This window comes from Anomaloglossus baeobatrachus, chromosome 1, assembly GCF_048569485.1.
Source record: "Anomaloglossus baeobatrachus isolate aAnoBae1 chromosome 1, aAnoBae1.hap1, whole genome shotgun sequence".
NCBI lineage: Eukaryota > Metazoa > Chordata > Amphibia > Anura > Aromobatidae > Anomaloglossus > Anomaloglossus baeobatrachus.
The window spans coordinates 53567414-53696634 of NC_134353.1; the positions used below are offsets into that span (position 1 = coordinate 53567414).

The window sequence follows — 129221 nt, forward strand, 5'->3', positions numbered from 1 at the left end:
GCCCCGAAACCTGAAAGATCTGTATGGAGGAGTCGCCAAAACCCCTGCTGCAGTGTGTGCAAACTTTGTGAAGAACTACAGGAAACGTCTAATATATACACACACATACATGAAAAAGTAAGTGCACCCGCTGCTCACCTAACGCTGAGTGGAGACTCCACAGAGAGCCCCAGCAGGGCGCAGGCGTCCCGGGTGAAGATGTCGCAGATGTCTGCCCACTGGTTGGCGTCCAGCAGATGGACATAGGGCGAGTTCTCGATCCCCTGCCGCAGGTACACCAGGCTTCCCATCAGCACCTGGATATCTGGAGGACAGTGCACAGATTAATCCCTGGTCTATTGCCCCCCACCCATGACCCCATGTGGCAGCCTGATGAACGCTCACCTTTCTGATGATTTATAGCAAAGGGCTGGAAGTTTTTGGCGTACTGCAGCGCCTCCCTCTGGTTGGCGGCGCCTCCCATCAGTAAACTAATAAAGTACAACCGGTGAAGCTTGAACTCCAGCGAGCTGTTCTGGGCCATCAGCATCTCCCGGTTGGACACTGCCCATCTACGAGGGGAAAAAAAAGGAAGGAAAACCGGCTTTAGTCATGGGAACATGTTGTACGGCTGGAGGCAGCCAATCAGAACGGACCCAAAATAAAAGGTTACACAGTCAGGGGAAACTCACTCTAACGCCGGCCGCAGGACCCGAACCTTCAGCGCCTCCAATATCCTGTTCAGTTCCACGAACGGTTCTTTCTGGCAGGGATCTATGGCGAGGCCGGCCTCCTGCAGAAGAGAGGACGGAGAGCAGTGACGGGCAGCCCTGAGACATAGTAACAGACGGGCAGCGAGGACAAACCAGGCACAATAGGAAGGCCCCAACGTGACATCACCAAAACCTGAAAGATCTGGAGAAGATCTGTACGAAGGAGTGGACCTCAGGTGTCGCTGCAGGCAAAGGTCAGCCGAGGACGCACTGGAATATTTACTGCTGCCGAGGAGAGTTTATGGTGTGACGCAACGTATCGTACATGGGCCTCAACAGCAGAGTGCAGCACTGTACATAGAGTGCCCAATACCACCACAAAGGGGGACCTTTCCTAAAAGTGACCATCAACATCGACCAACTGACAGCTCTGGAGTAGAATACATTATTTTTGTGGGTTTACATCCTGTATATACCAGCAGAATAATGAGTGCAGCTCTGGAGTATAATACAGGATGTAACTCAGGATCAGTAATGTAATGTATGTACACAGTGACTGCACGAGCAGAATAGTGAGTGCAGCTCTGGAGTATAATACAGGAGGTAACTCAGGATCAGTAATGTAATGTATGTACACAGTGACTGTACCAGCAGAATAGTGAGTGCAGCTCTGGAGTATAATACAGGAGGTAACTCAGGATCAGTAATGTATGTACACAGTGACTGCACGAGCAGAATAGTAAGTGCAGCTCTGGAGTATAGTACAGGATGTAACTAAGGGTCAGTACAGGATAATTAATGTAATGTATGTACACAGTGAGTGCACCAGCAGAACAGTGAGTGCAGCTCTGGAGTATAATACAGGAGGTAACTCAGGATCAGTAATGTAATGTATGTACACAGTGACTGCACCAGCAGAATAGTGAGTGCAGCTCTGGAGTATAGTACAGAATGTAAATCCGGATCAGTACAGGATAAAAAAAAAAATATGAGGATATAACCCTGCTCATATTGTTTGGACATAACGCCAAACTATGTGAAGTAGTAACCAATAAAGGGTGCTCTGTGCGCATGATTAATGTCATGTAAATTAGAGCTATAATGTAGGTGAGTGGCTTGAACATGTTGAACTATCGATTTCTACCAGCAGAGGGCGTATGATGCAGTTTTCCGCCCTGCACGGAGTAGTCACTATGGATGTGTCCTGCAGGCTCAGTGAGCTAAATAGGGACATCAATGTGTGTCTCGTTACCAAATGTGATGGCACATGTGCTGCCCCAGCGGCCGAATGGAATAGATATTTCATTTTTATATTTTACCCCATTGTGTCCATATAATTATGGAGTCCCCGGTGACGCCCCATATAAAGTTGGAAACTACTGTTTGACCACCGGGACCGGCTCTGAAATCCAAGATCGCCATATGACTTTTTTTCCTAAATCACTTTAAAAATGCTCGGTTCACATTTATCCTGTTCTCTACACTGAGCACTTACATCCAGGTTTCCATCTACATCTCCGAATGATGCGATTCAGATGACACTGTGGGATCCATTCACTACAATACGCAGCAGAGTTACGCTGGACTCCATCTGGCCTCTGGTCAGAGGTGCGCAAATCTGTGTCCGACCGCGCTTTTAGGCACGATTAAAAAGGATGTACGCGGCCGATTCATAGGACAGACCGCGTCCACAGCGGCTCCCTCTCCCTTACTATAGGGAATTTTGTCTGAATACTGTATTTCATTGATTTACATGTAATCCCCAGTGTAAGCGCTCAGCGTAGAGCGCAGGATAAATGTGAGCTGAGCCTGCCTGCCATCTTTGGGAGGCAGAATGAACAAATCAACAGGAGATCAAGAATGGTTGCATTTTATGCATATCTATATAAATGGAAAAAACTACATTACTGGTGTATTTTTTTTTTTTTTTAAAACGTGTTCATCCTACGGGAGAAACAATGCGGCGGTTTTAGGCTATGTGCCCACGGGCGCTCGTACCTGCGGATGTATCCGCAGGTACGAGCGCATGCTTCCCGCAGCTATTTTTAGCTGCTAGATTACAACGGAATAGCTGCGGGAAACATGCGGAGATTCATGCGGCTTACCTGCGGACGTCCCGGTCTCTATCTCCATAGCGGAGAGCCGGGACATCCGCAGGTAATTCCGCATGAATAATTGACAAGCAATTATACATGCGGATGCCTACATCCGCAGCATGGTCGGCAGCCGCACTTTCTGCAGCGTGGACACAGCACTCCCCATGTCCCATAGCATTTCTGGAAAATCCAGAAAAATCTGCAGGTTTACTGCGGCAAAATCCGCACAAACAGGCTCCCGTGGGCACATAGTCTTATAGTTCAGGTTTGTGGGTCGCCAACTAATTAGGCTGCTTTCACACATCCGATTTTTCCTGTGCGGCACAATCCGGCCCTTTGCAGAAAAACTGCAACAGTTTTTTTTGGGTTTTTTTTGCAGCCAATTGCGTTTTTTTTGCATAGACTTACATTAGTGCCGTATTGTGCTGCATGGCCTTGCATTGCGTCCGGTTTTTGCCGCATGCGGCAGATTTAGCCGATGCGGCGGCCAGCTAGAACTTTGCCTGGCACGGTTTTTTGTCCGGCAAAAAGAAGGGAATTTTGTTTACTTACCGTAAATTCCTTTTCTTCTAGCTCCAATTGGGAGACCCAGACAATTGGGTGTATAGCTATTGCCTCTGGAGGCCACACAAAGTATTACACTTAAAAGTGTAAGGCCCCTCCCCTTCTGGCTATACACCCCCAGTGGGATCACTGGCTCACCAGTTTTAGTGCCAAAGCAAGAAGGAGGAAAGCCAATAACTGGTTTAAAGACCAATTCAATCCGAGGAAACATCGGAGAACTGAACCATACCACATGAACAACATGTGTACCCGAAAAAACAGAAAAACCCCGAGAAAACAGGGCGGGTGCTGGGTCTCCCAATTGGAGCTAGAAGAAAAGGAATTTACGGTAAGTAAACAAAATTCCCTTCTTTTTCGCTCCTAATTGGGAGACCCAGACAATTGGGACGTCCAAAAGCAGTCCCTGGGTGGGTAAAAGAATACCTCGTGATAGGGCCGTCAAACAGCCCTTCCCTACAGGTGGGCAATCGCCGCCTGAAGGACTTATCTACCTAGGCTGGCGTCTGCCGAAGCGTAGGTATGCACCTGAAAATGCTTGGTAAAAGTATGCAGACTCAATCAGGTAGGTGCCTGACACTTGCTGAGCCGTAGCCTGGTGCCGTAATGCCCAGGATGCACCCACGGCTCTGGTAGAATGGGCCTTCAGCCTTGAGAGAACCAGAAGCCCAGAAGAACTGTAGGTTTCAAGAATTGGTTCCTCGATCCCCCGAGCCAGGGTGGATTCAGAAGCTTGCGACTGTTTACGCCGACCAGCGACAAGGACAAAGAGTGCATCCGGGTGGCGCAGGAGCGCCATGCGGGAAGTAGAACCTGAGTGCTCTCACCAGAACCAACAGATGCAAATCCTTCTGAAATTGATGGACTGGACGAGGACACAAAGAAGGTGAGGTGATATCCTGATTGATATGAAAGTGGGATACCACCTTAGGGAGAAATTCCGGAATCGGACGCAGAACTACCCTGTCCTGGTGAAGGACCAGGAAGGGAGATTTGTATGAGAGCGTTGCTAGCTCGGAAACTTCTCCTAAGAGACGAGACCGTTACAAGAAGGCCACTTCCCGAGAAAAGCGGGAAGGGAGACCTCTTTCAAAGGCTCGAAAGGCGGCATCTGGAGAGCAATTAGAACCTTGTTCAGATCCCAGGGCTCTAACGGCCGCCTGTACGGAGTGCTGAGAAGACAAACTCCCCGTAGGAACGTGCGTACCTGAGGAAGTCGTTTCTGAAAAAATACAGATAGCGCTGAGACTTGTCCCTGAAGGGAACTGAGCGACAACCCTTTTTCCAACCTAGATTGCAGGAAGGAAGGAAACATAGACGATGCAACCGGCCAGGGAGAAACACCCTGCGCCGAGCACCGAGATAAGAATATCTTCCACGTCCTGTGGTCAATCTTGGCGGACGTTGGTATGCTAGCCTGTCTCATGGTGGCAACCACGTCCTGAGGTAACCCTGACGACACTAGGTTCCAGGACTCAATGCCACACCATCAGGTTGAGGGCCGTAGAATTCAAATGGAAGAATGGCCCTTGAGACAGCCAGTCTGATTGGTCTGGTAGTGCCCTCGGTTAGCCTACCGTGAGGCACCACAGAACCGGGAACCACAACACCCTCGGCCAATCTGTAGCGACGAGGATGGCGCGGCCGCAGTCGGTCCTGATCTAACGCAGCACTCTGGGCAACAATGCTAGAGGTGGCACATAAGGTAGCTGGAACTGCGACCAATGCTGAACTAAGGCGTCTGCCGCCAGAGCTCGATGATTGTGAAACCGTGCCATGAAGCTGGCACATTGTTGTTGTGCCGTGACGCCATTAGATCGACGTCCGGCCTCTGTCAGCGGCGCCAGATCTCCTGAAACCCGTCCGGGTGAAGAGACCATACCCTTTCGGCCACACCCCGGCGACTTAGGAAGTCAGCTTCCTAGTTTTCCACGCCTGGGATGTGAACTGTGGATATGGTGGATGCCGTGTCTTCCACCCACATCAGAACCTGCCGGACTTCCTGGAAGGCTTGCCGGTTGCGCGTTCTTCCTTGGTGGTTGATGTATGCCACCGCTGTGGAGTTGTCCGACTGAAGTCGGATTTGCTTGCTTTCCAGCTGCTGTTGGAAGGTTTGTAGGGCAAGATACACTGCTCTGTGTTCAAGAGCATTGATCTGAAGGGTGGACTCTTGCTGAGTCCACGTACCCTGAGCGCTGTGGTGGAGAAAAACTGCTCCCCACCCTGATCGACTGGCGTCTGTCGGAACCATCGCCCAGGATGGGGATAGGAAGGACCTTCTTTTTGACCATGAGGTGGGAAGAAGCCACCACCGTAGAGAGTCCTTGGCCGCCTGAGAAAGAAAGACGACTCTGTTGAGGGAGGTCGACTCCCCGTCCCATTGGCGGAGAATGTCACATTGTAGTGGACGCAGATGAAACTGCGCGAAAAGAACTGCCTCCATTGCTACCATCTTACGTAGGAAGTGCATGAGGCGTCTCAATGTGTGCGACTGGTTCTTAAAGAAGAGATTGCAGCCCGTAGTGAATGCTGTTTGTCTAGCGGAAGCTTCACTATCGCTGAGAGAGTATGAAACTCCATGCCTAGATATGTTCGCGATAGGGTCGGGGTCGGATCTGACTTTAAAAAGTTGATGATCCACCCAAAACTCTAGAGAGTCTCCAGCGCAACGTTCGGGCAGTGTCGGCATGTTTCCTAAGAGAGTGCCTTGACAAGTAGATCGTCTAAATATGGGATCACAGAGTGACCCTGAGAGTGCAGGACTGTGACTACTGCTGCCCTGACCTTGGCGAAGACCAGTGGGACTGTCGCTAGCCGGAAGGTAGAGCTACGAACAGAAGGTGTTCGTCTCCTATAACGAAGCGTAGAAACGCTAGTGCTCTGGATCAATCGGCACGTGTGGATAAGCATCCTTGATGCGTAATGATGCTAGGAAATCTCCTTGGGACATTGAGGCGATGACATGGCGGAGGGATTCCATCCGGAACCGCCTGGTGTCCACGAGCTTGCTGAGCAGTTTTAGATCCAGAACGGGACGGAACGGCCCGTTCTTATAGGCACCGCAAATAATTTGGGGTAAAAACCGTGACCTTGTTCCTGAAGAGGAACGGGGGTCATCACTCTTTCTGCCTATAGAGTGCACCCTGTTTGCAGAAGAGCAGCGGCTCGGCCGGGAGGTGGAGAAGTTCTGAAGAATCGAGTTGGAGGACGAGAAGTGAGCTCTATCCTGTACCCGTGAGACAGAATGTCTCACACCCAACGGTCATTGACCTATGGCAGCTAAATATCGCCAAGGCGGGAGAGCCTGCTACCGACCGAGGATGCGGAGAGAGGAGGCCGCAAGTCATGAGGAAGCCGCTTTGGAAGCGGGTTTTCAGACTCTCTCTTTTTTGGGCGTGACTGAGCCCGCCAAGAATCTGAGCTCCTCTGATCCTTTTGAGTCCACATTGGACGAGGAAAAATGGGACCTGGCCGAGCCTCGAAAAGACCGAAACCCCGACTGCCTCCTGCTCTGTTGGGGTTTGTTGTGTCCGGGCTGAGGAAAGGATGAATCCTTACCCCTGGACTGTTTAATGGTTACATCCAAACGCTCACCAAACAGTCGGTCAGCAGAAAAGGCAACTGGTTAAGCACCCTTTTTTGGAAGCAGAATCTGCCGTCCATTCACTTAACGAGCAGACCAGGCTCTGCTTAAAAACACGGAGTAGCGGAGGCTACTGCCGCACGGTTCGCAGAGTCTAGGGCAACCTGACTCGCGTAAGAAACAAATGCAGACATTTGAGAGGTTAAGGATGCCACCTGCGGCACAGATGTACGTGTAACCGTGTCAATCTGTGTAAGACAAGCTGAAATAGCTTGGAGTGCCCCAAGGGTGAGAATGCTGGAGCCAACGGTGCGCCGACAGCCTCATAGATGGATTTAGACCAGAGATCCATCTGTCTGTCAGTGGCATCTTTAAGTGCAGCTTCATCTCCCACTGCAACTATGGATCTAGCTACAAGCCTGGGGATTGGAGGATGCCGCTTGGGACACTGGGTCCAGTCCTTGACCACGTCAGGGGGCAGGGATAACGTGTATCCTAAGCCGTTTGGAGAAGCGCATATCTGGATAAGTGTGGTGTTCCTGGACTGCCTCTCTGAAGGCAGAGTGGTCCAGAAAAATACGTGAAGCTGACTCCTCCACTGGAGGAGCTGTGAGAAATAACCAACATTCTATTGATGGACGCTATAAGATTATTCACTATGGCGTCACCATTAGGTGTATCCAGATTGAGAGCGGTCTCAGGATCAGAATCCTGAGCCGCTACTTCCGCCTCATTACACAGAGAGTCCTTCTGCTAGGACCCTGATGAAACCGAGGGCCGCTCATAGTGAGCCCGCTTAGGCTGTCTGGGACTGACGTCTGTGCAGAGCCGTGACTCTGGGATGCGTGTGACATTCCCGGAGCTGTTAGTTGTTCACACTGAGGGGGGCCATGGATCAATGATTCAACAGTGCCCATGTTGTGAGAGACATGTCCGGACTGCTAGGCTTCTAGTATCATAGCCCTAGTCTCAGAAAATCTGTCAGTAAATACTGCAGACACCGTCCTCATCCTCTGGCCATTAGCAGAGACTCCGGCTGAGTTGGATACAATGGGGGTCTATGTAACCTGCCGGCCGTATAGCCGTACATGCTGTAGCGGCTGCATAGAAAAACATGTGGTTCTGCACCTTTGTTTTACACAGAGAATATGCTGATAACTCCTCCGCACAATCCAGGAGGGTATATACAACGTGCGACCAAACAGTGCAATGTATATAGTAGAAGCATATCTATAAGTGCACTTCTGCACTAGTGGGGTTAGCACCACAGGTGCTTTCTTTAACGCCTGTTGCAGCGATTGTGTGACTATCAGAATGCCAAGGTCTTCCACACTTGTCTCTGTATCGTACAGAAAACTGACACTAATGGCTGCCGGCGTCCTGTATAGAGAAGGAAGCCGTGGGCGTGCCTGAGAAAGTGCGGGAATCCGGTTTCACAGTGCACACAGTGAGAGGGGTGGAGTATGCAAAACATACTCCAGCTCTCAGCGCTGCTGTGCTATGCAGCGTCACGCCCCTACCCTGACTGTCAGGGCTGTGGGCGGTAACGAAGGGAGACTAGGCCCAGAAGCCTCGAGTTAATAAGCGCGGCCGGCATATCAGTGCTGGCCGGCGCGGAAGTCCCCGGCGCACCACAACTCCCAGCGGCGCCTTAAATAAAAACGGCAGCGGCGTTAGCGCGGTAGTCACCCAATACACTAACACACCCAGCAACGCTGTGGTGTGCGATGGCACTAGTGCGGACAGCGCCGCTGTCCCTGGCGCACTAACACACCCAGCAGTGCTGCCGTGTGTCTGCGCGGTCCCCACAGGGACACCGAGTACCTCCATGTAGCAGGGCCATGTCCCTGAAGATACTCCGCTCCATGTCCAGCAGTACCAGGGGCTGTGGATGGAGCACGGCCTCAGTGCCTGGAGACCGATAGAATCCCACTTCACCCAGAGCCCTGTAAAAAGGGATGGGGAAGGAAGCAGCATGTGGGCTCCAGCCTCCGTACCCGCAATGGGTACCTCAACCTTAACAAACACCTCCGACATGAAGTGGGGTGAGAAGGGAGCATGCTGGGGGCCCTTTAGTGTGGGCCCTCTTTTCTTCCATCCGACATAGTCAGCAGCTGCTGCTGACTAAACAGTGGAGCTATGCGTGGATGTGTTGCCTCCTTCGCACAAAGCACAAAACTGGTGAGCCAGTGATCCCACTGGGGGTGTATAGCCAGAAGGGGAGGGGCCTTACACTTTTAAGTGTAATACTTTGTGTGGCCTCCAGAGGCAATAGCTATACACCCAATTGTCTGGGTCTCCCAATTAGGAGCGAAAAAGAAAAACTGCATCCCGCCGCATGTGGTTTTTTCCACTGCGCATGCTCAGTAGCATGCCGCAAGCGGCAAAAGCCGGACGGGCCGCATATCAAAAACTTATGCAAAGGATGCGGTATTGTCGCCGCATCCGTTGCATAGGTTTTAGAGCCGGATTGGCCGGCTCTGCTAAAACCGGAGGTGTGAAAGCAGCCTAACTATAATAGCCGGGGGTCTACTGAAGACCACTCTGCTTGTCATCATGGAGTTCCTTTGAAACCTGCTGGTGGCCAGGCTGAGAACATTACAAGACTAAGAAAATAGCAACACAAAAAAAGAAGAAAAAAAAAGAAAATAAATAAAAGTTTATTTCCCTTTGCTTGTTTTTTTTCCCCCACTAATTAAAAAAAAAAAAAAAAAACAACAAACATGACATGTTTGGTATCGCCGTAATCGTACTGTTTAGGGTAACCGTATTGACCGGTCATATTTATCACACAATGTATAGACAATTCCAAAATACAATGTCGAAATCGCAGGTTTGTTTAATTTTTTTACCGTATTTTTCGGATTAGAACACGCACTTTTTCTCCCAATAATTTGGAAGGAAAACGAGGGGTGCATTTCATAATCCGAATATACGAGCTTACTGGGGGAGGTGGAGGGGAGGGTCACAGGAGACGGGCAATGCTGCGGGCTGGGCTAGTGCTCGCTGTAGACGGTGAGGGCAGGGGCAATTCTGAAAACGACGGAGGTGCAAGCTTCAACTAACGGCACGTGTGCAGAAGGAGCGCTCGAATCAAGATCTCATCTGTGCACACGTTGCCTCCAGCCCATTGATCTCTCGGCAGCGGACTTAAGGGTGCTTTACACGCTGCGACATCGCTAGCGATCTCGTTAGCGATGTGACACACCAGATCGCAAATGCGATCTGCCGAGATCGCACATGTGACCGGCGCTATAAAAACGACCTATGTGCTATCTCGGCAGATCGCGTCTGCGATCTGGCGCGTCTGCGATCTGGCGCGTCACATCACTACCTAGATCGCTAGCAATGTCGCAGCGTGTAAAGCACCCTCTAAAAGGGAAACGGTCAGGTCCCATCTGCGTTATAACCTACAAGCAGGATGATGCGTGGCCTAGTAACCCCTTCCTACCCATCCCTGCATTGTAATACTGTGTAATATGAACGTATAAAAACAGTTTTATAACTTACATGTTCCGTATGTAAATGAGCAGAGGGACTAGTCCCTAGAGCGTTACTTCGCCCTGTCTAGTTTGCCCTCTTTCCGTGGTTTCACGCCCCTGTGGGCGTGATACCATGGATTTACATGAGCAACGTCACAGTCGCTCCTGGAATCCCCCGCATGTGCACTTACCATTCGCGCAGCCTTCTTATCCGGATGTACACTTGTCGGCTTTAGATGCACTCTGCGCATGATCTGAAGGCTCCTGCGGTTCCGACCATGCGCAGAGTGCGTCTAAAGCTGACAAGCAAGCACCCGGATAACAAGGCTGCGTGAATGAGAAGCGGGATCTCCGGGAACTGATGGTGACATCACTCATGTAAATCCATGGTATCACACACCCACAGGGGCGAACTAGACGAGGCCAAGCGACGCCCTAGGGACTAAAGCCTGTGATCATTTACACATGGAACATGCAAGTTATAAAACTTTTTTTATACATTCATATTACAACGCAGGGATGGGTAGGAAGGGGTTACTAGGCCACGCATCCCCCTGCTTGTAGATCAGAACGCATATGGGAACTGACAGGTTCCCTTTAAGAAAAATGGCGCCCGGAGGTGGTGCGTGCACAGATGAAATCTCGGCTTGTCTTTGAGCTGATCGCTCAATTTGCGCATGCACCGCCATTTCTTTAAAGCCCGCACGCTGACAGTTTTTGGATGTTCCTGCCTCACAGTGCCCGCAACATTGCCTTACTCCAGCACTGCCCCTGCCTCCTGTGACCCCGCTCCACCACTGCTGCTGCCCCCCACCTCCGGTAAGATACAACTGGATTAAATGACGGACCTCATTTTTTTTTTCTCTCCAAATTTGGGGTTCGCCTTATAAAACGGAGAAATATGGTATGTGGAAAAATTAATGGGGGTCATCCAAAGTACAACTGATCCCGCCAAAAACTATGTGGACAGCAAAATAAAAAAAAGTTATGTCTTTTGGAAGAAGTGGCGGTCCTCAAACATTGGTAGGGACAGTGCTCGCCCGTACGATTGTGCTGCCCCCCAGACAGCTCTGCTCTATCAGCGGCACATCCATCTACACCGGGTGATGTGCCGCAGATAGTGACAGATCTTGTGCCGCCATCAGCTGTATAATCTCCGGTAAATTTCCAGCGAGGAGGGAGGAGCGGGAGACTAGTAACATCTGTACAAATGGACGCCGCGCCTTATTGTATGGAGAGTGTGACCCCCCATTCCTCTGACATAGGTGGGCATGGATATAAGGCAGCGCTTACTATAATGCCCCCCACGCGGCACGTACCTGGCACAGCTCCTCCGCCACGTCCAGCATGCCCTGCCGGAAGAAGTGCTCCACCATCACTTCGTTCAGCATGCGCTGGCTGTCCGCCTGCCAGCAGCCATCGATGCCCACGCTGCTGATGTCCGCATCAAAGTTCTGCAAGAGAGATGAAAAATGGTGCATAAAACATCCGGGCGAAGAATGGACATGTTGTCAGGCTGGTGGCGCTCCCCCAATAGTGAGCAGAAGGAAGCGACCACCGAGCAGAAGTGATAGAAGTGTTCTGTACTGCACAGCCTGACACTGAGCGCAGGGAGGCGCCGCTGCCTGCTGGGCACTACAGTCACAGACACTAATGATTACATAGCACAATACTCGCTGAGCGTCCGCCAGTTGCCTCACTCTCACATGGCGGCACGCACACACACATACCTTATCGATGGCCTTCCCCACCCGGGACACGCTGCTGTGGATATCCTTGTGGTCGGAGGCCAGCTTCTGCACCGTGTCCTTTATCCGCTTGCAGCACTGCGTCAACACCAGAGACAGCGTCCCGGATAATTCTCCATCTTGTTCTACTGGAGAGAAGGACGGAGACGGTCACTTATGGATATATACGTGCACAGCTGTATATAGGAGCGAGCGGGGGTGTGGGGGGGGGTATTTGGGCACTGATCTGTAGAGAGTTTATGAGTATAGATTTGCTCCCCTCTCCCTTTAAGGCACATATGCACTCTCAGCTGCACAGAGTCTACATGTATAGGGGGTGCGCGTTCCGTTGACCACGACTGGCAGCTTTCCTCTGCCCGTGCGCAGAGACACATCTTCTCGGGGGTCTCTCAATGATCTTTGCTGCCCCTGCTGTTTGGTCCTCTCCTGTTTATCCCCCATGATTCGGAATATCCTGGGCGGTGTGCTCGCTGCAGACTCGGTACAATAGCTGCCATTGTGTGCGGCGGGCGAGGCAGCCATTGTCCTGACACCGGTCACTGTGGCCTCCGAGACAATGGGTGAGCCACAGCAGCCATCTGATCCAAAAATAATAAGCAGTCCCTGTGTGCAGAGGCCGGACCCCCCCCAGTCATGTGCGGTGGTCACCACAGAGCAGGCATTCTCCGCAGTCTGGTGACCCATGTGGCCAGTGCCCGCTGAGGGGCCCCCGGAGCCGCTCTCACCAGACACAGCCTGTGTATTGAAGTACAAGGAAAGATGATAATCATCGGGGGACCCAGCGCTGGGACCCCACTGATCCCCAGAATGGGTCAGGAGCCCCCTCTAATGGGTGCGACACTCCACATACTGGGGCCAAGTCTACGGGAGATTGGAAATGGCCGATTACTGGTCCTGAGAAGATCAATACTCCTATTAAAGGAGAACATGTGAGACGCCCTCCTCACTGGCCTGATCCAGAGGCCCTCCCCGAGTCCGAAGGGACGCCGGAGCGCAGCTCAGAGGGAGGGGGGAGAGACAGGACGCCGGAGCGCAGCTCAGACCGAGGAGGAGAGGAGACCGAGAGGGGACGCCGGAGCGCACCTCAGACCGAGGAGGAGAGGAGACCGAGAGGGGACGCCGGAGCGCACCTCAGAGCGAGGAGGAGTGGGGAAGAGACAGGACGCCGGAGCGCACCTCAGAGCGAGGAGGAGTGGGGAAGAGACAGGACGCCGGAGCGCACCTCAGAGCGAGGAGGGGGGAAGAGACAGGACGCCGGAGCGCACCTCAGAGCGAGGAGGGGGGGGGGGGAAGAGACAGGACGCCGGAGCGCACCTCAGAGCGAGGAGGAGGGGGGAAGAGACAGGACGCCGGAGCGCACCTCAGAGCGAGGAGGAGGGGGGAAGAGACAGGACGCCGGAGCGCAGCTCAGAGCGAGGAGGGGGGAAGAGACAGGACGCCGGAGCGCAGCTCAGAGCGAGGAGGGGGGAAGAGACAGGACGCCGGAGCGCAGCTCAGAGCGAGGAGGGGGGAAGAGACAGGACGCCGGAGCGCAGCTCAGAGCGAGGAGGGGGGGGAAGAGACAGGACGCCGGAGCGCACCTCAGAGCGAGGAGGAGGGGGGAAGAGACAGGACGCCGGAGCGCACCTCAGAGCGAGGAGGAGGGGGGAAGAGACAGGACGCCGGAGCGCACCTCAGAGCGAGGAGGAGGGGGGAAGAGACAGGACGCCGGAGCGCACCTCAGAGCGAGGAGGAGGGGGGAAGAGACAGGACGCCGGAGCGCACCTCAGAGCGAGGAGGAGGGGGGAAGAGACAGGACGCCGGAGCGCACCTCAGAGCGAGGAGGAGGGGGGAAGAGACAGGACGCCGGAGCGCACCTCAGAGCGAGGAGGAGGGGGGAAGAGACAGGACGCCGGAGCGCACCTCAGAGCGAGGAGGAGGGGGGAAGAGACAGGACGCCGGAGCGCACCTCAGAGCGAGGAGGAGGGGGGAAGAGACAGGACGCCGGAGCGCACCTCAGAGCGAGGAGGAGGGGGGAAGAGACAGGACGCCGGAGCGCACCTCAGAGCGAGGAGGAGGGGGGAAGAGACAGGACGCCGGAGCGCACCTCAGAGCGAGGAGGAGGGGGGAAGAGACAGGACGCCGGAGCGCACCTCAGAGCGAGGAGGAGGGGGGAAGAGACAGGACGCCGGAGCGCACCTCAGAGCGAGGAGGAGGGGGGAAGAGACAGGACGCCGGAGCGCACCTCAGAGCGAGGAGGAGGGGGGAAGAGACAGGACGCCGGAGCGCACCTCAGAGCGAGGAGGAGGGGGGAAGAGACAGGACGCCGGAGCGCACCTCAGAGCGAGGAGGAGGGGGGGAAGAGACAGGACGCCGGAGCGCACCTCAGAGCGAGGAGGAGGGGGGGAAGAGACAGGACGCCGGAGCGCACCTCAGAGCGAGGAGGAGGGGGGAAGAGACAGGACGCCGGAGCGCACCTCAGAGCGAGGAGGAGGGGGGAAGAGACAGGACGCCGGAGCGCAGGCTCAGAAAAGGGGGAGAGAAACAGAGGGGGGACGCCAGAGCGCAGCTCAGAAAAGGGGGAGAGAAACAGAGGGGGGACGCCAGAGCGCAGCTCAGAAAAGGGGGAGAGAAACAGAGGGGGGACGCCAGAGCGCAGCTCAGAAAGGGGGGAGAGAAACAGAGGGGGGACGCCAGAGCGCAGCTCAGAAAGGGGGGAGAGAAACAGAGGGGGGACGCCAGAGCGCAGCTCAGAAAGGGGGGAGAGAAACAGAGGGGGGACGCCAGAGCGCAGCTCAGAAAGGGGGGAGAGAAACAGAGGGGGGACGCCAGAGCGCAGCTCAGAAAGGGGGGAGAGAAACAGAGGGGGGACGCCAGAGCGCAGCTCAGAAAGGGGGGAGAGAAACAGAGGGGTGCGCCAGAGCGCAGCTCAGAAAGGGGGGAGAGAAACAGAGGGGGGACGCCAGAGCGCAGCTCAGAAAGGGGGGAGAGAAACAGAGGGGGGACGCCAGAGCGCAGCTCAGAAAGGGGGGAGAGAAACAGAGGGGGGACGCCAGAGCGCAGCTCAGAAAAGGGGGAGAGAAACAGAGGGGGGACGCCAGAGCGCAGCTCAGAAAGGGGGGAGAGAAACAGAGGGGGGACGCCAGAGCGCAGCTCAGAAAGGGGGGAGAGAAACAGAGGGGGGACGCCAGAGCGCAGCTCAGAAAGGGGGGAGAGAAACAGAGGGGGGACGCCAGAGCGCAGCTCAGAAAGGGGGGAGAGAAACAGAGGGGGGACGCCAGAGCGCAGCTCAGAAAGGGGGGAGAGAAACAGAGGGGGGACGCCAGAGCGCAGCTCAGAAAGGGGGGAGAGAAACAGAGGGGGGACGCCAGAGCGCAGCTCAGAAAGGGGGGAGAGAAAGAGGGGGGACGCCAGAGCGCAGCTCAGAAAAGGGGGAGAGAAACAGAGGGGGGACGCCAGAGCGCAGCTCAGAAAACGGGGAGAGAAACAGAGGGGGGACGCCAGAGCGCAGCTCAGAAAAGGGGGAGAGAAACAGAGGGGGGACGCCAGAGCGCAGCTCAGAAAGGGGGGAGAGAAACAGAGGGGGGACGCCAGAGCGCAGCTCAGAAAGGGGGAAAGAGACAGAGGGGGGGACACCAGAGCGCAGCTCAGAAAGGGGGGGGGGAAGAGAGAGATGGGACGCAGGAGTGCGGCTCAGACAAGTGAAGAGGGGGTGTTGGTGTTTTCAGTGAGGGGGTACTGGGGGTTCAGGAACCTCGGCCTGCTGTAATCCTGTCTCACTGCTGACCATTACCAGGGTGGTCTCTCCCCAGTCTGCTCTTGCACAGCTGAGTGACGTCACATGATCACATCCGTGGTGACGTCATCTGTGAGCCCTGGGTGGTGACGTCATCAGTGAGCCCTGGGTGATGACGTCACGCCTGCCCTCTCCCGGCCTTTCCCCCAGTCTCACCCGCCGCCTGCACGATCTCCCGCCTCAGGCCGCCCGCGTAGTCGATCAGCTCCTCCAGGCTCCGCTCGCAGTGCTGCCCGTAGCCCCCGAACTTCTGCAGCACCTTCTCCAGCTCCCGCTCCACCGTCACACACTGCTCCATGTCCCCGGGAAGGCCTGAGGAGGGCGCCGGGGGCCCCGGTAACACGGGGCGGCGGGGAGGCGGCCCCGGGGCCTCCTCTTCCTCTGACAGCAGCAGCAGCAGCTCCTCGGCCCGGGCCGGAGCGGCCCCCGCCAATGCGACCTGCGGAGAGGACGAACGACCGCGGCCTGAATCTGCCTTGTCGGACGATGCCGGCGCTTGTCGGCCGAGGCTGCCCGCTGCGCCTTACGGCCCCGATAACCGGCAGAGCTCCGTCAGCGCCGCTTGTTTTTGTTTTTTACCGGAGCTCATCATTGACCTGTTTTACCGGGGCTGAACCACTGCACAGTGTGGGGGGATCCAAGTAACTGTCAGCTGAAATCTCCTCAGACAATGTACATAGAGCGGCCTGAGGGGCGCACGTCACCATCACATAGGGGGTTATCTAACGTGCCGGGCAGATTAATCATTTCTATATTTCCTATTAACCAGCAACAATACACATCTCCCCGAGCTCCCCTCCACTAATGGAACGTTCCATCTGATGACGTCAGCTCCACTTCCCCCTGCCCGTAGTTGTGATTCCAGCTTTTTTTTTTTTTTTTTTAACATCCGGGTCTCGGCAGTTGTTGCTGGGCGGGGCTTCAGAAGCTGCCTCTCTGACGTCACGCGTCTTTCTATTAGAGGAAATGCGAAGCCAGTCTGCATTTTGATTGGCTGCTCATGAAATCAGTCTGGACATTAACCCCTTAAGTACCAATACTAAGATTAAACTTTTTTTAGGGTAAAATTGGCATTTTCAGCTGTAAATATTCTTTTTTATATATTTATTTTTTAGAGTTTTTTCTGATATTTCTGAAAATTGTAGAAATCTCCAAATAAAGGTGATATTTCAGATATTTTTCTTAAAAGTATGAATGATGAGTTAAATGATTGGAAGAACAGCAGCAGAGCTGGGACAGCAACTGGAGGAACAACAGCAGAGCTGGGACAGCAACTGGAGGAACAGCAGCAGAGCTGGGACAGCAACTGGAGGAACAACAGCAGAGCTGGGACAGCAACTGGAGGAACAACAGCATAGCTGGGACAGCAACTGGAGGAACAACAGCAGAGCTGGGACAGCAACTGGAGGAACAACAGCAGAGCTGGGACATCAACTGGAGGAACAGCAGCAAAGCTGGAACAGCAACTTGAGAAACAGCAGGACAGCTGGGACAGCAACTGGAGGAACAGCAGCAGAGCTGGGACAGCATCTGGAGGAACGGCAGCAGAGCTGGGACAGCAACTGGAGGAACAGCAGCAGAGCTGGGACAGCAACTGGAGGAGCAGCAGCAGAGCTGGGACAGCAACTGGAACGACAGCAGCAGAGCTGGGACAGCAACTGGAGGAACTGCAGCAGAGCTGGGACAGCAACTGGAGGAACAGCAGCAGCGCTGGGACAGCAACTGGAAGGACAGCAGCAGAGCTGGGACAGCAACTGAAAGGACAGCAGCAGAGCTGGGACATCAACTGGAGGAACAGCAGCAAAGCTGGAACAGCAACTTGAGAAACAGCAGGACAGCTGGGACAGCAACTGGAGGAACAGCAGCAGAGCTGGGACAGCATCTGGAGGAACGGCAGCAGAGCTGGGACAGCAACTGGAGGAACAGCAGCAGAGCTGGGACAGCAACTGGAGGAGCAGCAGCAGAGCTGGGACAGCAACTGGAGGAACAACAGCAGAGCTGGGACAGCAACTGGAGGAACAGCAGCAGAGCTGGGGCAGCAACTGGAGGAACAGCAGCAGAGCTGTGACAGCAACTGGAGGAACAGCAGCAGAGCTGGGACAGCAACTGGAGGAACAGCAGGAGAGCTGGGACAGCAACTGGAGGAACAGCAGCAGAGCTGGGACAGCAACTGGAGGAACAGCAGCAGAGCTGGGACAGCAACTGGAGGAACAGCAGCAGCGCTGGGACAGCAACTGGAAGGACAGCAGCAGAGCTGGGACAGCAACTGAAAGGACAGCAGCAGAGCTGGGACATCAACTGGAGGAACAGCAGCAAAGCTGGAACAGCAACTTGAGAAACAGCAGGACAGCTGGGACAGCAACTGGAGGAACAGCAGCAGAGCTGGGACAGCAACTGGAGGAACGGCAGCAGAGCTGGGACAGCAACTGGAGGAACAGCAGCAGAGCTGGGACAGCAACTGGAGGAGCAGCAGCAGAGCTGGGACAGCAACTGGAGGAACAACAGCAGAGCTGGGACAGCAACTGGAGGAACAGCAGCAGAGCTGGGGCAGCAACTGGAGGAACAGCAGCAGAGCTGGGACAGCAACTGGAGGAACAGCAGCAGAGCTGGGACAGCAACTGGAGGAACAGCAGGAGAGCTGGGACAGCAACTGGAGGAACAGCAGCAGAGCTGGGACAGCAACTGGAGGAACAGCAGCAGAGCTGGGACAGCAACTGGAGGAACAGCAGCAGAGCTGGGACAGCAACTGGAGGAACAGCAGCAGAGCTGGAACAGCAACTGGAGAAACAGCAGGACAGCTGGGACAGCAACTGGAGGAACAGCTGCAGAGCTGGGACAGCAACTGGAGGAACAGCAGCAGAGCTGGGGCAACAACTGGAGGAACAGCAGCAGAGCTGGGACAGCAGCTGGAGGAACAGCAACAGAGCAGGGACAGCAACTGGAGGAACAGCAGCAGAGCTGGGACAGCAACTGGAGGAACAGCAGTAGAGCTGGGACAGCAACTGGAAAACAGCAGCAGAGCTGGGATAGAAACTGGAAGAACAGCTGCAGAGCTGGGACAGCAACTGGAGGAACAGCAGCAGAGCTGGGACAGCAACTGGAGGAACAGCAGCAGCGCTGGGACAGCAACTGGAAGGACAGCAGCAGAGCTGGGACAGCAACTGAAAAGACAGCAGCAGAGCTGGGACATCAACTGGAGGAACAGCAGCAAAGCTGGAACAGCAACTTGAGAAACAGCAGGACAGCTGGGACAGCAACTGGAGGAACAGCAGCAGAGCTGGGACAGCAACTGGAGGAGCAGCAGCAGAGCTGGGACAGCAACTAGAGGAACAACAGCAGAGCTGGGACAGCAACTGGAGGAACAGCAGCAGAGCTGGGGCAGCAACTGGAGGAACAGCAGCAGAGCTGGGACAGCAACTGGAGGAACAGCAGCAGAGCTGGGACAGCAACTGGAGGAACAGCAGGAGAGCTGGAACAGCAACTGGAGAAACAGCAGGACAGCTGGGACAGCAACTGGAGGAACAGCTGCAGAGCTGGGACAGCAACTGGAAGAACAGCTGCAGAGCTGGGGCAGCAACTGGAAGAACAGCTGCAGAGCTGGGACAGCAACTGGAAAACAGCAGCAGAGCTGGGACAGAAACTGGAAGAACAGCTGCAGAGCTGGGACAGCAACTGGAGGAACAGCAGCATAGCTGGGACAGCAACTGGAGGAACAGCTGCAGCGCTGGGACAGCAACTGGAAGGACAGCAGCAGAGCTGGGACAGCAACTGGCGGAACAGCAGCAGAGCTGGGGCAGCAACTGGAGGAACAGCAGCAGAGCTGGGACAGCAACTGGAGGAACAACAGCAGAGCTGGGACAGCAACTGGAGGAACAGTAGCAGAGCTGGGACAGCAACTGGAGGAACAGCAGCAGAGCTGGGACAGCAACTGGAGGAACAGCAGCAGAGCTGGGACAGCAACTGGAGGAATAACAGCAGAGCTGGGACAGCAACTGGAGGAACAGCAGCAGAGCTGGGACAGCAACTGGAGGAACAGCAGCAGAGCTGGGACAGCAAGTAGAGGAACAGCAGCAGAGCTGGGACAGCAACAAGAGGAACAGCAGCAGAGCTGGGACAGCAACTGGAGGAACAGCAGCAGAGCTGGGACAGCAGCTGGAGGAACAGCAACAGAGCAGGGACAGCAACTGGAGGAACAGCAACAGAGCTGGGACAGCAACTGGAGGAACAGCAGTAGAGCTGGGACAGCAACTGGAAAACAGCAGCAGAGCTGGGACAGAAACTGGAAGAACAGCTGCAGAGCTGGGACAGCAACTGGAGGAACAGCAGCAGAGCTGGGACAGCAACTGGAAGGACAGCAGCAGAGCTGGGACAGCAACTGGAGGAACAGCAGCAGCGCTGGGACAGCAACTGGAAGGACAGCAGCAGAGCTGGGACAGCAACTGAAAGGACAGCAGCAGAGCTGGGACATCAACTGGAGGAACAGCAGCAAAGCTGGAACAGCAACTTGAGAAACAGCAGGACAGCTGGGACAGCAACTGGAGGAACAGCAGCAGAGCTGGGACAGCAACTGGAGGAACGGCAGCAGAGCTGGGACAGCAACTGGAGGAACAGCAGCAGAGCTGGGACAGCAACTGGAGGAGCAGCAGCAGAGCTGGGACAGCAACTGGAGGAACAACAGCAGAGCTGGGACAGCAACTGGAGGAACAGCAGCAGAGCTGGGGCAGCAACTGGAGGAACAGCAGCAGAGCTGGGACAGCAACTGGAGGAACAGCAGCAGAGCTGGGACAGCAACTGGAGGAACAGCAGGAGAGCTGGGACAGCAACTGGAGGAACAGCAGCAGAGCTGGGACAGCAACTGGAGGAACAGCAGCAGAGCTGGGACAGCAACTGGAGGAACAGCAGCAGAGCTGGGACAGCAACTGGAGGAACAGCAGCAGAGCTGGAACAGCAACTGGAGAAACAGCAGGACAGCTGGGACAGCAACTGGAGGAACAGCTGCAGAGCTGGGACAGCAACTGGAGGAACAGCAGCAGAGCTGGGGCAACAACTGGAGGAACAGCAGCAGAGCTGGGACAGCAGCTGGAGGAACAGCAACAGAGCAGGGACAGCAACTGGAGGAACAGCAACAGAGCTGGGACAGCAACTGGAGGAACAGCTGCAGAGCTGGGACAGCAACTGGAGGAACAGCAGCAGAGCTGGGACAGCAACTGGAGGAACAGCAGCAGCGCTGGGACAGCAACTGGAAGGACAGCAGCAGAGCTGGGACAGCAACTGAAAGGACAGCAGCAGAGCTGGGACATCAAATGGAGGAACAGCAGCAAAGCTGGAACAGCAACTTGAGAAACAGCAGGACAGCTGGGACAGCAACTGGAGGAACAGCAGCAGAGCTGGGACAGCAACTGGAGGAACGGCAGCAGAGCTGGGACAGCAACTGGAGGAACAGCAGCAGAGCTGGGACAGCAACTGGAGGAGCAGCAGCAGAGCTGGGACAGAAACTAGAGGAACAACAGCAGAGCTGGGACAGCAACTGGAGGAACAGCAGCAGAGCTGGGGCAGCAACTGGAGGAACAGCAGCAGAGCTGGGACAGCAACTAGAGGAACAGCAGCAGAGCTGGGACAGCAACTGGAGGAACAGCAGGAGAGCTGGGACAGCAACTGGAGGAACAGCAGCAGAGCTGGGACAGCAACTGGAGGAACAGCAGCAGAGCTGGGACAGCAACTGGAGGAACAGCAGCAGAGCTGGGACAGCAACTGGAGGAACAGCAGCAGAGCTGGAACAGCAACTGGAGAAACAGCAGGACAGCTGGGACAGCAACTGGAGGAACAGCTGCAGAGCTGGGACAGCAACTGGAAGAACAGCTGCAGAGCTGGGGCAGCAACTGGAAGAACCGCTGCAGAGCTGGGACAGAAACTGGAAGAACAGCTGCAGAGCTGGGACAGCAACTGGAGGAACAACAGCAGAGCTGGGACAGCAACTGGAGGAACAGCAGCAGAGCTGGGGCAGCAACTGGAGGAACAGCAGCAGAGCTGGGACAGCAACTGGAGGAACAACAGCAGAGCTGGGACAGCAACTGGAGGAACAGCAGCAGAGCTGGGACAGCAACTGGAGGAACAGCAGCAGAGCTGGGACAGCAACTGGAGGAACAGCAGCAGAGCTGGGACAGCAACTGGAGGAATAACAGCAGAGCTGGGACAGCAACTGGAGGAACAGCAGCAGAGCTGGGACAGCAACTGGAGGAACAGCAGCAGAGCTGGGACAGCAACTAGAGGAACAGCAGCAGAGCTGGGACAGCAACTAGAGGAACAGCAGCAGAGCTGGGACAGCAACTGGAGGAACAGCAGCAGAGCTGGGACAGCAACTGGAGGAACAACAAAGCTGGGACAGCAACTAGAGGAACAGCAGCAGAGCTGGGACAGCAACTGGAGGAACAGCAGCAGAGCTGGGAAAGCAACTGGAGGAACAACAGCAGAGCTGGGACAGCAACTGGAGGAACAGCAGCAGAGCTGGGACAGCAACTGGAACGACAGCAGCAGAGCTGGGACAGCAACTGGAGGAACAGCAGCAGAGCTGGGACAGCAACTGGAGGAACAACAGCAGAGCTGGGACAGCAACTGGAGGAACAACAGCAGAGCTGGGACAGCAACTGGAGGAACAGCAGCAGAGCTGGGACAGCAACTAGAGCAACAGCAGCAGAGCTGGGACAGCAACTGGAGGAACAGCAGCAGAGCTGGGACAGCAACTGGAACGACAGCAGCAGAGCTGGGACAGCAACTGGAGGAACTGCAGCAGAGCTGGGACAGCAACTGGAGGAACAGCAGCAGCGCTGGGACAGCAACTGGAAGGACAGCAGCAGAGCTGGGACAGCAACTGAAAGGACAGCAGCAGAGCTGGGACATCAACTGGAGGAACAGCAGCAAAGCTGGAACAGCAACTTGAGAAACAGCAGGACAGCTGGGACAGCAACTGGAGGAACAGCAGCAGAGCTGGGACAGCATCTGGAGGAACGGCAGCAGAGCTGGGACAGCAACTGGAGGAACAGCAGCAGAGCTGGGACAGCAACTGGAGGAGCAGCAGCAGAGGTGGGACAGCAACTGGAACGACAGCAGCAGAGCTGGGACAGCAACTGGAGGAGCAGCAGCAGAGCTGGGACAGAAACTAGAGGAACAACAGCAGAGCTGGGACAGCAACTGGAGGAACAGCAGCAGAGCTGGGGCAGCAACTGGAGGAACAGCAGCAGAGCTGGGACAGCAACTAGAGGAACAGCAGCAGAGCTGGGACAGCAACTGGAGGAACAGCAGGAGAGCTGGGACAGCAACTGGAGGAACAGCAGCAGAGCTGGGACAGCAACTGGAGGAACAGCAGCAGAGCTGGGACAGCAACTGGAGGAACAGCAGCAGAGCTGGGACAGCAACTGGAGGAACAGCAGCAGAGCTGGAACAGCAACTGGAGAAACAGCAGGACAGCTGGGACAGCAACTGGAGGAACAGCTGCAGAGCTGGGACAGCAACTGGAAGAACAGCTGCAGAGCTGGGGCAGCAACTGGAAGAACAGCTGCAGAGCTGGGACAGAAACTGGAAGAACAGCTGCAGAGCTGGGACAGCAACTGGAGGAACAACAGCAGAGCTGGGACAGCAACTGGAGGAACAGCAGCAGAGCTGGGGCAGCAACTGGAGGAACAGCAGCAGAGCTGGGACAGCAACTGGAGGAACAACAGCAGAGCTGGGACAGCAACTGGAGGAACAGCAGCAGAGCTGGGACAGCAACTGGAGGAACAGCAGCAGAGCTGGGACAGCAACTGGAGGAACAGCAGCAGAGCTGGGACAGCAACTGGAGGAATAACAGCAGAGCTGGGACAGCAACTGGAGGAACAGCAGCAGAGCTGGGACAGCAACTGGAGGAACAGCAGCAGAGCTGGGACAGCAACTAGAGGAACAGCAGCAGAGCTGGGACAGCAACTAGAGGAACAGCAGCAGAGCTGGGACAGCAACTGGAGGAACAGCAGCAGAGCTGGGACAGCAACTGGAGGAACAACAAAGCTGGGACAGCAACTAGAGGAACAGCAGCAGAGCTGGTACAGCAACTGGAGGAACAGCAGCAGAGCTGGGAAAGCAACTGGAGGAACAACAGCAGAGCTGGGACAGCAACTGGAGGAACAGCAGCAGAGCTGGGACAGCAACTGGAACGACAGCAGCAGAGCTGGGACAGCAACTGGAGGAACAGCAGCAGAGCTGGGACAGCAACTGGAGGAACAACAGCAGAGCTGGGACAGCAACTGGAGGAACAACAGCAGAGCTGGGACAGCAACTGGAGGAACAGCAGCAGAGCTGGGACAGCAACTAGAGCAACAGCAGCAGAGCTGGGACAGCAACTGGAGGAACAGCAGCAGAGCTGGGACAGCAACTGGAACGACAGCAGCAGAGCTGGGACAGCAACTGGAGGAACTGCAGCAGAGCTGGGACAGCAACTGGAGGAACAGCAGCAGCGCTGGGACAGCAACTGGAAGGACAGCAGCAGAGCTGGGACAGCAACTGAAAGGACAGCAGCAGAGCTGGGACATCAACTGGAGGAACAGCAGCAAAGCTGGAACAGCAACTTGAGAAACAGCAGGACAGCTGGGACAGCAACTGGAGGAACAGCAGCAGAGCTGGGACAGCATCTGGAGGAACGGCAGCAGAGCTGGGACAGCAACTGGAGGAACAGCAGCAGAGCTGGGACAGCAACTGGAGGAGCAGCAGCAGAGCTGGGACAGCAACTGGAACGACAGCAGCAGAGCTGGGACAGCAACTGGAGGAACTGCAGCAGAGCTGGGACAGCAACTGGAGGAACAGCAGCAGCGCTGGGACAGCAACTGGAAGGACAGCAGCAGAGCTGGGACAGCAACTGAAAGGACAGCAGCAGAGCTGGGACATCAACTGGAGGAACAGCAGCAAAGCTGGAACAGCAACTTGAGAAACAGCAGGACAGCTGGGACAGCAACTGGAGGAACAGCAGCAGAGCTGGGACAGCATCTGGAGGAACGGCAGCAGAGCTGGGACAGCAACTGGAGGAACAGCAGCAGAGCTGGGACAGCAACTGGAGGAGCAGCAGCAGAGCTGGGACAGCAACTGGAGGAACAACAGCAGAGCTGGGACAGCAACTGGAGGAACAGCAGCAGAGCTGGGGCAGCAACTGGAGGAACAGCAGCAGAGCTGTGACAGCAACTGGAGGAACAGCAGCAGAGCTGGGACAGCAACTGGAGGAACAGCAGGAGAGCTGGGACAGCAACTGGAGGAACAGCAGCAGAGCTGGGACAGCAACTGGAGGAACAGCAGCAGAGCTGGGACAGCAACTGGAGGAACAGCAGCAGCGCTGGGACAGCAACTGGAAGGACAGCAGCAGAGCTGGGACAGCAACTGAAAGGACAGCAGCAGAGCTGGGACATCAACTGGAGGAACAGCAGCAAAGCTGGAACAGCAACTTGAGAAACAGCAGGACAGCTGGGACAGCAACTGGAGGAACAGCAGCAGAGCTGGGACAGCAACTGGAGGAACGGCAGCAGAGCTGGGACAGCAACTGGAGGAACAGCAGCAGAGCTGGGACAGCAACTGGAGGAGCAGCAGCAGAGCTGGGACAGCAACTGGAGGAACAACAGCAGAGCTGGGACAGCAACTGGAGGAACAGCAGCAGAGCTGGGGCAGCAACTGGAGGAACAGCAGCAGAGCTGGGACAGCAACTGGAGGAACAGCAGCAGAGCTAAGACAGCAACTGGAGGAACAGCAGGAGAGCTGGGACAGCAACTGGAGGAACAGCAGCAGAGCTGGGACAGCAACTGGAGGAACAGCAGCAGAGCTGGGACAGCAACTGGAGGAACAGCAGCAGAGCTGGGACAGCAACTGGAGGAACAGCAGCAGAGCTGGAACAGCAACTGGAGAAACAGCAGGACAGCTGGGACAGCAACTGGAGGAACAGCTGCAGAGCTGGGACAGCAACTGGAGGAACAGCAGCAGAGCTGGGACAGCAACTGGAGGAACAGCAGCAGAGCTGGAACAGCAACTGGAGAAACAGCAGGACAGCTGGGACAGCAACTGGAGGAACAGCTGCAGAGCTGGGACAGCAACTGGAGGAACAGCAGCAGAGCTGGGGCAACAACTGGAGGAACAGCAGCAGAGCTGGGACAGCAGCTGGAGGAACAGCAACAGAGCAGGGACAGCAACTGGAGGAACAGCAGCAGAGCTGGGACAGCAACTGGAGGAACAGCAGTAGAGCTGGGACAGCAACTGGAAAACAGCAGCAGAGCTGGGATAGAAACTGGAAGAACAGCTGCAGAGCTGGGACAGCAACTGGAGGAACAGCAGCAGAGCTGGGACAGCAACTGGAGGAACAGCAGCAGCGCTGGGACAGCAACTGGAAGGACAGCAGCAGAGCTGGGACAGCAACTGAAAGGACAGCAGCAGAGCTGGGACATCAACTGGAGGAACAGCAGGAGAGCTGGGACAGCAACTGGAGGAACAGCAGCAGAGCTGGGACAGCAACTGTAGGAACAGCAGCAGAGCTGGGACAGCAACTGGAGGAACAGCAGCAGAGCTGGGACAGCAACTGGAGGAACAGCAGCAGAGCTGGAGCAGCAACTGGAGAAACAGCAGGACAGCTGGGACAGCAACTGGAGGAACAGCTGCAGAGCTGGGACAGCAACTGGAGGAACAGCAGCAGAGCTGGGGCAACAACTGGAGGAACAGCAGCAGAGCTGGGACAGCAGCTGGAGGAACAGCAACAGAGCAGGGACAGCAACTGGAGGAACAGCAACAGAGCTGGGACAGCAACTGGAGGAACAGCTGCAGAGCTGGGACAGCAACTGGAGGAACAGCAGCAGAGCTGGGACAGCAACTGGAGGAACAGCAGCAGCGCTGGGACAGCAACTGGAAGGACAGCAGCAGAGCTGGGACAGCAACTGAAAGGACAGCAGCAGAGCTGGGACATCAAATGGAGGAACAGCAGCAAAGCTGGAACAGCAACTTGAGAAACAGCAGGACAGCTGGGACAGCAACTGGAGGAACAGCAGCAGAGCTGGGACAGCAACTGGAGGAACGGCAGCAGAGCTGGGACAGCAACTGGAGGAACAGCAGCAGAGCTGGGACAGCAACTGGAGGAGCAGCAGCAGAGCTGGGACAGAAACTAGAGGAACAACAGCAGAGCTGGGACAGCAACTGGAGGAACAGCAGCAGAGCTGGGGCAGCAACTGGAGGAACAGCAGCAGAGCTGGGACAGCAACTAGAGGAACAGCAGCAGAGCTGGGACAGCAACTGGAGGAACAGCAGGAGAGCTGGGACAGCAACTGGAGGAACAGCAGCAGAGCTGGGACAGCAACTGGAGGAACAGCAGCAGAGCTGGGACAGCAACTGGAGGAACAGCAGCAGAGCTGGGACAGCAACTGGAGGAACAGCAGCAGAGCTGGAACAGCAACTGGAGAAACAGCAGGACAGCTGGGACAGCAACTGGAGGAACAGCTGCAGAGCTGGGACAGCAACTGGAAGAACAGCTGCAGAGCTGGGGCAGCAACTGGAAGAACAGCTGCAGAGCTGGGACAGAAACTGGAAGAACAGCTGCAGAGCTGGGACAGCAACTGGAGGAACAACAGCAGAGCTGGGACAGCAACTGGAGGAACAGCAGCAGAGCTGGGGCAGCAACTGGAGGAACAGCAGCAGAGCTGGGACAGCAACTGGAGGAACAACAGCAGAGCTGGGACAGCAACTGGAGGAACAGCAGCAGAGCTGGGACAGCAACTGGAGGAACAGCAGCAGAGCTGGGACAGCAACTGGAGGAACAGCAGCAGAGCTGGGACAGCAACTGGAGGAATAACAGCAGAGCTGGGACAGCAACTGGAGGAACAGCAGCAGAGCTGGGACAGCAACTGGAGGAACAGCAGCAGAGCTGGGACAGCAACTAGAGGAACAGCAGCAGAGCTGGGACAGCAACTAGAGGAACAGCAGCAGAGCTGGGACAGCAACTGGAGGAACAGCAGCAGAGCTGGGACAGCAACTGGAGGAACAACAAAGCTGGGACAGCAACTAGAGGAACAGCAGCAGAGCTGGGACAGCAACTGGAGGAACAGCAGCAGAGCTGGGAAAGCAACTGGAGGAACAACAGCAGAGCTGGGACAGCAACTGGAGGAACAGCAGCAGAGCTGGGACAGCAACTGGAACGACAGCAGCAGAGCTGGGACAGCAACTGGAGGAACAGCAGCAGAGCTGGGACAGCAACTGGAGGAACAACAGCAGAGCTGGGACAGCAACTGGAGGAACAACAGCAGAGCTGGGACAGCAACTGGAGGAACAGCAGCAGAGCTGGGACAGCAACTAGAGCAACAGCAGCAGAGCTGGGACAGCAACTGGAGGAACAGCAGCAGAGCTGGGACAGCAACTGGAACGACAGCAGCAGAGCTGGGACAGCAACTGGAGGAACTGCAGCAGAGCTGGGACAGCAACTGGAGGAACAGCAGCAGCGCTGGGACAGCAACTGGAAGGACAGCAGCAGAGCTGGGACAGCAACTGAAAGGACAGCAGCAGAGCTGGGACATCAACTGGAGGAACAGCAGCAAAGCTGGAACAGCAACTTGAGAAACAGCAGGACAGCTGGGACAGCAACTGGAGGAACAGCAGCAGAGCTGGGACAGCATCTGGAGGAACGGCAGCAGAGCTGGGACAGCAACTGGAGGAACAGCAGCAGAGCTGGGACAGCAACTGGAGGAGCAGCAGCAGAGCTGGGACAGCAACTGGAACGACAGCAGCAGAGCTGGGACAGCAACTGGAGGAACTGCAGCAGAGCTGGGACAGCAACTGGAGGAACAGCAGCAGCGCTGGGACAGCAACTGGAAGGACAGCAGCAGAGCTGGGACAGCAACTGAAAGGACAGCAGCAGAGCTGGGACATCAACTGGAGGAACAGCAGCAAAGCTGGAACAGCAACTTGAGAAACAGCAGGACAGCTGGGACAGCAACTGGAGGAACAGCAGCAGAGCTGGGACAGCATCTGGAGGAACGGCAGCAGAGCTGGGACAGCAACTGGAGGAACAGCAGCAGAGCTGGGACAGCAACTGGAGGAGCAGCAGCAGAGCTGGGACAGCAACTGGAGGAACAACAGCAGAGCTGGGACAGCAACTGGAGGAACAGCAGCAGAGCTGGGGCAGCAACTGGAGGAACAGCAGCAGAGCTGTGACAGCAACTGGAGGAACAGCAGCAGAGCTGGGACAGCAACTGGAGGAACAGCAGGAGAGCTGGGACAGCAACTGGAGGAACAGCAGCAGAGCTGGGACAGCAACTGGAGGAACAGCAGCAGAGCTGGGACAGCAACTGGAGGAACAGCAGCAGCGCTGGGACAGCAACTGGAAGGACAGCAGCAGAGCTGGGACAGCAACTGAAAGGACAGCAGCAGAGCTGGGACATCAACTGGAGGAACAGCAGCAAAGCTGGAACAGCAACTTGAGAAACAGCAGGACAGCTGGGACAGCAACTGGAGGAACAGCAGCAGAGCTGGGACAGCAACTGGAGGAACGGCAGCAGAGCTGGGACAGCAACTGGAGGAACAGCAGCAGAGCTGGGACAGCAACTGGAGGAGCAGCAGCAGAGCTGGGACAGCAACTGGAGGAACAACAGCAGAGCTGGGACAGCAACTGGAGGAACAGCAGCAGAGCTGGGGCAGCAACTGGAGGAACAGCAGCAGAGCTGGGACAGCAACTGGAGGAACAGCAGCAGAGCTGGGACAGCAACTGGAGGAACAGCAGGAGAGCTGGGACAGCAACTGGAGGAACAGCAGCAGAGCTGGGACAGCAACTGGAGGAACAGCAGCAGAGCTGGGACAGCAACTGGAGGAACAGCAGCAGAGCTGGGACAGCAACTGGAGGAACAGCAGCAGAGCTGGAACAGCAACTGGAGAAACAGCAGGACAGCTGGGACAGCAACTGGAGGAACAGCTGCAGAGCTGGGACAGCAACTGGAGGAACAGCAGCAGAGCTGGGGCAACAACTGGAGGAACAGCAGCAGAGCTGGGACAGCAGCTGGAGGAACAGCAACAGAGCAGGGACAGCAACTGGAGGAACAGCAGCAGAGCTGGGACAGCAACTGGAGGAACAGCAGTAGAGCTGGGACAGCAACTGGAAAACAGCAGCAGAGCTGGGATAGAAACTGGAAGAACAGCTGCAGAGCTGGGACAGCAACTGGAGGAACAGCAGCAGAGCTGGGACAGCAACTGGAGGAACAGCAGCAGCGCTGGGACAGCAACTGGAAGGACAGCAGCAGAGCTGGGACAGCAACTGAAAGGACAGCAGCAGAGCTGGGACATCAACTGGAGGAACAGCAGCAAAGCTGGAACAGCAACTTGAGAAACAGCAGGACAGCTGGGACAGCAACTGGAGGAACAGCAGCAGAGCTGGGACAGCAACTGGAGGAGCAGCAGCAGAGCTGGGACAGCAACTAGAGGAACAACAGCAGAGCTGGGACAGCAACTGGAGGAACAGCAGCAGAGCTGGGGCAGCAACTGGAGGAACAGCAGCAGAGCTGGGACAGCAACTGGAGGAACAGCAGCAGAGCTGGGACAGCAACTGGAGGAACAGCAGGAGAGCTGGAACAGCAACTGGAGAAACAGCAGGACAGCTGGGACAGCAACTGGAGGAACAGCTGCAGAGCTGGGACAGCAACTGGAAGAACAGCTGCAGAGCTGGGGCAGCAACTGGAAGAACAGCTGCAGAGCTGGGACAGCAACTGGAAAACAGCAGCAGAGCTGGGACAGAAACTGGAAGAACAGCTGCAGAGCTGGGACAGCAACTGGAGGAACAGCAGCAGAGCTGGGACAGCAACTGGAGGAACAGCTGCAGCGCTGGGACAGCAACTGGAAGGACAGCAGCAGAGCTGGGACAGCAACTGGCGGAACAGCAGCAGAGCTGGGGCAGCAACTGGAGGAACAGCAGCAGAGCTGGGACAGCAACTGGAGGAACAACAGCAGAGCTGGGACAGCAACTGGAGGAACAGCAGCAGAGCTGGGACAGCAACTGGAGGAACAGCAGCAGAGCTGGGACAGCAACTGGAGGAACAGCAGCAGAGCTGGGACAGCAACTGGAGGAATAACAGCAGAGCTGGGACAGCAACTGGAGGAACAGCAGCAGAGCTGGGACAGCAACTGGAGGAACAGCAGCAGAGCTGGGACAGCAAGTAGAGGAACAGCAGCAGAGCTGGGACAGCAACTAGAGGAACAGCAGCAGAGCTGGGACAGCAACTGGAGGAACAGCAGCAGAGCTGGGACAGCAGCTGGAGGAACAGCAACAGAGCAGGGACAGCAACTGGAGGAACAGCAACAGAGCTGGGACAGCAACTGGAGGAACAGCAGTAGAGCTGGGACAGCAACTGGAAAACAGCAGCAGAGCTGGGACAGAAACTGGAAGAACAGCTGCAGAGCTGGGACAGCAACTGGAGGAATAGCAGCAGAGCTGGGACAGCAACTGGAAGGACAGCAGCAGAGCTGGGACAGCAACTGGAGGAACAGCAGCAGCGCTGGGACAGCAACTGGAAGGACAGCAGCAGAGCTGGGACAGCAACTGAAAGGACAGCAGCAGAGCTGGGACATCAACTGGAGGAACAGCAGCAAAGCTGGAACAGCAACTTGAGAAACAGCAGGACAGCTGGGACAGCAACTGGAGGAACAGCAGCAGAGCTGGGACAGCAACTGGAGGAACGGCAGCAGAGCTGGGACAGCAACTGGAGGAACAGCAGCAGAGCTGGGACAGCAACTGGAGGAGCAGCAGCAGAGCTGGGACAGCAACTGGAGGAACAACAGCAGAGCTGGGACAGCAACTGGAGGAACAGCAGCAGAGCTGGGGCAGCAACTGGAGGAACAGCAGCAGAGCTGGGACAGCAACTGGAGGAACAGCAGCAGAGCTGGGACAGCAACTGGAGGAACAGCAGCAGAGCTGGGACAGCAACTGGAGGAACAGCAGCAGAGCTGGGACAGCAACTGGAGGAACAGCAGCAGAGCTGGGACAGCAACTGGAGGAACAGCAGCAGAGCTGGAACAGCAACTGGAGAAACAGCAGGACAGCTGGGACAGCAACTGGAGGAACAGCTGCAGAGCTGGGACAGCAACTGGAGGAACAGCAGCAGAGCTGGGGCAACAACTGGAGGAACAGCAGCAGAGCTGGGACAGCAGCTGGAGGAACAGCAACAGAGCAGGGACAGCAACTGGAGGAACAGCAACAGAGCTGGGACAGCAACTGGAGGAACAGCTGCAGAGCTGGGACAGCAACTGGAGGAACAGCAGCAGAGCTGGGACAGCAACTGGAGGAACAGCAGCAGCGCTGGGACAGCAACTGGAAGGACAGCAGCAGAGCTGGGACAGCAACTGAAAGGACAGCAGCAGAGCTGGGACATCAAATGGAGGAACAGCAGCAAAGCTGGAACAGCAACTTGAGAAACAGCAGGACAGCTGGGACAGCAACTGGAGGAACAGCAGCAGAGCTGGGACAGCAACTGGAGGAACGGCAGCAGAGCTGGGACAGCAACTGGAGGAACAGCAGCAGAGCTGGGACAGCAACTGGAGGAGCAGCAGCAGAGCTGGGACAGAAACTAGAGGAACAACAGCAGAGCTGGGACAGCAACTGGAGGAACAGCAGCAGAGCTGGGGCAGCAACTGGAGGAACAGCAGCAGAGCTGGGACAGCAACTAGAGGAACAGCAGCAGAGCTGGGACAGCAACTGGAGGAACAGCAGGAGAGCTGGGACAGCAACTGGAGGAACAGCAGCAGAGCTGGGACAGCAACTGGAGGAACAGCAGCAGAGCTGGGACAGCAACTGGAGGAACAGCAGCAGAGCTGGGACAGCAACTGGAGGAACAGCAGCAGAGCTGGAACAGCAACTGGAGAAACAGCAGGACAGCTGGGACAGCAACTGGAGGAACAGCTGCAGAGCTGGGACAGCAACTGGAAGAACAGCTGCAGAGCTGGGGCAGCAACTGGAAGAACAGCTGCAGAGCTGGGACAGCAACTGGAAAACAGCAGCAGAGCTGGGACAGAAACTGGAAGAACAGCTGCAGAGCTGGGACAGCAACTGGAGGAACAGCAGCAGAGCTGGGACAGCAACTGGAGGAACAGCTGCAGCGCTGGGACAGCAACTGGAAGGACAGCAGCAGAGCTGGGACAGCAACTGGCGGAACAGCAGCAGAGCTGGGGCAGCAACTGGAGGAACAGCAGCAGAGCTGGGACAGCAACTGGAGGAACAACAGCAGAGCTGGGACAGCAACTGGAGGAACAGCAGCAGAGCTGGGACAGCAACTGGAGGAACAGCAGCAGAGCTGGGACAGCAACTGGAGGAACAGCAGCAGAGCTGGGACAGCAACTGGAGGAATAACAGCAGAGCTGGGACAGCAACTGGAGGAACAGCAGCAGAGCTGGGACAGCAACTGGAGGAACAGCAGCAGAGCTGGGACAGCAAGTAGAGGAACAGCAGCAGAGCTTGGACAGCAACTAGAGGAACAGCAGCAGAGCTGGGACAGCAACTGGAGGAACAGCAGCAGAGCTGGGACAGCAACTGGAGGAACAACAGCAGAGCTGGGACAGCAACTAGAGGAACAGCAGCAGAGCTGGGACAGCAACTGTAGGAACATCAGCAGAGCTGGGAAAGCAACTGGAGGAACAGCAGCAGAACTGGGACAGCAACTGGAGGAACAGCAGCAGAGCTGGAACAGCAACTGGAGAAACAGCAGGACAGCTGGGACAGCAACTGGAGGAACAGCAGCAGAGCTGGGGCAGCAACTGGAGGAACAGCAGCAGAGCTGGGACAGCAGCTGGAGGAACAGCAACAGAGCAGGGACAGCAACTGGAGGAACAGCAACAGAGCTGGGACAGCAACTGGAGGAACAGCAGTAGAGCTGGGACAGCAACTGGAAAACAGCAGCAGAGCTGGGATAGAAACTGGAAGAACAGCTGCAGAGCTGGGACAGCAACTGGAGGAACAGCAGCAGAGCTGGGACAGCAACTGGAGGAACAGCAGCAGCGCTGGGACAGCAACTGGAAGGACAGCAGCAGAGCTGGGACAGCAACTGAAAGGACAGCAGCAGAGCTGGGACATCAACTGGAGGAACAGCAGCAAAGCTGGAACAGCAACTTGAGAAACAGCAGGACAGCTGGGACAGCAACTGGAGGAACAGCAGCAAAGCTGGGACAGCAACTGGAGGAACAGCAGCAAAGCTGGGACAGCAACTGGAGGAACGGCAGCAGAGCTGGGACAGCAACTGGAGGAACATCAGCAGAGCTGGGACAGCAACTGGAGGAGCAGCAGCAGAGCTGGGACAGCAACTGGAGGAACAACAGCAGAGCTGGGACAGCAACTGGAGGAACAGCAGCAGAGCTGGGGCAGCAACTGGAGGAACAGCAGCAGAGCTGGGACAGCAACTGGAGGAACAGCAGCAGAGCTGGGACAGCAACTGGAGGAACAGCAGCAGAGCTGGGACAGCAACTGGAGGAACAACAGCAGAGCTGGGACAGCAACTGGAGGAACAACAGCAGAGCTGGGACAGCAACTGGAGGAACAGCAGCAGAGCTGGGACAGCAACTAGAGGAACAGCAGCAGAGCTGGGACAGCAACTGGAGGAACAGCAGCAGAGCTGGGACAGCAACTGGAACGACAGCAGCAGAGCTGGGACAGCAACTGGAGGAACTGCAGCAGAGCTGGGACAGCAACTGGAGGAACAGCAGCAGCGCTGGGACAGCAACTGGAAGGACAGCAGCAGAGCTGGGACAGCAACTGAAAGGACAGCAGCAGAGCTGGGACATCAACTGGAGGAACAGCAGCAAAGCTGGAACAGCAACTTGAGAAACAGCAGGACAGCTGGGACAGCAACTGGAGGAACAGCAGCAGAGCTGGGACAGCATCTGGAGGAACGGCAGCAGAGCTGGGACAGCAACTGGAGGAACAGCAGCAGAGCTGGGACAGCAACTGGAGGAGCAGCAGCAGAGCTGGGACAGCAACTGGAACGACAGCAGCAGAGCTGGGACAGCAACTGGAGGAACTGCAGCAGAGCTGGGACAGCAACTGGAGGAACAGCAGCAGCGCTGGGACAGCAACTGGAAGGACAGCAGCAGAGCTGGGACAGCAACTGAAAGGACAGCAGCAGAGCTGGGACATCAACTGGAGGAACAGCAGCAAAGCTGGAACAGCAACTTGAGAAACAGCAGGACAGCTGGGACAGCAACTGGAGGAACAGCAGCAGAGCTGGGACAGCATCTGGAGGAACGGCAGCAGAGCTGGGACAGCAACTGGAGGAACAGCAGCAGAGCTGGGACAGCAACTGGAGGAGCAGCAGCAGAGCTGGGACAGCAACTGGAGGAACAACAGCAGAGCTGGGACAGCAACTGGAGGAACAGCAGCAGAGCTGGGGCAGCAACTGGAGGAACAGCAGCAGAGCTGTGACAGCAACTGGAGGAACAGCAGCAGAGCTGGGACAGCAACTGGAGGAACAGCAGGAGAGCTGGGACAGCAACTGGAGGAACAGCAGCAGAGCTGGGACAGCAACTGGAGGAACAGCAGCAGAGCTGGGACAGCAACTGGAGGAACAGCAGCAGCGCTGGGACAGCAACTGGAAGGACAGCAGCAGAGCTGGGACAGCAACTGAAAGGACAGCAGCAGAGCTGGGACATCAACTGGAGGAACAGCAGGACAGCTGGGACAGCAACTGGAGGAACAGCTGCAGAGCTGGGACAGCAACTGGAGGAACAGCAGCAGAGCTGGGGCAACAACTGGAGGAACAGCAGCAGAGCTGGGACAGCAGCTGGAGGAACAGCAACAGAGCAGGGACAGCAACTGGAGGAACAGCAGCAGAGCTGGGACAGCAACTGGAGGAACAGCAGTAGAGCTGGGACAGCAACTGGAAAACAGCAGCAGAGCTGGGATAGAAACTGGAAGAACAGCTGCAGAGCTGGGACAGCAACTGGAGGAACAGCAGCAGAGCTGGGACAGCAACTGGAGGAACAGCAGCAGCGCTGGGACAGCAACTGGAAGGACAGCAGCAGAGCTGGGACAGCAACTGAAAGGACAGCAGCAGAGCTGGGACATCAACTGGAGGAACAGCAGCAAAGCTGGAACAGCAACTTGAGAAACAGCAGGACAGCTGGGACAGCAACTGGAGGAACAGCAGCAGAGCTGGGACAGCAACTGGAGGAGCAGCAGCAGAGCTGGGACAGCAACTAGAGGAACAACAGCAGAGCTGGGACAGCAACTGGAGGAACAGCAGCAGAGCTGGGGCAGCAACTGGAGGAACAGCAGCAGAGCTGGGACAGCAACTGGAGGAACAGCAGCAGAGCTGGGACAGCAACTGGAGGAACAGCAGGAGAGCTGGAACAGCAACTGGAGAAACAGCAGGACAGCTGGGACAGCAACTGGAGGAACAGCTGCAGAGCTGGGACAGCAACTGGAAGAACAGCTGCAGAGCTGGGGCAGCAACTGGAAGAACAGCTGCAGAGCTGGGACAGCAACTGGAAAACAGCAGCAGAGCTGGGACAGAAACTGGAAGAACAGCTGCAGAGCTGGGACAGCAACTGGAGGAACAGCAGCAGAGCTGGGACAGCAACTGGAGGAACAGCTGCAGCGCTGGGACAGCAACTGGAAGGACAGCAGCAGAGCTGGGACAGCAACTGGCGGAACAGCAGCAGAGCTGGGGCAGCAACTGGAGGAACAGCAGCAGAGCTGGGACAGCAACTGGAGGAACAACAGCAGAGCTGGGACAGCAACTGGAGGAACAGCAGCAGAGCTGGGACAGCAACTGGAGGAACAGCAGCAGAGCTGGGACAGCAACTGGAGGAACAGCAGCAGAGCTGGGACAGCAACTGGAGGAATAACAGCAGAGCTGGGACAGCAACTGGAGGAACAGCAGCAGAGCTGGGACAGCAACTGGAGGAACAGCAGCAGAGCTGGGACAGCAAGTAGAGGAACAGCAGCAGAGCTGGGACAGCAACTAGAGGAACAGCAGCAGAGCTGGGACAGCAACTGGAGGAACAGCAGCAGAGCTGGGACAGCAGCTGGAGGAACAGCAACAGAGCAGGGACAGCAACTGGAGGAACAGCAACAGAGCTGGGACAGCAACTGGAGGAACAGCAGTAGAGCTGGGACAGCAACTGGAAAACAGCAGCAGAGCTGGGACAGAAACTGGAAGAACAGCTGCAGAGCTGGGACAGCAACTGGAGGAACAGCAGCAGAGCTGGGACAGCAACTGGAAGGACAGCAGCAGAGCTGGGACAGCAACTGGAGGAACAGCAGCAGCGCTGGGACAGCAACTGGAAGGACAGCAGCAGAGCTGGGACAGCAACTGAAAGGACAGCAGCAGAGCTGGGACATCAACTGGAGGAACAGCAGCAAAGCTGGAACAGCAACTTGAGAAACAGCAGGACAGCTGGGACAGCAACTGGAGGAACAGCAGCAGAGCTGGGACAGCAACTGGAGGAACGGCAGCAGAGCTGGGACAGCAACTGGAGGAACAGCAGCAGAGCTGGGACAGCAACTGGAGGAGCAGCAGCAGAGCTGGGACAGCAACTGGAGGAACAACAGCAGAGCTGGGACAGCAACTGGAGGAACAGCAGCAGAGCTGGGGCAGCAACTGGAGGAACAGCAGCAGAGCTGGGACAGCAACTGGAGGAACAGCAGCAGAGCTGGGACAGCAACTGGAGGAACAGCAGGAGAGCTGGGACAGCAACTGGAGGAACAGCAGCAGAGCTGGGACAGCAACTGGAGGAACAGCAGCAGAGCTGGGACAGCAACTGGAGGAACAGCAGCAGAGCTGGGACAGCAACTGGAGGAACAGCAGCAGAGCTGGAACAGCAACTGGAGAAACAGCAGGACAGCTGGGACAGCAACTGGAGGAACAGCTGCAGAGCTGGGACAGCAACTGGAGGAACAGCAGCAGAGCTGGGGCAACAACTGGAGGAACAGCAGCAGAGCTGGGACAGCAGCTGGAGGAACAGCAACAGAGCAGGGACAGCAACTGGAGGAACAGCAACAGAGCTGGGACAGCAACTGGAGGAACAGCTGCAGAGCTGGGACAGCAACTGGAAAAACAGCAGCAGAGCTGGGACAGCAACTGGAGTAACAGCAGCAGCGCTGGGACAGCAACTGGAAGGACAGCAGCAGAGCTGGGACAGCAACTGAAAGGACAGCAGCAGAGCTGGGACATCAAATGGAGGAACAGCAGCAAAGCTGGAACAGCAACTTGAGAAACAGCAGGACAGCTGGGACAGCAACTGGAGGAACAGCAGCAGAGCTGGGACAGCAACTGGAGGAACGGCAGCAGAGCTGGGACAGCAACTGGAGGAACAGCAGCAGAGCTGGGACAGCAACTGGAGGAGCAGCAGCAGAGCTGGGACAGAAACTAGAGGAACAACAGCAGAGCTGGGACAGCAACTGGAGGAACAGCAGCAGAGCTGGGGCAGCAACTGGAGGAACAGCAGCAGAGCTGGGACAGCAACTAGAGGAACAGCAGCAGAGCTGGGACAGCAACTGGAGGAACAGCAGGAGAGCTGGGACAGCAACTGGAGGAACAGCAGCAGAGCTGGGACAGCAACTGGAGGAACAGCAGCAGAGCTGGAACAGCAACTGGAGGAACAGCAGCAGAGCTGGGACAGCAACTGGAGGAACAGCAGCAGAGCTGGAACAGCAACTGGAGAAACAGCAGGACAGCTGGGACAGCAACTGGAGGAACAGCTGCAGAGCTGGGACAGCAACTGGAAGAACAGCTGCAGAGCTGGGGCAGCAACTGGAAGAACAGCTGCAGAGCTGGGACAGCAACTGGAAAACAGCAGCAGAGCTGGGACAGAAACTGGAAGAACAGCTGCAGAGCTGGGACAGCAACTGGAGGAACAGCAGCAGAGCTGGGACAGCAACTGGAGGAACAGCTGCAGCGCTGGGACAGCAACTGGAAGGACAGCAGCAGAGCTGGGACAGCAACTGGCGGAACAGCAGCAGAGCTGGGGCAGCAACTGGAGGAACAGCAGCAGAGCTGGGACAGCAACTGGAGGAACAACAGCAGAGCTGGGACAGCAACTGGAGGAACAGCAGCAGAGCTGGGACAGCAACTGGAGGAACAGCAGCAGAGCTGGGACAGCAACTGGAGGAACAGCAGCAGAGCTGGGACAGCAACTGGAGGAATAACAGCAGAGCTGGGACAGCAACTGGAGGAACAGCTGCAGAGCTGGGACAGCAACTGGAGGAACAGCAGCAGAGCTGGGACAGCAAGTAGAGGAACAGCAGCAGAGCTTGGACAGCAACTAGAGGAACAGCAGCAGAGCTGGGACAGCAACTGGAGGAACAGCAGCAGAGCTGGGACAGCAACTGGAGGAACAACAGCAGAGCTGGGACAGCAACTAGAGGAACAGCAGCAGAGCTGGGACAGCAACTGTAGGAACATCAGCAGAGCTGGGAAAGCAACTGGAGGAACAGCAGCAGAACTGGGACAGCAACTGGAGGAACAGCAGCAGAGCTGGAACAGCAACTGGAGAAACAGCAGGACAGCTGGGACAGCAACTGGAGGAACAGCAGCAGAGCTGGGGCAGCAACTGGAGGAACAGCAGCAGAGCTGGGACAGCAGCTGGAGGAACAGCAACAGAGCAGGGACAGCAACTGGAGGAACAGCAACAGAGCTGGGACAGCAACTGGAGGAACAGCAGTAGAGCTGGGACAGCAACTGGAAAACAGCAGCAGAGCTGGGATAGAAACTGGAAGAACAGCTGCAGAGCTGGGACAGCAATTGGAGGAACAGCAGCAGAGCTGGGACAGCAACTGGAGGAACAGCAGCAGCGCTGGGACAGCAACTGGAAGGACAGCAGCAGAGCTGGGACAGCAACTGAAAGGACAGCAGCAGAGCTGGGACATCAACTGGAGGAACAGCAGCAAAGCTGGAACAGCAACTTGAGAAACAGCAGGACAGCTGGGACAGCAACTGGAGGAACAGCAGCAAAGCTGGGACAGCAACTGGAGGAACGGCAGCAGAGCTGGGACAGCAACTGGAGGAACATCAGCAGAGCTGGGACAGCAACTGGAGGAGCAGCAGCAGAGCTGGGACAGCAACTGGAGGAACAATAGCAGAGCTGGGACAGCAACTGGAGGAACAGCAGCAGAGCTGGGGCAGCAACTGGAGGAACAGCAGCAGAGCTGGGACAGCAACTGGAGGAACAGCAGCAGAGCTGGGACAGCAACTGGAGGAACAGCAGGAGAGCTGGGACAGCAACTGGAGGAACAGCAGCAGAGCTGGGACAGCAACTGGAGGAACAGCAGCAGAGCTGGGACAGCAACTGGAGGAACAGCAGCAGAGCTGGGACAGCAACTGGAGGAACATCAGCAGAGCTGGAACAGCAACTGGAGAAACAGCAGGACAGCTGGGACAGCAACTGGAGGAACAGCTGCAGAGCTGGGACAGCAACTGGAGGAACACAGCAGAGCTGGGGCAGCAACTGGAGGAACAGCAGCAGAGCTGGGACAGCAGCTGGAGGAACAGCAACAGAGCAGGGACAGCAACTGGAGGAACAGCAACAGAGCTGGGACAGCAACTGGAGAAACAGCAGGACAGCTGGGACAGCAACTGGAGGAACAGCTGCAGAGCTGGGACAGCAACTGGAGGAACACAGCAGAGCTGGGGCAGCAACTGGAGGAACAGCAGCAGAGCTGGGACAGCAGCTGGAGGAACAGCAACAGAGCAGGGACAGCAACTGGAGGAACAGCAACAGAGCTGGGACAGCAACTGGAGGAACAGCAGTAGAGCTGGGACAGCAACTGGAAAACAGCAGCAGAGCTGGGACAGAAACTGGAAGAACAGCTGCAGAGCTGGGACAGCAACTGGAGGAACAGCAGCAGAGCTGGGACAGCAACTGGAGGAACAGCAGCAGCGCTGGGACAGCAACTGGAAGGACAGCAGCAGAGCTGGGACAGCAACTGAAAGGACAGCAGCAGAGCTGGGACATCAACTGGAGGAACAGCAGCAAAGCTGGAACAGCAACTTGAGAAACAGCAGGACAGCTGGGACAGCAACTGGAGGAACAGCAGCAGAGCTGGGACAGCAACTGGAGGAACGGCAGCAGAGCTGGGACAGCAACTGGAGGAACAGCAGCAGAGCTGGGACAGCAACTGGAGGAGCAGCAGCAGAGCTGGGACAGCAACTGGAGGAACAACAGCAGAGCTGGGACAGAAACTGGAGGAACAGCAGCAGAGCTGGGGCAGCAACTGGAGGAACAGCAGCAGAGCTGGGACAGCAACTGGAGGAACAGCAGCAGAGCTGGGACAGCAACTGGAGGAACAGCAGGAGAGCTGGGACAGCAACTGGAGGAACAGCAGCAGAGCTGGGACAGCAACTGGAGGAACAGCAGCAGAGCTGGGACAGCAACTGGAGGAACAGCAGCAGAGCTGGGACAGCAACTGGAGGAACAGCAGCAGAGCTGGAACAGCAACTGGAGAAACAGCAGGACAGCTGGGACAGCAACTGGAGGAACAGCTGCAAAGCTGGGACAGCAACTGGAGGAACAGCAGCATAGCTGGAGCAACAACTGGAGGAACAGCAGCAGAGCTGGGACAGCAGCTGGAGGAACAGCAACAGAGCAGGGACAGCAACTGGAGGAATAGCAACAGAGCTGGGACAGCAACTGGAGGAACAGCAGTAGAGCTGGGACAGCAACTGGAAAACAGCAGCAGAGCTGGGATAGAAAGTGGAAGAACAGCTGCAGAGCTGGGACAGCAACTGGAGGAACAGCAGCAGAGCTGGGACAGCAACTGGAGAAACAGCAGCAGCGCTGGGACAGCAACTGGAAGGACAGCAGCAGAGCTGGGACATCAACTGGAGGAACAGCAGCAAAGCTGGAACAGCAACTTGAGAAACAGCAGGACAGCTGGGACAGCAACTGGAGGAACAGCAGCAGAGCTGGGACAGCAACTGGAGGAACGGCAGCAGAGCTGGGACAGCAACTGGAGGAACAGCAGCAGAACTGGGACAGCAACTGGAGGAGCAGCAGCAGAGCTGGGACAGCAACTGGAGGAACAACAGCAGAGCTGGGACAGCAACTGGAGGAACAGCAGCAGAGCTGGGGCAGCAACTGGAGGAACAGCAGCAGAGCTGGGACAGCAACTGGAGGAACAGCAGCAGAGCTGGGACAGCAACTGGAGGAACAGCAGGAGAGCTGGGACAGCAACTGGAGGAACAGAAGCAGAGCTGGGACAGCAACTGGAGGAACAGCAGCAGAGCTGGGACAGCAACTGGAGGAACAGCAGCAGAGCTGGGACAGCAACTGGAGGAACAGCAGCAGAGCTGGAACAGCAACTGGAGAAACAGCAGGACAGCTGGGACAGCAACTGGAGGAACAGCTGCAGAGCTGGGACAGCAACTGGAAGAACAGCTGCAGAGCTGGGGCAGCAACTGGAAGAACAGCTGCAGAGCTGGGACAGCAACTGGAAAACAGCAGCAGAGCTGGGACAGAAACTGGAAGAACAGCTGCAGAGCTGGGACAGCAACTGGAGGAACAGCAGCAGAGCTGGGACAGCAACTGGAGGAACAGCTGCAGCGCTGGGACAGCAACTGGAAGGACAGCAGCAGAGCTGGGACAGCAACTGGAAGGACAGCAGCAGAGCTTGGATATCAACTGGAGGAACAGCAGCAAAGCTGGAACAGCAACTTGAGAAACAGCAGGACAGCTGGGACAGCAACTGGAGGAACAGCAGCAGAGCTGGGACAGCAACTGGAGGAACAGCAGCAGAGCTGGGACAGCAACTGGAGGAACAGCAGCAGAGCTGGGACAGCAACTGGAGGAACAGCAGCAGAGCTGGGACAGCAACTGGAGGAACAGCAGCAGAGGTGGGACAGCAACTGGAGGAACAGCAGCAGAGCTGGGACAGCAACTGGAGGAACAGCAGCAGAGCTGGAACAGCAACTGGAGAAACAGCAGGACAGCTGGGACAGCAACTGGAGGAACAGCTGCAGAGCTGGGACAGCAACTGGAAGAACAGCTGCAGAGCTGGGGCAGCAACTGGAAGAACAGCTGCAGAGCTGGGACAGCAACTGGAAAACAGCAGCAGAGCTGGGACAGAAACTGGAAGAACAGCTGCAGAGCTGGGACAGCAACTGGAGGAACAGCAGCAGAGCTGGGACAGCAACTGGAGGAACAGCAGCAGCGCTGGGACAGCAACTGGAAGGACAGCAGCAGAGCTGGGACAGCAACTGGAAGGACAGCAACAGAGCTGGGACATCAACTGGAGGAACAGCAGCAAAGCTGGAACAGCAACTTGAGAAACAGCAGGACAGCTGGGACAGCAACTGGAGGAACAGCAGCAGAGCTGGGACAGCAACTGGAGGAACAGCAGCAGAGCTGGGACAGCAACTGGAGGAACAGCAGCAGAGCTGGGACAGCAACTGGAGGAGCAGAAGCAGAGCTGGGACAGCAACTGGAGGAACAACAGCAGAGCTGGGACAGCAACTGGAGGAACAGTAGCAGAGCTGGGGCAGCAACTGGAGGAACAGCAGCAGAGTTGGGACAGCAACTGGAGGAACAGCAGCAGAGCTGGGACAGCAACTGGAGGAACAGCAGGAGAGCTGGGACAGCAACTGGAGGAACAGCAGCAGAGCTGGGACAGCAACTGGAGGAACAGCAGCAGAGCTGGGACAGCAACTGGAGGAACAGCAGCAGAGCTGGGACAGCAACTGGAGGAACAGCAGCAGAGCTGGAACAGCAACTGGAGAAACAGCAGGACAGCTGGGACAGCAACTGGAGGAACAGCTGCAGAGCTGGGACAGCAACTGGAAGAACAGCTGCAGAGCTTGGGCAGCAACTGGAAGAACAGCTGCAGAGCTGGGACAGCAACTGGAAGAACAGCAGCAGAGGTGGGACAGCAACTGGAAGAACAGCTGCAGAGCTGGGACAGTAACTGGAGGAACAGCTGAAGATCTGGCTCAGCAACTGGAGGAACAGCAGTAGAACTGGGACAGCAACTGGAGGAACAGCAGCAGAGCTGGGACAGCAACTGGAGGAACAGCAGCAGAGCTGGGACAGCAACTGGAGGAACAGCAGCAGAGCTGGGACAGCAACTGGAGGAACAGCAGCAGAGCTGGGACAGCAACTGGAGGAACAGCAGCAGAGCTGGAACAGCAACTGGAGGAACAGCAGCAGAGCTGGAACAGCAACTGGAGGAACAGCAGCAGAGCTGGGACAGCAACTGGAGGAACAGCAGCAGAGCTGGGACAGCAACTGGAGGAACAGCAGCAGATCTGGGACAGCAACTGGAGGAACAGCAGCAGAGCTGGAACAGCAACTGGAGAAACAGCAGGACAGCTGGGACAGCAACTGGAGGAACAGCAGCAGAGCTGGAACAGCAACTGGAGAAACAGCAGTACAGCTGGGACAGCAACTGGAGGAACAGTAGCAGAGTTGGGACAGAAACTGGAGGAACAGCAGGACAGCTGGAACAGCAACTGGAGGAACAGCGACAGAACTGGAACAGTGATGTAAAAAGGCTGACTTAGCAATGGGGAGCAGGGGCAGCAGAGCTGCATTTACAACTGAGCTTTAGACTTCTAACAGCGATGTAGCAGTGTTGACTCGGCGTTGAGCAGAGCCAACTTTATAATAGCAGCAGATACGTAACAGAGTTTACTGAGCAATGTAGAACTCATGTAGAAGAGCTGAGTTTGCAATTGAGACTCAATGAGGAAGAGCTGACAATGATATAGCAGAGTTTATTCAGCATTGCGATATTGTAGCAGAGTTAATTTGCAACATAGGCTCAAGGCTGCGTAGCACAGTACTGTTGCAGAATTTACACAGCAATAAGGAGCAATTATGTTAGAGTTGAGTTAGCAACAAATGCTCAAAAGCAACAGCACTGGAACTGCGGAATCGTAGCGCTGTACAGTGGAGCTTGATGCAGCAGTGAAACCCATCCAGATAGTGCACATTTCTGATTGCACGACATATCATATAACGACCATCGCTAATGGGCAAAATTACTAGCTGCGCCTTATAGGTTTCTGCCCCCTTCTTCCTGCAGGATTAGGTGTAACAAAACCGCTTTTTCTCATCCTGCCTGGGTCCAGTGTTGGGTTTATGCCACTGTTCCCAGTTTCTGTTGTTTGGCTGCAGCGGTGGTTATTTGATATTGATCGCGGCTGCAGCCAATCACTCAGCAGCTCGTGCCCAGTACATCAACTGAGCTCAGTGATTGACTGCAGCACTGTCAACGTACCGTTACCACTGCAGCCAAACAGAAAGTGAGAGGGCAGCGGTGGAGATGCAGAGCTGAACCAGGGGAGGGTGAGAAAAGATCTAGTTGTCTGGGCGCATCATATAGCCTATCTTTATTATCAGATCAGCGGGGTCTGACACTCGCCCTCTCCCCTTGTGCCCAGTCATCTGTTGTTTCTTAAGGTGGTGACCAGGTGTAAACACTTTGAAGAAAGCTAGAAAACACGTCTCCAATGTGAAGCGGTCACTGCCGGCGACTGCAGAACGGGCAATAGTCCTGGAGGGAATATCAACTGGTGGGTGGGGGAGGCGGCTGTCGGACCTCATAGTGACGGTCCATCCTAGGACATCACAATATGGTGGCCGATCCCAGTCGGGGATTACATGACTTTACCCTACTCTGGTCTTATTCTTGCGCAGCTTCATGTGGAGCTGGAGGAGAATTGTATCTAAGGGATACTTTACATGCTGCGACATTGCTACCGATATATCGTTGGGGTGATGTCGTTAGTGACGCACATCCGGCGCTGGTAGCGACATCGCAGCGCGTAACACTAATGAGCGACGATCAACGATTGCAAAATCGTTCCAAAAGAGTGATCGTTGACACGTCGCTCCTTTCCTTAATATCGCTGCTGCCACCGGTATGATGTTGTTCGTCGTTCCTGCTGGCAGCACACATCGCTATGTGTGACGCCGCAGGAACGACGAACATCTCCTTACCTGCGTCCACCGGCAATGTGGAAGGAAGGTGGGCGGGATGTTACGTCCCGCTCATCTCCGCCCCTCCGCTTCTATTGGCGGCCGCTTAGTGACGTCGCGGTGACGTTGCTGTGACGCTGAACGCACCTCCCCCTTGAGGGAGGGATTGTTCGGCGGTCACAGCGACGTTGCTGACCAGGTAAGTGCGTGTGACGCTGCCGGAGCGATAATGTTCGCTACGGTAGCGATCAACAAATGTCGCACGAGCAACGGGGGCGGGTGCTATCGCGCACAACATCGCTAGCAATCGCTAGCGATATAGCAGTGTGTAAAGTACACCTAAGACTTTGAGATATTATTGTTATTGTACTTTTCCTCATCGCCTGGTTTTCTCTCCTCGGTCACATTCTGGGACATCTCTTTTAGGCATTTGTAAAACACATGACTCAGAAGAGAAGCAGAACAGCACTAGAAGCCGAGGAAGACGGTGATGGGCAAAGATACTACCACACACTGCATTACACAGGGCCGGCTCGAAATTTTTGTTGGCCCTGGGCGAAAGAGTCTCAGTGGGCCCAATCCACTCATAGACATGCACAGATACATATGTGAAGCCCCGTGCTCACCTGCAGGTCGCCTCAGGGTCTTCACGTGTTGGGAATCTTTTGGCCACAGGTATGTCAGGTTAACTTCAATAGGAATCGTGACGCCACTCTCGGTAATTGCGGTCAGGGGGGGTGACCGCCACTGCAGTTTAGAGAGCTTCTGGGGCTGATGGTAAATGCAGTCTGGTGTTATGGCCTCCCGAGAGTGAGGCTGGCCCCAGGGCCCAGTGTAAGTGTCTAGTACCACAGGTCGCAGAAGAACTCACACACAGGCAGCAATGTCTTTCAGGGTTTTTACTCACTTTTCTGATGGTAACATGAGACAACCCGGGCGATGCTATGACGAACCAGGAGGGGAACCAGGTATCCTTCAGGCAAACGTAGGGGTGACTGCTGACTTGCCTTCCTAGCCCTTCTTGTTTGGGGTGACCCCTGACTTGTAGTACTGCGGGGATCACCCAGGGAAGTCGCAACTGCCATTCTCCCCTTTCTGGCCCGTTTGCTGACAGCGTGGACCAAGTAATGCTGACTGCTTGCCTTCTCTTACTTATGGGCCCCCTCGTTGCTGTTGATGCTGCAGACTCTGTGTTGTTCGGTGAGGTACATCCAGCACCCTCACTAGCATGTTTAGCAGGCCTAGTAGATGGGTTCCTGCTCTGGGGTCCTGTTTCCCCGTGCGGGCCTGGTCTACCGGTAGTCCCCTTACTCAGCCTTTGGGATTACCTGTTTTTACTCACTCAGCCTGAGTGTAGTACTCAGTGGTGCCTGACCAGGTCAGGGGCGCCACACATAGACATACAGGCATACATACACATATATATTTAAAGAGCAATTCACAAAAACTCATATAAATATTCATAAATCTAAACACCGTCATATACACTGACATACATAGATACACATCATACATGCACACACAGACACATTAGAGATATTTCTAATATTGGGAAGCCGGCAACAGCCTCATTCACCTCCCCGCTTGTCTCCGTCCAGCTCCTCCTGGGCATGTGTCTGTGCCACGCTGATTGGTGGAAGTCACTAACAGATATGGCCGCACATAGAGCACACTGGCACTGCTGTATATACATCACAAGAGAGGCTGGGGACATACACATTACTAGGGGGCATACATATTACTGAGGAAAGGGATATACAGCAATGGGGGGCATACAGCTCTAGAGGGGGGCAGTGGCTCTGAGGTGGGGGGGACAAACAGCTCAGAAGTGGGGAGACATACAGCTCTGAGGGGTATACAGCACTGGGGTGGAGGGGACATACAACTCTGGGGGTATAGTAGTATGCAGCCCCCATATTCCTCCATATAGTATTATGTAGCCCCCATGTAGCATTATGCAGCCCCCATATGGCATTATGCAGCCCCCATATGGCATTATCCAGCCCCCATATGGCACTACGCAGCCGCCATATGGCACTTTGCAGTCCCTATATGGCACTATACAACCCCCATATGGCACTATACAACCCATATATAGCACAATGCAGACCTATATAGCATTAGGCACCCACATGTAGTCTCCAGCCCGCATATAGCACAATGCGGACCAAGATAGCATTAGGCACCCTCATGTAGTATACAGCCCGCATATTGCACAATGCAGACCTAGATAGCATTAAGCATCTTCATGTGGTATACAACCCGCATATAGCACAATGCAGACCCAGATAGCATTAGGCACCCTCATGTAGTATACAGCCCGCATATTGCACAATGCAGACCCAGATAGCATTAAGCATCTTCATGTGGTATACAGCCCGCATATAGCACAATGCAGACCCAGATAGCATTAGGCACCCTCATGTAGTATACAGCCCGCATAATGCACAATGCAGACCCATATAGCATTAGGCATCCTCATGTGGTATACAGCCCGCATATAGCACAATGCAGACCCAGATATCATTAGGCACACTCATGTAGTATACAGCCCGCATATAGCACAATGCAGACCAAGATAGCATTAGGCACCTTCATGTAGTATACAGCCCGCATATTACACAATGCAGACCCAGATAGCATTAGGCATCCTCATGTGGTATACAGCCTGCATAAAGCACAATGCAGACCCCGATAGCATTAGGCACCCTCATGTAGTATACAGCCCGCATATAGCCCAGTGCAGAGCCAGATAGCATTAGGCACCCTCATGTAGTATACAGCCCGCATATAGCACAATGCAGACCCAGATAACATTAGTCATCCTCATGTAGTACACAGCCACTATATAGCACAGTGCAGAGCCAGATAGCATTAGGCATCTTCATGTAGTACACAGCACCTATATAGCACAGTGCAGAGCCAGATAGCATTAGGCATCCTCATGTAGTATACAGCCGCCATATCATTTAATGCAGCCCCATGGTCGTCTGGCCACAGTGATGAAATACATACTCACTTCTCCTTGTTCCCCCACCGCTGCTCCGGTCTCCTCGATGCATCCACTGCTGTCGCTTGCTCTGACCTCTCGGCAGGTGCGCAGTGGTGACGTCACAGCGCTCCACTGTTGAGCAGTCAGAGTGTCGACACTCCAGACATAGTGGGGAGAATGAAGAGAGGGAGCGCGCCGCTTCATCTCATCATTGCTCTTAATTGTATCAATATTCGGTAACTGCAATGCCGATACAATTAAAAGCGCGATCCTCGGCGTGGGCAGGCAGGGCACCGGGCCCCCCTGACTAGCGGTATGCCACTCCTGCCACCACGAGTGGGCCCCCGGCAGCCCAGTGCCACGGTATTTGACCGGGTTTGCTGGGTGTTGACGCCGGCCCTGGCGATGGATGCGTTGGCGTCCGTCGTGTGTTATAATAGAAGCCTATGGGTGGCGGAATCTGTCAAATGACGGATTCCGTTGACGGATCCGTCTTTTAGCAACCGAGCAAGCTCAGAAGTGGAAATTCCTTTCTGGTTAGAAAAAATATCTCTCTCTCTTTTTTCTCTCTCCCTCCCTCTCTCTATAATAATAATAATGTTTTATTTCTATAGCGCCAACATATTCCGCAGCGCTTTACAATTCAGAGGGGACATGTACAGACAATATGAGACAATACAAATAACAAAATTAAGATACCAGGAGGAGTCCTGCTCGTAAGCTTACAGTCTATGAGGAAATAGGGGAGACACAAAAGGTGAATGGGGGAGAAAAGCTAGTCATATAGTCATACAGCCATCGATTTAATAGGGTATTCAAAAGCAGCTGCATGAACCATGAACCTCTCTCTTTCTCCTCTCTCTATTCTCTCTCTTTCTCCCTCTCTTTCTCCTCTCTCTATTTTCTCTTTCTCTCTGTCTCCTCTCTCTCTATTCTCTCTCTTTCTTCGCTCTCTCTCCTCTCTCTTCTCTCTTTCTCCTCTCTCTCTATTCTTTCTTTCTCTTTTCTCTCTCTCTTCTCTCTCTCTCTTCTCTCTCTCCCTGTCTCCTTTCTCGCTCTCTCTCCTCTCTTCCTCTCTCTCCTCTCTTTCTCGCTCTCTCTCCTCTCTCTTTCTTCTCTCTCTCTTCTCTCTCTTTCTCCCTCTCTCTCTTCTCTCTCTTCTTTCTCTCTCTTTCTCTCTCTCCTCTCCCTTCTCTCTCTTCTCTCTCTCCCTGTCTCCTCTTTCTTGCGCTCTCTTTCTCCTCTCTTCCTCTCTCTCCTCTCTTTCTCGCTCTCTCTCCTCTCTCTTTCTCCTCTCCCTCCCTCTCTCTCTTCTCTCTTTCTCCCTCTCTCTTCTTTCTCTCTCTCTCTTTCTCCTCTCTCTCTATTCTCTTTCTTTCTCTTTTCTCTCTCTCTTCTCTCTCTCTCTTCTCTCTCTCCCTGTCTCCTTTCTCGCTCTCTCTCCTCTCTTCCTCTCTCTCCTCTCTTTCTCGCTCTCTCTCCTCTCTCTTTCTTCTCTCTCTCTTCTCTCTCTTTCTCCCTCTCTCTCTTCTCTCTCTCTTCTTTCTCTCTCTTTCTCTCTCTCCTCTCCCTTCTCTCTCTTCTCTCTCTCCCTGTCTCCTCTTTCTCGCGCTCTCTTTCTCCTCTCTTCCTCTCTCTCCTCTCTTTCTCGCTCTCTCTCCTCTCTCTTTCTCCTCTCCCTCCCTCTCTTCTCTCTTTCTCCCTCTCTCTTCTTTCTCTCTCTTTCTCTCTCTCCTCTCTCTTCTCTCTCTTCTCTCTCTCCCTCTCTCCTCTTTCTCGCCCTCTCCTCTCTCTTTCTCTCTCTTTCTCTTTCTCTCTCCTCTCTCTTTCTCTCTCTTCTCTCTCTTTCTCCCTCTCTCTCTTCTCTCTCTCTTCTTTCTCTCTCTCCTCTCTTCTCTCTCTTCTCTCTCTTCTCTCTCTCCCTCTCTCCTCTTTCTCGCCCTCTCCTCTCTCTTTCTCTTTCTCTCTCTTTCTCGTTCTCTCTCCTCTCTCTTTCTCTCTCTTCTCTCTCTTTCTCCCTCTCTCTCTTCTCTCTCTCTTCTTTCTCTCTCTCCTCTCTTCTCTCTCTTCTCTCTCTCTCTCTCTCATGACAGACTGGTGCAGAGGGGAGAGGATCCTGCCCTTGTGGACTAACTTATAGTCTACAGGATGATGAGGGAGACAGGAGGTCGGGGGTTGCGGCAGCTCCGGTGGTGATGAGTTTACAATGTGTACTAATTAGTGATAAAAATACAGTTCTAAAATAAATATTAATTATTAAAAATAAGTTATAATAATACATTATAATGAGTATTTTATTATTATAATGTATTATTTATTATTAATAATTATTATTTTAATCTTCATGCTATTTATGCTGTTTCAGTTACAACATCCGGCCACAGCGGCGCTGTCTCTGTGTGACTTCCGCTGTCTTGTCTAGCCGTTCTTCCCCCCTCTCTATGGTAACGCTTGGTCTCGCTATCTCTCCTCCCACCTCGTCTCTATGGTTAGTCCCCGCCCCCTAACACACAGAACCATCCCCAGAGCCGGGGTCGGAGGTCGCGGTGACGTCACAGCTGTCTTGTTGCTCAGCTGATCGCGTCCGGTGCTCAGTGACAGCGGAGGCGATGGACGGGGGACCCGCGCACTGCAGCGCCTGAGACTCCGCTCCCTCCCGCCATCCTGCACCCGATGAGGTAGGGGGTGTGGGCCGGGGGGAGGCACCGTCCTGTACCCCAACCCCCTGCAGAGAAGCTGCCCAGACAGAGCCCCTGCTATGTGTTTACATAGACCCGGGAGGGGGAGGGGCGCGCTGTCTGTCCCATGGAGAGTATTCTACGGGGGGGGGCTGCGGGCTCCCATGCATAGCGCTGTGTCAGAGGCTACTGCACTCTGCATAGGCAGCAACCGAGATAAAGCTCTGAAGTGAGGTTTTGTCATCTCTCGTTGACTATGTAGAGCGCAGCACCCTCTGACAGACTCCCCTTGATTGCTGCACTCTGCATAGGTAGCAGCTGAGATAACAAAACCCTGAAGTGAGCTTTTGTCAACTTGGTCCCTGCCTATGCAGAGTGCAGCAGCCTCTGACAAAATAAATCTCTGAAACAGGCTTTTGTCGTTTCAGTCGTTGCCTATGTAGAGCGCAGCAGCCTCTGACAAACTCCTCTCGGGTCACTGCGCTCTGCACAGGCAGCGACACACAACAAAACCTCACTTCAGGGCTTTATCTTCATTTCTGCCTATGCAGAGTGAAGCAGCCTCCTAATAAACTCACTTTGATTGCTGCACTCTGGTAGCAACTGAGATAACAAAATCCTGAAGCGAGCTTTGGTCCCTGCCTATGCAGAGTGCAGCAGCCTGACAAGATAAATCTCTGAAGCAAGCTTTTATTGACTCGGTTGCTGCCTATGCAGAGCGCCGCAGACTCTGGCAAACTCATCTTGGTCCCTTTTTTTTTCTTTTACAAATAAGCTTTAACAGGAAAAAAAGTCCTTTAAAAAAAGAAGTGACATTTATGCAGCGATTCCTGTATTTGCCCCAATCTGGTCGAAAACGGTTTGAAATGTCAAAATAGTTTTGTGACTTTTGCAATTTTTGACACCGACTTTGTGGGTGGAGTTCTGAGGAGGGGGTGGGGCCTGCCACTGCCCAATAAGTTCATTCCCTCCCTGTCTTGTGTGATATTTCTGTCAGTGGCACAGATGAAAAATGTGACGTTCATCAATAGTCTGTCCTGTGCCGAGCCTCTGCCGTCCTTCCCGGAAGTGTGCCGAGCCTCTGCCGTCCTTCCCGGAAGTGTGCCGAGCCTCTGCCGTCCTTCCCGGAAGTGTGCCGAGCCTCTGCCGTCCTTCCCGGAAGTGTGCCGAGCCTCTGCCGTCCTTCCCGGAAGTGTGCCGAGCCTCTGCCGTCCTTCCCGGAAGTGTGCCGAGCCTCTGCCGTCCTTCCCGGAAGTGTGCCGAGCCTCTGCCGTCCTTCCCGGAAGTGTGCCGAGCCTCTGCCGTCCTTCCCGGAAGTGTGCCGAGCCTCTGCCGTCCTTCCCGGAAGTGGGCCGAGCCTCTGCCGTCCTTCCCGGAAGTGGGCCGAGCCTCTGCCGTCCTTCCCGGAAGTGGGCCGAGCCTCTGCCGTCCTTCCCGGAAGTGCGCCGAGCCTCTGCCGTCCTTCCCGGAAGTGCGCCGAGCCTCTGCCGTCCTTCCCGGAAGTGCGCCGAGCCTCTGCCGTCCTTCCCGGAAGTGCGCCGAGCCTCTGCCGTCCTTCCCGGAAGTGCGCCGAGCCTCTGCCGTCCTTCCCGGAAGTGCGCCGAGCCTCTGCCGTCCTTCCCGGAAGTGCGCCGAGCCTCTGCCGTCCTTCCCGGAAGTGCGCCGAGCCTCTGCCGTCCTTCCCGGAAGTGCGCCGAGCCTCTGCCGTCCTTCCCGGAAGTGCGCCGAGCCTCTGCCGTCCTTCCCGGAAGTGCGCCGAGCCTCTGCCGTCCTTCCCGGAAGTGCGCCGAGCCTCTGCCAATTCTTCCTGGAAATCAATCAATTAGTTGATTGCATTTTTCGTAGTCGGTCGGGTGTTTATTAAATTCTCAGTCCGTTGCTCAGGAGACGCAGCCTATTATAAAAAGGAATGGTAATTGGCAGTTGGTTTATACATTTCCATGAGTAATAACAGAGGAATGACACAATGCAGAGTGTAATGCAAGGTCTGAGAATGGTTAATTTATAAGGAGCACAAGAATTCACTACATGAGGTGACCCTGGAGGAGCGGAGCGACAACCAGGGGAGCGGAGCGACAACCAGGGGAGCGCTGTAGTGGCCGCGTCCTCTGACCGATGAGTAATAATGAAGATTATAAAAAAAAAAAAACCCTTACAGACGTGACTGCTAATTACTGTGCAGTGCTGGAAATACCCGAACATTAGGTGTATAGTTACCCATCCCCGGCAGTAACAGCCCCGTCCTCCTCCTCCTGTGTGTAACCTGAGGAATTATCTTTCGTTTTGTTATCCTGAGATTCCGGTAAAACAAGTTTTCTCACATGTGATGTGTGCGGCCGGAGCTCTGCGGTTATGAGGCTTGTAAATGTTTATATACAAACAGCTCCGATATCTGCGCAACCGGATCACTCGAGGCTGTAGCCTATCCGCCCCGGCCACCTATGCTGCAGGCCATCTTTTGACCCCGGATCCCGCTCCGTTCCCCCTTTTTGACCCCGGGTCCCGCATTGTTCTCTTTTTGGCCCCGCTCGGTTCGCCCTTTTTGGCCCTGCTCGGTTCGCCCTTTTTGGCCCTGCTCGGTTCGCCCTTTTTGGCCCCGCTCGGTTCGCCCTTTTTGGCCCTGGGTCTGTCCATCTCTGGATGTTGGGCAATGGCACCAGCAGGAACAATTAATGTTAGTGGTATTCGTACTATCTCATCATGGCACTGCTCTGGCGTTATGTGGAGCCGCGGCAGTCAGCTGTAGATGAGGTGATGGCGTCCTCCTCTCCCCGGTACATTCCTGCACACATCACATATTCCTGTTGTTGTTTTCTCATTAACACTCGTTGTACCCGTCTCTGATCCTACAGGGCAGGGCAGATACACTGCATCCACCAAGACCGGCAAGATGTGGCTGAAGCTCTTACTCCTCCTCCTCTACTTTCTCATCCTCTTCGTCCTGGCAAGGTTCTTTGAGACCATCGTGTGGTATGAGACGGGTATTTTTGCCAGCCAGCTCGTGGACCCAGTGACACTCAGCTTTCACCAGCTGAAGACTGTCTTAGAATGCCGAGGACTGGGATACGCTGGGCTGCCGGAGAAGAGAGATGTCCGGGAACTGGTGGAAAAATCAGGTTTGAAAAAAACCTAGGCCAGCGCCGCCTTTGCAGGAGGGGGTCATGCTGGCCGGCGCCGCCTTTGCAGGAGGGGGTCATGCTGGCCGGCGTCGCCTTTGCAGGAGGGGGTCATGCTGGCCGGCGTCGCCTTTGCAGGAGGGGGTCTGGCTGGCCGGCGTCGCCTTTGCAGGAGGGGGTCATGCTGGCCGGCGTCGCCTTTGCAGGAGGGGGTCATGCTGGCCGGCGTCGCCTTTGCAGGAGGGGGTCATGCTGGCCGGCGCCGCCTTTGCAGTAGGGGGTCTGGCTGGCTGGCGTCGCCTTTGCAGGAGGGGGTCTGGCTGGCCGGCGCCGCCTTTGCAGGAGGGGGTCTGGCTGGCCGGCGCCGCCTTTGCAGGAGGGGGTCTGGCTGGCCGGCGCCGCCTTTGCAGGAGGGGGTCATGCTGGCCGGCGCCGCCTTTGCAGGAGGGGGTCATGCTGGCCGGCGCCGCCTTTGCAGGAGGGGGTCTGGCTGGCCGGCGCCGCCTTTGCAGGAGGGGGTCATGCTGGCCGGCGCCGCCTTTGCAGGAGGGGGTCATGCTGGCCGGCGCCGCCTTTGCAGGAGGGGGTCATGCTGGCCGGCGCCGCCTTTGCAGGAGGGGGTCTGGCTGGCCGGCGCCGCCTTTGCAGGAGGGGGTCTGGCTGGCCGGCGCCGCCTTTGCAGGAGGGGGTCTGGCTGGCCGGCGCCGCCTTTGCAGGAGGGGGTCTGGCTGGCCGGCGTCGCCTTTGCAGGAGGGGGTCTGGCTGGCCGGCGCCGCCTTTGCAGGAGGGGGTCGGGCTGGCTGGCGCTGTATGGGTAAAATAATGTGATTGGTGAAAAGGAAGGAAGCGCAGCGGGTGACGCTGTATGAGGAGGGAACCTCGCTGCGACCATCGCTGTACATAGCTCAGATGTCTCTGCCAGCCTGACATGCAGCTACATAACCACACGCCGGTTATTTATTTCCAGCCCGGGGATGTCTCTCACTGAATACATGTAGATCTCTCCCCTCTCCCCTTCCCTAAAATAGGGGACATCACTCATCAGTGCTCCTCACCTCCGCTGCCCCTGCTGTAATCCCCTCCGTCTCTGGAGGGATCATGTTTCTTGTGCTGGAGAGCCAGTGACACAGAATAGTGGAGCATGTGATACCTTGTACTAGAGACACAGGTGGCTGTATATAGAGGCAGCGTACAGGCTGTGAGGTGTATACCTACAGAGAATGTATATAGCCAGGAGGTGAGGCGATAACATATAGTGATTGGGCGCCAATCCAGCCGGGGCCTCCATACACCGCTCCCCAGAGTGTCTGTATTGTACCCATAACTACTGATTTCACACTTTATACTACCTTGTGTCTCCTGCTGGACTTTGTCGCCCTCTTGTGTCTCCGCTATATTATTACACCATATATAATATAAATAATTTTTCTTCGGCGCTCCATTGGGAGACCCAGACGATTGGGTGTATAGCTACTGCCTCCGGAGGCCACACAAAGTATTACACTAAAAAGTGTAAGGCCCCTCCCCTTCTGCATATACACCCCCCGTGGGATCACGGGCTCCTCAGTTTTATGCTTTGTGCGAAGGAGGTCAGACATCCACGCATAGCTCCACTGTTTAGTCAGCAGCAGCTGCTGACTATGTCGGATGGAAGAAAAGAGGGCCCATACTAGGGCCCCCAGCATGCTCCCTTCTCACCCCACTTTTGTCGGCGGTGTTGTTAAGGTTGAGGTACCCATTGCGGGTACGGAGGCTGGAGCCCACATGCTGCTTTCCTTCCCCATCCCCCTGAGGGCTCTGGGTGAAGTGGGATCTTACCGGCCTCCAGGCTCTGAGGCCGGGCTCCATCCACAGACCCGGAGATCCTGCTGGAATGGAGCTGAGTATCGTCAGGGACAAGGCCCTGCAACGTTAAGGTATTCTGTGTCCCCGTACAGACCACGCACACACACACCAGCATGCTGGGTGTGTTAGTGCGCCGGGGACAACAGCGCTGCGCGCTGGGGCTATACTCACTGCAGCTTAGCTGAGTGAGTTAATGTGTGGGAAACTGCCGCGCCGGCCGCTGCTAGAAGCTGCGGCGCGGATGAGACTTGTGGTGCGCCGGGGACTTCCGCGCTGACCGTGCTTTTACGACGGCAGCGCTTATAAATCGAGTCCCCGGCTTTTGCGGCCTAGTTTCGTTTCCTTCCCGCCCCCGGGCCTGCCAGTCAGGGAAGGGGCGGGACGCTGTACAATGGTCAGCACCGAGGGCTGGAGTCTTATTTACATACTCCAGCCCTCTCACTGGGCACAGTGGGACGCCAGTTTCCCGCTCGTTGTCTGGGGCACGCCCACGGCCCGCCCCTCTTCACAGGACGCCGGCAGCCATTCCTGCATGCAGTCTAAGCTGGAGAACGGACACAGGCTCTGGGAGACCCGGTCAAGGGATTCTGGCGACCACACACCTGCTTAAGCGGGCGGTAAGCAGCACCTTGGTGCTGACCCCACTAGTGCCACAGTGTTTTGTGTACTTTATGCTTGTACCTATATTTGCACTGTACGGTCGCTTCTTGGCTAGATACCCCTGGATTGCTCTGAGGAGACAACAGCATGTCGTCCGCAGAAAAGCAAGGGTGCCAAGACACAGGCTTTCTATGCTGTCTGTACCGCATGTGAGGCTGTTTTACCGGCAGGTTCCACTAACCCCCATTGGGTAGAGCTGCTAGTGGTGGCCCAGAGAGAGCCACCTGTGAAACTGTCCAGAGGACAGAGTTTGCAGTTTTTTGCGGATAAAATGTCTGGGACTATGACCAAGATTCTAGAAACTTGCAGTCCAGGCCGGTGACTCAGACAATGGGCACTGTTGAACAATGCCCCCCGGTCTCCCTCAGTTGGAACTAATACGTGCTCCAAGGGGGTCCCATACATCCCAGGCTGAAGGCTCTGCACGGACGACAGTCCCAGTCAGCCTAAGTGAGCTCGCTGGGAGAGACCCTCGACTTCACACACTAGTCAGGGTCTCAGCGAGAGGATTCTCTGTATGATGAGGCAGAGGTAGCTGATCAGGATTCTGATCCTGAGACCGCTTTCAATCTGGATGCTCCTAATAGTGACGCCATGGTGAACGATCTCATAGCGTCCATCAATAGACTGGTGGATATTTCTCCCTCAGCCCCTCCAGTGGAGGAGTCAGCTTCGCAGCAGGAGAAATTCCATTTCAGGTATCCCAAGCGTAAATTCAGTACTTTTTTGGGCCACTCTGACTTCAGAGAAGCAGTCCAGAAACACCACGCTTATCCAGACAAGCGTTTCTCCACACGTCTTAAGGATACACGTTATCCCTTTCCCCCTGACGTGGTCAAGCGCTGGACCCAGTGTCCAAAGGTGGATCCCCCAATCTCCAGGCTTGCGGCTAGATCCATAGTTGCAGTGGAAGATGAGACTTCACTTAAAGATGCCATTGTCAGACAGATGGACCTCTGGTTGAAATCTTTCTATGAAGCTATCGGCGTGTCCTTTGCTCCGGCATTCGCAGCCGTATGGGCGCTCCAAGCTATTTCAGCTGGTCTTGCGCAGGTGGACACTGTCACACGTATATCTGTACCGCAGATGGCGTCCTTAACCTCGCATATGTTTGCATTGCGACTTACGCTATTAATGCTGTCCTGGACTCTACGAGCCGTACGTCAGTGGCGTCCGCCAACTCCGTGGTTTTTACGCAGAGCCTTGTGGTTAAGGGAATGGAAGGCAGATTCTGCTTCCAAAAAGTGTTTAACCAGTTTGCCATTATCTGGTGTCAGACTGTTTGGTGAGCGATTGGATGAAATCATTAAACAGTCCAAGGGTAAGGATTCTTCCTTACACCAGCCCAGATCAAACAAAACCCAACAGAGGAAAGGACAGTCGAGGTTTCGATCCTTTCCAGGCTCGGGCAGGTCCCAGTTTTCCTCGTCCATAAGGACTCAAAAGGCTCAGAGGGGCTCAGATTCCTGGCGGGCTCAATCACGCCCAAAGAAGGCAGCCGGAGGAACCGCTACCAAGGCGGTTTCCTCATGACTTTCAGCCCTCTCTCTCCGCATCCGCGGTCGGTGGCAGACTCTCCCGCTTTGGCGACATTTAGCTGCCACAGGTCAAAAACCGGTGGGTGAGAGACATTTTGTCTCACGTGTACAGGATAGAGTTCTGTTCTCGTCCTCCGGCTCGATTCTTCAGAACTTCCCCACCTCCCGACCGAGCCGATGCTCTTCTGCAGGCAGAAGGAGTGGTAATCCCTGTTCCTCTGCAGGAACAAGGTCACGGTTTTTACTCCAATCTGGTTGTGGTGCCAAAAAAGGACGGCTCTTTCCGTTCCGTTCTGGACCTATAACTGCTCAACACATGAAAACCAGGCGGTTCCGGATGGATTCCCTCCGCTCCGTCATTGCCTCAATGTCTCAAGGAGATTTCCTAGCATCAATAGACATCAAGGATGCTTATCTCCACGTGCCGATTGCTCCAGAGCACCAGTGTTTGCTACGATTCGTTATAGAAGACGAGCATCTTCAGTTCGTAGCCCTGCCCTTCGGTCTGGCGACAGCCCCACGGGTTTTCACCAAGGTCATGGCAGCAGTGGTAGCAGTCCTGCACTCTCAGGGTCACTCTGTGATCCCTTACTTGGACGATCTACTTGTCAAGGCACCCTCTCAAGAGGCATGCCAACACAGCCTGAACGTTGCGCTGGAGACTCTCCAGAGTTTCGGGTGCATCATCAACTTTTCAAAGTTAATTCTGACCCCGACCCAATCGCTGAGATATCTTGGCATGGAGTTTCATACTCTCTCAGCGATAGTGAAGCTTCCGCTGGACAAACAGCGTTCACTACAGACGGGGGTGCAGTCTCTCCTTCAAGGCCAGTCACACCCCTTAAGACGCCTCATGCACTTCTTAGCGAAGATGGTAGCAGCAATGGAGGCAGTCTCTTTCGCGCAGTTTCATCTGCGTCCACTGCAATGGGACATTCTCCGCCAATGGGATGGGAAGTCGACGTCCCTAGACAGGAACGTCTCCCTTTCTCAGACGGTCAAGGACTCTCTTCAGTGGTGGCTTCTTCCCACCTCATTGTCAAAAGGAAAGTCCTTCCTACCCCCATCCTGGGCGGTGGTCACGACAGACGCGAGTCTGTCAGGGTGGGGAGCAGTCTTTCTCCACCACAGGGCTCAGGGTACGTGGACTCAGCAAGAGTCCACCCTTCAGATCAATGTTCTGGAAATCTGGGCAGTGTATCTTGCCCTGCAACCCTTCCAGCAGTGGCTGGAAGGCAAACAGATCCGAATTCAGTCGGACAACTCCACAGCGGTGGCATACATCAACCACCAAGGCGGAACACGCAGTCGGCAAGCCTCCCAGGCAGTCCGGCGGATTCTGATGTGGGTGGAAGACAGAGCATCCACCATATCCGCAGTTCACATCCCGGGCGTAGAAAACTGGGAAGCAGACTTCTTCAGTCGCCAGGGTATGGACGCAGGGGAATGGTCTCGGCACCCGGACGTGTTTCAGGAAATCTGTAGCCGCTGGGGGATGCCGGACGTCGACCTAATGGCGTCTCGGCACAACAACAAGGTCCCGATTTTCATGGCGCGGTCTCACGATCAAAGAGCTCTGGCGGCAGGCGCCTTAGTTCAGGATGGGTCGCAGTTCCAGCTACCCTATGTGTTTCCCCCTCTGGCACTGTTGCCCAGAGTGCTACGCAAGATCAGCTCCGATTGCCGCCGCGCCATCCTCGTCGCCCCAGACTGGCCGAGGAGGTCGTGGTACCCGGATCTGTGGCATCTCACGGTCGGCCAACCGTGGGCACTACCAGACCGGCCAGACTTACTGTCCCAAGGGCCGTTTTTTCTGTCTGAATTCTACGGCCCTGAACCTGACTGTGTGGCCATTGAGTCCTGGATCCTAGCGTCTTCAGGATTATCTCAAGACGTCATTGCCACCATGAGACGGGCTAGGAAGCCGACGTCTGCCAAGATCTACCACAGGACGTGGAAGATATTCTTATCTTAGTGCTCTGCTCTGGGAGTGTCTCCCTGGCCATTTGCATTGCCTACTTTTCTTTCCTTCCTGCTCTGGTTTGGAAAAAGGTTTGTCGCTCGGCTCCCTTAAAGGACAAGTCCCAGCGCTGTCTGTATTCTTTCAGAAGCGCCTAGCACGACTTCCTCAGGTACGCACGTTCCTGCAGGGGGTTTGTCACATTGTCCCTCCGTACAAGAGGCCGTTAGACCCATGGGATCTGAACAGGGTACTAATTGCTCTCCAGAAGCCGTCCTTCGAGCCTCTGAGGGATGTTTCACTTTCTCGACTTTCACAGAAAGTGGCCTTTCTGGTAGCGGTCACATCTCTTCGGAGAGTGTCCGAACTAGCAGTGCGGTCAGCCAAAGCTCCCTTCCTGGTGTTTCACCAAGACAAGGTAGTGCTGCGCCTGATTCCGGAGTTTCTCCCTAAGGTGGTATCCCCCTTTCTTCTCAATCAGGATATCTCCTTACCTTCCTTTTGTCCTCATCCAGTTCATCGATATGAAATGGATTTGCATTTGTTGGATCTGGTGAGAGCACTCAGAATCTACATTTCCCGCACGGCGCCCCTGCGCCGCTCGGATGCACTCTTTGTACTTGACTCTGGTCAGCGTAAAGGGTCGCAGGCTTCCAAATCCACCCTGGCTCGATGGATCAAGGAACCAATTCTTGAAGCCTACCGTTCTGCTGGGCTTCCGGTTCCATCAGGGCTGAAGGCCCATTCTACCAGAGCCGTGGGTGCGTCCGGGGCATTACGGCACCAGGCTACGGCTCAGCAGGTGTGCCAGGCAGCTACCTGGTCGAGTCTGCACACTTTCCCAAGCATTATCAGGTGCATACCTACGCTTAGGCGGATGCCAGCCTAGGTAGAAGAGTCCTGCAGGCGGCGGTTGCCTCCATGTAGGGAAGGGCTGTTTTACGGCCCTAACTTGAGGTATTAATTTACCCACCCAGGGACTGCTTTTGGACGTCCCAATCGTCTGGGTCTCCCAATGGAGCGCCGAAGAAGAAGGGAATTTTGTTACTTACCGTAAATTCCTTTTCTTCTAGCTCCAATTGGGAGACCCAGCACCCGCCCTGTTTCCTTCGGGATTTTTGGTTTTTTCGGGTACACATGTTGTTCATGTTGAATGGTTTCAGTTCTCCGATGTTCCTTCGGATTGAATTTGTTTAACCAGTTATTGGCTTTCCTCCTTCTTGCTTTTGCACTAAAACTGAGGAGCCCGTGATCCCACGGGGGGTGTATATGCAGAAGGGGAGGGGCCTTACACTTTTTAGTGTAATACTTTGTGTGGCCTCCGGAGGCAGTAGCTATACACCCAATCGTCTGGGTCTCCCAATTGGAGCTAGAAGAAAAGGAATTTACGGTAAGTAACAAAATTCCCTTCTTTTTTTTAATGTTTTGCTAAATTGCATCAATATACAGTGCCTACAAGTAGTATTCAACCCCCTGCAGATTTAGAAGGTTTACACATTCGGAATTACCTTCGCTTGTGACATTTGGACTGTAGATCAGCCTGGAAGTGTGAAATGCACTGCAGCAAAAAAGAATGTTATTTCTTTTTTTTTTTTAAATTGTGAAAAGTTTATTCAGAGGGTCATTTATTATTCAACCCCTCAAACCCCCAGTTTCTGTTTGGTTCCCCTAAAGTATTAAGAAGTATTTCAGGCACAAAGAACAATGAGCGTCACATGTTTGGATTAATTATCTCTTTTTCCAGCCTTTTCTGACTAATTAAGACCCTCCACAAACTTGTGAACAGCACTCATACTTGGTCAACATGGGAAAGACAAAGGAGCATTCCAAGGCCATCAGAGACAAGATCGTGGAGGGTCACAAGGCTGGCAAGGGGTACAAAACCCTTTCCAAAGAGTTGGGCCTACCTGTCTCCGCTGTTGGGAGCATCATCCGGAAGTGGAAGGCTTATGGAACTACTGTTAGCCTTCCACGGCCTGGACAGCCTTTGAAAGTTTCCACCCGTGCCGAGGCCAGGCTTGTCCGAAGAGTCAAGGCTAACCCAAGGACAACAAGGAAGGAGCTCCGGGAAGATCTCATGGCAGTGGGGACATTGGTTTCAGTCAATACCATAAATAACGTGCTCCACCGCAATGGTCTCCGTTCCAGACGAGCCCGTAAGGTACCTTTTACTTTCAAAGCGTCATGTCAAGGCTCGTCTACAGTTTGCTCATGATCACTTGGAGGACTCTGAGACAGACTGGTTCAAGGTTCTCTGGTCTGATGAGACCAAGATCGAGATCTTTGGTGCCAACCACACACGTGACGTTTGGAGACTGGATGGCACTGCATACGACCCCAAGAATACCATCCCTACAGTCAAGCATGGTGGTGGCAGCATCATGCTGTGGGGCTGTTTCTCAGCCAAGGGGCCTGGCCATCTGGTCCGCATCCATGGGAAGATGGATAGCACGGCCTACCTGGAGATTTTGGCTAAGAACCTCCGCTCCTCCATCAAGGATCTTAAGATGGGTCGTCATTTCATCTTCCAACAAGACAACGACCCAAAGCACACAGCCAAGAAAACCAAGGCCTGGTTCAAGAGGGAAAAAATCAAGGTGTTGCAGTGGCCTAGTCAGTCTCCTGACCTTAACCCAATTGAAAACTTGTGGAAGGAGCTCAAGATTAAAGTCCACATGAGACACCCAAAGAACCTAGATAATTTGGAGAAGATCTGCATGGAGTGGGCTAAGATAACGCCAGAGACCTGTGCCGGCCTGATCAGGTCTTATAAAAGACGATTATTAGCTGTAATTGCAAACAAGGATTATTCCACAAAATATTAAACCTAGGGGTTGAATAATAATTGACCCACACTTTTATGTGGAAAATTTATTAAAATTTAACTGAGCAACATAACTTGTTGGTTTGTAAGATTTATGCATCTGTTAATAAATCCTGCTCTTGTTTGAAGTTTGCAGGCTCTAACTTATTTGCATCTTATCAAACCTGCTAAATCTGCAGGGGGTTGAATACTACTTGTAGGCACTGTATTATTATATTTGGCTGTGCACATTCCTTGTGGGTTTCTATGACTTCTTGGTCTTCTTCCGCCCCGCTTTTGTGCACACTTGCTTTCTTTGGTGCTAATTATTTAGCTACTTGGTTTTAGTAGTCCTCCCCATTTACGCACCTTTTTGATTGCTGCTCCCTCTGTGTAGTTTGCAGGAAGGTAAGAATCCTGGGAATTGTAGTCCTTCACATGTGGCAGCAACAACACAAAGCTTCTGGGCAGGAATCTAGTGATTAGTCAGAGACATGGAGATATGGAGATATTTTGTGTGTTTCAAGATAGGAAAACCCATTAAGGTGGCTTTACACACTGCAACATCGCAAACGACATCGCTGTAACGTCACCGGTTTTGTGACGTAATAGCGACCTCCCCAGCGACATTGCAGTGTGTGAAACACATCAGCGACCTGGCCCCTGCTGTGAAGTTGTGATCGCTACAAATCGTTCAGGACCATTCTTTGGTCCTTTGTTTCCCGCTGTGCAGCAAAGTCTCAGTGTGTAAAGGGGACTTTACAGCGACTTCCCTTTCAAAAAGCTGCTTTACAACGTCCCCAATGACCAGCTAGGTCACTCTGCAGGTCCGGATCGCTGTTGCGTCGTTGGCCAGGTCTGCCTGTTTGACAGCTCACCAGCGACTCACCGGAGACTTTGTAGCGATCCCGGCCAGGTTGGGATCGCTGGTGGGATCGCTAGAAAGTCTCAGTGTGTAAAGGGGCCTTTAGAGATACAATTTGATAAGACGCCTTGAACTTTGCACCTGGTCTGTGCCTGATGCTTGCTGTGTGTATTATTAGCATTGAATTGGTAGTGATTGTGTATCTTTTATGTTGCCCAGTGTTGTATACAGTGTATATGGAGGGGGATGTGGAGGTGTGGACCTGGGGGGATATATGGAGGTGTGGACCTGGGGGGATATATGGAGGTGTGGACCTGGGGGGATATATGGAGGTGTGGACCTGGGGATATATGGAGGTGTGGACCTGGGGATATATGGAGGTGTGGACCTGGGGATATATGGAGGTGTGGACCTGGGGATATATGGAGGTGTGGACCTGGGGATAAATGGAGGTGTGGACCTGGGGATATATGGAGGTGTGGACCTGGGGATATATGGAGGTGTGGACCTGGGGATATATGGAGGTGTGGACCTGGGGATATATGGAGGCGTGGGCCTGGGGATATATGGAGGCGTGGGCCTGGGGATATATGGAGGCGTGGGCCTGGGGATATATGGAGGCGTGGGCCTGGGGATATATGGAGGCGTGGGCCTGGGGATATATGGAGGCGTGGGCCTGGGGATATATGGAGGCGTGGGCCTGGGGATATATGGAGGCGTGGGCCTGGGGATATATGGAGGCGTGGGCCTGGGGATATATGGAGGCGTGGGCCTGGGGATATATGGAGGCGTGGGCCTGGGGATATATGGAGGCGTGGGCCTGGGGATATATGGAGGCGTGGGCCTGGGGATATATGGAGGCGTGGACCCGGGGATATATGGAGGCGTGGACCCGGGGATATATGGAGGCGTGGACCCGGGGATATATGGAGGCGTGGACCCGGGGATATATGGAGGCGTGGACCCGGGGATATATGGAGGCGTGCACAGTGTTGCCATCTTTCACATTGTGCCTGTCTTTTCCAGGGGATCTTATGGAGGGGGAGCTGTACTCTGCCTTAAAGGAAGAGGAGGCCTCAGAGCCCGGATCCAGCACCAACTTCAGTGGAGAGATGCACTTCTATGAGCTGGTGGAGGACACGAAGGACGGCATTTGGCTGGTGCAGGTAACGGCTTGTACCTCTAAATAAAAAATATACATGTCCCTGACCAGGGCTGCTCCTGGGATGTCAGCACTGACTCCCAGCGGTCATGTGACATTGGCTGCAGCACTCACTTGGCGTAACAATCAATGGCTGCAGTAATTCTGTAGCATGAGAATATCATGGGTTGTTCAGCGCACACAGTGACAACATTACAGGAGCGGCAGTAGTCCGGGACGTGTGTGTCTGTGTGTGTCTGTGTGTGTGCGCGAGATCTCTGGTCTCGTCATGTTGCTCCTCTCTCATCTCTTCCAGGTGGTTGCCCACAGCAGGAGTCCTCTTGTAAGTAAGGTCCACTGGGAGAAGATGGTGAAAAAAGTGACCAAATTCGGCATCCGGACAGGAACATTCAACTGCTCCAGTGACCCCAGGCAAGTGCTGCGTCGTACCCATTGTCACCGGTCTATATCATATCTCTAGCTGTCGCCAGATATAGTGCACCCTGTTAGCCACAAACGTGCAAAGAAACATGCAAAATGATCCAAAGTAGAAAAGGTTTTAAAGTTTTTGTCATGAATGGGGCAGTACCCGGAGGGGCCCACTGAGGACCCGCCTGCTGCGGAGCGGGGGGGGGGGGCACTGAGGACCCGCCTGCTGCGGAGCGGGGGACGGGGACACTGAGGACCCGCCTGCTGCGGAACAGGGGGGCCCACTGAGTACCTGACCTTGGCCACTATCCATAGATGGAGCAGACGCGGAGCTGAGCATTTCCGGCCACCTGATGCCGGCACAGAGAACATCTGAATCGGCAGGGTTTTGGGGTGTCTGACCCCGGCTGATCTGACATTGATGACCTATCCATGAATAGCCCATCAATTTAAAATTAGTGGACAACCTGTTTAAAGGGAACCTGTCACCACTTTTTTGGCCTATAAGCTGCGGCCACCACCACCGGGCTCTTATATATAGCATTCTAACATGTGTACATAAGAGCCCAGGCCGGGGGTATAACATAAAAAACACTTTATAATATTCACTTAATGGTCGTGTATTGGGCCTATTGGGCGTCTCTGGTGCCGGCGCCGCCTCTTTTGGCTATCTTTGTTCTCCTTTTTCTCTAGCCGCGGTGCATGACGCGGCTACGTCATACACACTCGCCGGCATTCTGGTCCTGAGCAGGGCAGATCAAAGTATTGTAGTGCGCCTGCGCAGGACCGGCGAGTGTGTATGACGTAAACGCGTCATGCACCCAGGAGTCAGAAGGAGGACGAAGATGGCCGAAAGAGGAGGCACCGGAGAACGGAGACGCCCATTAGGCCCACCGTGCGACCGTTGGGTAAGTATTATAAAGTGTTTTTTATGTTATACCCCCGGCCTGGGCTCTTATATACAGCATGTTAGAATGCTGTATATAAGAGCCCGGTGGTGGTGGCCGCAGGTTATAGGCCAAAAAACTGGTGACAGGTTCCCTTTTAATGAATCTCCTCTCATTGACTGCAGCAGTGATCGTGCCCTCCTAATCTTACTCTTGGTGATGCAGATATCCTCGGCGAGAGTCTAATCTGTTCTTGGTTTTTCCCATTTCCAGATATTGCAAAAAGAGAGGATGGATGAGATCGACCCTTATAATGTCCGTGCCCCAAACCAACCACTCAAAGGGAAAAGTCATGCTGAAAGAGTACAGCGGGCGCAAGATCGAGACAGAGCACATTTTCAAGTGGATCACGGCCCACGCGGCATCGCGCATCAAGACCATCTACAACTCTGAGCACCTGAAGGAGGAGTGGAACCGGAGCGACCAGTACAAGGTCAAGCTGTTCCTGTTTGCAAATCTCGATCAGCCTCCAGCTTTCTTCTCCGCCTTGAGCGTCAAGTTTACCGGAAGAGTAGAGTTCATATTCGTCAATGTCGCAAACTGGGACAATACGAGTTACACGGCTGAAATCGGCATCTCCAGGACGCCATCGTACGTTCTGAAAACGCCGGAGGGGATCTACAAGTACGGGAATAACACGGGGGAATACGTTTCCCTGAGAGCCATGGATTCCTTTCTTCGCACTTTACAACCGGAGGTCAATGACCTGTTTGTGCTGAGCTTGGTTCTGGTGAACCTCATGGCTTGGATGGACCTATTTATTACTCAAGGAGCCACCATAAAGAGATTTGTGGTTCTGATCAGCACTTTAGGGACATACAACTCCTTGCTCATTATTTCGTGGTTACCGGTGTTAGGTTTCCTCCAGCTTCCTTATCTCGATAGCTTTTACGAGTACAGCCTAAAACTTCTCCGCTATTCGAACACCACCACATTGGCTTCGTGGGTCCGAGCCGACTGGATGTTCTACTCTTCTCACCCCGCACTTTTTCTAGGCACTTATCTCGGGCACGGGTTGCTCATCGATTACTTCGAGAAGAAGAGACGGAGCAACAATAACGCCGACGAAGCCAACGCGAATAATCTGGAGTGGCTGTCCAGCCTTTGGGACTGGTACACCAGTTACTTGTTCCACCCAATCGCTTCATTTCATCATTTTCCCAATAACTCCGATTGGGACGAAGATCCGGAACTATTTCTCGAACGTTTAGCCTTTCCAGATTTATGGCTTCATCCTTTGATACCCACAGATTATATCAAAAACCTACCAACCTGGCAATTTCACGGTCCTCTTCACCACGCCGAAGAAGACTTATCGGAAAGTTCTCAAGAAAGCGACAGCGATTCCGAAAGTGACCGGTGCCGAAACGCAAAGAGTCATCCTTCTGGTTGCTCGGAGTCTGCCGACTGGACATGCGCGTGCGAAGGCGGAAGAAAAGTTGGGTCCTCGACAAAGGAGAATTCCTCGGAACCAGACTGGACCCATTGGCCCGAGAACATGTTGCACTGTACAGAATGCGTGGTGTGTCTGGAGAATTTTGAAAACGCCTCTTTGCTCATGGGTCTACCGTGCGGTCACGTGTTTCACCAAAACTGCATCGTGATGTGGTTGGCCGGAGGTAGACATTGCTGCCCGGTTTGTCGATGGGCATCCTACAAAAAGAAACACTTCACCCAACCTTCGTCAGCCATGTCCGGTTCTGCCCCCTCTTAGCATCTACGTTTCCATCTGGAATCTTCCCGGCCGCCTCTAATTGCTCGTATCTGTGGTTTGATGTCCTGGGGGGATTTTTTTTGGGAGGGGGGTTCAGTCTCAGTACAGTGGACTAATTGCACATTATGTTTCCGTCATGATTAATTTTTTTCTTGCCTTGTGTGTTAAGTGTAAATGCCTAATGTAAGCAACGGGAGGGGGAAAAAAATATTTTTATGATTTTCACAAATTATATTCCTATTTCAACGTATTTTTTAAACAAAGAATTATCTGCCAAATTGTAGAGACAATTCTGCTGATTTTTTTTTTTTTTTTCTTCCAACCATTTTCATTTCTACTATTCTCAGTGTTTTCATACGTTTGTGAAGGTACGTAATGAAAGTCTCAAGATTTCACTTAAGTGTTATCAATTTTTTTTTTTTTTTGTTTTTAATAAAAATATAACGACGTCTCCTGTTATGGTGTAAATCAAACCACGTACGTTTTTAAAGGGGGTGTTCACTATTCGGACAACCCCCTTCTCATTCCCCTTGTTCGCGCCCGTGAAAGTAAATAAGCCTATAGTCTCCTCCAGTGCCGCAGCAGTTCCAGCGATGTTTGAAGCCGCGTTCCCGGGACCCATGTGACATTGTTGTGACACGTGAGCCCCGCAACCAACCAGCGCCAGCTTCGTTCACCCCACCTTAGGACATTTGAGCAGGACGTGAGTGCAGCGCCAGCTTCCTTCTCCTTGCCTTAGGACGTGAGTGCAGCGCCAGCTTCCTTCTCCTTGCCTTAGGACATTTGAGCAGGATGTGAGTGCAGCGTCGGCTTCCTTCTCTTAGGACATTTTAGGAGGATGTGAATGCAGTGTCGGCTTCCTTTTCCCAGTTTAGTGCATTTGAGCAGGATGCGAGTGCAGCGCTGACTTCCTGCTTAAATGTCTGAAGGTGAGGAGAAGGAAGCCGGCGCTGCACTTGCATCCTCCTTAACTATCCTAAGGCTGGTTGGTTACGGTGCTTGCCTGTCATAAGTGTCACATGTGTCTCGGGAACGTGGCGTTACATATTGCTGGAACTCTGGTCACATCAAAGTTGAGTATAGGCTTATTTATTTTCACGGGGACAAACAAGTGCGATGAGTAGGGGTTGTCCAAATAGTGGACATCCCCTTTAAAGGGAATCTTTCAGCAGGTTTTTGATATGTACTCTGACACCAGAGGGATGTAAGGGCAGAGATCCTGATTCCACTGATGTGTCACTTGGTTTACTATGTACAGCAGTTGTGATAGAATCACAGTTTTCTTTGCTGCAGAGCTCAGGATTCTGAGCTGCGTATAACCCTGCCCATACCACTGATTGGCTGTGCTTTCTGTGGACATTGACACAAAGCTACCAATCAGTGTTGGGGGAGTGGTTGGACCAGGAAGTACAAGACACCTAGTCCTGTAGTGATAATCTCCTGCTGATAAAACACTAATTGTATTGAAACAGGAAAACACAGCCCAGTAAGTGACACATTGCTGAAAATAAGATCTCAGCCTTTACATTACGCTGCTCTACGATTACATAGCAATAACCTGCTGACACATTCCCTTTAACATCTATTTGCTGTACAGAATTATTAAGGTGTACAGTTTTCTTACATCGAAGGCAAAAATTGCATTTTTAAGTTCTAACTCTTAAAAACGTGATTAATTTTTCACATGTTCTAAAATCCTATAAAAATAAAATGTCATTATGTGACGATAAAACGGGATCCAAGTCAGAAGAAAAATGTTGTGCCTTTTTATATATTTAGCCAAAAAAGATGACATTTGGGCTCACAGTGATTTTTCCCTGAAAGTTATTGTGAAAAAATGATTTACTTAGATATCAGCTGTGGCGTACAGCTTGCACTCGTCCATAAAGACCAGGATCAGATCAGACAAAACCCCCCAGATCTGCCCTGTACAGCATATTTGTCTCTAATATATACACCCTGGCTAAAAAACAAACAACTTAACAGGCAATAATTCAGATGTGTATCTATCAGATGGGGCTTCCGGCCACCCACAGACATGGTGGCATCATGATGTGAAAGCAGGGCCACTGCTGATGCCTTTGAGAATGCTGGCGGCTGCTAAAACCCAAACCTAACGTGCTTAAAGGTGTACTCCGGAGGGTTGAAAATATACACTTGTCCATATAACATCATATACTAGAAAGGCTTACATCCACTGGGTTGCTATCAATCACTGCGGTATCGGGTAGTGCCTTCCCTCCTAATCAGGGGGTCATGGTCTGTTCCTGGCTTCTGCTGTCAAGGGAGGAATTTTGGGTAAAGATAGCTAATGGTATCTTCATACAGGGTAGCCAGAGACTGTGCCGTATTAGCTATATATATCAGAGCTGATAATAATGAATCAGATAATGAATACATGAGACATGTTCTCCTTGAGCCAGCGTCACCAACTGACTTTCGTGTATTGCAAGAAACCCAATTATACAGTTTGCATCATTAACCTTGAAAATACAACACAGAGTATAGGGGGTGTTCCACTCCCCAATTTCTCCCAGCATGTTATGAGACACATCTTTGTTCGTTAAAACATTCTTTCTGTGTGAAAACTACTGATAAGACTTTTGCTCATTATTATAAAACTTTCACTGTACATCTGTTCACTTATCCTTTGTAACCCCTTCATGACTATACAGCTTAGAATCATATTATGGGTCTAAGCGATTGCTACATAGACACAGATAATTATGCAACTACATCTATATTTTGATTATTTACATACACAAATATTCTTATTATGTTTAAACAAACAAGCTATAGCTCAGGCCACCTCCACACTGCCACAAGCCATAGTATACATAGTAATATATGGGGGGGCGCATTGCTTATTATGGTCCCAGAGCGAGCGTGATTCTGGGTTGTCTGCTGCCAATTCGCAGCTGTCAAGTGAGAGTCCAGTTTATTGTCCAGTCACCAGGAAGCTGTGCAGAGGCAGCCTGTGTCCATCCAACCTGAGAACAGTCAGCACCAAGGGGGACTGCTGGGGTTAGGAGTCTGTGTCAGTGATAGATTTTGCAGCACACGTCCTGAAACAATCTACTATATCATCCCCCCCCCCCACCTCCTTACAGAATTACCCCTGACAGCCATGTTATACCACAGCTCTGCTATGCTATGCTCAGCTATGTAATGTTTAACTTTTCTATGCTGAGCATTGCTATGCTTTGCTTGGCTCTGCAATGCTTTGCTTGGTTGTGGCTCTGCTATGCTTTGCTTGGTTGTGGCTCTGCTATGCTTTGCTTGGCTCTGCTATGCTTTGCTTGGTTGTGGCTCTGCTATGCTTTGCTTGGCTCTGCAATGCTTTGTTTGGTTGTGGCTCTGCTCTGCTATGCTTTGTTTGGTTGTGGCTCTGCTCTGCTTGGCTCTGCTTTGCTTGGCTCTGTTCTGCTACGCTTTGCTTGGTTGTGGCTCTGCTTTGCTTGGCTCTGCTTTGCTTGGCTCTGTTCTGCTATGCTTTGCTTGGTTTTGGCTCTGCTATGCTTTGCTTGGTTGTAGCTCTGCTATGCTTTGCTTGCTTGTGGCTCTGCTTTGCTTGGTTGTGGCTCTGCTATGCTTTGCTTGGTTGTGGCTCTGCTATGCTTTGAATGGCTCTGCAATGCTTTGCTTGGTTGTGGCTCGGCTCTGCTCGGCTCTGCTCTGCTATGCTTTGCTTGGTTGTGGCTCTGCTATGCTTTGCTTGGCTCTGCTCTGCTTGGTTGTGGCTCTGCTATGCTTTGCTTTGCTCTGCTTTGCTTTCCTTAGTTGTGGCTCTGCTATGCTTTGCTTGGCTCTGCTATACTATTCTTGGCTCTGCTATGATATGCTTATCTCTGCTGTACATGCAGGAGGAACCACTAATGATATGTGCAGGTTGTAAAAGTAATGCCCCTGTTATACACAGCTTAAGGTAAGGCCTAACAGGCTCCAAGTAATAGCTGTTATGGTACCCCGAGGCCATCAGCTGTCGTACTAGGTATGGGGAAGTACCAAGTCAACAGCGAAACGGAAGGGAAACCCTGTGTCTAGAGAAGGGGAAGATGGTGACCCCTGACCAAATCTACCTCTGAGCCCTGGGTTCTCTCACCGCCCTAGATAGGGTCCGCACCTATGCTCCAAGCTGGATACCTGACTCTTATCTGGGCCCTAGGTAGGGAACGCATGGGATAAGCTCTTCATCAACCCCAGGAGACGCTAAAGATACAAGGGGATAACAAACAAGGAAAAACAACAACCAACTTCTCTCTAGTTGTCTAGGGACGAGAACCTGCAACAACCACCAAGATGCTCCAGATGTCTGCAAGCCGCCTGCTTGCACTGAACACTTGATAAAGATGTATGAACTATCACCAGCACCGAGTAAGGCCCCTTCCAGACGTCCGTGTTTCAGGTACATGTGACATCTGTTCTTAACACGGATGCCACACGTACCCATGTTATTCTGTGGTGTTACACGGCTGTGTTTTCACACGGATCGTGTGACCGCTCGTGGCCCCGCACATACACTTGGAGACATGCTCGTTTTTTTCCGGCAGCACGGGTGTCACACGAATTGCACACTGATGTGATCCGTGTGACATGTACCGGAGAAAACACATCTTTGAAATAAAAAAGATTTTCTATATTCACCTGTATATAGATACTGTTTTCTTTGTCTGCCGCCTCCCGCTCCTGACCCCCGCTCATTATGTTCATTGATTATTCACTGCACTGAGCACCTGGAAGCCGAAGCATCGCGGGGACAGCATCACCGGTGACAGGGGAGTATTCAGCAAGCAGTGTGTGTGCAGTGACGTCTAGGAGGTCATTGGAGTTCTCAATGAACTCTGATGAACCCGTGAAGTCACCGTGGTGACAACCACTGTAGCGGGGGTGTCATCAGGATGTCATCAAAGTTCATTGGGAACTCCAATGACCTCCTGGACGTCACTGCAAACACACTGCTTGCTGAATACTCCCCTGTCCCCAGCAATGCTGCCCCCACGGTGCTGTCCTCGGCGATGCTGTCCCCATGATGCACCGGCTTCCAGGTTCTCGGTGCAGTGAATAATCAATGAATATGATGAGTAGCGGTCAGGAGCAGGAGGCAGCAGAGCCGAAGAAAACAGCGCTGGATACAGATAAATATAGAATATCTTTTTATTTCAAAGACTCGTAGACCCATATTTTCTCCGGTACGTGTCACACATATGACACACGTATGACCATACCAATGCGTGTGGCTTATATATGATTAAACACAGACGTCTGAAAGGGGCCTAATAGTAAGTGAAGGTATATATAAACAAGGAAAGTACTGATGAACAGCAGCTGACAGGCTGAGAAACTCAGCAAGGTCCTAAAGGGAAAGAGATGAAAACCAAACAGAAATGATAGGTCATGGAGCAGTTTGCGCAGCCAAACGTTGTGACCTTCTATAGCCGGACACCACAGGACTATCTGTCAGCTATGACACACCAGTGGTCGGAAAAGGGTTAAAGTGGGTGCCGTTCCCCTTTGTTACCAATCACAACAGTGTCATATAGATGGTTAACAGCATCTAGGTGGTCAAACACTCGTGATCGGTGCTAAGAGTGACTATCCGACACAGCCGGGCATCAGCTATTAGGCAAGAATGCAGCTGGTGTCAATCAGGGCGCTATTTACCAATTTTTTTTTACAAATACTGGGAAAAATTAGGGAGTTGAATACTCCCTAAAGTCTCCGTTCTAGTTTCAAGGACAATGATGCATTCTGTATAATTAAGTTTTTTTCCAATAGACGAGTTCAGTTGGTAACGCTGGCTCAAGCAGAGAACACGTCTTGTGTGATCATTGTCTGATTCATTGATATCTGTACTAATATACAGCTAATACGGCACCGAACTCTGGATATCCTGAACGAAGATACCATTAGCTATCTTCACCTAAATTTCTACCTTGACACTATTAGTTGACACCAGCTGCATTTTTGCCTATCAGGGCGCTATTTACCACTTGTTTTTTTACGGTTCTGAGGATTAAAGACCTATAATAAACATTGTAAAAAGGCATATCAAACTTGTTAGGGGGATACATTTGAATAGGTATTTCATGTGATTACCTACACTGTGGTGTTAGGGGAGTGAAGTTTGATTCTGCATATGGTAATGAGGCAGGATGAGCCTGGGGGGACATGTTTCACCCCCACCACATTAATCATCACGATAGTCCTACTATATGGTGGCTGTAAGTCGTGCTCAGGGACGTGCGATAAGAAGATCGTAGGCAGGACTAGAGTGGGGGATGGTACACCGGACTGGACTAGTCCTGCTTTATTAGTATATGCAAGAATAAACTTAATTCTTCCAGTACCTCAGTATTAGGCTATGTACATGTAAGGAGATGGACTTCTTGTCGTGTACCTCCCGTGAAGACCCCAATCACGTTATTCTCATGTAGTGTAATGTGAAACATGTCATGTGCTATTTATTGTGTAAGTAATGTGTCATGTGATATGTGCTATGCAGTTGTGTTGTATGTGCTGAGCTGAAAGTAGGGTCAGACATGGAAAAAATGAATTGTAATTATAAAGAAAAAAAATCTAAAAAAAAAATAGCTAAAATAAAAGGTGTTTTAAGTTAAACGAAAACTAATAAAAAAATAAGAGGAAAAAGCAAAAAAATATATATAATTGTAATTATAAAGGTAAAAAAAATTGAAAAAATAATTAAAAGGTGAGAAGTTAAAGAAAAACATAAAAAAAATCAAGAGGAAAATACAAAAAAAAATAAAGTAATTGTAATTAAAAAGAGAAAAAAAACTTTAAAAAATAGCTAAAGTAAAAGATGTTTTAAGTTAAAGGAAAAGTAATAAAAAATACGGAAAAAGCAAAAAAAAATAAAAATAATTGTAATTATAAAGATATATAAATTGAAAAAATAATTAAAATAAAAGGTGATAAGTTAAAAGAAAAACATAAAAAATAGAGGAAAAAGCAAAAAAATAAAGTAATTGTAATTAAAAAGAGAAAAAAAACTTTAAAAATAGCTAAAATAAAAGGTGATTTAAGTTAAAGGAAAACTAATAAAAAAAAAAAGAGGAAAAAGCAAAAAAAAAAATAATTGTAATTATAAAGAGAAAAAAACCTAAAAAATATCTAAAATAAAAGATGTTTTAAGTTAAAGGAAAAGTAATAAAAAATAAGGAAAAAGCAAAAAAAAAAAATAATAATTATAAAGATATAAAAAATTGAAAAAATAATTAAAATAAAAGGTGATAAGTTAAAGAAAAACATAAAAAATAGAGGAAAAAGCAAAAAAATAAAGTAATTGTAATTAAACAGAGAAAAATAAAATGTGATTTAAGTTAAAGAAAAACTAATGAAAAAACCCAGCAAATAAATAAATAAAAAGTTATAGAGAAAAAGAAATCCTAAAAATAAAGTAAAATAAACAGTGAGTTCAGCTATAGAAAAAAATAAAGAATTAAAAAGTTATAGAAGTGTTCTTTTTGCTTGTTGACAATAAAGTTACATGAATACAAATAAAAAAAAAAAAGAGCACAGAGCAAGAAAAACGAGCCCGACCTGAATCTTTACTGCAACCGTCACGTGTCATAACGTATGACGTCACAGCTGACGTCAACTGAGGGCGGAAGTAATAGGAGAGGACGTGAAGAAGTTAAGGGCAGAAGAAGGAAGTGTGGTGACACCGGAAGCGCTGAGCTTGGAGCCTGTGTTGTGGTTGTCCGGTGCACAGATATGGGGCTGTTCGGGAAATCCCAGGAGCGGCCGCCCAAGGACCTGGTGAGCGGGGACGGGGGCTATAGACGGTCACGGTGTGTTATTTCCCGGTGCTCGCACTTGGACGGCCGTGTAGTGACTGCTGTGTGGTCTTATGTGTCCGCTGCACCTTCACCCCGCCCCAGTGTATAAGAGCAGAGTGGATATCGCTACCTTAAAGGGTTAACTATACCTTAAAGGGATATTCCCGCATTGTTAGGGGATCCCAAACCCCAGCGAGGATTGTTAAGGGGGGTCGCAAGCCCAGCGAGGATTTGGTAAGGGGGGGCGCAAGCCCAGCGAGGATTTGGTAAGGGGGGGATATCGCAAGCCCAGCGAGGATTTGTTAAGGGGGGGATATCGCAAGCCCAGCGAGGATTTGTTAAGGGGGGGGATATCGCAAGCCCAGCGAGGATTTGTTAAGGGGGGGGATATCGCAAGCCCAGCGAGGATTTGTTAAGGGGGGGATATCGCAAGCCCAGCGAGGATTTGTTAAGGGGGGGATATCGCAAGCCCAGCGAGGATTTGTTAAGGGGGGGGGATATCGCAAGCCCAGCGAGGGTATTTAGGGAGTCACTTTTGGTTCTGACCATACCCCTTGGTTGTCCTGCATTGATGATGGTTTTTCTCTTTCCTCATTAGGTGAATGAATGGTCACTGAAAATCCGCAAAGAAATGCGCGTGATCGACAGACAAATCAGAGGTTGGTTTATATCCGCTGACTATTTTCATGGGTTATTACACTGCTTTGTTAGTTGCTTTTTAGATAATTTCTTTTCCTAGTTCTGTTGCCCCCCCCCAAAAAAAAAACCCTGAAGTGTAGTGATAAAGGGGATGTGTCCTAATTGATGCCCTTTTGCCTCGACTTTTAAAGGGAACCTGACATTTTATACATAATCTTTATTTTCATATAGAGCCAACATATTCCGCAGCGCTTTACATACATCTGCATCACTGTCCCCATTGGGGCTCACAATCTAAATTCTACTAAGTATTAAGTATTTGGTACGAATATTTTACTATTCGCTCATCACTAGATACTTGTTAATAGTGACGAAAATGCAGGGATCTCCCAGTATTTAAAGAGGTTTTCCACTGTGGCCCCCTTTTATTTGTCCTAACTCTTCCTAACTTACACTTTCCAAATATACTTCTGCTACCTACCCTGCTCCTGTAAGCTGATATATCTATGGCTCGTATATTCTTATGTGGATATTTTAGCATTGATATTTCCGATCTGGAGACTGAAAATGGACCAACTGAGCAGGGCACGTCACTGGAGGGGGCTGTGAGGAGAGTGAAGTGTGATTTGGACATGTGTGCAGAGACTGCGGTCACTCACAGAGGGGCAGTGTCACAGATGTCTCTCTGTTACTAGAGACTTGTAACAGGATCTGGGCCAGAGTCTCTCTTTGCCATCTGAGACTCCCCACATGAATCGTATTCCCTTTACTTTGATGCTGAAAGGGTTGATGTCAGTTTTGCTTTCCATCAGCCTCTGACTCCAGGCCTCAGGTGTTTCCGGTTGGTGACCACTCCCTTCCCCTATATATGGTCACATTTTCCAGTAGAGAGTTCCGTTTATTATGGTTCATTCTGAAGCTAGGCCTCGAGGTGGAAGGAGCTGCTGGAGCCCTTGTTGTGTGATACGGTGTAGGATGCAGTCCTGGTGTCTGAGTGCAGCCGTGAAGCTGAGCTTATCCTTTTTTGTTTCCCTTGTCTGTCATACCTTCCCTGCTTGTTTTATTAGTGCAGAGGTGGAACTAGTGAGCCTTACCTGCCAACTCACTAGCAAGAGTTCTCTCAGGGTTTCAGGTATCCTGCTTGGCGACAGGTGCAGAATGTGTATAGGAACTGGCTAGGAGTGCAGGGTGCAGCTGAGTGCAGGAGGTGTTCCATCTTCCCCCTCACTTGCACCAGGGACCACCGTTGTTAAAGCGTCCCCGATGTAACCCGTGTTTGTTGTAGTGAAACCACTGATTGTTGTGTGTCTCGCCGTGCGCCGGACCTTCTCCAAGTCCATGCGTGACCAGCGGCCCAACCTCTACCAGTGACATGACCTACTTATTTGGCCTAATTCCAGTCTCCAGACCCAAAGGATCAAAGCTACAACAACAACCTAGGAAAATAGGTGCCGCAAAGAGATGAGCTTTTAGGAGCAGGGTAGATATTGGAAGTATATTAGGAAAGGGTTAGTTAGGACAAATTAAAGGGGGGGAGGTCACATAAAAGCTACAACAACCTAGAAATATAGGAGCCGCAGAGAGATGAGTTTACAGGAGCAGGGTAGATAGTGGAAGTATATTAGGAAAAGGTTAGTTAGGAAGAGTTAGGACAAATGAAAGGGGGGGTCACATAAAAGCTTCATCAAAAACCTAAAAATATAGGAGCCGCAGAGAGAGTTTACAGGACCAGAGTAGATGGTGGAAGTAGATTTGGAATGGGTTAGTTAGGAAGTGATAGGACAAATGAAAGGGGGAGGGGGGTCACATAAAAACTTCAACAACCTAAAAATATAGGAGCTGTAAACAGATAAACTTACAGGAGCAGGGTAGATAGTGGAAGTATATTAGGAAAAGGTTAGTTAGGAAGTGTTAGGACAAATGAAAGGGGGGGGTGAAGGATCACATTAGCAGTGGTAAACTTTAAGGAAGCTCAGAGACGTATTAGAGGGAAAAAAGAGATAACAGCTTACATTTTAAGGTCATATTTTTAAAATACAGATTAAAATTAGCAAAGTTGCCTGGAAGATCAGGGACATGGTCACAAATCTAGTAAATTTTGTTACGTGTATTATAGAGGTAACAGAAATGGTATGAGGTTGTTCATAGCAAAAGACCTTTAGGAAATATAGTATTGATTAGTGAAAAGAAAATTAATATGAGTAATTGGTCTAATAGTAAATTTGCAAAACCCTGTACAGTGATGTCTGCTAGTCGGTGCTGCAGCATATAGAGGAGGATATAGGGGGCTAAAAAGGGATTGTGCACTAAATATGCAAAGGGATACAGGGCAGGGCTGATTAGTCAGACATTAAAGGGACTTTCTAAATGCGGTATGAATTGCCTTAGGGTATCTGGGCACGCATATGATGTATACATGGTGAGGGCTTTGTGAGTTGATGAAATATAACTAGAGGAACTGGGTTCTTCTTTTTAGAATATATTTAATAAAGGATTAATTTTAATGCTGCTACATATATTGTCAATTTGGGATTGCTGTATTACCTACTAACTTAGTTATGGCAGGGTTCCTATCCACGGGCCTAAATACTGATGAATGGTTGGCTGAAGCTAGAAATGTTTTTTCAGACAAAGAATTTACTCAGAAAAGATATATACCGTCCTATGGGGCAGCCTTTAATGAACTAACCCAGGTTTATAGGGACCAGATTGTCTCTTGGTGGGAGGTTCAATCTTTAGAGAGTTACATTAGGGCTGGAATCGTCCCAAGGGGTCTGAGGATCCAGCTTTCAGTTGGACCACGCTATAAGAGTACATCATTTGTTGCCAATTGGGAAAGAGAGGCCACCAATAGTTCCTTGAAACTCATGCAGATTATGCTGGAGGAAGAGAAGGCCACTCTTTCACAGTTGAATAGTAAACTTCAAGAATCTATTGAGATTACCAAAAAATACTCTAGTGAACCAGACTTTACTAATAAGGAGAAAAAGTTACAGGATAGTCTGGAACGGTTCCAATACCATCTGAAAGAACGTAAGCATAAACAATATAGCAGGGACGTTCTAGACTTCAAGGATAACCGAGCTTACCAGGTTATTAATAACCAATCACCAGTAGATATTCCACCCATAGTACCTTCCTCCACTGATACTGAAACCTCGGATACCGAGGGATTCAAGAAGTCTAAGAAGAATAAAAATAGGGGTCGAGGAAGGGGAAGAGGAGGTTTTAGACCAGGAGACAGATTGGACTACTCCCCTCCCCCTCATTCCATTGAACCCCATTTTCTCAGGAACCGCCAATTTCACAGAGGCAAATGACATTAAATATAGAGGTTATCAACCTGTCCAAAAAGGCACTTAGTCCAGTTGAAATAGACCTTCTCAAAAGAGGACTATCATTCGTACCGACATCGAACTTTGACCTGTTTGAGTCCATTAAGGACCTTAATCTCTTCCTTAGGAAGTTGAGGTGCAGAAAACATTTTCTCAAACAGGACGCCAGGGTTTGCCAGGACCTTGACATTCCGGCTGATCTTCTTCAAGACATTAGACTTCTAAGTAGTCTTGAAATGGAGAACCCTAATCTGGGGGGCCGGGGTCCTTTTACGAACCTCAAGAACAAAAGTTCTAAAAATCCACCAGTAATGTCGGATGTATCGGCAATAGATATTTTTGAAGAACTGGTCACAAAAGAATTGAAGGATCTAGCTGTGACTGGTGCCTTTGCTAAATTTAATTTGGACAGGTTGGAGATACAGGCCTTGAAAGATCTGGAGAATGACGACCACGTTGTCATAAAGCCCTCTGATAAGGGTGGCAACGTGGTCGTCATGGACACAGATAAATATGTTGATCTCTGTGCTGGTTTGCTGAATGACCGTGATACTTATGAGGTGCTCTCAGGGAATCCAACCAGGATGTACATGGAGGAATTAAGGACAATTCTTGACGAGGGATTGACCTTGGAAGTCATTGACAAGTCTGAGTATGATTTTTTTTTTTATACCAGAAAAATCCTGTCATGGCAACCTTTTATTGCCTCCCAAAAGTGCACAAAGGGTTGGATCCCCTGAGAGGGAGACCGATTTGTCTCTGGAATCAATAGCCTTACCCAGAATTGCGGCATTTACTTGGATCCCGTCCTGAGACCTTTTGTCTTGGCCCTACAGTCCCACGTACAAGATACACCAGATCTCCTGCGCAAACTAGAGGGTATAACTATACAGACTAACACCACCTTGGGCAGTATAGATGTGGAGGCCCTCTATTCCTCCATCCCACATGACAAAGGGATGGAGGCAGTGAGATACTTCCTCTCGACTAGGGGGACCCAGTATCGGCAGCATAATGAATTTGTCTTAAAACTTCTTCACTTTTGCTTGACCAGGAATGTATTTCTTTTTGACGGCCGTTTATACCACCAGCTCAGGGGCACAGCGATGGGGAGCCCTTGTGCCCCCTCGTATGCCAACTTGCTCCTGGGTTGGTGGGAGGAGACTATGATCTTTGTACAAGAAACGGAAGAGATAACACGTCATTTTGAAATATGGACCCGCTACATAGACGACATTCTGGTTGTCTGGAATGGACCCAGGGACGATTTGTCTAAATATGTAGCGGGTCTGGACATGAATAACATCGGTCTGAAGTTTACCTCTGTTTTAGAGGAGGGGGGCACATTGCCCTTTCTTGACATTTTGATTCATAGGGATGCTGAAGGGGGTCTCCACACCCGTACTTATTATAAACCTACAGCATCAAACTCCCTGCTCCGGTGGGACAGTTGTCACCCTGAACATTTGAAACGGGGGATCCCAAAGGGGCAATTCCTTCGAATTAGAAGGAATTGCTCCAAGGAGGGGGATTTCCGAGTCCAAGCCAAAGATCTGGGAGATAAATTTCAAGAAAGGGGATACCCCAAAACGGTTATTAATAAGGCGTTAAAGGAGGCAAGGGAGAGACCAAGATCGGAATTATTGATCACCAAAAAGAAAACAGATATCCGGGATGGATCTAATAGGTTCATTACCACCTTTTGACAATGGCGCTGATGGCGTACGTCGTATCTTTAACAAACACTGGTCAATTCTAAGGATGGATAGGGACTTGTGTCCAATTTTGTCTAAGCAACCCCAGATTACTTACAGGAAAGATAAATCCCTGGCAGATCGCCTGGTCCACAGCCACTTTGTGCGAACAATTGAGGATAATTGGCTAGCTAAGGGTACCAAGGATATAAAGGGTTGCTTTAAATGCTCAGGGTGCATTGCATGCCCGGTTATACAGGTCACCAAGACATTCAGGAGCAATGTGACCTCTAAAGACACTTTATCAACTGCCGCACACAGGGAGTCATATATAAGATCGACTGTGTGTGCGGCCTTGAGTATGTTGGAAAAACCATCCGTGAATTTAGGAGGATAGGTGAACATCTAGGCGACGTGGAACATCGGAGGGACACTGCTGTGTCCAGACACGTTATTGAAAAACATGGGGGTAACTCCCGGGGATTGACAAGGTCCTGAGACCTAAAAGAGGTGGAGACTGGGACAGATTGGTCCTCCAGAGGGAAATGAGGTGGATGTTCAAACTTGAAACCCTTTCACCGATGGGTCTAAATGAGCAATTGCTATTCAACAGCTTTATTTAGTATCCGTGGCACCTCCTGCTAAGTAACTATTCCATATAGTCCTCCAGCTTACTCCAATGGAGAGATCGGTGGCATCCATTGTAAACAATTGATTTACTGTCACCGATGGCGTGATCCATTACACGTGCTAGTGTCATTTACTAATTGGACCTTTTTATACCGGCTGGCAATGGGTTCAATTAGAGTTATGAAGAAATCAACAATGTGTAGATATATCATGTCCCTTAGTCTATATAATATTTTCAATATCCCCCCGGGATACACCTTATTCCCCCCATGTACCCATTAAATTACCATGTTCTTTCACTAGCCGGCCGCATCGCCTCTCACGTTTTTTCTGATGGAAGGCGACTCCTATTGATATTAGGAATTCCAACATATATGAGGCCTCCAATGGAAAATGATGCTGCCCTGATGGAATGACCAGTCGTCCAATTACATGCTTTGTTTATGGAGCTGGTTCATCCCCTTGAAGTGCAGCATCGGGACGGCTTGACTCCGCCCCCCCCCTTTCTAGTGACTATCTATACTTGGAGTGAACCGTCAGTTGGTATTGTTGATATAATATCTAGGATGGTGATATGCGGCTTTACGGCTTGAACGCACGCCCCACAGTTTGCCAGGGGGACTTTGTTATGGGTGAAGGGAGGTTTTTCCTCCGTTCGCTTTGTCTGTCCCTGGATTGGGGGCGTGTCTTCCTGTTGGTGGAAGAGTGATGGGGTTTTGGGCCAATGGAGCCATAGCGGGGTGTGTATCACCGATGATTAGGGGAGGTGCTTTCTTCCTGTTATGCGTCTCCGGGGGCGTTCCCTGGGTGGAACGCAAGCCTGGGGGACGCAATAAGGAGAAGCGCTCTGGATGGGGAGGAGGAGGTGGTCCTCCCCGTTAGTTACGTGCGCCCGCCCTTTGGAGATTTTCTCTAGGTGGGATGCTATTGTAGTGTATGCCAGATGACGTATTGAGGAGGCGCACTATGGGATGGGGAGGAGGCGTTCCTCTCCTATCACTGTCTTTTGACAGCCATGGGCGGTCCCAGGGTGAAACGCACGCTGAGCAGCTTTGGACGCTGCTCTACACGTGCTGAGAACTAATGGGATTACATTAGTATCTACATAACGCTAATGGAATTAAACATCAGGTGAGTTGTCCCTCCTGATTGGAGGAGCCACATTAACGCCATGTTTAAAAGACCCCACTTTGTACGAGCCAGACTCTTTTGACATCTGAGGCATGTGAGGGCTGGCAGTGAGGACCTGGTATATTTCTAATATGTCCCCTGAGGAGTCGATGTGGACGAAACGCGTCGGGTCACCAACAGGCTCAGCTTAGGGGTCCAACCTTGCAATAGATGTGGACCGTCCTTGTTAGGACGGGAGTTTGGGGTGGAAGGTAATTTTGTTATTTTGTGGTCTCCTGATTGGATAGGGAGAGTGCATGCTGAACCCAGGAATCCAAAGGAGAGACTGCCTGCCCCCCATCTTTGGAAGGAGTTGGTGAGACCATTCCTGTTATATGCCTAATATATGTTCATAATTATGGTATCTGACCACTGTCAGTATCAGATGTTAATTGATGACATTTTTTTGTTAGGTATATTTATTTTTTATGCTTAGTTTTTCTATCAAATTGGACTAACGTCCGTTGATTTGGCATAATCACCCTTGGTTTTGTTTATTATGTTGGTTTGTTTATTTGTTTTGAACTAGTGGCCTCCACCATGATTTTCTAAATGCGGTATGAATTGCCTTGGGGTATCTGGGCACGCATATGATGTATACATGGTGAGGGCTTTATGAGTTGATGAAATATAACTAGAGGAACTGGGTTCTTCTTTTTAGAATATATTTAATAAAGGATTAATTTTAATGCTGTTACATATATTGTCAATTTGGGATTGCTGTATTACCGACTGTATCGTCAGAAAAAAAAAAAAATTAAATACCTGAAAAAATGTAAAGTAATATTATTTTAATGTTTTGTTTAAATATTATTTTCTTTTTTTAATTGAGCAAAATTAAAAAAAATTAAAAAGTTTAATATTTTCCACTGTTTCCACTGTTAAACACTAGGGGGAGCAGCTTCTGAAATCCTATAGAAATCCCACTGTAGGAAAAAGCTCACGTTACAGCTTGCAGTAAAGTGGGCGGAGTCTGCTCTCCTGTGTGTGGTGGCATGCCTCCACCTCCCAATCTGAGTGTTTACAAAGGATAACAGAGAATGACATGTAGGGACACAGTGCAGAGCCATTTTGTTGGTGACCAGAAATGTCTAAAGTGTCACCAAGGACAGCAGGAGTATCACACAGGATTAGATACACTGCTCTGCAGACAGTATCACACAGGACAGGATTAGATACACTGCTCTGCAGACAGTATCACACAGGACAGGATTAGATACACGGCTCTGCAGACAGTATCACACAGGACAGGATTAGATACACGGCTCTGCAGACAGTATCACACAGGAGAGGATTAGACACACAACTCAGCAGACAGCATCACCCAGGCTAGGATTAGATACACAGCTCAGCAGACAGTATGAAACAGGAGAGGATAATACACAGCCATGCAGACAGCATCAGCGGCGGTACTCGCATGCAGTGGGGCAAGGGCACACACATACACAGCAGCGGCGAGCAGAGCGGTGGCTGGGGAGAGCAGAGGGAGGAAGTGTCATCGGAGACGGTAACGGCGGGGGGAGGGGCGGCACTAGCGGGGGCTGAGGAGAGCGAAGGGATGGGGCGTCAGCGGAGACGGGAACGGCGAGGGGCGGCACTAGCGGTAGCGGGGGCTGGGGAGAGCGGAGGGAGGCGGTGTCATCGGTAACGGGGGCAGGGGAGGGGAGGCGGCCTGTACTCACACATCCCGGCGGTTGACAGGGGTGAAGTGGAGCAAACAGCATACGCTGTGAGCTCCACGATGATGGCGGCTGAACTCCTCCCTCTGCTGTGATCTGGACAGCCCAGGGGGCGCGTCCAGGTCACAGCATACGCCCACTGTAACGCTACACACAGGGTCGGATAGCGACCACTATTCTCTATGCACAGGGGCTGCCATAAAGGAGTGTGTAACTGTCGTTACACACACAGCAAATCCAATATGGCCCCCAGTGCATACAGTAAAATTAGAATAACAGAAAAAGTAAATAAGCTATGATTTTCATTTTGTATTAGAAATACTTGATTTCAGAATCACTATTTTTAATACAAAAATAAAAAAACGCGATACTGTCCCTTTTAATGATTAATATCAATCATCAACATTGTGAAGGTGAATCACAGGTCAGTGCTACTTTATTACCCATAATAAAATAGGCGGCTGTCCCTCCAGAGGACTCGGCGGAATGGATGTTTGGGTTGAGCTCCTGCCATTCTGATACTGATGACCTTTTCTTGAGGATGGGTCCTCAGTTTTGTTCCGAAACGCATAGGATTTGAAGAACTTGAGTCCACCATGCTCGGTTGTGACGTCACTCCAAGCACCGACTCTGTGCCTTGCCGACGAACCTGGGAATGCCGATGGCCTAGGTGTCCCGGCTATGGCATCGCCTCCTACATAAACCCATGTGGCACTGTCCTCTGCATCACTGCGTCTACGCGTGGATTCACTTAAGATGCGTTTGCAGCATCCTACATTAAAGGGAACCTGTCACCTAGAATATGCGTTCTGACCTATCAGCAGACGCATGTGTGCCCTAATTACACCTCCCTACCCATCCCTGTGCTGTAAAATTGTATAATATGAAAGTAATAAACATTTTATTACTTTCATATTTATATGTAAATAGCAGGGAATGTGGTCCCATGGGCGGCGCTTTGCCCTATGGACGTCTGCATACTTTCCGTGGTACCACGCCCCTGTGGGCGTGATACTATGGAGTCACATGAGCGACGTCCCCGTTGCTCATTCTGTCCTGCGAGCATTGCAGCAGGCTTCTCTTCCGGGTTCTCCTTGTCAGTTTTAGATGCGCAGTGCGCGTTTGAAGCCGGCGAGTGAACACCCAGAAAAGAAGCCTGCCGCAATGTGCACAGGATAGAATGAGCGACGGGGACGTTGCTTATGTGACTCCATGGTATCACGCCCACAGGGGCGTGATACCACGGAAAGTATGCAGACGTCCATAGGTCAAGGCGCCGCCCATGGGACCAAATACCCTGCTATTTACATAGGAAATATGAAGGTAATCGTTGTTTATTACTTTCATATTATACAATTTTACAGCACAGGGATGGGTAGGGAGGTGTAATTAGGGCACACATGCGTCTGCTGATAGGTCAGAACGCATATTCTAGGTGACAGGTTCCCTTTAAGTTAATGGTGTACATTTCTCTCCGGAGGATCAAGGGTAACCTCATCTAAGGGTAAGCCCCGGTTAATCCTGGGACACATCAGTCTTGCGTAGGGTTCATCTGCACAAAACCCACTGTTGTATCCTACAGCAAATGCCATTGTGCAATAAGCAATGATTGAGTGATTATTAATTGTAGTCATTTAAATATCCTTCCACATGCATTGCGATCAGTGCAGGAGCACTTATTTTATTGCTCATAAAAATCTTCAGCCGTTCTTAAGAGTTTATATTTTCCTTTTTTTGTTTACAGCTCATTACCTTGGAGACCGACCACCATTGCTAGACAGCAGAACACGCGCAGAGCTTACAGACTCTTTTCTTTTCAGCTTGTAAGCACAGTTTTGAAGCTGAGCTGGATCTGTGGCGCGTGTGCTGTTACCTTCTCATCCTGGGCAGGGTCAGCGTAGCGCATACAAGCTGGGCAGCAGCAGCGGTGGTCGGACTCCTGAGCAACGAGATATAAATGGAAAAAAAAGTGTTAATATCAGGGACACCAATCACTGGCGGGATCAGCACCACCGTGTCTTTGCAACCTATAAACTGTCAAGGTTGGCAATTTAGGGAAACTCGCAAATTGGGTTTTTTAAGGTCACAGAGACGGAGTTCAAATCGATCTGCGCAGATGTATGTATGAGGAACAATAACCACACATAGACGTGTCTATATTCGGGAGAAGCTCAATGGTCTTCTGGTCCGTATGTTCTAAAATACACAGTTATTCAGTTCAACATTGTCCCTGATTGGTCAGAGGTAACCAGCAATGTCCATATAGTACGTCATCAGCCTGTTACTGGCTTCCTAATACTAGTTTGAACCAGCTACTGAATACTTCTTTGTTAACACGTTGCTGAGCAAGAACAAGGAGTCAACCTCCCACATCTCACATCCCACATTTCGCATGGTGAGAACTAACTGATTACAGATTCTCTCAGTATATTCTAAATACCTCTTTGTTCATTGTTCATTTAGGCTTGATTATCTAGTTAACACATTCCTGATCACACATCTTAAAGTTATAATGGCATCTATGCGATTGTCATACAGACATACAGATAATTATGCAACGACATACTCCAGGCCTACCCTCACAAAACAAATAGGAAATGGCGCAAACAGCCTCTTATGTAATATTTGGGTATGGCTATCATAAATGCCAATATAGATGGCGCTGGATTGTGGGGGTCGATAAAACCTGGGTCCCAAATTATGTATCACCTATGACCCAAACAATCAGTGCCAAATGCCATTTTTCTCTGATTTTCCTAAATAAGTCGGTATATTGTTCACATCATCAACTGTTGGCGTATAAATCAAGTTTTATTAGACAAGCCTCCCAAAGAAAACAGTTTTGGACAATGTATGAAAACATTAGATATGTCACGAAAACGTAAGCGTGATCATGTGAGGATATTTGTGGCTGATACACAGCACAGAGGAGTTCGGGCAGACAAAGGCATAATGAGGAAGGTTTCTGCCATACAAATTCATACTGATTTATCAAAGATGTGCCACTTGTTAGGCTATGTGCGCACGTTGCGTACAAGCCCTGCAGAAATTTCTGCAGCGATCTGAAGAGCACATGTGCGCTTTAGATCGCTGCAGAAATGTCCTTAGTGAGCGCCGATTCCATGCGCTCTGCCTGCAGCTCCTGCCATAGACAGAGCAGGAGCTGCCGGCAAAGCGCAGGAAAGAAGTGACATGTCACTTCTTTTTGCGCAGCGCTTCGGCAGTAGCCGAAGCGCTGCGCTCTTAAACGCCACGTGCGCACAGCCCCTGCACAGTCTCCATAGACTGTGCAGGGGACGCAGGACGCATGCAGTTACGCTGCGCTACAAAGCGCAGCGTAACTGCATGTTTTTACGCGACGTGCGCACATAGCCTTAGATTGTTTTAGTTGGAATACAATCAGTGTTTTATCAGCAGGAGATTATTCCTAGAGAGCTAGTTGTCATTCCACGTAGTCCTCCTGCTCTACATAACCCCACCTCCACCACTGATTGGCAGGTTTTTTTCCTATGTTTACTGAAAGCTACCAATCAGTGGTGTGGGCGGAGTTATACATGGCTTAGAATTCAGAGAACTGGTAAATTAGTAGCAGAGAAAAACAGGTATTTTATCCAGCAAGTGATATTACTGAAGTCAGGGTCTCAGCCCCTAACATTGTGCTACTCTCAGATTACATAGCAAAAACCTTATGACAGATTCCCCTTTAGTTGACTTTATAAGTAGTGGGGCGAAAAAACTAAATTTTTACAGGGAGGAATTAAAAAAACACTTTTAACTTATTTATTCATTTTCTGAGCGTTTAACAAACTAAACATCAGCAATTTTTCTTCATCGTTCCTTATGGGAGACCCAGACCATGGGTGTATAGCTTCTGCCTCCGGAGGACACACAAAGTACTACACTAAAAAGTGTAGCTCCTCCCTCCGAGCATATACACCCCCTGGATGACCAAATCTAGCCAGTTCAATGCTTTGTGTTCAGGAGGATCACCCACACATGCATTCTCATCTGATTTTTGATTTTAAAGAGTTGGAAGAAAAGCGGGTCCAAGCTGGACCCCCGGCATGTCCCTTCTCACCCCACTGTCGGCGGTGCTGTTAAGGTTGATTTCAAGGCTGGAGCCTTTACATGCCGTGCTCCTTCACCATCCCTCGGGCTCTGGCTTGAAGTGGGAGCCAGCACGGTTCTCACTGCTTTGCAGGAGACCGGTCTCCATCCGCAGCCCTCTCAGGACCCTGCCGGACGGAGCACTCATCCCTCAGGGACCTGGCCCTGCGTCTCTCAAGCTAAGTATTGAGACGTTATTGCAGGGGGTCCCTTGCATTTTTTATTGTTGGGGAGAGTGTGTTAGTTATTTTGGTGACATTTCCGGCCGGTTCTCTGGGTTTCCCCTGAGAACCGCGCCGAGGGTGCCTGCTCGCCGGCCGCACTGTAAAATTTAGTCCCCGGCTTCATCTGCGGCCTACTTTCGGTTTCACTGCCCCTGCATGTCTGTCATGCAGAGGGACAGTGCGGCGCCGCCGCCGCCCACCGGCCGTTCAGCAGAGGGGAGGACACTCCTCTCTGAGATGTTTCCCTCCCCTGTATATCCCCTTGGCCCTCCGGTTCCCGCTCTTGGACTAGGCCCCGCCCCCCCCTCCTCACTCCGGCGCCATTTTATCAGCGTTCTCACACTGATCGGCGCTGGCTGCTGCATCTCTGCAACCTGTCTGGGGGTCTGAGTTGTGGGATCCGGAGGGCACACAAATCGGTCTGGTAAGCCACAACCTCTGGTTGTGGACTTTATTATACACTCTCTGGGGGTCATTCTGAAGGAGTGTGTTCTTACTGCAGAGCACCCACCTCAGCAGCATGTCTCACACTAGGAGCAAGGCTGTACTCAATATGCACTGCATGTAAGCTCGTACTGCCTGAACCGAGCACATATCCTCATTGTGATGCCTGCTCTAACATGGTGGTGCCTCAGCCTGGAGTCTCCCCAGTGGTCACTCAGGCTGCTCCGGCCACGGTGACTGAACCCCCGGCTTGGGTAGAATTGTTTACTAAGTCTATCTCCCAGTCCTTTGCTGGCTCCATGGGACAGCTGTCCCGGACTCTGCTGAGCATGCATCAGCCCCCTTCTCAGGGTGCCTCTGCTGCTTCGGCTCGCACTCCAGAGCTCACAGAGGATTCTTCATCTGTTCCCAGACCCCGTCCTCCTAAAAGGAAACGCAGGGACCCCTCTCCTTCCTCGTCCCGCGGCTCCGATTCACGAGCCGATTCGCAGGACTAGGAGGATGTCTTTACTGGGGGCTCGGACGCTACCTCTATGTGCCCCATTGATCTGACTGAGGGGGATGCAGATGTTAGTGATTTGATTGCGTCCATTAATACTGTACTGGACCTCAATCCGCCAGTATCAGAGGAGCAACCCTCTCTGGCAGAAAAGCACCAGTTTACCTCGCCTAAGAGACCAAGGAGTGTGTTCTTTAACCACTCCAGTTTTCAGGCCACTGTGTCCAAGCCCAGAGGCTGTCCTGACAAACGCTTTCCTAAGCGTGGTTCTGATGACCGTTTTCCTTTTCCACCAGAGGTGGTCAAGGAGTGGGCTCTCTCACCAAAGGTGGACCCTCTGTCTAGACTCTCAGCCCGGACAGTTGTATCTGTGGCTGATGGCACCTCACTCAAGGATCCCACTGACTGCCAGGTTGACCTCCTGGCCAAGTCTGTCTGAGGCGACAGGGGCCTCGTTCTCCCCATCTTTTGCAGCAGTGTGGGCTCTCAAAGCCATCTCTGCTTCTCTGGAGGAGATGCATACCCTCACTAGGGACTCTATGCCTGAATTGGTTGCTTTAACTTCCCAGGCTTCAGCCTTTTCAGCCTACGCCATGTCTGCCATGCTGGAGGCCTCTCACCGCACTGCGGTGGCTTCCGCCAATTCCCTCGCTATCCGCAGGATCTTGTGGCTTCGTGAGTGGAAGGCGGATGCTTCCTCAAAGTACCTTGCTGGGCTCCCATTTGCTGGGTCCAGGCTGTTCGGTGAACAGTTGGATGAAATTATTAAGGAGGCTACTGGCGGGAAGAGTACTTCCTTGCCACAGACTAAAGCCAGGAAACCTGTCCAGGGCAGGAACCAGTCGAGGTTTCGTTCCTTTCGTTCCTCTAACTGGTCATCCTCTAAAGCTGGGTTCACACTAAACGACAGCGACAACGACGTCGCTGTTACGTCACCATTTTCGGTGACGTAACAGCGACCTTGTAAGTCGCTGTTATGATCGCTGCTTAGCTGTCAAACACAGCAGAAGCAGCGATCATAACGTCGCTGTGCTACATGTGCAGAGAGCAGGGAGCCGCGCTTAGCGCTGGCTCCTTGCTCTCCTAGGTACAGTACACATCGGGTTAATTAACCCGATGTGTGCTGCAGCTACATGTCACAGTGCAGAGAGCAGGGAGCCGCGCGCACTGCTTAGCGCTGGCTCCTTGCTCTCTTTGCTACAGTATACATCGGGTTAATTACCCGATGCATACTGCAGCCACATGTCACAGTGCAGGAGCCGGCGCTGGCAGCAAGAGCGGAGGCTGGTAACCAGCGTAAACATCGGGTAACCAGGGAAAGGACTTCCCTTGGTTACCCGATGTTTACGCTGGTTACAGCTTACCGCAGCTGCCAGTGCCGGCTCCTGCTCGCTTCATTTCGTCGCTCTCTCGCTGTCACACACAGCGATGTGTGTGTCACAGCGGGAGAGTGACGACGAAAAAATGAAGCTGGACATTCAGCAACGACCGGCGACCTCACAGCAGGGGCCAGGTCGTTGCTGGATGTCACACACAGCGACAGCGACGGGACGTCGCTGCAACGTCACCGAAAATGGTGACGTAGCAGCGACGTCGTTGTCGTTGTCGCTGTGTGTGACACCAGCTTAAGCCCTCGGCCTCGTCCACTAACTCGGCCAAGGACCAGAAGCCCACCTGGCGCAAGAAGCCGCGTCCACAAGGGTCCGCAGGAGCTGCTGCCACCAAGGCAGCCCCCTCTTGACTATCTGGCCAAGCCAGCAACGTCCTTGGTCGGTGGCAGGCTCTCCCACTTTGGCGACGTGTGGTTTCAACACGTCTCCGACCAGTGGGTGCGGGATATCATCTCCCACGGCTACAGGATAGAGTTCTCTTCCAGCCCGTCAAACAGATTTTTTCCGTCAACTCCCCCCTGCTCCAAGGCCGCCGTTTTCTCTCAGGCCGTGGCATCCTTGCAGGCCAACGGAGTAATTGTGCCGGTTCCCGCCAGGGAACGGTTCAAAGGTTTCTATTCAAATCTCTTCCTAGTCCCCAAAAAGGACGGTTCCTTCCAGCCCATCCTGGATCTCAAGCTTCTCAACAAGCATGTTCAGGTGCGGCATTTTCGCATGGAGTCTCTGCGATCAGTCATTGCCTCTATGACCCAAGGAGATTTCCTGGCATCCATCGACATCAGAGATGCCTATCTGCATGTGCCAATTGCAGTTTCGCACCAGCGTTGGCTACGTTTTGCAATCAGAGAGGAACATTTTCAATTCGTGGCTCTCCCCTTCGGGTTAGCCACGGCCCCTCGAGTATTCACCAAGGTCATGGCAGCAGTGGTTGCAGTTCTGCACCTCCAGGGGTTGGCAGTAATTCCTTACCTGGACGACCTTCTAGTCAAGGCTTCATCCAGCGCAGACTGTCAGCGGAGTGTCTCGCTCACTCTCGCCACTCTTGTTCAATTCGGGTGGCTTGTCAATCTGCCCAAGTCCACTCTGACCCCGACCCAAAAACTCACGTACCTAGGGATGCAATTCGAAACTCTGCCGGCACTTGTCAAGCTGTCCTTAGTCAAACAGCAGTCCCTCCATCTGGCGGTGCGCTCTCTGTTGAGGCCCCGCCGTCACTCCATCAGGCACCTTATGCAGGTGCTGGGTCAGATGGTGGCGTCAATGGAAGCGGTTCCCTTTGCCCAGTTCCATCTGCGTCCTCTGCAGCTGGACATTCTCCGCTGTTGGGACAAGCGGATTTCTTCCTTGCACAGGTTGGTGGCTCTGTCGCCACAAGCCAGGAGCTCTCTTCAGTGGTGGCTTTGGCCTCTCTCTCTGTCTCAGGGACGCTCCTTTCTGACCCCATCCTGGGTGATCCTCACCACGGATGCCAGTCTTTCCGGCTGGGGAGCAGTATTTCTCCACCACCAAGCACAGGGCATTTGGACTCCGTCCGAATCAGCCCTCTCGATCAATGTGCTGGAAATCAGAGCTGTGCTCCTAGCTCTCGTAGCCTTTCACCACCTGTTGACGGGCAAGCACATTAGAGTCCAGTCAGACAACGCGACAGCAGTTGCCTACATCAATCACCAGGGCGGGACTCGCAGCCGCCTGGCAATGTTGGAGGTTCAACGCATCCTTCAGTGGACGGAGGACTCCAAGTCCACCATATCCGCAGTCCATATCCCAGGCGTGGAAAACTGGGAGGCAGATTATCTCAGCCGTCAAACCGTGGACAGCGGCGAGTGGGCTCTGCATCCGGCAGTGTTCCAGTCGATCTGCCGCAAGTGGGGCACTCCGGAAGTGGATCTAATGGCATCCCGGCACAACAACAAGGTCCCGGTTTACGTGGCTCGCTCCGACGATCCTCAGGCCTTTGCAGCGGACGCGCTGGTTCAGGATTGGTCCCAGTTTCGTCTGGCTTACGTTTTTCCCCCTCTAGCTCTCTTGCCCAGAGTCCTGCGCAAGATCAGAATGGAGGGCCGTCGGGTCATACTCATCGCCCCAGACTGGCCCAGGCGAGCTTGGTACCCAGACCTGCTCCGTCTGTCCGTAGAGGTGCCGTGGCGTCTCCCGGACCGCCCAGACCTTCTCTCTCAAGGTCAGTTTTTCCGCCAGAATTCTGCGGCTCTCAGATTGACGGCGTGGCTCTTGAGTCCTGGATCTTGACGGCTTCTGGTATTCCTCCTGAAGTCATCTCCACTATGACTCCGGCTCGGAAGTCTTCCTCGGCAAAAATTTACTACAGGACTTGGAGAATTTTCCTGTCCTGGTGTCGTTCTTCCGGCCATGCTCCTTGGCCTTTTTCCTTGCCAACCATCCTGTCCTTTCTACAGTCCGGTCTGCAGCTAGGACTATCCCTCAATTCCCTTAAGGGACAGGTCTCGGCTCTCAGTGTTCTTTCAGCGGCGTATCGCCCGACTGGCTCAGGTGCGCCCCTTATGCAGGGCGCATCTCACATCATTCCACCTTACCGGCGGCCTTTGGATCCCTGGGACCTTAATCTGGTCCTCACAGCTTTACAGAAACCCCCCTTTGAGCCTCTTAGGGAAGTTTATTTGTTTCGACTTTCACAGAAAGTCGTCTTTCTGGTGGCCATAACTTCTCTCAGGAGAGTCTCTGATTTGGCCGCGCTCTCTTCGGAGTCACCTTTTTTTGTTTTTTCACCAAGACAAGGTAGTTCTCCGTCCGACTCCGGACTTTCTTCCTAAGGTGATCTCTCCTTTCCACCTTAACCAGGACATTTCATTGCCTTCCCTTTGTCCGGCCCCTGTTCATCGCTTTGAGAAAGCGTTGCATACTTTAGATCTGGTGCGGGCGCTCCGGATCTATGTGTCACACACCGCTGCTCTTAGGCGGTGCACCTCTCTTTTTGTGCTGACCACAGGTCAGCGCAAGGGTCTCTCGGCTTCTAAACCGACCCTAGCTCGTTGGATTAGGTCGGCCATATCCGATGCCTACCAGAGTACTCAGGTGCCTCTCCCGCCGGGGATCAAGGCACACTCGACCAGAGCTGTCGGTGCCTCTTGGGCTTTCAGGCACCAGGCTACGGCTCAGCAGGTCTGTCAGGCTGCCACTTGGTCTAGTCTGCACACCTTTTCAAAGCACTACCAAGTGCATGCTCATGCTTCGGCAGATGCGAGCTTGGGCAGACGCATCCTTCAGGCGGCTGTCGCCCATTTGTGAAGTTAGGTTTTGCCTACTTCTCAGTTTTCTGTTTATTTCCCACCCATGGACTGCTTTGAGACGTCCCATGGTCTGGGTCTCCCATAAGGAACGATGAAGAAAAAGAGAATTTTGTTTACTTACCGTAAATTCTTTTTCTTATAGTTTCGACATGGGAGACCCAGCACCCTCCCTGTTGCCTGTTGGCAGTTTTCTTGTTCCGTGTGTTTTCACCGGCTGTTGTTGTAGACAGAGGTTCCGGTTGTTCCGGGTTTTGCTCTGTCTCTACTTGTGGGTGGATGTCCTCCTTCAGCTTTTGCACTAAACTGGCTAGATTTGGTCATCCAGGGGGTGTATATGCTCGGAGGGAGGAGCTACACTTTTTAGTGTAGTACTTTGTGTGTCCTCCGGAGGCAGAAGCTATACACCCATGGTCTGGGTCTCCCATGTCGGAACTATAAGAAAAAGAATTTACGGTAAGTAAACAAAATTCTTTTTTTTTTTTTTTTTCTTTTTTTTCCCCACTCTTCTTCTCTTTTCATTCTGTGGTTATTTGTGATATTATATATTTATTTTATTTTTTTTATTTCAGATATCCAGCGAGAGCAAGAGAAAGTGAAGCGCTCTATAAAGGACACGGCGAAGAAAGGCAACCGGGAGGCCTGTGTGATATTGGCCAAGGAGGTGGTGCAGTCAAAGCGGGCCGTAAATAAGCTGTACGCGTCCAAGGCTCACATGAACTCCGTGCTCATGAGCATGAAGAACCAGCTGGGTGAGGAACCGCTGATGGCACTGGGGACATCACATCTAATGATCATCGTGGTGGTCCATGCAATGCATTGTTCTATCAAACCCACCGTGTAGTCAAGGCCTAAATGTTGGGCTGTGTGTCTTGCCGGTGGGGATGGTGTTCCCAGGGTGATGTGCAGTGTTAGTTTCCCAGCACACACAGCTCAGAAAGTTCTACTTTAGTCTCATCCGAGCAGAGCAATCGGGACATCTCATGGCTTTCACAAATGGCTTCTTCTTTCCACTCTTCCAAAAAAGGCCAGAGTTGTGGTGTACACAACTAATACTTGTCCTGTTTGGTGTGTTCCTTGTTTTTCATGATATTTGATTTTTAATGTTCTGAGGCCCTAACCCTGCTTTACTTTTCTCCACAACTTTATCCCTGACCTGTCTGGTGTGTTCTTTGATTTTCATGATGTTGTTTGATCCTTTCTGTTCTGAGGCCATAAACCTGCTTTACTCTTCTTCACTACTTTATACCTGACCTATCTAGTGTGTTCCTTGTTTTTCATGATGTTTGATCCTTAATATTCTGAGGCTCCAACCCTGCTTTACTCTTCTCCACAACTTTATCCCTGACCTGTCTGGTGTGTTCCTTTTGTTTTCTTTGTGCTATTTGATCCCTTTTGTTCTTCCCAGAGCAGCTGTAGTTATACTTAGAATAAATTACTCGGAGGACTCAAATTACTAATTGGGTGACTTCTGGAGGCAATTGGTCACTCAGGATTTTATTTAGGGGTATCAGACAACAGGGGGCTGAATACAAATGCACCTCACAATTTTCAGATTTTAGATTTTTAAAAATAATTATAAAACCCTGTATCACTTATTTTATACTTCACAAATACTCGCTAGTTTTTTCACATAAAATACCCCCAAAATATATTTAAATTTGTGGGTGTAATGCAAAAAAAGTGGGAGATTGCATGGGGTATAAATACTTTTTCAAGTCAACTACATTAGATTTTTCAATATTTAACTTGAGTTTTGAAGAACTTAAAGGGAACTTTTCACCATATTTTGCCTTTCTAAACTAAAGCTAGCACCTTAAGCAGCGCCTGTGCTGCATTGTATAAAGTAGCACGTCCCTCCTTTCGCTGTCCTCCTGTGCTGATTGACGTGGATGATGCCTGAGGTGTCATCCACACAGCCGGGCAAAAAATCTCACACCTGTGCAGACATATACCCGGCTCGCGCCTGCGCAGACATATTCCCTATTGCAGGCATGGTGAAAACATAGGTGCGCCTGCGCAAACCAGCGATTTCTTTGCACAGGTGCGAGATTTTGCCCAGCAATGTGGTTGACATCACCCGCGCAGGCGCACCTATGTTTTTGGCTCTGCTCGCAATAGGGCAGTGAGCGAACTGCGCCTGTGTGGGTGCAAGATTTTGACTGCCTACGTAGATGGCATCTGAGGCATCATCCACATCAATCAGGACAGGAGGATGGAGGGACAGGAGGCCCAGATTAGGACGCCCATTAGACCGGACAGGGCAGGTGATTTTATAAAGGTAATTGTGGGGTCTACAGGAGGGGTCAGGGGGAGTCATGCACCTCTATACAATGCAGCACGGGCGCTGCTTGAAGTGCTAGTTTTAGTTCAGAAGGCCAAAATCTGGTGACAGGATCCCTTTAAAGGGTTTATACTCAAAAAATCAAGTTATCCCCCATCTATCAGGCAGAAGATCCCGAGATCGTGGTTCCATTCTGAACAGAGTGCAGGTGCACATGCTCGGTCCCCCGTCGTCTGTGGGGCTGATAAACCCTACGCTGGGCTATTCCGGACTGTCGTATAAATAGAGCCCTGTTTTTGGGAATGATGGAGTCTCAGCCATGAGCAAATTATCCTTTTTCTTAGACCCGCAACACACATCCGTGTAATTTGTACGTGTGCGGTACGTATTTGCACGTACCGGAGACACGTACACACGGAGACCCATGTTATTCAATGGTAGATGGCTCACACACACGTAAAATCACACAAAACGTGTGTCCGTGTGGTAAGTACGTGTGCGCTTTTCTACACGGACGACATTTCCGTTTTTGGCCGGCAGCACGCAGGCACGGACCCGCTTTAGTCTATGGGTCCGTGCCTGCACGGACCGCACACGGAGTATGTCCATGTTCAGCACGTATCGTCCGTGTCCGTTTTTCATCACGAAATCTGAAACACTTGTTTCCAATCTATCAGGTCAATAGAAAGCAAACAACAACACCAGGAGCTCATGATGAATGATTAAAATCGTTAATTGGGTAAGAATGCGGGCCTTTAAAAACGGACAGCACACGTACGTATTTTATGTCAATACGGACATTCCACATGCACACACTGCTCGCATACGCCATCACACGGATGCCATACGTACCGGAGAAACGCCCCTAAAAATCGGAACACGGACCCGAAAAACGGACCGTTAGACACGTACGTTTTTTTTGCGGAAGTGTATTTTAGGCCTTATTGATAGGGGATAACCCTTCAAGGATAAACCCGTAAGATTGCATGAAGCTGTTTATCCTTGTGGTGTTCAGAGCAGGCCGTGATGCTTCATTTTTTTCCTCTGTCGTGTCCTTCCAGCTGTCCTCAGGGTTTCCGGCTCCTTACAGAAGAGTACGGAGGTCATGAAAGCCATGCAGAACCTAGTGAAGATCCCGGAGATCCAAGCCACCATGAGGGATCTTTCCAAAGAAATGATGAAGGTAAAATTACGTCACCGACCTGTAATGAATATGTTCAGAGAGAGTCAGGTGCAGAATACTGATCCTCCCACCCTGTACCAGATTACTGCTGGCCATGCACATTACTTATCAGCATTTTTAATAACCTTTACTGACAAGTAATTATCCAGCCTTACAAAGGTTAACTACTTCCGGGCGGACCATAGATAAACGTTCGGTCAGTCCAGTGATATTCTACAATGTCATTACATAGTATGGCAGCTGTACGACCTAGTGCAGCCGTGTGAGCTGACACAGCCAGACTTCCCATAGAGAAGGCAGAGACGGTTTATTACAGTCTCTGCCTTCCTGATCGCTGTATACACAGCTCTGAACAAGCGTTGTGTAGGAAGCACTGACTGTGCAGCATTGCATTGCACCTTCTTCTTTGGGTCTGTTTGGCTGCCTGTCACTATTTCCATCCCAAAATTTACTTTTCTTTTTTTTTTTTTTATCAAATGTACACATAAAAGAAAAAATGCTATACTGAACTATGACATGGATTGCCTCCAGCAGCGATAAAACTCAGATCTGTGTGATTTGTTTCCCTAAAAGGGAACCTGATGGCCCATATATGCTGTATGATCTTGGCCATTGTATGTTTAACATAGTTTTAAAGCTCAAGATGCACAGAAAACTATATTGTACAGGCAACCCCAAAAAATGTAACGTTTCGACCTTATATTTGGGTCTTCATCAGGCACAATAGAGTCTCGTGTAGGGAAGTGCCTTTAAGATGGTGATTACTGTCAAAATCACCTTGAGAGTTATAGATAAATCAGATTGCTGTACTGTATAGTTGTGATAGCGCAGTATCTTACACTCTGTTGGACAGTGCCATACTCAAGAATCTATTGTGTCTGATGAAGACCTAAATATAGGGGTTGAAACGTTACATTCTTTGGGGGGATTGCTTGTACATTAAAGTCCTTATATTCTTTTTTGGCGTGCCAAGTTCTCTTGTATCTAATGGCGGGTGTTATGATCCGGAAACATGGAAGACCACCGCAAATCATTGGTAAAAGGTGACAAGAGCATTGGCAACTAATCTGGCCGCCATCCCCTTACTAACCATCAACACTAGAAGTAGCCGAGGGGTGAACTAACATCCTGTGCACCGCGGACCCAGCCGGAGAACTAACTATCCTAAAGGAAGGAAAGATGAATAACTCTCTGCCTTAGAAAATAGACAAGAATAGCAAGTCCCCCACATTCAAAGACTGCGGTGATATAGGAAAAACACAATACACAGATGACAGGATTAGCAAAAGGTGAGGCCCCCGCTGACTAAAATAGGAAAGGACAGGAAAGGGACTGATGGTAGCCTGAGAAAAACCCTACAAGATTCCAAATTCCTGATAGTACAAAAAGGCCCTCAGATCGCACGATCTGAACTCCGTCCTATACCAGGTGCTCTTGTCATACCAATGAACAGAAAACAAGAATCATAACAGTCAACAAGCCACAAACACATGGACCCAAAGGAGCTATACTCCACACAGAACTGCAGGGAGTTTCCCAGCCAAGCAACTGAGGGGGGAAATCCCTGCATGCAAATAAACTGAAAAAAACCACAGCAAAAGACAAACCCAGATAAGAACAAAAGAACCAAGCAATAAATAAAGAGCAAGCACTTATCTGGGGTAGATGTGGTGTGGAGCAGAATAAAGCAGGCTGGTGATACAAAGAACAACTGACATCCGGCATAGCCTGCTATCAGACCAGGACTTAAATAAGCAGAGAGTTAGCAAAGGAAACGCCCATTGCACAACACACCTGGTCCAAGTCCAAACCATTCCTGGCCCCCAGAGGAAGCCTCCCAGCAGTCAAAACATAACTAACATTCACAACAGGCGGGTGTAAACCCTTCTTCAGCTACAAATATCCAAGTGTGCCATAAACCTTATTCTGTTTGCACCGGAGTCTAGTCGGAAAGGCAGGCCCTCAGCAGCTTCTCGCCGCCTGCTGACAGTGATTGACAGGTCTCTTCCTATATACACACCTGTCACTCAAGTGCAGCGGGCGAGTAGAAGCCTCCGGGGGTTCAAACCGCATGGTAGAATAGTCGGCCAGCAGGTTCCCAGAGGCTTCTCCCTACCCACTGAAAGTGATTGACAGGTCTCTTCTTACAACATAGATAGACAGACACATGTCACTCAAGTGTAGCGGGTGTGAAGAATCGCCCATGGATCAAACTGCATGCTAGATTAGTTGGACAGGCAGGTTCCTGGAGGCTTCTCCTCAGCATCAATCCACATGGTAGATTAGTTGGCCAGGCAGGTTCCCGGAGGCTTCTCCCCAGCACCAATCCACATGGTAGATTAGTTGGTCAGGCAGGCAGGTTCCCGGAGGCTTCTCCCCAGCACCAATCCACATGGTAGATTAGTTGGTCAGGCAGGCAGGTTCCCGGAGGCTTCCCCTCAGCATCAATCCACATAGTAGATTAGTCGGTCAGGCAGGTTCCCGGAGGCTTCTTCCCAGCAGCAATCCACATGGTAGATTAGTTGGTCAGGCAGGTTCCCGGAGGCTTCTCCCCAGCACCCATCCACATGGTAGATTAGTTGGTCAGGCAGGCAGGTTCCCGGAGGCTTCTCCTCAGCATCAATCCACATGGTAGATTAGTTGGTCAGGCAGGTTCCCGGAGGCTTCTTCCCAGCACCAATCCACATGGTAGATTAGTTGGTCAGGCAGGCAGGTTCCCGGAGGCTTCCCCTCAGCATCAATCCACATAGTAGATTAGTCGGTCAGGCAGGTTCCCGGAGGCTTCTTCCCAGCAGCAATCCACATGGTAGATTAGTTGGTCAGGCAGTTTCCCGGAGGCTTCTTCCCAGCACCAGTCCACATGGTAGATGAGTCGGACAGGCAGGTTCCTGGAAACTTCTCCCTGCCTGCTGACCGTGATTGACAGGTCTCTTCACACATACATACATACATACATACATACATACATACATACATACATACATACATACATACATACATACATACACCGACACATCTGTCACTCAAGTGCACCGGTTCCTGGCGACTTCTTCCCGCCCACTGCCGGTGGTTGACAGGTCTCCCCCTGTGTATAAGGAGAGACCTTGCACTCCAGGGCACCAGGTGGGAAGAAGCTGCCGGGGACTCACTTTTCCACCTAGTTTCCCATGTGCCTTTTATGAAACACCGTTGCATTTTAGAGTCTAACCTACCTGTCTGCATGCTGCCCGATCCACGATCAGCTGTCAGGGTCCCTTTAACATGTGACTACATAAAGCCTTACTCTCCCGCAGGCTGGCATCATAGAAGAGATGCTAGAAGACACTTTTGAGGGAATGGAGGACCAGGATGAAATGGAGGAAGAAGCAGAGAAAGAAGTAGATAAGATCCTTTTTGAAATCACAGCAGGTAAAGAGCAAATTCAGCCCCGTATGATACACGGTGAGGGGTTACAGCTTCAGTCCCCTCCTCACTGTACAGGAGTTTTCTCTTTTAGAATAAAGCTCAGTAGCCGCCTCGGCCACCTCTGCAGTGTTTCCAGAGGTGGCACTGAGCTATAGCTTGTTTGTTCAAACGTAATAAGAATATCTGTATATAAATAATCAAAATGTAGATGTAGTTGCATAATTATCTGTCTATGTAGCAATTGCACAGATATATAGTATAATTCAAAGTTGTATAGTCATGAAAGAGTTAACCAAAGATAATGAAGCCAGAATGTGAAGCTGCAAAAGTGTTATCAGTAATGTTCACACAGAAAGAATGTGCAAGAAACAAACTGCGCTGTGAGAAATTAAGGAGTTAAAGTACTTCCTGTTTAGCTTCAAGGCCGAAGTAGCTTTTCTGTATAATTGGATCTATCGAATATACGAGTCAGTTGATGACGCTGGCTGAAAGAGAGAGCATGGCTGTGTGTTCATTGTCTTATACATTGATATATCGGCACTGATATACAGCTAATACGCCACCGTCTCTGGATATCCCAAACAAAGACTCCGTTAGCAGTCTTCACCCAAATTCCTCCCTTGACAGAATAAAGCTCAGTAGCCGCCTCGGCCACCTCTGCAGTTTTTCCAGAGGTGGCTGGTCTCCTAGGCAAAGTGTGCACTAGCCAGCGCTTTACTTTAGATCCTGCATGCTCTGTCCTGAAGTTGTCTGGATCAATGACTGAGTGTCCCGCGGCTTCTTTGATGCCCCAGAGGCAATGTTACCTCTGCTAGCAGCACAGGAGGTGCCCACTTTGGGCCGGCAGCACAGCCATGCCACTCGTCCTAACGGCCAGTCTTCAAATGCTCTGCGGTTTCCCGGGAGGCACAATAGTGATGCCCTCCTGTATATAGAAGAGAAGAACCTTTTGAAATTAATGTATTTTGAGTTCAGAATTATTTTTGCAATTCGGTTTCATAAAAAAAAAAAAGTTGCATTTTGGAGTTTTCAGGCTTTTTATATCACTGCAGAATGAGTTAACTGAGAATCTGACAGTGAGCGCAGTCTGACGCCAAGTTCACAAGACCTTGTTCGTGGTCTGAGTGCTGAGACTAAATTCCTCTGTGCCGATTTGTGACCACATCAAAGGGACAGCTGAACTGCGATGTGGTCATAAATCAGGCGAGAGGAGTTGAGAAAAATAAACACAGATCGCTCTATGACAGATTCTCAGTTAACTCATTCTGCAGTGAAAACTCCATCACTGCAGAATGAGTTAACTGAGAATCTGTCATGGAGCAATATGTGTCTATTTTTCTCATCTGATTTTTGACCACATCACAGTTCAGCTGTCCTTTTGATGTGGTCACAAATCGGCACAGAGGAGTTTAGACTCCTCACTCATACCAAGAACGTGAACTTGGCATCAGTGCGCTCACTGACAGGATCTCAGTTAACTCGTTCTCCTGGGTCCAATGTGCAAGGAAACGAGCCCGTAACAGAGCCAAATTTGCAATTGGGTTTCAATTAGGTAAAGACATGGGTATAAAGGGACGATGTCTAGACACATGAATGGAAACCTGTCACCAGATTTGGGCCTTCTAAACTAAACCTAGCGCCTGTGCTGCATTTTATAGAGGTGCACATTACCCCTCACCCCCAACTGTAGCCCCCAAAAATACGTTTATAAAATCTCCCGCCCGGTATGTAAATTGTCCGGTACGATGGGCGTCCTAATCTGCGCCTCCTGTCCCTCCTTTCGCACCCCTCTTGTGCTGATTGACGTGGATTACACCTCGGACACCATCCACATAGGCAGGGAAAATTTCCATATTCCCAGCTCGTGCAGGCACGCTTCACTCTGCCCTGTTGTGGGGAGAGCCAAAAACATAGGTGCGCCTGCGCAAACCTGCGAGTTCTCTGCACAAGCACGAGATTTCTTTGTCGCTCCATTGGGAGACCCAGACAATTGGGTGTATAGCTACTGCCTCCGGAGGCCACACAAAGTATTACACTTAAGTGTAAACCCCTCCCCTCTGCTATACACCCTCCCGTGCATCACGGGCTCCTCAGTTTTTAAGCTTTGTGCGAAGGAGGCTGACATCCACGCATAGCTCCACAACTTAGCAGCAGCTGCTGACTATGTCGGATGGAAGAAAAGAGGGCCCATAACAGGGCCCCCAGCATGCTCCCTTCTCACCCCACTCTGGTCGGCGGTGTTGTTAAGGTTGAGGTGCCCATTGCGGGTACAGAGGCTGGAGCCCACATGCTGTTTTCCTTCCCCATCCCTGCAGGGCTCTGGGTGAAGTGGGATCCATAATCGGTCTCCAGACACTGGGACCGTGCTCCCTCCGCAGCCCCTGGGAATCTGCTGGACAGGAGCTGGGTACATCAGGGACATGGCCCTGCTACTGTGAGGTACTCTGTGTCCCCTTGGGGACGGCGCATGGAGCGCTTGTGTCATACACGCTGCAGCACTGCTGGGCGTGTTAGTGCGCCGGGACTACCGCGCTGACCGCGCTTGTTGCCGGCCGCGCTTATACTCTAGTCCCCGGCTTCTGCGGCCTAGTACCGCATATTCCAGGTGCTCTGTGTCCCCGTTGGGACGGCGCATAAAGCACCTTGGGCCCAGACGCTGCAGCGACTGCGGCGTGCGTGTGGGTCCGGGACTACCGCGCCGACCGTGCACTGCCGGCCGGCCGCGATTTCAACTTTAATCCCCGGCTTTTGCGGCCTAGTATGGGATTCTCCCGCCCCCAGACCTGCCAGTCAGGGAAAAGGGCGGGACGGTCGGTATGACGCCGACAGTGAGGGCTGTAGTACATTGAGCTGTCCTCCGCCCCCCTCACTACCCACGCTGAGGCACCAGATTCCCGCACTTTTTTGTGACTACGCCCACGCCTCCCTCCTCCTCAGAGAACGCCGTCAGCCATGTTTTTCAGCAACTTCTGGCTGCAGCTGAGGGAGACCCGGGGCAGAGAATCTGGTGGCTACAAGCCACATCCGCAGCCCCTGCCGGACAGGAGACTGAGTATCGTCAGGGACACCCTGCAGCTACAGGTACTCTGTGTCCCCGTTGGCACGGTGCATGAAGCACCTTGGCCTCAGACGCAGCTGCGACTGCGGTGTGCATTTTTTGTCCGGGACTACCGCGCCGACCGTGCCTGTTTGCCGGCCGCGGTTTTTACTTTAGTCCCCGGCTTTTGCGGCCTAGTGTGTTAAACTCCCGCCCCTGAGCCTGCCAGTCAGGGAGAAGGGCGGGATGGTCGGTATGTTGCCGACAGTGAGGGCTGGAGCACACCTCGCTGTCCTCCGCCCCCCCCTCACTGATCACTATAGACCACCGGATTCCCGCAGACAGAGCCCTGCATCATAACGTAGGGAGGGCTGGAGCATACGTTGCTATCCTCCTTCCCCCTCACTGAGCACTGGGGGGCACCAGTTTTTCAAAGGTGGTCTTCCTAGGGTGTTGTCCCCCCCTTGGTGCCGCAGTGTGTGTGTGTGTGTGTATGTGTATATATATATATATATAGATATATATATAGATAGATAGATAGATAGAGATAGATAGAGATAGATAGAGATAGATAGAGATAGATAGAGATAGATAGAGATAGATAGAGATAGATAGAGATAGATAGAGATAGATAGAGAGAGAGAGAGAGAGAGAGAGAGAGAGAGAGAGAGAGAGAGAGAGAGAGAGAGAGAGAGAGAGAGATGGAGATATATAGAGATATATAGAGATATATAGAGATATATAGAGATATATAGAGATATATAGAGATATATAGAGAGATATAGAGAGATATAGAGAGATATAGAGAGATATAGAGAGATATAGAGAGATATAGAGAGATATAGAGAGATATAGAGAGATATAGAGAGATATAGAGAGATATAGAGAGATATAGAGAGATATAGATAGAGATATAGATAGAGATATAGATAGAGATATAGATAGAGATATAGATAGAGATATAGATAGAGATATAGATAGAGATATAGATAGAGATATAGATAGAGATATAGATAGAGATATAGATAGAGATATAGATAGAGATATAGATAGAGATATAGATAGAGATATAGATAGAGATATAGATAGAGATATAGATAGAGATATAGATAGAGATATAGATAGAGATATAGATAGAGATATAGATAGAGATATAGATAGAGATATAGATAGAGATATAATATGTGTTTATTTATATGGTATATGATTTCACTGTTCGGCAGCATTATTTGTTTTTGGCTGTATACCCTCACTGATTACTCTGCGGACGACAGGCCTTTGATGGCCCAAGGAGGCTTCCTAGCATCAATCGACATCAGGGATGCTTATCTCCACGTGCCGATTGTATCAGGATATCAGCACTTCCTGCGCTTCGACATAGGGAACGAACACCTTCAGTTCGTGGCACTAACTTTCGGCCTGGTGACAGCCCTACGGGCCTTCACCAAGGTCATGACACCTGTGGTAGCGGTCCTACTCTCTCAGGCAATCTGCTGGTCAAGGCCCCCTCTCGGGTGGCATGCCAGCACAGCCTGAACATGGCTCTAGAGACTCTCCAGAGATTCGGGTGGTTCATCAATTTTTCCTAAAGTCAAAATTGACACCGGCCCAATCACTGACATATCTCGGCAAGGAGTTTCATACTCTCTCAGCGATAGTGAAGCTTCCGCTGGATAAACAGCGTTCACTACAGACAGGGGTGCAATCGTTCCTTCGAGCCCAGTCACACCCTTTGAGGCGCCTCATGCACTTCCTAGAGAAGTTGGTGGCAGCAATAGAGGCAGCTCCGTTTGCGCTGATTCATCTGCGCCCACTTTAATGGGACTTTCTCCGCAAATGGGACAGCAAATCGACGTCCCTCGACAAGGACGTTGCTCCTTCTCGGGCAGCCATGGCCTCCCTTCAGTGGTGGCTTCTTCCCACTCTTGTCAAAGGGAAAAGTCCTTCCTGCCCACATCCTGGCCTGTGGTCACGGCGGACGCGAGTCTCTCAGGGAGTCTTCCTCCGCCACAGGGCTCAGGGTACATGGACTCAGCAGAGTCTTCCCTCCAGATCAATGTTCTGGAGATAAGGGCAGTGTTCTAGCCCTAAAAGCGTTCCAGCCATGGCTGGAAGGCAGGCAGATCCGAATTCAGTCGGACAACGCCAAGGCGGTGGCATACATCAACCACCAAGGCGGCACAAGCAGTCGGCAAGCCTTCCAGCAAGTCCGGCGGATTCTGCTGTGGGTGGAAGCCACAGCCTCCACCATCTCCGCAGTTCACATCCCGGGCGTAGAAAACTGGGAAGCAGACTTTCTCAGTCGCCAGGGCATGGACGCAGGGGAATGGTCTCTTCGACCGGACGTGTTTCAAGAGATTTGTTGCCGCTGGGGGAAGCCGGACGTCGACCTATTGGCGTCCCGGCACAACAACAAAGTCACGGCATTCATGGCACGTTCTCAAGATCACAAAGCTCTGGCGGCAGACGCATTAGTGCAGGATTGGTTGCAGTTTCCCTGCCTCACGTATTCCTCCTCTGGCACCGCTGCCCAGAGTGTTACGCAGGATCAGATCCGACAGCCACCGCGCCATCCTCGTCGCTCCAGACTGGCCGAGGAGGTCGTGGTACCCGGATCTGTGGCATCTCACGGTAGGCCAACCGTGGACACTACTAGACCGGCCAGACTTGCTGTCTCAAGGGCTGTTTTTTCCATCTGAATTCGGCGGCCCTCAACCTGACTGCGTGGCCATTGTGTCCCGGATCCTAGCGTCTTCAGGGTTATCTCAAGAGGTCATTGCCACTATGAGACAGGCCAGGAAACCAACGTCCGCCAAGATCTACCACAGGACGTGGAAGATCTTCTTATCCTGGTGCTCTGATCAGAGTTTTACTCTCTGGCCATTCGCCTTGCCCACTTTCTGTCCTTCCTTCAATCCGGAATGGAAAAGGGGGTTGTCTCTCGGTTCCCTTAAGGGACAAGTTTCGGCGCTTTCTGTGTTTTTTTTCAAAAGCGTCTAGCAAAACTCCCGCAGGTACGCACGTTCCTGCAGGGGGTTTGCCACATAGTCCCTCCTTACAAGCGTCGGCTAGAACCCTGGGATCGGAACAGGGTGATACCGGCTCTTCAGAAACCACCCTTCGAGCCAATGAGGGATATTCTCTTTCACGCCTTTCGCAGAAGGTGGTCTTCCTAGTGCAGTCACGTCACTTCGCAGAGTGTCTGACATAGCAGCGCTGTCATGCAAGTCCCCCTTCCTGGTGTTTCACCAGGACAAGCTGGTTCTGCGCTCGGTTCTGGAATTTCTCCCGAAGGTGGTATCATCTCAATCAGGATACCTTCTTACCTTCCTTTTGTTCTCATCCGGTTCACCAACGTGAAAAGGATTTGCACTTGTTAGGTCTGGTGAGAGCACTCAGACTCTACATTTCTCGTACGGCGCTCCTGCGCCGCTCGGATGCGCTCTTTGTCCTTGTCGCTGGCCAGAGTAAAGGGTCGCAAGCTCCCAAGTCAACTTGGCTCGGTGGATCAAGGAACCAATTCTTGAAGCCTACCGTTCTGCTGGGCTTCCGGTTCCTTCAAGGCTGAAGGCCCATTCTCCCAGAGCCGTGGGTGCGCCCTGGGCGTTGCTGCACCAGGCTACGGCTCAGCAGGTGTGTCAGGCGACTACCTGGTTGAGTCTGCACACTTTCACGGAGCACTATCTAGTGCATACCTACGCTCGGCAGATGCCAGCTTAGGTAGGCGAGTCCTTCAGGCGGCAGTTGCCCACCTGTAGGAAGGGGCTCTTTTACCGAGGTATTCTTTTACCCACCCAGGGACTGCTTTTGGACGTCCCAATTGTCTGGGTCTCCCAATGGAGCGACAAAGAAGGGAATTTTGTTTACTTACCGTAAATTCCTTTTCTTCTAGCTCCAATTGGGAGACCCAGCACCCGCCCCTGTTCCCTTCGGGCTGTTTGTTCTTTTGTGTACACATGTTGTTCAGATTGAACTGTTCTTGGTCATGGTTTCAGTTCTCCGAACATCCTTCGGATTGAATTTACCTTAGACCAATTTATAAGTTTCCTCCTTCCTGCTTTTGCACCAAAACTGAGGAGCCCGTGATGCACGGGAGGGTGTATAGCAGAGGGGAGGGGTTTACACTTTTTAAAGTGTAATACTTTGTGTGGCCTCCGGAGGCAGTAGCTATACACCCAATTGTCTGGGTCTCCCAATTGGAGCTAGAAGAAAAGGAATTTACGGTAAGTAAACAAAATTCCCTTCTTTGTCCAATAATGTGGCGTTATCCACATCGTCGGGCAAAATCTCGCAACTGCGCAGAGAACTCGCCAGTTTGCGCAGGCGCACCTATGTTTCTTTGTCGCTCCATTGGGAGACCCAGACAATTGGGTGTATAGCTTCTGCCTCCGGAGGCCACACAAAGTATTACACTTTAAAAAGTGTAAAGCCCCTCCCCTTCTGCCTATACACCCCCCGTGCATCACGGGCTCCTCAGTTTTTATGCTTTGTGCGAAGGAGGCTGACATCCACGCATAGCTCCACATCTTAGTCAGCAGCAGCTGCTGACTATGTCGGATGGAAGAAAAGAGGGCCCATAACAGGGCCCCCAGCATGCTCCCTTCTCACCCCACTCTGGTCGGCGGTGTTGTTAAGGTTGAGGTACCCATTGCGGGTACATAGGCAGGAGCCACATGCTGTTTTCCTTCCCCATCCCTTAAGGGCTCTGGGTGAAGTGGGATCCTAATCGGTCTCCAGGCACTGGGACCGTGCTCCCTCCGCAGCCCCTGGGGAATCTGCTGGACAGGAGCCGGGTATCGTCAGGGACAAGGCCCTGCTACTGTGAGGTACTCTGTGTCCCCTTGGGGGACCGCGCATGAACGCTTGTGCCATACACACTGCAGCAGCACTGCTGGGTGTGTTAGTGCGCCGGGGACTACCGCGCCGACCGCGCTTATTTGCCGGCCGCGCTTATAACTTTAGTCCCCGGCTTTTGCGGCCTAGTATCGCATATTACCGCCCCCAGGCCTGCCAGTCAGGGGAAGGGCGGGACGCTGCACAGGACGTCAGCGCTGAGGGCTGGAGCATACTTTGTATCCTCCTCACTCAGCACCAGATTCCCGCACTTTCTAGGGCACGCCCACGGCCCCCTCCTCCCCACAGAACGCCGGCAGCCATTCCTGTCAGCACTTCTGACGCTGGAGAGGAGACACAGCTCTGGGAGGCTCAGGCAGGGAATCTGGTGATCACACAACCGCTTTGAGCGGTCGGTAAGCAGCACCTGAGGTGCTGGCCCCACTGAGTGCCGAAGTGTACATATATATATATATATATATGCTTATATGCTATACATTTACACTGTACGGTCGCGCTGTTGATTTTTGGCTATATACCCTCCTGGATTGTACTCTGAGGAGACAACAGCATGTCGTCCGCAAAAAGCAAGGGTGCCAAAGCACAGGCTTACTTTGCAACCTGTACCTCATGTGCGGCTATACTACCGGCAGGTTCCACCGACCCTCATTGTGTGCAATGCTCGGCCCCTGTGGCACTTACTCAGCCGGAGCCTCTGCTACTGGTGGCCCAGGTGGAACCACCTGCTACCACTGTCCAGGTGACAGGGACGGAGTTTGCAGTATTTGCTGACAAAGTGTCTGAGAGTATGGATAAATGGTCTGCTAAGATACCAGAGGCCTTACAGTCCAGACCGGTGACTCAGGCCCTGGGCACTGTTGAATCATTGACCCCAGGCCCCCCTCAGTTGGAGCAGCAAAGTGCTCCTGTGGGGACCCATAGGTCCCAGGGTGAGGTCTCTGACACGGACCGCAGTCCCAGGCCGCCTAAGCGGGCTCGCTGGGAAATTCCCTCGACTTCATCACACTGTTCAGGGTCTCAGCAGGAGGACTCCCTGGATGATGAAGCGGAGGTAGCAGATCAGGATTCTGATCCTGAGGCCGCTCTCAACCTAGATACACCTGAAGGTGACTCCATAGTGAATGACCTTATTGCGACCATCAATCAGGTGTTGGATATTTCTCCTCCAGCTCCTACAATTGAGGAGTCAGCTTCTCAGCAGGAGAAATTCCGTTTCAGGTTTCCCAAGCGTACAATGAGTACGTTTCTGGATCACTCTGACTTCAGAGAGGCAGTCCAGAAACACCGAGCTTGTCCAGATAAGCGTTTTTCCAAGCGTCTTAAGGATACACGTTATCCCTTCCCCCCCTGACGTTGTCAAGGGCTCGGCTCAGTGTCCCAAGGTGGATCCTCCAGTCTCCAGACTGGCGGCTAGATCCATAGTTGCCGTGGAAGATGGGGCTTCACTCAAAGATGCCACTGACAGACAGATGGAGCTCTGGTTGAAATCCATCTATGAAGCCATCGGTGCGTCTTTTGCTCCAGCTTTCGCAGCCGTATGGGCACTCCAAGCTATCTCAGCTTGTCATGCGCAGATTAATGCAGTCACACGTACGTCTGCTCCGCAAGTGGTGTCCTTAACCTCTCAGGCGTCGGCGTTTGCGTCCTACGCCATTAATGCTGTCCTGGACTCTGCGAGCCGTACGGCGGTAGCATCCGCCAATTCGGTGGCAGTCCGCAGGGCCATGTGGCTACGTGAATGGAAGGCAGACTCTGCTTCCAAAAAGTTCTTAACCGGTTTGCCATTTTCTGGCGACCGCCTGTTTGGTGAGCGATTGGATGAAATCATTAAACAATCTAAGGGGAAGGACTCATCCTTACCCCAGTCCAAACCAAACAGACCTCAACAACGGAAGGTACAATCGAGGTTTCGGTCCTTTCGGCCCGCGGGCAGGTCTCAATTCTCCTCGTCCAAAAGGCCTCAGAAGGATCAGAGGAACTCCGATTCATGGCGGTCTAAGTCACGTCCTAAAAAGACCGCCGGAGGAACCGCTTCCAAAGCGGCCTCCTCATGACTTTCGGCCTCCTCACACCGCATCCTCGGTCGGTGGCAGGCTTTCCCGCTTTTGCGACGCCTGGCTGCCACAGGTAAAAGACCGTTGGGTGAGAGACATTCTGTCTCACGGTTACAGGATAGAGTTCAGCTCTCATCCTCCGACTCGATTTTTCAGAACATCTCCGCCCCCCGAGCGAGCCGATGCTCTTCTTCAGGCAGTGTGCACTCTGAAGGCAGAAGGAGTGGTGATCCCTGTTCCTGTTCAGCAACAGGGTCGCGGTTTTTACTCCAACTTGTTCGTGGTGCCAAAAAAGGACGGATCCTTCCTTCCTGTTCTGGACCTAAAACTGCTCAACAAACACGTAAAAACCAGGCGGTTCCGGATGGAATCGCTCCGCTCCGTCATCGCCTCAATGTCCCAAGGAGATTTCCTAGCATCAATCGACATCAAAGATGCTTATCTCCACGTACCGATTGCTCCAGAGCATCAGCGCTTCCTGCGTTTCGCCATAGGGGACGAACACCTTCAGTTCGTGGCACTGCCTTTCGGCCTGGCGACAGCCCCACGGGTCTTCACCAAGGTCATGGCAACAGTAGTAGCAGTTCTCCACTCTCAGGGACACTCGGTGATCCCTTACTTAGACTATCTGCTTGTCAAGGCACCCTCTCAAGTGGCATGCCAACACAGCCTGAACATTGCTCTGGAGACTCTCCAGAGTTTCGGGTGGATCATCAATTTTCCAAAGTCAAATTTGACACCGGCCCAATCACTGACATATCTTGGCATGGAGTTTCATACTCTCTCAGCGATAGTGAAGCTTCCGCTGGACAAACAGCGTTCACTACAGACAGGGGTGCAATCTCTCCTTCAAGGCCAGTCACACCCCTTGAGGCGCCTCATGCACTTCCTAGGGAAGATGGTAGCAGCAATGGAGGCAGTTCCTTTTGCGCAGTTTCATCTGCGTCCACTTCAATGGGACATTCTCCGCAAATGGGACAGGAAATCGACGTCCCTCGACAGGAACGTCTCCCTTTCTCGGGCAGCCAAGGCTTCCCTTCACTGGTGGCTTCTTCCCACTTCTCTGTCAAAGGGGAAATCCTTCCTGCCCCCATCCTGGGCTGTGGTCACGACGGACGCGAGCCTGTCAGGGTGGGGAGCGGTCTTTCTCCACCACAGGGCTCAGGGTACTTGGACTCAGCCAGAGTCCTCCCTTCAGATCAATGTTCTGGAGATACGGGCAGTGTATCTTGCCCTAAAGGCGTTCCAGCCGTGGCTGGAAGGCAAGCAGATCCGCATTCAGTCGGACAACTCCACAGCGGTGGCATACATCAACCACCAAGGCGGAACACGCAGTCGGCAAGCCTCACTGGAAGTCCGGCGGATTCTGCTATGGGTGGAAGCCACAGCCTCCACCATATCCGCAGTTCACATCCCGGGCGTAGAAAACTGGGAAGCAGACTTTCTCAGTCGCCAGGGCATGGACGCAGGGGAATGGTCCCTTCACCCGGACGTGTTTCAGGAGATCTGTTGCCGCTGGGGGATGCCGGACGTCGATCTAATGGCGTCCCGGCACAACAACAAAGTCCCGACATTCATGGCACGGTCTCAAGATCAGAGCTCTGGCGGCAGACGCCTTAGTTCAGGATTGGTCGCAGTTTCAACTCCCTTATGTGCTTCCTCCTCTGGCACTGTTGCCCAGAGTGTTACGCAAAATCAGGTCCGACTGCCGCCGCGCCATCCTCGTCGCTCCAGACTGGCCGAGGAGGTCGTGGTACCCGGATCTGTGGCATCTCACGGTGGGCCAACCGTGGGCTCTACCAGACCGACCAGACTTGCTGTCTCAAGGGCCGTTTTTCCATCTGAATTCTGCGGCCCTCAACCTGACTGTGTGGCCATTGAGTCCTGGATCCTAGCGTCTTCAGGGTTATCTCATGAGGTCATTGCCACTATGAGACAGGCTAGGAAACCAACGTCCGCCAAGATCTACCACAGGACGTGGAGGATATTCTTATCTTGGTGCTCTGATCAGGGTTTTTCTCCCTGGCCATTTGCCTTGCCCACTTTTCTTTCCTTCCTTCAATCCGGATTGGAAAAAGGTTTGTCGCTCGGCTCCCTTAAGGGACAGGTCTCAGCGCTCTGTGTTTTTTCAGAAGCGCCTAGCCAGACTTCCACAGGTACGCACGTTCCTGCAGGGGGGTTTGTCACATAGTCCCTCCTTACAAGCGGCCGTTAGAACCCTGGGATCTGAACAGGGTGCTGATGGCTCTTCAGAAGCCACCTTTCGAGCCAATGAAGGATATTTCTCTTTCACGCCTTTTGCAGAAAGTGGTCTTCCTAGTAGCAGTCACATCACTTCGGAGAGTGTCTGAGCTAGCAGCGCTGTCATGCAAAGCCCCTTTCCTGGTGTTTCACCAGGACAAGGTGGTTCTGCGTCCGGTTCCGGAATTCCTCCCTAAGGTGGTATCCCCCTTTCATCTCAATCAGGATATCTCCTTACCCTCTTTTTGTCCTCATCCAGTTCACCAATGTGAAAAGGATTTGCACTTGTTAGATCTGGTGAGAGCACTCAGACTCTACATTTCTCGTACGGCGCCCCTGCGCCGCTCGGATGCACTCTTTGTCCTTGTCGCTGGCCAGCGTAAAGGGTCACAGGCTTCCAAATCAACCCTGGCTCGGTGGATCAAGGAACCAATTCTCGAAGCTTACCGTTCTGCTGGGCTTCCGGTTCCCTCAGGGCTGAAGGCCCATTCTACCAGAGCCGTGGGTGCGTCCTGGGCTTTGAGGCACCAGGCTACGGCTCAGCAGGTGTGTCAGGCGGCTACCTGGTCGAGCCTGCATACTTTCACGAAACACTATCAGGTGCATACCTATGCTTCGGCAGATGCCAGCCTAGGTAGGCGAGTCCTTCAGGCGGCGGTTGCCCACCTGTAGGAAGGGGCCGTTTTACGGCTCTATTACGAGGTATTATTTTACCCACCCAGGGACTGCTTTTGGACGTCCCAATTGTCTGGGTCTCCCAATAGAGCGACAAAGAAGAAGGGAATTTTGTTTACTTACCGTAAATTCCTTTTCTTCTAGCTCCAATTGGGAGACCCAGCACCCGCCCCTGTTCCCTTCGGGCTGTTGTTATTTGTGTACACATGTTGTTCATGTTGAATGGTTTCAGTTCTCCGAAATTTCTTCGGATTGAATTTACTTTAAACCAATTTATAACTTTTCCTCCTTCTTGCTTTTGCACCAAAACTGAGGAGCCCGTGATGCACGGGGGGTGTATAGGCAGAAGGGGAGGGGCTTTACACTTTTAAGTGTAATACTTTGTGTGGCCTCCGGAGGCAGAAGCTATACACCCAATTGTCTGGGTCTCCCAATTGGAGCTAGAAGAAAAGGAATTTACGGTAAGTAAACAAAATTCCCTTCTTTCGGCTTTGTCCACAATAGGGCAGATTGAAGTGCGCCTGCACGAACCGGAAATATGTCTGCGCAGGCACGAGGTTTTGCCCACCTACATGGATGGCGTCCAAGGCACAGGAGGAGGGAGAAAGGAGGGACAGCAGGCGCAAAGTAGGATGCCCATCAGACAGGACTGGACAATTTACATACAGGGCAGGATATTTTATAAAGGTATTTGTGGGGTCTACAGAGGGTGTCAGGGGGGTAACATGCACCTTAATGGAATGCAGCGCAGGCGCTGCTTAAGGTGGTAGTTTTAGTTTAGGAGGCCCAAATCTGATGAAACCTTCCCTTTTAAGTAAGGCAAGGTAACGTGAGGGAAATTAAATATCATTATAAAAAACTGTCAGAGCAAAGCCCTGCAGCTTACTCATTGATCCCAGTGTAAGACCACGTACCTTCAACCCCGACGCGTGTTTCGGGTGCGCTTTATAAACTGCCTGGTCAATTATGAACTCTTTATTTTCACTTTAATTTTGCTGATTTTGCATAATTTGTTCTGATACGAATGGTTCCATGTTTTCCAGGGGAGTTGGGCAAAGCTCCCAGCAAAGTCACAGATGCCTTACCGGAGGCCGTCATGGAGGGAGCCACAGCCGCTATGGAAGACGAAGAGGAGGAAGACTTGGAAGCCATGCAGACCCGCCTCGCTGCCCTCCGGAGCTAATGACTGTACAGACTCTATTCTTTATTTTACTTGTCACTTTCTTTTGTGAAAGTATTTTGGGTTATATATATATATATTTACTATATAAATCTACTTGCGGCTTATTAAAGGTGGCAGATTCCTGCTGTCCTTTCCCCCCCCACCCCCGGATCACAGTACTCTAGCCCTTAAGGAGGCACTCGGTGGGGATGACTCCGACCGCGTCTCGCTGTCCGCCATGCACTCGTCTTACCTTTCTGCGGCTGGATAAACCGTGACGACCCGCTGGGTGGGATGGAAGGACAATGGGCTCAGAAGCGGGGTTTGCATCTGGTAAATAAATGACAAATGTATAACTATCTTTATATAATCTATATTTTAATTTTTCTTGTGTCGTCCGATGTCTCGGATGAGGCCTATTGATTTACTATAAAAAATGAAGGACTGTACGAAACGCGTGGGTATGTATCATTGCCATTTCATGCCTGCTAGAATTGGTCTGATATCTACTTTTATATCTGACCTGGATTGGAAATACCGTCCAGCCCAGATCACATATCATACACTCCAAACTATCGGATCCGTTCTGCTAAACGTCTTAGTGGTCAGTACACGGACACGGAACTTGTATAAATCGTCAATACGTCCTCATATTACATTGGCATGGAAATTAGAATGCTTACCGCGTATACTTCTACATGCAGCCTCATCTTCCCTAGCCGGCTCCAGATGATGGTGACTGTAAGACTCCCTGCAAGATGCAGGTGACTATATCTGACCGCTGCCCGAAAAGATTACTGCTCTGAAGGACGATTGTTTGTTTTTGTTTTTTTCCCCTGGCATTTGCCACTTATGTGTTAATGTACTAATCAGTTTTTCTGAATTATTTCACTAAGGTACAAGAATAGAAACGCTAATAAATATAATATATATATATATATATATATATATATATATATATATATATATATATATATACATTATATGTCCCTGGTCAGACCACTACAACTTGCTGCCCGCTATGTCGGAGCACGCTGACACTTTAAGCTTGAGCCAAATGACTAAAACCTTAGATAAGTGTGTACTGTGGTTTACACTCTAAGGAATGGGGGTTGGGGGGTAGGTTTTAGGGTATGCGCACATGATCTCTTAAAGAGGACCAACCACCAGGATTTTCCTATATATACTAAATCCACTGCTATACTGGCACTATCATCCTGATTCTATACATACCTTTTAGTTGTGAGATTGGATGTCTAGTTTCTGAAATATAGGCAAGTAAAGGCTGTGAAATACACTGTTACTTGATTGATAGCAGCTACAGAATATCTAATAGGGGAGTTATGTTTTGCTAGTTATTCCTGCCCCTGACTGCTGCCTGTCCTTCCTACTCATCTCTGTTATTACACGGTGAGGAAGGACAGATGGGCGGGAATAACTAGCAAAACCCAACCCACCTATTAGATATTCTGTTGCACCTCTCATCAAGTAACTGTGCATTTTACAAACTTTACTTGCCTATATTTCAGGAAGTATACATCCGATCTCACAACTAAAGGTCTGTATAGAATCAGCATGATAGCGCCAGTATAGCACTGGCTTTAGTTTATATAGAAATTCCTGGTGGTTGATCCCTTTAATTCTGAGGTTTTCCTAGGCGGTCGTTTTTCCTGAAGAAGTGTCGCTGGTGTGATGCTCACCCCCTGTATTCTTTCTCTGAGTCAGCCGGAAAGGCTGCGTCCGTCCATCCGTGGACAATAAATAGTGAAGCAAAGCCATCAAGAGCTCCGGGATCGGGGGAGGTCTCCCTAACCACCTGCAGCTGGACGGAAAAAAAGCGCGTCTATCGCTTACCATCCAGAACCTGCATTGCAAGAGACGATCAGGAGAGATGTAAAGCTATAGAACGTGACAATATAAATTGTAATGCAAAAGGATTATTATATTGTTCTGCCCTTTATTAAAAAAATGTCACCCATCTTTATTCTTGAAATACTGTAGGCGCCCTCTTTGTATAATGGCGCACAAGTGGTCGTCTGCATCCGGCAACACTCGGGTTTCTTTTGTTTTTGTTTTTTGTTTTTTGTTTTTTTACGGGTTGTCCAGGATTAGAAAAACATGGCTGCCTTCTTCCAAAAAAAAACAGGAAACACATCTTGGTTACGTTTTTGGAAGACGAGTTTCTAATCTTGGACCATTGCTTTAAGAAAACATCGCCCTCCTTTTTTTATGACTAGGAATGATTGACCCTGGTGTAGCGGCCGGTGCAAGTTATTTCCTGATTGATGCGATATTCTTATTTTTCTTTTTTGTTTATTATGATACTGAAAGTATATTAAAGGTGATTTCTAAAATGCTTGCTTGGTTGTATTTGTCAGCGCTTACCTATACATAAACATTGATCTTGCATTGCCTTAGAGGCAGGAAAAATTGAGTAGTTTGGTTCCAGTAGGTGGGTGAAACCTTAGTGCCTGCTTCCTAGGAGCAACAGCATACGCCCATGGTCTCCACTACAAGAAAGAGATTTTACAGTGGGTACCTGTGAGGATTATAATGAAGAATATGACATTTATATGTCAGCTGTCACTATTCATTTACACACCCCCTGCTCTGCAGCAAGAAATTCCCCAGATCTCGTCGCCAAATGGCCAGGTAATAAATCCAATCAAGACTAAGGAAGCCAGAGCAGCTCCCGTCCGGTCAAGAGTATTCAGCCAGGGTAATAGGCGGGTATCTACAAGTTTTACAACCAGCTGCAAACAAGAATCCTAGACTTTGAGACTCCTGTATAAGTTACAATATTAGGGAGCACTTCACTCCCACATATTGGGCAGGTATATTTACGGCTTCACAGCGATGAGACGCCCGTCACACATTTTCTATTAATAGTGCGACGTGCGAATCAGCTCAAAATCGACTTCAAGAGAAGCCCACAGACCTATCATGTTTCATAACTATGGATAAATCAAATCATAACTAGAAATATGATGGTCATATCTTCGGTGTAAGGCACTCAGGAGCGGAGATACAGTCATGTGAAAAAGTTTGGGCACCCCTATTAATGTTAACCTTTTTTTTCTTTATAACAATTTGGGTTTTTGCAGCAGCTATTTCAGTTTCATATATCTAATAACTGATGGACTGAGTAAAATTTCTGGATTGAAATGAGGTTTATTGTACTAACAGAAAATGTGCAATCCGCATTTAAACAAAATTTGACCAGTGCAAAAGTATGGGCACCCTTATCAATTTCTTGATTTGAACCCTCCTAACTACTTTTTACTGACTTACTAAAGCACTAAATTGGTTTTGTAACCTCATTGAGCTTTGAGCTTCATAGGCAGGTGTATCCAATCATGAGAAAAGGTATTTTAAGGTGGCCACTTGCAAGTAGTTCTCCTATTTGAATCTCCTATGAAGAGTGGCATCATGGGCTCCTCAAAACAACTCTCAAATGATCTGAAAACAAAGATTATTCAACATAGTTGTTCAGGGGAAGGATACAAAAAGTTGTCTCAGAGATTTAAACTGTCAGTTTCCACTGTGAGGAACATAGTAAGGAAATGGAAGAACACAGGTACAGTTCTTGTTAAGCCCAGAAGTGGCAGGCCAAGAAAAATATCAGAAAGGCAGAGCAGAAGAATGGTGAAAACAGTCAAGGACCATCCACAGACCACCTCCAAAGACCTGCAGCATCATCTTGCTGCAGATGGTGTCAATGTGCATTGGTCAACAATACAGCGCACTTTGCACAAGGAGAAGCTGTATGGGAGAGTGATGCGAAAGAAGCTGTTTCTGCAAGCACGCCACAAACAGAGTCGCCTGAGGTATGCAAAAGCACATTTGGACAAGCCAGTTACATTTTGGAAGAAGGTCCTGTGGACTGATGAAACAAAGATTGAGTTGTTTGGTCATACAAAAAGGCGTTATGCATGGAGGCAAAAAAACACGGCATTCCAAGAAAAGCACTTGCTACCCACAGTAAAATTTCGTGGAGGTTCATAGTTTCATAGTCTTTAAGGTTGAAGGGAGACTCTAAGTCTATCTAGTTCAACCCGTAGCCTAACATGTTGATCCAGAGGAAGGCAAAAAAAACCCAATGTGTCAAATAAGCTCCAATGGGGAAAAAAAATTCCTTCCTGACTCCACATACGGCAATCAGACTAGTTCCCTGGATCAATACCCTGTCATAAAATCTAATATACATAACTGGTAATATTATATTTTTCAAGAAATGCGTTCAGGCTCTGCTTAAATTTTACTAGTGAATCCCTCATTACAACATCATACGGCAGAGAGCTCCATAGTCTCACTGCTCGTACAGTAAAGAATCCTCATCTGTGATTATGAATAAACATTCTTTCCTCAAGACGTAGCGGATGCCCCCGTGTTCCAGTCGCAGGCCTAGGTGTAAAGAGATCTTTGGAAAGGTCTCTGTACTGTCCCCTCATATCTTTATACATTGTGATTAGATCCCCCTAAGCCTTTGTTTTTCCTAACTAACTAACCCCAAGTTTAATAACCTGTCTTGGTATTGCAGCCCACCCATTCCTCTAATAATCTTGGTCGCTCTTCTATCTACCTGTAAGATTATGCTATTTATAACCTTCTATACTTTTGCTAACAAGAAATGCATCCATTCCTCTCTTAAATTCATTCAGTGTGTTGGCCATCACCACTTCCTCAGGAAGAGAGTTCCAGAGCCTCACTGCTCTTACCGTGAAGAATCCTCTTCTATGCTGATGTAGGAATTTTCTTTCCTCCAATCGAAAAGAATGCCCCCTTGTTCTTGTCATAGTCCTTGGTACAAACAGATCATGGGAGAGATCTCTATATGGCCCTCTGATATATTTGTACATATTTATTAGGTCTCCCCTAAGTCTTCTCTTTTCTAGAGTAAATAGACCTAATTTTGATAACCTTTCCGTGTATTGTAATGCACCCATTCCATTTATTATTTTAGTAGCCTGCCTCTGAACCCTTTCAAGTTCAGTAATGTCTTTCTTCAGCACCGGCGCCCAAAATTGCACACAATACTCCAAGTGTGGTCTGACTAGTGATTTGTACAGAGGGAGAATGATGTTTTCATCTCGTGCCCCCAGACCTCTTCTAATGCATCCCATCACCCTATTTGCTTTGGTGGCTGCTGCCTGACACTGGGCACTCCAATTTAGATTCTTATTCACTAAGATGCCTAAGTCTTTTTCCATGTCTGATTTCCCCAGCAGTTTCCCATTTAGTAAGTAATCGTAGCATCTGTTTCTCCTTCCCATGTGCATAACCTTACACTTATCTGTGTTAAACCTCATTTGCCATTTTTCAGCCCAATTCTCCAATTTACTCAAATCCATCTGTAGTTGCAAACTGTCCTCCTTTGTGTTAACTACCTTACATAGTTTTGTATCATCTGCAAATACTGATATTTTACTCTGTAAACCATCCACCAGATCATTAATAAATATATTAAATAGTAGGGGGCCCAATACAGACCCCTGTGGCACCCCACTAGTAACCCTGGCCCAATCTGAGTATGCACCATTAATAACCACTCTTTGTTTTCTACCACTAAGCCAGCTACCTACCCATCTACACACATTTTCCCCGAGCGCAAGCTTTCTCATTTTACTTAGCAGTCTTTTATGTGGGACAGTGTCAAATGCTTTACCGAAGTCGAGATAAATGACATCCAATGATTCTCCTCGGTCCATGTGAGAGCTTACATCCTCATAGAAGCTGATCAGGTTAGTTCCATCATGCTTTGGGGCTGTGTGGCCAATGCCGGCACCGGGAATCTTGTTAAAGTTGAGGGTCGCATGGATTCAACTCAGTATCAGCAGATTCTTGACAATAATGTGCAAGAATCAGTGACGAAGTTGAAGTTACGCAGGGGATGGATATTTCAGCAAGACAATGATCCAAAACATCGCTCCAAATCTACTCAGGCATTTGTGCAGAGGAACAATTACAATGTTCTGGAATGGCCATCCCAGTCCCCAGACCTGAATATCATTAAAAATCTGTGGGATGATTTGAAGCGTGCTGTCCATGCTCGGCGACCATCAAACTTAACTGAACTGGAATTGTTTTGTAAACAGGAATGGTCAAATATACCTTCATCCAGGATCCAGGAACTCATTAAAAGCTACAGGAAGCGACTAGACGCTGTAATTTTTGCAAAAGGAGGATCTACAAAATATTAATGTCACTTTTATGTTGAGGTGCCCATACTTTTGCACCGGTCAAATTTTGATTAAATGCGGATTGCACATTTTCTGTTAGTACAATAAACCTCATTTCAATCCAGAAATATTACTGAGTCCATCAGTTATTAGATATATGAAACTGAAATAGCTGCTGCAAAACCCCAAATTGTTATAAAGAAAAAAGGTTAACATTAATAGGGGTGCCCAAACTTTTTCATATGACTGTATGAAGGAAACTGCCAATTCATAACATCTTGGAAACTAAAGGTCACAAAGTGGGATGGTAGTCCTCGTTCGTCACTAGTTACGACTATCAAGCACCCGAGCATGATAGTGCTCGCTCATCAGTACTTACGACTACTGAGCATGGTAGTCCTTGCTCGTCACTAGTTATGAGTACCGAGTACCCGAGCATGGTAGTGCTCGCTTGTCACTAGTAAAGAGTACCGAGTATGGTAGTGCTCACTTATCAGTAGTAACGAGCATGGACGTCCACTTCTACTCAGATAACAGCGAGGTGGAGGTGGTTACTGCTCTGGGCTGGTATTATTAAAGATGGACCTTATTTCTGTTGAAGATGGGCTCAAAATCAACTCCTGAACCAGCTGCCAGTCTTTTAGAAGACACTTTCTTCAAGCAGTGGTGCAGGATGATATCTGCATCTTTCAAGAAAACTCAGATTTTTCAGCAGGACAATGCTCCATCGCAGCATCGAAGTCTCAGCTGCCAGTAAAGGCCTTAAAGATGAAAGCATAATGTCCCGGCCACTTCCTCACTAGACCTAAACCCTTCTGAGAACATGTGGGTCCTTTTTTCAGGGACTTTCTTAGCACAGAATGACTGTTCAAACCAAGTTCAGGCGCTGGGTGCATCATGTCGGGTTACATTATTTAAGTGCACCTCCCCGCCTACTTGTTTTCCCTCTCTGTCCTTCTCTAGCTCTATAAAGCCAAAGCTGTTAGCAAAGAGGGGAGGGTGGAGATAGAGGGGAAAACAAGTCGTTGGGAAGGTGAACTTAAATGTTTGGCCCTCGCCATGAGGCTCTGTGAGGGGGGATTAGATCAGTCTACAGTGCAATTCATTTTTGTTAGTTCACTATTAACCCCTTAACGACCAATGACATACCAAGTCAAGAGCAGGTGTCAGTTCCGTCATCATGGCGTGCTATGTCCTTCATGGATTTATGCTGTCACTGTGTAAAAATAGACAAATGGCTCCGTGCCGACTTCGATCACTGACCAGCACGGGAAGAGGTGCCGGGACACATTTTAGCTGTCCCCGCTCTCTGAACTCTGTGAACGGTCAGTCAGTCTTCCTGCATAGTCACCAAAGGAGCTCAGCTTAGCCGAGCTCCTGCAAGTAACAGCCAGGGCCGACGCATGCCACCCCTGAATGATTAACCCTCCAGATCGAAAGCAATTGTGGCATTTTGAAGGTTGTAAAAAGAAGGGTGCTCCTTCTCTCACTCCCATCTGCACCCCCATGATCAAATCACAGGGAGCCAATAGCTGTCATGTCATCCCAAGGTCAAACTATGACCTCCCAGTGTGCCTGGTATGGTGGCCTGTTAGACCCAGCCATAGGCAAGATCTAACAGGCATTCTGCCTGTATAATCCAAAAGGTCTCATGTATTACAATACATATCTATTACAAGGCATAAGACCAGATCTGAAATATAAAAGTTAGTCCCTCTATGGGACTTTAAGTAAACTACATAAAAAAGTAAAACTAATTCTTGACCTGCTGTTGTTTGGTCATTCATCTTCCCAAAGATTGCTGTAAGGTGCGGCTCACATTTATCCTGCGCTCTACACTGAGCACTTTTACCCGGGATTACATGTAAATCTCTGAAATACGTGATTCAGACAGAACCCACAATGGAAGATTCCCTATAATGAGGCAGAGAGTCATAAATTTCAATATAAGTGCTCAGCATAGAGCGCAGGATAAATGTGAACTGATCCAAACTGTTCTGTACCCCGAAATGCCACCACTTATACTCAATCCTCAAAAAACCAAGTCCCCACTCAGGTTCGTCTTCTGTTAACAGAAATATAGGGGGCTTCCACGTTACTGGTAGCACAAAGGCACTGGAAAAGTGCTTAAAAAATCCATAGAAATCTGTGCTTCCAAATCCTAATGCCTCCCACTCTTATGAGCTACACAATGTGACTATACCAGTTAGCATTCACATGTTTGGCATTTCTGTAGCAAGGAAGCCGAATTAATATATGGGGTGCCGGTTTTCAGAAGCACGAGCTGCGCACAATGTATGGGCACTACAATGTACTAGGCACTACAATGGCAGATTACTTTTTCTTTCTCCAATATCCATTAATTACTAATTGCTTCTGGAAAAGACCCATGTAGTCAAAATCATCACTACACCCATAGATGAATTCCCAGAGGGGTGTAATTCCAAATTGAAGTCACTTGAAGGCACGGCCGGACTGGGGCAAAAATAAAAAAAAAAAAGCCTTGGCACACCAGCCCACATACTATAACATGCCCAATCAGTGAATTTTGCTTTTACGTAATGCCCCCCCCACCAGTCTCTTAACTCCTTCAACCCCAAGCCTGTTTTTGCCTTTGTGACCAGGTTAATTTTTTTAAAATTCTGACCAGTGTCACTTTATGATGTAATAACTCTGGAACGTTCAACGGATCCCGGTGATTCTGAGATTGTTTTATTGTGACATATATATGGTAAAATTAGGACAATATTTTTTCTATTTATTTGTAAAAATAAGGAAATTTGGCATTTGAATTTTTCTGCCCTTAAATCAGAGTTATGTCACAAAAAATAATAATAATAATAAATAATAATAATAAAATAATAAAAAATAGTTACTAAATAACATTTCCCACATGTCTACTTTTACATCAGTGTAATTTTTGAAACATCTTTTTTTTTTTGGTTAGAAGGGTTAAAAGTTTATCAGCAATTTTTTCATTTTTAAAACAAAATTTGCAAAAAACATTTTTTAGGGACCACATCACATTTAAAGTGACTTTGAGAGGCCTAGGTGACAAAAAAAGACACAAAAGTGACACCATTCCCAAAACTGCACTCCTCACACTGCTGAAAACCCCATCCAAGACGTTTATTAACGTATGCTTCACAGGAACTAAAGCAGTGTTAAAGGAAAAAGAAAAAAATTAACTTTTTCCCACAAAAATGTTACTTTAGCCCCAAAATTTTGCATTTTCACGCCTAAGACACACATCCGTGCCGCCGGTACGTGTTGGCAATTTTGTTACGTACCGGCGGCACGGAGACACGTGGACCTATGTTTTCATTATTGTTTGGACACACGTATTTTGGAACGGAACGTGCGTCCATGATTTTCTCACGCTGACATGTCCACGTATTCTCCGGCAGCACGGGTGTCACACGGCCCGCACCCGTACCACACGGATGTAGTGTGAATGCGGTTTCGTGTGACACGCGCCGGAAAACACGTGTCAATAATTTAAAAATAAAAAAAACACATACCTCCACCAGCCCCGCAGATTCTTCCGCTGCAAAATGTTCCTGCCAAACGCCGCTCGTTATGAGCATGTAAAGGAGGTGGGTGTGCTGTCACTAATCTCCGCCCCTCCGCTCGGCCGGAAGCAGCGTCAGCGGGGAGTGGGCGGGGCTGGAGCCGAAGATCAGAACCCTGGACAGCAGCGCGGACCATGTGAGTATGCAAATTACCGGTTCTCCGTGTGCTATCACGGATAGCACACGGAGAACACACGTGGACCACACATACCCGAGACACATACTGACCACACGCAACACACAGGGAAAATACGTGTCTCGCGGCACGTGCGTGTTTTTAACGGATGTGTGTTGGAGGCCTCACAAAGATAACAAGAGAAAATGCACTTTATAATTTGTTGTGCAATGTCTCCTGAGTACACTATACCCCATTTGTGGTGGAATTTTACTGTTTGGGCGCATGGCAGGGCTCAGAACGAAAGTGGAGCTATTTGAATTTTTGGAGCACAAAATTGTCCGGAAAAGATAGCAGACGACATGTGTTTGTAGAAACCCTGAGGTGCCTAAACAGTGGAGCTCCCCGACAAATGACCCCATTTTGCAAACTAAACACCTCAAGGAATTTGTGCCGCCCCCGTGCCGTATCCGGATCCGCAGTGGCTCAAGGGGCGTCCGGACCCAGACGGGGGGGATGTCGCAGCCACTCGAATGAAGGGGGGGTATTTACAGGGGATTATTTTTAGAGATCGTGATGCTACCCATGGTGTGTGGTAATGTAGGAGTACCACCGCTGCAGCTGGGAGTACCTGGTGACGATGGAGTGGGCAGCCAGGTGTTTAACCCCTCCACGGGTAGGGAGGAATGCCACGGGACTCGGTGATGGTGACCGGGATGTGCCGCTGGGGAGGTAAGGCTCACTTGCGTACTCACTCAGTCCAATAATGCTGACACCGACAACTTTAGTAAACCAAAGTTCTGGACACCGCTGCCGCTGAGGGAAAGCACGTTTGGGTCCCGTTTCTGCTGGTGTTGTCTGTTGATCTGTAAACTTTCCCTTGGCACCTTGTTTTCTTCTGGTTGGTCCCTGTAGCTTGAAAGTAGTCGGGTCCCGCTCCCCAGTGAGGCTAACTGAGGGAGCTTGCTCTGAGGGTTCACGCTTGGGATTTCTTGGACCGTATTTTTGGAAAGTCATATCCCTCTCGTTGCGCTAGTACCCCGATTTTGGAGCAGGTGGAGAGTGGATCTTGAAGGCTTCATTCTCGTCGGGCGAATTGTCAGGTTGCCTGAAGCTACTCCCTGATATAGGGTCCACGTACCACGTCATGCCCTGGTCCCAGCCCGATGATGGTATAAGGCCGCCGGCTGTCCTCCACGACAGTACCGTGCCACTTGTCACGATCCCCTGCGACCGGGGGTCCAGCTCCTAGCAGGCCCAGACCAACGTCTGCTACCTAGTAGTTCCAAGGAGCCCAGCTCCTGACCTCCTCTCACTTTCACCTCCAACACTACACTCTCCCTTTCTCTGACTGACTCCTGACACTCCTGACCTCCCCTTAACCAACCCCCCAAGTGGGCGACCCTATTCCACTCAGGCCGTCCACTGGTGTGTCTGGTGGGTGTGGTGCAGAGTGTTCCTAGGATTTTGATTAGCTGGTTTTGGCAACACCATAAGTTAGGGACCTGTAACCAAGGAGGAGATGGATATTACACAGAAGGGCAGATTGCGCAATACCCTGTGACGACCTGATAGGCCAGGGCGTCACAAATGTATTTAGTTGTTTGGTGAGCACATTGGACCCCCAGGTGCTTCACAGTATTTTATAATGTTGAGCTGTGAAAATGAAAAAAAAAATTTTTACCACAGAAATCTTTCTTTAACCCCCAAATCTTTAATTTTCACAAGGTTAACAGGAAAAAATGCATCATAGAATTTGTTCTGCAATTTGTTCTGATTACGACAATACCCCATATTTGGTGGAAGACTACTGTTTGGGTGCATGTTGCTTAAACCCTAAATTTATATTTTTTACTAGGGTAACAGTAGATAATAGACGATACAATTTGTGTGCAATTTCTCCTGAGTATGAAGATACTCCATATGTGGTTGATATCTACTTTTGGGGCACAGTGCAAAGTGAAGAAGGGAAGGATCCTTATTTGAGTTCAGATTTAACTGGATTGGTTTGCGGGTGCCATGTTACATTGGCAGAGCCCCTGAGGTGCCAACACAGCAGAAATTCCAACAAGGGACCCCATTTTACCAACTACACCTCTCAATGAATTCATCCAGGGTGCAGTGAGCATATTGACATTACAGGTGCGTCTCAAACTTTTATACTATTGGGCGGTGAACAAAAAATAATTATATTTTTAGCACTAAAATGTTGTTTTAACTCCAGAGATTTCCAATTTTCACAACGGTAATAAATTAAAAAAGGACCCAAAATGTGTTCCACAATTTCTCCTGAATGTGGCAATACCCCACATTCGACTGTACAGAGCTGTTTGGCTGCACCAGAGGACTCAGGAAGGAAGGAGAACCATTTGATTTTTGGAGCACTGATTTTCCTAGAATAGTTTGCGGACTCCATTTGAAGAGCCCCTAAAAACAGAAGAATTCCCCTCAAGAGACCACAGTTTGGAAATGACACCACTATGGGAATTCATCTACGGGTGTAGTGACGATTTAATCCCTGGGAAATTTTACCCATGGAGTCAAACGCAGTACGGTAAATGTTGCAGAATCAAAAATTGCAAATATGCCCTTGTCATGCCCAGTACATTGTAGTGCCCATACATTGTGCCCAGCCCGTAATTTAGGAAGGCTCTCTTTACTATAATAATGCCAAACATGTGGATGCTAACTGTGGTTTATGCATATTGTGGGGCTCAGAAGGGAGGGGGCATATGGATTTGAGAATTTCCTGTATTTCTCTTTTAGGGGGTCCATAATGCTTTTCTAGAGCCTTTTGTCCTACCAGTAATGCGGAAGCACCCTATATTTCTGTTAACAGATGACGGACCTGAGTGGGGACTTGTGCTTTTGTGGGTTGAGTTGAATGGTATTTGGTGGCAATTTTGGTACGGACCATTTTGGATCAGTTCACATTTATCCTGTGCTCTATGCTGAGCACTTACATCAGGGTTTCCATCTACATCTCCGAAATACGTGATTCAAGTGAAACCCCCGACGGAGCCATTCACTATATTGAGGCAGCAG

General features: G+C 51.1%; 2 protein-coding genes across 6 annotated transcripts in view; one reads left to right on the forward strand and one right to left on the reverse strand.

Annotated features, from left to right (window-relative positions):
- The window catches only part of RMND5A (required for meiotic nuclear division 5 homolog A), a 20003-nt gene extending 3436 nt beyond the window's left edge, over nucleotides 1-16567 (reverse strand). Inside the window, exons 1-6 of one of the 2 annotated variants that reach the window (XM_075346741.1) lie at nucleotides 16094-16567; nucleotides 12145-12287; nucleotides 11734-11868; nucleotides 672-772; nucleotides 385-551; nucleotides 139-304 (exon numbers count right to left, since the gene is read on the reverse strand). In XM_075346741.1, the coding sequence (XP_075202856.1) occupies nucleotides 139-304; nucleotides 385-551; nucleotides 672-772; nucleotides 11734-11868; nucleotides 12145-12287; nucleotides 16094-16235 (854 nt within the window). In that variant the 5' untranslated portion in view covers nucleotides 16236-16567. Of the gene's footprint in view, nucleotides 1-138; nucleotides 305-384; nucleotides 552-671; nucleotides 773-11733; nucleotides 11869-12144; nucleotides 12291-16093 lie in introns of both variants that reach the window. The other variant, XM_075346733.1, reaches the window with a different exon arrangement.
- A 34801-nt stretch (nucleotides 16568-51368) lies between these two features.
- On the forward strand, nucleotides 51369-118666 carry CHMP3 (charged multivesicular body protein 3). 4 transcript variants are annotated; one of them, XM_075346780.1, is made up of 8 exons: nucleotides 51372-51523; nucleotides 54376-54639; nucleotides 65337-65476; nucleotides 76939-76999; nucleotides 95988-96167; nucleotides 98761-98882; nucleotides 102176-102290; nucleotides 116192-118666. In XM_075346780.1, the coding sequence occupies exons 2-8, from the start codon at nucleotides 54414-54416 to the stop codon at nucleotides 116329-116331; spliced, it is 984 nt and encodes a 327-aa protein (XP_075202895.1). In that variant the 5' UTR covers nucleotides 51372-51523; nucleotides 54376-54413; the 3' UTR covers nucleotides 116332-118666. The 4 variants fall into 4 exon arrangements, with proteins under 4 accessions (XP_075202869.1, XP_075202895.1, XP_075202886.1 ...); XM_075346771.1 differs by lacking the exons at nucleotides 51372-51523; nucleotides 54376-54639; nucleotides 65337-65476 and adding exons at nucleotides 76174-76237; nucleotides 76590-76606; XM_075346762.1 differs by lacking the exons at nucleotides 51372-51523; nucleotides 54376-54639; nucleotides 65337-65476 and adding an exon at nucleotides 76202-76320.
- The last annotated feature ends 10555 nt before the right edge of the window (nucleotides 118667-129221 follow it).

What these genes read in the sequence shown, in the direction of transcription:
- CHMP3 (XM_075346754.1), top strand. Translation starts at nt 54,414, where the DNA reads ATGTGGCTGAAGCTCTTACTCCTCCTCCTCTACTTTCTCATCCTCTTC. An exon ending in GGAACTGGTGGAAAAATCAG is followed by an intron (nt 54,640 to 65,336) that starts GTTTGAAAAAAA and finishes TGTCTTTTCCAG; the next exon opens with GGGATCTTATGGAGGGGGAG. An exon ending in AACTGCTCCAGTGACCCCAG is followed by an intron (nt 65,884 to 67,040) that starts GCAAGTGCTGCG and finishes TCCCATTTCCAG; the next exon opens with ATATTGCAAAAAGAGAGGAT.